The sequence below is a fragment of the Prosopis cineraria genome, unplaced genomic scaffold (genome assembly GCF_029017545.1).
Source record: "Prosopis cineraria cultivar Desert tree isolate PC_DT_omini unplaced genomic scaffold, ASM2901754v1 PC1, whole genome shotgun sequence".
Lineage (NCBI taxonomy): Eukaryota > Viridiplantae > Streptophyta > Magnoliopsida > Fabales > Fabaceae > Prosopis > Prosopis cineraria.
In genome coordinates, this window is record NW_026555332.1 from 7,258,484 (window position 1) to 7,402,662 (window position 144,179).

At 29.8% G+C, this 144,179-nt stretch overlaps 11 protein-coding genes across 17 annotated transcripts in view; 6 read left to right on the forward strand and 5 right to left on the reverse strand.

Annotated features, from left to right (window-relative positions):
* The first annotated feature begins 3,055 nt into the window (after positions 1-3,055).
* Positions 3,056-21,845, forward strand: LOC129308735 (uncharacterized). Of its 3 annotated transcripts, none has more exons than XM_054950071.1 (19): positions 3,056-3,236; positions 3,411-3,546; positions 4,760-4,981; positions 6,039-6,134; positions 7,156-7,208; positions 7,531-7,627; positions 8,981-9,054; positions 10,864-10,966; positions 11,404-11,514; positions 14,664-14,740; positions 15,374-15,440; positions 17,028-17,093; positions 17,913-18,020; positions 18,147-18,277; positions 18,413-18,479; positions 18,594-18,661; positions 18,822-18,918; positions 20,431-20,501; positions 21,145-21,845. In XM_054950071.1, exons 2-19 carry the CDS (start codon positions 3,445-3,447, stop codon positions 21,518-21,520), a joined length of 1,986 nt encoding a protein of 661 aa, XP_054806046.1. In that variant the 5' UTR covers positions 3,056-3,236; positions 3,411-3,444; the 3' UTR covers positions 21,521-21,845. The 3 variants fall into 3 exon arrangements, with proteins under 3 accessions (XP_054806046.1, XP_054806054.1, XP_054806062.1); XM_054950079.1 differs by having other exon boundaries at positions 3,057-3,236; positions 18,825-18,918; XM_054950087.1 differs by lacking the exon at positions 3,056-3,236 and adding an exon at positions 4,007-4,031 and having other exon boundaries at positions 3,408-3,546.
* Positions 21,846-27,668: 5,823 nt separating this feature from the next.
* On the forward strand, positions 27,669-28,937 carry LOC129303291 (probable membrane-associated kinase regulator 4). The gene has a single exon (XM_054942511.1). It carries the CDS (start codon positions 27,718-27,720, stop codon positions 28,834-28,836), a length of 1,119 nt encoding a protein of 372 aa, XP_054798486.1. The 5' UTR covers positions 27,669-27,717; the 3' UTR covers positions 28,837-28,937.
* Positions 28,938-33,839: 4,902 nt separating this feature from the next.
* LOC129305633 (uncharacterized) lies at positions 33,840-41,525 on the forward strand. The gene is made up of 5 exons (XM_054945617.1): positions 33,840-33,990; positions 34,710-34,868; positions 36,348-36,399; positions 38,215-38,281; positions 41,164-41,525. The coding sequence occupies exons 2-5, from the start codon at positions 34,713-34,715 to the stop codon at positions 41,252-41,254; spliced, it is 366 nt and encodes a 121-aa protein (XP_054801592.1). The 5' UTR covers positions 33,840-33,990; positions 34,710-34,712; the 3' UTR covers positions 41,255-41,525.
* Positions 41,526-61,452: 19,927 nt separating this feature from the next.
* LOC129306520 (basic leucine zipper 43-like) lies at positions 61,453-62,286 on the forward strand. Its single transcript, XM_054947161.1, has one exon. It carries the CDS (start codon positions 61,556-61,558, stop codon positions 62,033-62,035), a length of 480 nt encoding a protein of 159 aa, XP_054803136.1. The 5' UTR covers positions 61,453-61,555; the 3' UTR covers positions 62,036-62,286.
* Positions 62,287-65,495: 3,209 nt separating this feature from the next.
* LOC129306506 (mediator of RNA polymerase II transcription subunit 31-like) lies at positions 65,496-70,253 on the forward strand. 2 transcript variants are annotated; one of them, XM_054947142.1, is made up of 6 exons: positions 65,496-65,602; positions 65,719-65,779; positions 66,034-66,131; positions 69,148-69,244; positions 69,398-69,476; positions 69,765-70,253. In XM_054947142.1, the coding sequence occupies exons 2-6, from the start codon at positions 65,730-65,732 to the stop codon at positions 70,059-70,061; spliced, it is 621 nt and encodes a 206-aa protein (XP_054803117.1). In that variant the 5' UTR covers positions 65,496-65,602; positions 65,719-65,729; the 3' UTR covers positions 70,062-70,253. The 2 variants fall into 2 exon arrangements, with proteins under 2 accessions (XP_054803117.1, XP_054803125.1); XM_054947150.1 differs by having other exon boundaries at positions 65,522-65,608.
* A 2,632-nt stretch (positions 70,254-72,885) lies between these two features.
* On the forward strand, positions 72,886-75,736 carry LOC129308289 (6-phosphogluconate dehydrogenase, decarboxylating 2-like). The gene is made up of 2 exons (XM_054949363.1): positions 72,886-73,095; positions 74,098-75,736. The coding sequence occupies exon 2, from the start codon at positions 74,112-74,114 to the stop codon at positions 75,576-75,578; it is 1,467 nt and encodes a 488-aa protein (XP_054805338.1). The 5' UTR covers positions 72,886-73,095; positions 74,098-74,111; the 3' UTR covers positions 75,579-75,736.
* A 1,796-nt stretch (positions 75,737-77,532) lies between these two features.
* Positions 77,533-78,106, reverse strand: LOC129308774 (protein SOB FIVE-LIKE 3-like). The gene is made up of 2 exons (XM_054950166.1): positions 77,767-78,106; positions 77,533-77,585 (listed from the first exon to the last, which is right to left on the reverse strand). Exons 1-2 carry the CDS (start codon positions 78,104-78,106, stop codon positions 77,533-77,535), a joined length of 393 nt encoding a protein of 130 aa, XP_054806141.1.
* Positions 78,107-88,641: 10,535 nt separating this feature from the next.
* Positions 88,642-89,034, reverse strand: LOC129308844 (protein GLUTAMINE DUMPER 6-like). Its single transcript, XM_054950251.1, has one exon. It carries the CDS (start codon positions 89,032-89,034, stop codon positions 88,642-88,644), a length of 393 nt encoding a protein of 130 aa, XP_054806226.1.
* Positions 89,035-109,274: 20,240 nt separating this feature from the next.
* LOC129301631 (protein GLUTAMINE DUMPER 6-like) lies at positions 109,275-109,956 on the reverse strand. Its single transcript, XM_054940198.1, has one exon. The coding sequence runs from the start codon at positions 109,857-109,859 to the stop codon at positions 109,491-109,493; it is 369 nt and encodes a 122-aa protein (XP_054796173.1). The 5' UTR covers positions 109,860-109,956; the 3' UTR covers positions 109,275-109,490.
* Positions 109,957-126,186: 16,230 nt separating this feature from the next.
* LOC129308490 (protein NSP-INTERACTING KINASE 1-like) lies at positions 126,187-130,695 on the reverse strand. Of its 3 annotated transcripts, XM_054949735.1 has the most exons (12): positions 130,542-130,695; positions 130,261-130,435; positions 130,047-130,179; positions 129,821-129,892; positions 129,591-129,734; positions 129,409-129,480; positions 129,258-129,317; positions 129,050-129,147; positions 128,601-128,750; positions 128,148-128,489; positions 127,493-127,872; positions 126,187-126,797 (listed from the first exon to the last, which is right to left on the reverse strand). In XM_054949735.1, exons 2-12 carry the CDS (start codon positions 130,364-130,366, stop codon positions 126,462-126,464), a joined length of 1,893 nt encoding a protein of 630 aa, XP_054805710.1. In that variant the 5' UTR covers positions 130,367-130,435; positions 130,542-130,695; the 3' UTR covers positions 126,187-126,461. The 3 variants fall into 3 exon arrangements, with proteins under 3 accessions (XP_054805710.1, XP_054805624.1, XP_054805795.1); XM_054949649.1 differs by lacking the exon at positions 130,542-130,695 and having other exon boundaries at positions 130,261-130,534; XM_054949820.1 differs by lacking the exons at positions 126,187-126,797; positions 130,542-130,695 and having other exon boundaries at positions 127,487-127,872; positions 130,261-130,534.
* Positions 130,696-142,634: 11,939 nt separating this feature from the next.
* The window catches only part of LOC129306534 (pentatricopeptide repeat-containing protein At3g02490, mitochondrial-like), a 2,298-nt gene continuing 753 nt past the window's right edge, over positions 142,635-144,179 (reverse strand). For both annotated transcript variants that reach the window (XM_054947187.1, XM_054947197.1), the window contains one exon: positions 142,635-144,179. This exon is cut by the window's right edge. In XM_054947187.1, the coding sequence (XP_054803162.1) occupies positions 142,854-144,179 (1,326 nt within the window). In that variant the 3' untranslated portion in view covers positions 142,635-142,853.

A 144,179-nucleotide genomic window follows, 5' to 3' on the forward strand; every position in this document is an offset into this window, starting at 1 on the left:
ATATTTTTTTATACTCAACTGATGTATAGGACTAAAAAAATTTTTAAAAAGTAATTAGGTCTTAAAATATAAAAATCCATATTAAAATATATTTTAAATATTATTTTAAAATTTTTTATTAATTAAAAATAATGAAAATATGAAAATATAAATTTTTTAAATTTTTTAAAAAAATATCTATAGTAATACACTCACATATATGGTATTTTAATATAAAATTATATAAAAATTAAAGAATTATTTAATATTTATTATATTTTATATATTTTTTTAAAAATATTATTTTTTTTTGGGTACTCGGGTTAAGCAAGTACCCAATCGGGCTTGGTTAGAATTTATTTTGGGCCTATTTGGGTAGCCTGACCATTAAAAAAATTATTTCTCTCGACTCAACCCTAAATATTTTAGGTGGGTTCAAATTGGCTCGTCAAGCTTAACTTAAATTACTAGTTTAATTCACGTGCTTCTTGTTGACTGTTATTTGCTTAGGTGTTGGTTAGGTTTTTTAAAATTTAAGGGAGAAATAACCCAAAAATCAAGTTTAGGATACCATATATCTACAAGCAAATATTTTAAGCAATCAAAGTTCAGAGGCAACAACGATCTTTACTCTACTTAAAAGAATATTGTCATATGATGTAGTTGGAAGTTCAGCACTTTAACTGCTAGCAATGTTTTACATTTATTACCCAAAAAAAAACTGCAAGAGCTTCTTTCAATCCCTTGTGAAAAAAAGTGTGATTCATAAAGCAAACATTAACATATACCATGTACTTATCATGGAACTCCATGAATTTTCTGATAATTATAATTGTTCTTGAACACCAAAGCATTATTTTCTTGGCAAGGAAGTTACATTCTTTTAATCAAGAGTCTTGAGTTCGAATTTTAAAAATGCAACTATATTAAATACTTGATGGAAGAGCTTGCCACCACAAAGGATCATTCAAGTTAAGTCAGGCAAACCTAGGATATTAGGTGCAATATGTCACAAAAAAAAAAAACCCCACTACCCCTTCATGTATAATTATGTATGTGTTATTGTATTTGAGTGTGGGGGTGGGTGACCTTCCCACCATTTCTTTTTTTTTTAGAAAAAAAAACATACTCTTCCCTCCCATCACTTACATACATAATTATACTTTCTCATTTATACAGTACTCTTTATATTTAAAAATATAAAATATATTTTAAAAAATTAGACATTTAAAAATATAAAGTATTTTTAATTTTACAATGTGTAATTAATGATTTCTTTAAAAAATATTTTTAATAAATTGACCACTCAACTTTTCACCTTTAAGTAAGAAACTTAAGGGCAAACATGGAAAGATGATATTAATTTAAGGACAATTAACTAACTTATTAGGGAGTATAATTCAGTTAAAACTAATTTATGTTTTTAAATGGAAGGAGTATTATTAGTAGAAAAGTGAAATTTAATATTTCTGTCATGTATATTAGCTTTCTTATTAGATTGATTATTGATTCTTTATATACTCCTCTGTTTAAAAATATAAGGTATTTTTTGAGAAGTTAGATGTTAAAAAATGTAAGGCATTTTTAATCTTTTGAGATGTTACCTTTTTTTCAAAAATATTCCGATTGATAATGACTTTATTTTATTATAGAGTGTTTAATAGAAGTAAATATAAAAATATAAGGTTAGTTTAAAAGTAAGTAATTACTTTATTGATGGATGAGATTTGGTTAAAAATGCTTTATATTATGAACGGAGGGGGTATTAGTTTTATAATATTGTAAGAGTATTTTAATAAAATTTTTATTCCTAAATTAAAAAATTTTAAAAAATAAATTGCGAACACATATAATAACCTCCATTTAAATTTGGCCCCGATAAATTGCGAACACATGAACTTACTCCTTTTCTTAACTCATCTTAGTATTTATGGATGAAGGCTTTCACACTCTCAAATAATGTGAGATCTCTTTTAGTACACCCAAAACTACAGCAACTAATGTACAATATAATACTCTTATAATTCATATTGTAAACATGACAACTTAAATTATAAAAAAAACTTTTTGAAAAAACATATCCTGTTCATCTCATGGGGAATAAATCTAGTTAACTTTCAATCATATGCAATTAACTTTTGATCTTTTAATTTTTGACAAACCTCCTAAACTTCTATAATGTTTAAGTAGAAAGCCTCTATTAAGTCATAATCATTTTCACTGTTTTATTAGTAGGACATGATACTTAATTGATCATAACCCTCTAATTTTAATGTCATCCATGGATAAAATTTCCTTTATTCCCCTATTATAAGGCATATTTTGAAAAAAAAAACTTTTGTCCTTAATGTAAATCACTTAATGCAATATTAATTATGTTTTTTCAATATTATGTCTATTTTAATTTATTAATTATGAGAAAAATGTAATGCAAATTTTGAAAAATTTTCATTTAAATAGAGGCAAAATTAAAAATTTATTTTATTTTTAGATAAAGTTAATAATTTAATTACCTATCATTGGTTTCAATAAAATAGTTAGAGATATTTTATAATATGGATCAAAGGGAATATGCAATAACCTAAATTTAAAGACTTTCAAATAATTTAGCCTAACAATCAACGAGCACTTAATTAATCGGTAAAGGAGGTTATGCCAATTTAATGAAATGTGTTGTGGCAGAGCTTCCAACCCACATTTAGTTGGACCTTTGGCTTGGGGCGCTAGATGATTATTTTAAGAAAATTAATTTAGCCTAACCATTTTTTTCTTAATAGCTCAAAAACCGTTTTTTTTTTGGGGGCCCGACAATAGTTCAAAATCAGATTCTGTTGGTAAAAAGTTCAAAATCAGTTGACATCGCTGAAAATGAATGATTCTTTAAAAAAAAAAAAATTCATGAGTTTATGGGTATGTTTGAGAAAAAAGGTTCGGCCCATGATTAACACTATGCATAAATATTATAATAATAGAAACTCAGATATTTAATTAGGATTAATTAAATTAAATTTTCTCACGAGAATTTGAATTGTCAATTTTTCTTAGCCTGCAATCTACTTGTACGTTTGGAACCAAGTAAACCGGATTGCTGGGGTCAACGTGGCCTTCCCAAGCATTGCTTCGTGCAGCTGCAAGTCTGCAACAGAACATGTTTGCTTAGTTTTGCTCGCAAGCCGAATCTTTTGTTGATTTCTGACTATCTGATCCCCTCAATCACTTCGTCAATATGTTGTGATTCTATTCTCAACAGTCAACAGGTGAACAAGCTACCCATTTCCTAATTAATTTTCTTTTCCTCTCTTATTGTTCTTAATCCAACTCTCCAAACCCCATAATTTTCTTTCTCCACCATCGCTTCTTCTTCTTCTTCTTCTTCTTTTGTTTTTTGTTTTTTGTTTTTTTGCTTCCATTCCCTTTTCTTGGGTTCGCAGTTTTGTTAACTATTATCAGAAGACTTGGCAACAAATGTCGTCCTGGCTGAGATCTGTAGTGAGTTATGCTGACTCCGTCGTTCAACACGCCGGCCAAGCTGTTGCCGAGGGCGCCAAAATCCTGGAAGATAGCATTGTAATGTCCTATATTTTATCTCTGTGGTCTTTTCTATTATTTTCATTAATTCTTAGAATTTTTACAATAAACTCAGTAAATTATAATCCCCATTTTAGTTTTACTTTCTAGAATTAGCAAATGTGAAGTTATTCATAAGTACAACGACTTCGTTGTTGTGTTAGTTATTTGGTGATTTTGGGAAGCCAAATTGACGAAGGTGTTAGTTTTGACTTTTGAGGACTAGCTCACGCATGAGAGTAAAGTTTAGTAATTTATTGGTCTCAAATTAGGCATTTTTCTTTGTTTGATTTTCAATTAGAAATGCGTTTTGTTGCCCGCATTTTGGGTAGTATTGGCTTATTGGGTACCCTTATTAATTCTTAAAATGTTAAATGATTAATCGGGTTGTTTTTAACGGTTCGTTTTCCTCTTCATTTGGTTGATTGACTGGTTACTCACTGTGCAACTTCAAGCTCAGAACATAAAAGAAGGATAATTTGCAGGTTTGCCAACTAGCCATTTAAACGTTTGTTGAGATGTTTACAAGTTTGGCAGCTTGCTTTGCAAAGGAAATTTTGACTGTGCAAGTGACCGTTATCTGGCTAGTTTGTTCAGGAACATCCTATTTTTCTTAACTCACCAGCGCAGAGGGGATAGTCTTTGCTAATTTCCAGTTCTCCCAAAAGAACCCACTTTCTAATTTGCTCTTATTGTGATATTAATTTTAAAATTCAGGAAAAGAATGAAATATAGTGTGAAGAAGGATGTTTGTGCGCTGTGAACTCTCACACACATTGTGGTAGAGCCACTTTCCTTTTTTTATTTATAATAATATGTAGCCGTGCATTAACTTTAAGATAACAGCAGACTCTAGGACACCAGATAATGATAAGCTCCTAATCCTTCAGAGAATAATAAATCCCTAATCCTTTTAAAAGTTCGACTTGGATAGGTTGCTCAACATTTGTTTTCTAACCTCTGTTATGGTTTCCCAGCATTTATGTCTGTCATAATTTTATAAGGAGTTTAGAAGTTATTTGGATTGCATATTAAATACTTAAATTGTCTGAAGATTCCATAAAACTTGGATTATCTATTTGTAAACTTTTAATTGTAGTGCTGTGTCCACAACGGTAGTTAATGTTTTTTTGACATCAAGATGATTTGAGCATGAGGATCATATTAGATGCTTTGGTTTTATTTCATCTCTATATCTTCTGTTTACATGCAGGCTGGTCAAAATTTTAAAAGTGTCAAGAAGACAGTTGAGAGATTGGAAGAAGCTGCTATTTACTATCAGGGCCCTGAAAGAGTACAGTTGCTAAGAAGATGGTTAGCTTTGCTTAAAGAGATTGAGGAAATGTCTATGACTTTGGCTGAAGATAAAGAGAAGACCCTTGAGCGGCACTTTGCAGTTGACAAAGCCAAGGAGAATTTGAGGAAACCATCTATGGTAAATAAATTTTTATGTTCAAGGCAGATTTAGTTTAATCTGATTGAATTTTGATTATTGCACTCTCCCCAGTTTGCCTGAGTTTTGGAATATTAATGATCAGGTAGTGTCTGAAAGCACAGTATGCTAAAGTGTTTAATTTGGGACATGAAATCTAGCCTAGAAGTCTTTTTATGTGACTGTTTATTTCCCCTAAATCCTGATACTGCTGTTCGTCACGGAAAAGCTTCATGTGTTTGTGTTACACTGTAATGGAATTCATTGGCTGTTTGCTTCTTTCTTTTCCATTCAATAGGAATAGGTTTTATCTTTTCTTCAGTATCATGGGGGAGTGGCTTTATTCTTTTGCTATGAATTACATGAATCTTGGCTTCTTTCATTTTTCACCCACACATGGACTGATTTAATTTTAGATAGAATTAATCCATGATCTTATGAAGGCTGTTGGATGTAGCACTTGCACCCTGGAAGAAACTTCTGTGTTAAAATATTAATGTAACTGATGACTAGCTGAGCACGTGAAATTCAGATATGTGAATCATTGATGTGGGACCAGAGAGAAAAGGGCCAGAGAGAATGGAAAGAGGAGAAAAAGAGACAAAATATGAATAAGACAACTGGTAGTCTTACTTAATGTGGAAAATAGTCTGTCAAGTCTAAAGCAAAGGCCTTTAAACAGATCTCGACAAATGATTGCTTGAGAAAAAAAATCAGCAGATAAAATGAGGTAACTTCATAGCTCAGGACATAGTAAAAGTCTAGAACTATGTTGCTAAGACTCGGCTGGAAGGAGTTTTCCCTATGTTCAACATACACTCCTTTTTGAAGGTACTGCAGGGCGAATAAAACTCAACTAAATGGTACTTTTCTTGGTTGTATCAGAGTTTCAATTGAATACTCTCTTCTATGTCATTAAATTAGAAAATACTTTTGGCTCTCATGTTGGTGAAGGATCAATGTGGATAATGATTTCTTGTAATTTATATGGATGGTTTTTATTATTTATTTATTTTTTGTATAAGCTTTTTGTAATTGTTCAAGTGATGCTATTGATCAGGTTTTGTATTATGATGCTGATGTTGGAGGTGAACCATTAAATTTCCGAGATATTTTTGTTCAAAGTCAGGCTTTGGAGGGTGTTACATTATCAATGGTATGCATATTTACGTGACTGTCAGCTGCATGTGTAAAATTGTGCTGACATGTAAAGTTATGTAAAATTGTTGATTATCACAGTATATGTTCTTATGTCCCTGAAAAAGGGGAGACTACACATTTTGGTACTTTCCTGATCATTGAAGTTTCTCTCTCCCATATATATTAAATTAGTAAAGTGCTGCTATCCAGCTTCTTTTGTAGGATCTGTTCATGGACATGGTTTCATGCACTTACTCATTAATGTTAGGGCCATTGCACCTACCTAATGATCTGAGCTTCTTTATCCTACTGAAATGACCCACTGTTAGGAAGGTTAATCTGGAGGCCAGACACTGACTTGCATATAGCAACTTAGAAATCACTCTCTCTCTCTCTCTCTCAATAAAAAGAAATAACTTCTTCAAATTTTTCTTATCCTCAAGAAGTAAAATATTGTATCATCCATGAGTTGCAAGAGAGAAACCTGGAAGCCTTCTGCCCAAGCAAGAAACCTCATGCAGTCCCTCTTTTCCCCTAGGAAATATGCAAAACAAAACCCAACAACAAGGTCGAACATGAACAGAGAACAAGCTAGAAAGTGGTCCAGCTTTCTGGTACTCTTCAAATTAGTCATCTTGTTTTTTTGTCTGCTAAAAGCCAGTCAATGTAAAATTGTTCTGTACTTCTGTTAATTAAGAAAGTTTGAATGAACTTGAAATTGAGGTGTTGATTTTTATACATTGTAAATTCAATGGATCGATTTAATCTTATTGAAATAAACTTAATATATCAAAGTCGGAATCCACAATGGTTTTTTGTAATCACTTTAGTACTATATGAGAGTTTATTGATTTCTTATACATATTGCAGCGATGAACAATTTGATTGAGTTGAATATATCATATTCTTACAGTCTTACTCCAGATTCATCAATATGGTGTCATAAAATTGGAAGAAGGATGTATTCCTGTGCAAGTCATTTTGTAATTGCTGATTATGGAGGTTAACTGCAGGGTTAACTCTTTTCTATGCCTCAGATTCTTAAAGTTCCTAATGAGGAAGAGGTTTCTGTTCTCCTAGAGATCTTTAGGTGAGTTTCATAGCTTTTCCATTTCTCTTGAATGTCTAGTAATCTGAGGCTTATCACATGTTCTGATAAAATATTCGGCTTATCTTATTCCCTTTTTCTCATAGTTTATTCTTTTATTAAAAAAAGGTGTACTAGCTCCTTGATCTTGAAACCTTGGGGCATGTTTGTGTTACAATATCAATTTTTATTTTTGAACACAATTTTTTTGATCAGCTAGTTTCATCTTCATCTTTGTTGAAATCTATATGTTTTGTGAGGAAGCATGCTATATAATCCCAGTTGCTAATATTCGTTATTGAATATTCAATACAATTATCTGTAGGCTTTGTCTTGCTGGGGGAAAAGATGCTCATAATGCCATAGTTAGAAGCATTCAAAATCTAGCAACAACATTTTCAAACTATCAAGATGAAGTATTGGTAAGGATGAATGACTCTATTCATATGTTGACATAAGGACAGCGTAAAGGTTCCCATGGTTTATTTTGAATCGGTGGGATCTTTGGAGGTAGTTTGCATTCAAATTTAGAATTTCAACTATGCAAAAATTCTTTAAGTTCTGGACTGGCATTTTCCTTACTAGGTTTTGAGTTTTGATTTTAGAAAGATATTAAATATGTAACTTTGTATACTCAAACTTTCCACCACAAGGACTACTAAAAAAAAAAAAAATTTTATGCTCTTGCTTCTCAAATAATTTGAAAAAATATGGAGTTCCAAGATATATTTTTATTGCAGCATTGGAACATTATTGAATGATAGTCTTAATTGATAAGAGGAAAATTAAATGGGTTTAATGATGGAGTTGGCCTCCCGAGCATGAAATTAGGGTTAATTTGTGAAATTTCTCTTGTATATTTTGTCCATTGTTATGGTTTTTAATGGATGGTAATTATCCTGAAGGGGGGAATGTTTATGAAAATATATGACAAAAGAGGGGAATGGCCAAAATGGATAAAGATAGTGATGAGCTGGAGGTAGGGGCGGAAGAGAGAATATATCCCCTAGTAACTAACTTGTCTCATAGTGTGTTTGGGGTCAGGGTTCAATGTCGTAGAGAAAGAAGTGATCATTTGTTCTGGTGGAGAGTTTCTAGTCTTTTGTATACTAGAAGAATTCGTTTTCTTGCTTGTTTATTTGCATTTTCTTCTATTTACTCTGAGCATTGAAATCTGCTACTATCTCATGTCATTTCCCTCTGTGGAGTAAATATATTTTAGGTCTGTCTGATAAATAATAATGAGTTTTCTTTGTTTCTTTTATCGGTTCCACCCATTTTCCTATCATATATATATATATATATATTTTTTTTTTTTCCCCCTTTTGGTAGTGGCACTTACAGGTATGTTTGGATGAGGGATTGGGGTAGGGGAGGTTTCATTAAAACCCCTTCCCTTGTTTGGGAGTTATTTGTGAGGGCAGGAAGATAATGAAGTATTTTCAGCTAACCTTTTCAATTCCTCCACAGTCCTCCCTACTCTATGTTTTTAAGCTACCCCAATTTGGGGATTTTAGACAAGCAAGTGTTTCAACTAGGGGAAAGGAAATTATTATCTAAACAGCACCTTCCTTTCCATTTTCTTAGAGTTACTTCCCCTCCTGTCTCCTTAAAATTCCCTTACACACGTTACTACTTATATAACATTAGAAAGAACTTTATCCATGTTGACCAGTCAGAAGGTTTTAATTATGTTCTGCTTCTGTAGTTGTAATGTATTTTACCGATTAAAAGCTATTGGGTTTGTTACCATGGAAAATGTACTTCTACTACAGATGAAGCGGGAGGAATTGCTTCAGTTTGCACAAGGTGCCATTACTGGGTTGAAAATCAATGCTGATATTGCAAGGTCAGTATGAATCGATTAGTTTTGTTGTTACTTTCTTTATACCTTTTCTTTGGTAAATGCACATTTTATGTTTGATCTGAGACTTAAATTGCAGAGTTTATTTATTGTGGTTGATGTAGTCTGAAAATAGGTTTACCTAATCTTAATAGGCTTTTAGCCTTTTCTTACATTAATTAGTAGAGTTTTCTATAGCTAAACAAATATAAGGTTCCTCTAGGAAATGTCAGGAGACTTGAAAGACATGTAGCTCTGAATTTATTTGGATGGAACGCAGTGATCCCCTCCATTCCTTGATGCTCCACTGCCAACACCTTTTGTGTTATCTTTGATTATATGTAAAATATGCTTAAGCTGGTGCGATAATTTTATTAACCGAAATTCAAAAAAGTTAAAATAAATGTTATAAGTGTCTTGGAAATAATTTTTTTCCCTTTGATCCCTAATTCCTTGTTATAAATGACAATTGAAGACCAAACATCATGGACTTGATGATTTTAGGGAGAATGACAGTCGAAGACCCTCTAAGGAAATTAATACAAAATAAAGACCTCTGCGTTGTAAATCCTGATGTTTCAGTTGTAAAAGGACCTTGATATTTTTCAAGGGTTCTTATTTGTCATTCTCCCATGACTTTATTCCTTTTCCATTTTTAACATTCCAAGAAATCACAGAGGATTCTAGTCTCTTGAGCTTGATATGCGCTAATGAGTTTGTCAATCTGCTCTTTTGTTTTTTTCTCCCAACTTAGAAATAGCTACCTTCTAACGACAACTTAATATGTGTGAGGCCAGGATTGTGTCTGGAGAGACTGGTAGATTAAACTTTCATATTGCCTTTAATGCTAGTATATTTTTACAGTTTGTATAAGAAAGAATCAATCGTATCGATGATTAAGATTTGGAAATCCCTAGAACTATTTCTAAAACCGAAAGAAAATTGGTGTGAAAGATAAAAGGGTATGATCAAGAAAGGAACAATAGAGTATTAAGAAAGTTAGGAACAAATTTAGACATTTAAATGAACTTAATGGAGAATAGGAAGATAATATTTGGCTAAATGAAAACTAACCCTAGGCATAGGAAATTCTAGATAATTGGAATCTTTGGAAATATTTTCTGTTTTATTTATTTTCTTATTTTTGTTTTATTTTCTTGTTTTGGGCTCCCTATAAATAGCCCCCCTCACTAGTTGCATGTCAATTTTTTGAACCATTTGAACGATATTTCTAGTTTATTCCCTCTTGCTTTCCTCCTTCCTATTTTCCTCCCAATATCTCCCTCTTTCCCTTTCCTCCTCCACTTTTTGTAACCTGGTTCTACATCAGAATATGATGTGTATATCCCAGTTGCACTGTAAATATGTTGAAGCATCTTAAATGAATACTATCTACTTGCTCTCAACTCATGCCTGAGTGCTTGGGTATATAAACCAACATGGGTTTAATGCGCATGTCAGATATCTTTGTTATTGATGATGACATATGAATTATGATGGGAATGTAGTTGGACTGATAGTTTAAGACAGTGAGAAATCAATATTTTAGAAGGCTGAGGGTTGTCATATCACTTGTCAAGAATTTGAGCCTGTAACTTAGATGGATCTAAAATTTGGGGCTTACTTATTCTGTAGTGGGTTGTGGTTGATTTGGGAGGAAAACGTGGCTTATGAAAATCAAGATAAGGACTTGAAAATTCAGATGGAGACTTATCAATTATTCATATCATTAGAAGGAAATATACAGTAACATTAAATCTAAATTTTGAGAGAAGTATTGTTGAAGTCCAATCTTGTTTTATTTCATGACTACAGAATAGATGCTGAATCCTCTAAACTTAGGAGAAAGCTTATCCAGATGGAAACTTCACAGCTACCTTCAAATGAAGGGCACAAGGCAGCTGAAGAAACGATAAAGGTGTGTGCTCTGATGGCTGGTGACGGTGGTGGAGGTTTTTTTAATAAATAAGGGGCACTTTGGTAATTGACTAATAAAACTTAATTACAATTCAATCGCTTGGGTCCTTTCATGCAATTATGTCTTTTTGGGGGGTCCTTGAATGATATTCTCCCTTTATTCTTACCACATGATAGCATAAAACTTTTGATCCTTGACTACCTTTTTGCTTGATATGTATCTCTTATAATGTAAAGTATAAACCATCATGAACGCATAAAGATCTATCACGAACTATATATGGAACTTTGTGGGAGAGTTTTGAAAAGAAACAGGCACATACAAGATCAGCCTGACGCAAAAATAACGGTTCTCACGGGACTGGTGCACTTTCTTTTGTACCATATATCATATACTATGTTCTCAAATTTATCAATAACCATGGGACCATTTTGTAGGCATCAAAAGTTGCCCTTTCTCAGATTCGAATTTGTTCCAGACTTGAAGAACTATTGCAGAAGAAAAAAGTATTTCACGTTGGAGAATCTCCAGAGATTTATTCCCAAAAGGTGTAATTCTTTCTTTCAAAAGGATTGGAACAATGAAATTATGGGTTGTTTGTTATATTGCCTTTTTGAAAAAGCTAAGAAAAATATGAAGGAATAAAAGTAGTGAGAAAGTAAAGAGAAAATTAATGCATGGTTTTGCAGACTTTTAATATTATGCAGCCTACTTTAAAATAAGATGTAATTTTACTATTTTTTATTTGTTTTAACTTGTGATTATGCTGCATTAAACGAGATGAAAATTAATTCCTACCTTCTTATTTCCTCTCTCTCTCCCCCTCTTTCGCGCATCATATTCATTTCTTTTTAATTGTATTCCCAACATAGCTTCATTTGTTATGATTCTGGCCTAGCCTTGTAATCATGGCCTAATGTTGGTACCTTGCTTGTCTTTGATACAACTTCCTTAGTTTTATTGTTTAATTTTCAGTTCAGTTTTTTTCCATCAAGATTTATTTTCTGAGGGTAGGTCTTCTTACCACGGGTACGAGAGAGCTGACTTGTACGAGGCTGTATATATGTGTACTTTTGAATGGCTCTCTTATTTTTTATTCTTCTAGAATATAATTTTTTAGATGTTTGAATGTCCTATGTCATGATATGGACTGATCTTTTTTGTTGTGACCGGCAGATGAAAATGGAATGCTTTTTTGCGATAATGAAATGACAATAATTATTTTGGTTTTATGTGACAAGATGTAGGCTGATTTTGTATTAGAAGCTGTAGATTTAAGTGGAAATATGCCTTAATAGTTAAAAATCAACTACTGGCACAAACTATATGTTATTCTGTTGCTGCTTATGTCATGTCCAACTTTTTGCATGCTAATTAATGGGGGAAATTTTAGGAATAAAGAGTTTAATAAAGATATTAGTCAAAGATGGAAGAATATGAGAAATGATGATTAGAAGATTGGAATTAATCATTGGACAAAGATATTCATAAGAAATTGAATAATAAATAAATATTTTTGGGGCATAAAGAAAATGTAATATTTCCAAATGATCGTAAAATAATAATGGGGAATCAAAATAGATTCAAGAAAAGAAGAAAATTGGAATATGAAGGAAAGAAATATTTGGAAGAATTATGTTAATATTAATGATTAGAAAATATCCAAAAGAATTAATCATAAAACTTGCAATGTTAGGGACTTTTGGAAACATAATCATTTTCTTCCTGTTTCAAAAAAACACAAATAAACAAGCCCAATTTTGAGCCCAAAGATGAAAGGCTTTTTCTTTTCAGCAGAATGGATAAGATTGAATTGTTTGGGCTTACATTTTTGGTTAGTTGATTATTGGGCATTGGTGTGGATTAGGTTTTAGAATTAATGGAACACAAATGAAGATTTATTAATCAACATCCACTACATTTTCCTTATTCATTTCCGCAGTGACAGTGAGAGTGGAGAGAGAAGGCTTTGTTCCAGCTATGGTGGTGGAGAGTGTTTAGAGAGAGAGAAACCTAGCCAAATACCCTCCATTCTACCTTAAAACTCGCATGCAAATACATAATTTTGGTCTATTCAACCTAAGCTTCCATTTGATCTTAGCAGTTTCTCAAGATTCTAAGTTTAGAGGAAGAACTTAGAGAGAGAAAGCTTAAGAATTCAAAGTTTTGGGATGCTTGGAGTGAGGTAAGTATACATTATTAATTTTGGATGGATTATTGAGTTCTAGAAGATGAAATGTGGAATTGGAAGCACTGTCTAGATTTTTCAAAGTTTACGAGTGGGTATTATTGAGGTAGAAATAATTATTACAGGGTGCCAAGTTGTTACCCTCCCAAGATATAAAGAAGAAAACAAAATACCCACCCATAAACTTCGAAAAATCTGGACAGTGCTTTCAGTGCCATATTTCATCTTCTAGAACTCAATAATCCATCCAAAATTTATACATTTATACTTATCTCACCCCAAGCATCCGAAAGCTTTGAGTTCTTAGGCTTTCTCTCTCTAAGTTCTTTCTCTAAATTTGGAATTTTGAGAAATTGCTAAGATCAAATAGAAGCTTAGGTTGACTAGACCAAGATTATGTATTTGCATGTGAGTTTTAAGGTGGATTGGAGGGTATTTGGCTGGGTTTTTCTTTTTCTGTCTCTAAACTCTCTCCACTGCCATAGCTGGAACAAAACTCTCTCCAATGATTAATTCCAATCTTCGAATAATCATTTCTCATATTCTTCCATCTTTGACTAATATATTTATTTAACTCTTTATTCCTAAAATTCCCCATTAATTAGTATGTAAAAAGCTGGACATGACAGCTTAGATGGTAAAAACATTGGCATTCTATATATTGCTATGGAAATATTATGCTTGCTGTGGCTGGCTGGATATTAGGTTGGATATTAATTTGTTATTATAAAGTTTCAAGTTGATATATCTTTGAGGTTTATATATTTACAAATTTTTAGGTTTATATTTTTATGGAATGAATCATTTGCTATAATTGATTTGGATATTATTTCCTGATTAGGCTTCTTTAAGTTCTAAATTTCAAAATAAGTTAGGGAAAATGATAAAATGAAATTTAATACATGTGCAATGAAGTTTTTTTTTTTTTTTTTTAACAAGGGAAAACGTGTTCATACTATTGGATATTTGAGCATATTTGAACAATGGCATAACATGTTCAATTCAATCTAGCCCAAATCTTCAAGAAAAATGGTTTGATTCAAGTATGGTAGCCCAGACTCACCCAGAAGGTCAATCGTGGCTCAGTCGAGTCCTGGTTAAGTTTGGGTGAGATTGGGCTCTAGGCTAAATAACTGAAGCCCAGTCTTCATGGGATGGAGCATTGGGTTGACCATCAACCTAGTCCTGCCCAGTCTTTGTGCACCTCTATTTACAAGATTATATAAAAGAATTATTGAAGACAGAAAGATTAGCAATCATGTTATATGCATTTGAGAGCCATTATACTTCAGATATGAATGATTGCTTCCATGAGCTTTGTGACGTTGAAAATTTGGCACCATTTATTATCTGGACTCGATTCCAATTGTCACTGGTTAGAGTAGAATTAGCAGAACCTGAATTCTTTTTATTCTGAACAGATTCTATTGTTGAAGAATTAATTAGTGAACATGGTTTAATTTTTTTTTTAAATTCTATTTATACCCATACTGTCATTTTTACGAATAGGTTGACAAGTTGAAGGTGCTGTTGGAATCTCTAGCCATATCTACTGCAAAAGCTGAAAAGCGTATTTCAGATAACAGGTAGAAAATCAAATTATGAAATTCTATTTTAAGTGCTCTATTTCATGTTATTTATCTGTTCTCCGTGAAATCATGTTTATGCTTAAGGTGGAAACTGTATTTTGTTGTGAGTGAGAGAGAGAGAGAGAGAGAGAGAGAGAGAGAAACTGTATTTCGTGAAAGCATCTCATTTTGCTTTAAAATTTTGTTAAATGTCTTTTCAGTTCTTGATGAGAAACTCAATTTTTTTTTTTCCAGTTCTTGATGAGTAACAATTTTATTCTAAGCTTGAACTGGATGAGAGAAGTTTAATACTTTCATGCAGGAGAAGTTTAATAAGAAACTGTATTTCGTGAAAGCATCTCATTTTGCTTTAAAATTCAGGTTAAATGTCTTTCAGTTCTTGATGAGAAACTCATTTTTTTTTCCCCAGTTCTTGATGAGCAACACAATTTTATTCTAAGCTTGAACTGAATAAGAGAAGTTTAATACTTTCGTGCAAGCATCCTATGGTTACTCTGAGTGCTTTGCATTTTATCTGTTGAAGACTGCACGAGATAAATATCAATTAAGCATTTAGTTTCTCATTGGTTCTTAATTTCCTTCAGATATGTCTGGTTCTTACTAATTTCTTGGCCGTTTATAATTTGATAGACTACAAAAAGAGGAGGCATTAAAAGTTCGTGAGTCCAAAGCCATCGAAGCTAATGGAAAAGAAAAGGTGAAGTACTATTATCATTTCCAGGCACATGTTTGCAAAAAGTGCTTGGGTATCTATGGAACCTGGTGTTGTGTATGGCAATCTTGAAATGCAGCATAAATTATATATAAAATAAAAAATAACCAGTAAAATAGCAAGTAAGTACATGAAAATATTTTTTTTATTGATAGAAAAATAATGAATGAAAAAAACTTAATGCCATAGCTTATGAGAAAATCCAACCCAAATTTAAATGTTATGAGCATAAATTACAATATAATTGCTCCTTTTTTTATTTTTTTTTCAGACATCAATTTTTTTTTCTCCGTTAAGTATTTGATGATGTAATAAATGAAACAGCTAAATAAAAAATTATGTATAGCAGCCAATGGGAGTTGGGTCTAATGGAAGAGACTAGTTCCTCACAATATGGTGGATAGATTCAAAACCCCTTTGGGAGAGGTTCCCACTTCCAGTGCCCGGCTGTACCTCGAATAAGTTTGCCTTCAATAGGAGATCATTTGTGTGCAAATAAAAAAGAATATGTATAGCAAAAAACAGAAGAAATGTGTGAGGAAAAGTAGATAAATGGCCAAGAAATAATTAAAAATAGAAACGAAAGAAATGAAAAAAAAAAATAGAAGGAAGGAAAGAAACTAGAAAAAGTGAAATGAAAAATAGAAATAATTTAGAGCAGGAAAATGAGAGAACAAATAAAGCAAGATATGAGAAGAAACGGAGCAGAAAAAAGAAGACAAACGAAAAAGCAAAGTCAAAACAGAGAGAGGGAGAAACGTAACAGAAAAAGAGAGGAGAGAGAAATAGAGTCAGAAAGAGGGAGCAACGGAAAACCTGATGAAAGTAGGAAGACTGCAAACTTGGTCCTTCCCTTCAAACTTGATTCATTTATTAAGATCCCAATTTTTTTTGTTGGGAGATGGACAAGTTATATTTGTGGTAGAAAGGGTCCTTTAGTGTAAGCATGCAATGTTTACTTGGTGTTTCATTTGTCGTACTGTGATGGGACCTCTCAACCTACTATTACTACCAAAACATATATAAAGAGAAGGGAGTAACAGGGCAAAAAGGGGAATTGTCGTGCCTAAGGTTTTGAGCCAAAGAATATAGAATGTGCAAGGGCAAAAGGGAGATTTCAGGATGTTGAAGTGACTGTGGTAGTTGAGATGATGCTGTGAAACAGCATTTGAAGGAAGGGAAAGAGGGAAGAAAAGGGATGAGGGATTTTCTGGAAAGACACCTGGGAGAGCTAGCCTCTTGAAAGCTATAATTGTCTCGTGCATCCTGTTCTTGTTTCTGCTTATGTGTGTCCATTTTGGATGTTGTTATTTTTTTTGTGCATGTATAACCATGGTGCTGCTCGTATGTGCAAGTGTTCTGTTGCTACTTTCTTGTGTCTTATGAAGTGTCTATGTTCATATACTCCATATCAGAAGTATTCTGAGTTCCCTGTGTTGCCTCTAGTAGAATAGGGTCTGAATTTGCAGTATCACTATTTGTCTGAAGCTGTAATTCCATTTTAAACTTTAATAACAGTGTTATTATGTACTGCCTGTATTGTTCAGTGTATTTTACTCTAATTTGTTTCAGGAAATAGCTGCTGAGATCTTAGAGCTCCAACGGAGAAAAGATGATCTTGAAGCTGAATTGAAAAAGGTATCAGTCATGTTTCTGTGCTTTTTAGTTTCTTTTTTCTTTTTTCTTTTTCTAGTTTAGTTTTTTCCCCCTTTTTTTTGGGGGGGGGGGTGGGGCACATTGCGGACCACATCTTCAGACTGATGCAATTGCGGAACCCACCAAAAAAGGTTGAGTCTCCATCATTGAAGATCTTGGCTTAAGTTTTGTATTATAGACAGAGATATAAGCATGACATGTATCATTCTTATAATATTGATTGCTAACCTTATCTGCGTCTTCTTTGCTATAATCATTTATCTGTTTATAACAATGGTGCTTCCCTGATGAGGACCTTGCTTATAAATATTGGAACTTTACTAATGAAAGATTTTCACGTTATTGGCGCACACATACGTTTTCTGATCATGACATTTTAGAGGAAGCGTTGAAATTTTCAGTTGAGCTCTTTGGCTTCACTTCTCACCTAATAGTTTATATTTTTGCATTTCAATGGATTATGCTCATTTACTCCTAGTAACTTAGATTCAAAACTGTTTGCTTTCACGGCTGACTTCAACCATAACATGGGCATATGAGAAGCATGGGCTGAAGTTTGCGTTGGGGGATTATTCTCTTATCTTTATCACTTAAATTCATGTGATCTTCGTCTTCTCTAAAGGATTGTTTATTTGTTGACTTCTCATTTGTATGGGCCTTGTATGACGTTTCTTCTAGCAACCTAAAATGATGTTTCTTATTTGAGAAAACCTTTCATGGCCTATGTTTAAACTTGTTAGGATTTAATACTGTTTTATAGTTTTTTCTAAATTAAATAGTTGAAGTATGGCCTTTGCGTAGGTTAATACTTCTTTGGCTGCTGCTCAAGCGCGATTATTGGATGCAAGAGAGGAGAAGGACCAATTTGAAGAAGCAAACAGTCAAATAATTGAACATTTGAAAACAAAGGCATAAATCTTTTCTTTGTCTATATGTGGTTGGATACTATGTGTAATCATGCTCAGTTTTGTCTTAATGCAGTGTTTCTCTCACCATCAAGATGTTGGAAATGTTGATTCTAACTTTTATTGACAGGAAGATGAACTTTCAAAATCAATTACCTCATGTAAGTTAGAAGCAAATGTTCTGAAAATCTGGATTAGATTTCTTGAAGATAGTTGGGATTTCCAGCGATCAAATGCAGAAATTAATGAGAAGCAGGTCAAGTAAGTATTTAGACTTAATGCACCTGAGAATGACATGATATCTTTCAACAGAAACTTAAAAGCATAATAAGTCTGCCTTTTTTTGATTCCGATTATTGACAAAGTGATACTTCCTCTAATTCTTAATATTTAAAGTGGTGAACTGGAGAGGCACAGGGACTATTTCGTAAACTTGGCCATTCAACTTCTTACTGCTTACAAGGTATTGATTTTCTTTTACTCAATCAAAGGCAGAAAAAGGATGTAATATGCCAATTATTTTTACCCTTCTCAGTCTCTCACTCTTTTGTAATTGACTCTTCTCTGTCATGCACAGAAAGAATTGGAGCCTTGGGTCACCCGTATTGGGACTTTTGTGGAGAACCTGAAAAATTTAAGTCACGGGTAAGGTCCTTTTTGTCTTGAATCTACTGTATGCTTGCGCATGCCATATTTTGGCTAATCTTTCTGAATTATCTTTTTGAAGTACTTTGAAACTTGAATAAATTTGTTCGTGTCTTTGTGTATATTTATCCGTTTCTTAAATTTCTTTCACCTGAGGAAGCAGGTCAGAGATGCCATCCCATGCAGTTAATGAGGATTCTAATCTATTAAGTCCAAGGAAAAGTCTTGAGCAGGAATATTTGGCTTATGAAACTAAGGTACGTATGTTACCAATGTGGTATTTTTGTTGAGGAGAGATTCAGACCTCTTGAAAGAAAGCCAGAGGGCGTGCTTCTTTTCTACCCGTCTTGTTTTTTCTTCTACCTCTGATCATCAGAGCTTGTAAATTCCTCTTGCTATCTCTGTTGAAGGGAACCACATCCCTGTAAATGCATAAGTAATATAAGGTTTACTTGAGGTTCTATCAATTTGGTATCAAAGCTTGACAGACTTCCACAGAAAGGTATACCTGCTGAGGGTTTAACTTGGTGGCTAGAATGAGAATTATAAAGTGGAGTGTAATCAGGGATATTGACTCTCTAGGAGTAGTGCTATGCTGAATTCCTCCATTTTGTAGCTATAATGTCTTGTGGCACTTAAGGGGCACATGATTCTGCCCTTAATATATGGTTTTAAGGGTGGATTTCCATATAACCTATGTTTAAACTCTGCCTATATTTCATAACTGGTTCTAAACGTCGGCAAAGGAGGAGAGTTGTTTTAGGTACTTGACAGCCATCATGAAACCCCTTCAAATCCCTTAAAAGCTGGACAACCTAATTTCCCAAATACTTGTGGAGCTTATTTGTAAGATGTGTGATTACTAGATATGTAGAGTTAAGATTTGTGTTTGATATAGTGTAATGCTATTTCTGAATTTTCTAGATATTGCACCCAAAAGTTTTATAATTAATTTCCTAAATATTTAGGAAATCATGTTGCCCAACAATAATACCACCTAAAAGTAATTGGCTTATTCATCCATGGCCTTCCTTATCAGTTGTCACAAGTTGGAATTAATATGAGGGATTGGATAGTTGTTGTTAGCTAGTAATTGATGCTTGGTTGTTAAGAAATAAGTTGTGCGAAGGTCAAGTCTGTCATTGAAACTGACTTTCTCTTATTCAAGGCTGGTATAAGTAGTTCAGATGAAAAGTTATGGGCTGTTGATGAATCTTAATGAATTTCTTTTCAATTCCCTTCTGCCAATAGTCTTTGTACTATCAGTTCTCTACTATATATAAAAAAAGTGTACGTTTGTTCTGTTTTTCCTCAATGATGTTTTTTCTCCATCAATTCTTTGCAGCTGACTGCACCCTATGTTCCTCAAACATCGCTCATAGAGTTAGGCATAAAAGTTTTGGAAACCACAATCATTAGTCCTTATAGTTTAATTGGGTTTTGCTTTTAGTCCTTATAGTTTTTTTCACAATATTTTAATCCCTATAGTTGCAGCAAAATTAGTGATATTTGTTACTCAAGTCCCTATAGTTTTAGTGTTTTTAGTCTCATGAGGACTGAAAATACTAGGGGAAAAAAAAAACTACAGGAATAAAAAGTAAAATCCGATAAAACTATAGAGACCACCCAAATTTTTTTTGCGAGTTCATTCTTGTCTATTTGAAATGGCCTCCTATCTGATCAATGTATAAGTTCGATTATCTATGAAGGGAAAGAAATAGCCCATTTATATACCTATATTTAATGAGGGTTTTCTCTCTTGCTTTCAGATTATAACCACCTTCAGTGTAGTGGATAGCATGAAACGGTATTTTGATGCTCAGCAGGGAAAAAGTTCCAGGTTTTGTATTGCATTTGCCAACTTTTTGAATGAGTTTTTGAGTTCAAAATAAGACTGATGATGAGTTTTTATTTGGTTGCTAAACTACATAATTTGATTATAATTTAAAAGTTTATAACTGGTTTCACTCAATTTTCAATTTGGTTTCTGTAAGTTTTTACAAAGCTTTAGTCCCAATTTACAAGTTTATAAATTCGTTTCACTCAAATTTCAATTTGGTTTCTGTAAGTTTATAATTGGGACTATAGCTTGGTAAACATATTTGGAATTTTAATTAAGTTAAGTTGATAAAGTTTAATCAATGGGCTGTTAAATTATTATGAAGTGGCCAAGGATGTGCCATCGCAGCATCTTTCAATATGTATCAACCATGCCAACTCTCTCGTACTGGGCTATATGTGAAATACTTAACTGGATTTCACTTCATCTTTTATTTTTATCATTTTCGTTGGCATTAACCTTGCACGTTTGGAATGTCTAAGATAGACACGTTCAATTAAATTAACAGAATCTGATAACTCGCTTAAAACTGTGAGCATCCAATTAAAAACTTTAAAGCTTTGACGACCAAATTGAAAATTGGGTGCAACTCTTGAGATGAACAACATAATTTATCAATTGAATTTTTTGCTCTGTTATACAGGAATGATGAAGAACATGTTAGAGAGCTTTTTGATGCTATCAAAAAGTTAAGGTCACAATTTGATTCTATTGAGAGGCCCTATTTAGAAATCGAGAGCCTAGGTGGCAAGGCCGAAATGTCGCCTCAAAGGAAACAGCAGGACAGGACATTAGCTACAGCTCAAGTTACTGAGCTTCCAAACACACAGAAAGATGAAGAGCCAAAATCAACTGCAGCCAAGGATGATCAGGATCAGAACCATGAAGCTGAATTGACAAAGCTGGAATCTGAGTCTGGAAAGCTTGATCAAGATTTCTCAACAGAGGAAATTGGTGGGTGGGATTTTGATGAGCTTGAAAAAGAATTGGAGCATGCTAATTCAGCTTCCAGAAGTTAGGTCTATGATCTATCTATTCCAAATTCATGCTTGCTGCGGATTCATGAAGCACTGGTGCTTCAAGATCAGAGTTATAGTATGTCTGTCTGATACATGACTTCAACTTTTATAATTGTGTTTTAACATTACATGTTTTGTGGTTTCACCATCTTGGTACTGTGTCATGTTCTGTATATCCTTAGTTGCTAATTTAGTAATGTAACGAGGTCATGGATGATACAAGATGAAAATGTAAAGCTGTAGCTAAACCATCAATGGAGCTGCTGGATCAAATTGTTACGGCATTTGTAAATAGTGTAAGTAGGATACTCACAAAATAGTCACATCTTATGCCTCTTCGCTCCTCTATTTACGCCTGAAGCTGAATGTTTAGATAACTATACAGGGCCCTAAAATTTGATCCTCATAAAATAGTTCGTTCAAACTATATTTTTTTTATGTATTTTTTAATTTCATATAGTGTGTATATTCCATTTTCATCTTAAAAAAAAAATTAAACATTTCCCTTTGATATAGAGGACTGATTATTCTAGTTTTATAGAAGGAGAATCATATCTAAGAATCTAATAAAAAACTTATTTGTAAATAATGATCAATATAAAATAAATTATTATTAAAATAAAAATATAAACTTGTTTTTACTTAAACGTGACTTGTTACTAGTTTTTATTTGCAAATAAGTTAGGTCATTGGATGTGATTTTTTTTTTATAATATAGGATGATAAAACAAATTAATCATCATCATCATCCATACTTCAAATAATGTAGGAAAAATATATCTAGTTGCATAAACCAGCAAACCCAAATATTTGACTAAAAGAGGGAAAATGACACTTTGGAAACCTAATAGGGAAATTAATTACATTTAAATACGTTGACTTAAAAAAAACTGAATTCCAATTAGAAATAACAAAATTTTAGTTGGAAATCACAATAGTGACCCTAGTGTCATTTTCCCTAAAAATGGATGCATTAAAGTTTTAAACCCTATATTTTTTTTAGAGTACAAGGTTGCGGTAAACTTGTGCAAAAAATTGAAATCAAATAATGTCGAAAGCCATAAGACTCATACAATCACTAGATAGACTGTCAAATACACAAATATCAAAAGTATCGATAAAAGCCTTATAGGTCATGAGGTCATGCATTTGTTGACTTCTCTATAGACGTGATCAAAGGTTATCTTCCAATTACACATGATTAGATTTTTGATGTTACTAATAATGGTAAAGAGAGGATGATTATTAGGAGAACTCTAGCTAATGAGAGATAAGGCATTTATTGAATTAGAGTAGATGTTAACTTTAAGAATCTTAACATTCCAACAAAGGTTGAGACCTTCCAAAATTTTCATTAATTTTGTAGCAGTGCTAGGTTGATAGTTGAGATTTTTAGAAAAGCTTTTGATGCAATTGCCCATATCATCCCTAATAAGATCATCACAAGCTACAATTTCATTAAGGTTGACAAAGCCATCAACATCTAGTTTAAGTCTCATATTTGGTTCAACCAAAAGGAAGAGAGGGAGAAGGAAAGGATTTTTCATTTTAGTGATTGTTTTGTTTGGGGAACGTTGTAAAGAGAGTTCAATTTGACCCCATAAATGATATCATTCGTGAATCAGTTATGATGATGATGATTCTGATGAACTGAGTTTCTATTTATGATAATTAAAATTTATATTTTAGACTATGAACCCAAAGCCTTCCACTCGTCTATTCTGCAGCAATCATTCCCAAACTTTATCATGTTACCTACTATACAAACATACATTATGATACACGCAAACATACACTCTCATTTTAAATTTAGACGTAATATATTTTTTAGTTTCTAAACTTTCTCTTAATTATTAATTTAATTCTTGAACTTTAACGTAACTAAGTTTTTGTAGTTTACAAAGTTAAGGAATTATAAAAAAATTGGGATTAAGTTTTACCGCACAAGTAAAAAAAAAAAAAACTATAGCTATGGATTATTTTAAGTCAAGAAAATATAGAAATTAAATTGTTCCGAGTCAAAATTTAAAAAATTAAATTAATAATTGAGAATAAGTTCAAAAACCAAAAGTTATATTTTTTTCTTTTTGAATTAATCATCGTCAAATTCATTTGGGATAGTTTGAGTCAAAACTTGTCAAGTCAACGATGATACTTTTTATTTTCTATGAAATTGAATTGAACCTTTTTTGGGACCAATATGTTAAATAAATGGATTATTAATTAATAGAAAGAACAAAACAGAAAATGTGGGGTCTTTAAATCATGTCAATAGCCATATATATTAAGAAAGTTTACACACACACACACACACAAAAACACACTTAGCTTACTCAAAAGATTAGGAATTGTGTGTGTTCTTTGAAGAGCATTATGATTATGCAGGGCCTGAAATGCCTCAAGTAGAAGACACAAAGATGGAATATGCCTTAACCATTATAATATACATAATTTGGAGCCATAGGCATTAAGCAAAATCTCCTTTATAAGTGGTATTTTATTTATATATATTTGGATGCCTTATCTTTTATAAATGAAAGAATAATTTATCCTAAAATAAAGGCAAGCGTGCGTGTCATAAGTTATTAAGTTAAGCTTGGCTATTCGAAATTCGAATGGAGCTTTTTGAAGAAAAAGAGGAAATTAAATAATGTCTCTTATAAGTTTGACATCGACATTTTAATTTATATTTAAAATTAAAAAATTAATTGCAACTTTCAAAGGTAATTTGCACACAGTCCAACACCAATAATATACCATACTTAATTAACCTAATAATCATTACTTGATGTAAACCAACTCTCAGGTAACACGGAACACTGTCCTAAGACACCACGAAATCAACTTTTAACTTGTATGTCTGCTTTTAACACATCCATGATACCTAACTTCTCCCAAAAGGAAATAAAAATCTCGAATGAAACAAAGCTTATAATCAACTGAGGAGGGGGAGGGGAAGAATATAGAGTTATATATTCCTCTGATCCTATTTATAAGTCACTTTCAACATATTTTATTAATTTTAAGAAAAATTTTAAAATTTATTAACTTTGTCTTGAGTTTTTAACTTTATCCTTATTAAATATACACACTTCAATAATATATTTTCCTTTTTCAATATTCAATGAAGGGTAAAAAAGAGAATTTATGATGAAAATTTAATGATGTGGCTTATAAATAGAACTAATTTTTTTTTTCTCACTTTGTCCTATAAATAGGACAAGAGAGAGTATATATATATATATATATGTATGTATGTATGTATGTATGTATGTATGTATGTCCTGCCAATTTGTGTTTGGGAGAATCGCATTTAAAGATTACTCAAGCAAATTATTTGCAAGCAAGGATCAATATAGAATGAATCATTTTGTTAAAATGAGAATGTGTACTTGTTTTTTTTTTTTTTTTAAGAATAGAACTTGTTGTTAGTCTTTATTTGCAATTGATTTGCTTGAGTGGTCCTTAAATGTTATTCTCCTATTCTTTTTTTTTTTGTTAAAATGATAATTTGACCATTAAACTATAAGCCTAGAAGCATTTGGGGTTCTAATTTTTTAGGTACATTTTCACTCTTAAAACATTTAAAGTTATGGCAATTTCTTCCTTGCAAATGATCGACATAAATGATGAAAGATAATTTGTTGTGAATTGATTTTGCCAAACATTTAGTTTATCCCCATACTATTAAAGTAACAAATGTTTTCTCAATTTTAATGCCAAGGGGAGATTGTCATAACTTTAAATGTTTAAGAGTGAAAATGCTCTGAAAACAAGTTTAGGATTGCAGACATTCTTAAACTTATAGTTTAAAAGTCAAATTATCATTTAACTCATTTTTTGATTACATGTTACATCATAAGATTTCAACTATTTACTATTAAAGTATTGAAAATCAAACCAGATATTGAATTGAATAATATAATGATTCAATGGTTAGCAATCTAATTGTAATTAGAAAAGTCATTATTAAAACAATATAATTTAATTAAAAGATATAAAAATATTCATATATACATGTTTCAATAAAATAATGCATCAATAGTCAAGTAAATAGAATATTCATCCTTAAATCATACAAAGTCTTAATGTCTAATACAATATCAGTTTAAACAATTACTTCAATTTTTACTGAGTTTGCTTAGAATATCCATATTTAATGACTAAAGTAACTTATATCTGCATTCTATATCTTACGACAAATTCATCAGACACTTAATGCAGATTCTCAGCACAAACTAAAACAAAATGTTAACTCAAGAGCAATCTCTCAATTATTGTTGTTGCCCTTTTATGTCATTTTACCATTTTTTTAAATAGCCCAAATGACATTGTTTGGGTGTTTAGGAGGAAAAAAAACATAAGCTTCAGCATGTTAGACATGTTGTACAGAATCAAAATTGAGTTGATGACCAGATTAATTCAATTCACTCAAATCTTAGTTCAAACAAAGTTCTAGACTGGTTAAGGGACTAACTCGCCAGTCCAATCAGCTATATATTTTCATTAATCAAGTTTTCAATACAATACTGCCCCACATGCTTCTAAACCACTGGCTAGCCCCAAATGAATTATCTTTACCATTTTCTTCATTGCTTTCCTCAATTGACCATGTATTAATAGTGAAAGATCCAAGTTATTATAATTCATAGATATACAATCACAATTAACAATAAACTAGTATATGGAACACACACACAGACACACACACACACGCACACACACACACACACACAGACTTTTTACACACCAGTTAAATTAAATTGACATTTTATATCAGTTCCAGAACTGGTATAAAAACAAGCAAATTAATTAGTCGCATGACTCATTAATGGCTGCCTTGTTAGGCTTTTATCTTACATATATATAGATTTAAAATAATTATATACATATATAGGACAACTTTAGATTGAAAAGAAAAGTGTAAGTGGGTGAAAATGAAAAAGAAAGAATATATGCAAAGGTAAAAAGGTGTAGGTTAAAGAGAAGGACAAGAAATTAACAAAGTCTCTCGAGCATTGCATGCATAATTCCGGCGTCTCCCACCATTGCTTGTCGGGTCGTCATAACTCAATCTTTGTTCTTTGTTTCCCATTATTCATTTCTTAAATCAAACACACCAAAACAACGTTAGATATCAACTCCATGTTTTCATCCCTTTTACTCAAATTAAAAGCCTCATCAAACTCAACCAGCCAGGAATGAGGAATCCAGTACAAAAGTTTCACACAATGTAAAGCATCAAATAATAACGTTTGAATTCTCTCTCTCTCTCTCACTCTCTCTCTCTCTCTCTCTCTCTCACACACATCTAATTAATTAACTGTTATTTCTTCATCACACAAATAACTTAATATGGTGCATTATTCAACTTTTGCTTAAAGTGCATGCTTTTGCTTTATGAATAACTGATAATCACTTAGAAAGTGCCATTGGTTTGCGGCGTCCAAATAATTGCTACAGTAGTACATCATCTATGGTTATCATCTGTGTGAAAAATAATAAGAACAAAGCAGGGAAAAATTCATGCTTATAAGATATTGTAAATTATGAGGTGCTGAGCGAGCTGTATGACTTAGTGACTTTGAAAAATGAAAAACATATAAGATTTTGCTGTATTGTTAGCCATCTGCTGATCTGCACGCACGCACATATCAAACTGAACCATCATGTTCTAATTTTTCTAAGTTCTAGTTCACATTAAGTTGATCGAAGATTATCACCGTGTGTTTATTTGCCTTTCTAGTTAGTGCGTTCTGATATTGAACTTTAGATGATTGACAATTATATATAATGCTCCATCTCTGACCACTGATTGAATTATATATATATATATATATATATGTTCGCATGTATGTATATATTAGAATTCAGAAATACTTGAGGTGTAGCTGCCACAAAGCACTGACAATAAAAAAATATAGCAACACGTACGACAATAATGAACGAAGGCACAAAATTTAGTTGGGCGGGTCCCCCTTGCCCCCAACACATGACAGACAAAAAGGAACTAGTTTAGAAAAACAACATTAATAATAGTAATTCCAGGTTACAACTTTTTCATTTGTCACTACCTTTAAATTTCCTCTTTTTTCCATGATAAAAGCTCACCTAGCTAGCTCCTCTCTCTCTATCACATTCCCTTAAACCCTAGCAGTTGCTTTTGGTGTACTGTCACAGTTTAGTTTTCTGGTGTTATGGCTGCAAAAATTCTGGTTGCTGGTGAAGATTTCATTGACATTGAAGTTAGTTCATATCCGAACGCTTTCTTCTGTCACTCACAAACCAGCAGAGAGTTTGAGTTTCAGATGTCTTCTTCCATTAATAATGTTGAAGACAACAGATCATTATCAGAAGCCATAACTTCTCCTGCTGATGAGCTTTTTTACAAAGGCAAGCTTCTTCCTCTTCATCTACCTCCCAGATTACAGATGGTTCAGAAGCTTCTTCAAAACTGTCCTCTTCCTGATCATTTTGATCATCATCACAAAAACCCGACCTTTGAGTTTGATCATAATGAAGATGATGATGATCATCAGCTCTTCAGCACTCCTTTAGCCAGCACCACTAAACCCTCACCAACCACAACCACATACAACACGCCATTTGAGTCTTGTCAAGTCAGCAGAGAACTAAACCCAGAAGAATACATCTTCGAGTTTGATGATGATGATCATCACCATGAAAAGAAGAAGATCATCAACAACAATAACAAGAAGTCATGGACCAAGAAGTTCATGAACAAGTCTTCAAATTTAGGGTCCACAATAAAGGCTTCGAGGGCTTACCTTAGATCTCTCTTTGGGAAATCTGGAGGCTGTTCTTGTGAACCCTGTTATGCAGTTTCAACCAAAGTTGCAGATGAAAGCTCAGCTTCAAAGGGATTGACCAAGAACACCATAAAATCAGTGAAGAGAGTCCCATTTGGACAGATTTATCAGAAAACAAATAACAAAGGAAAGAGAACGAGTAGTACTACTGAGGATGGAACTGGAAGTAATAATAATCGACACAGGAGATCATTCTCAGTTGGGTTGAAGTTGATTCAATCTGGAAACAAGTCTTCCTCTTCTCCATCGTTTTTAGTTCCGAGCAAATCAAATGGTGGAATAGTTCATCATCATCAAAACCTGATGAAGAGGTGCTGTAGTACGAATTCTGAGAGAGAGAATTCGATTCAAGGAGCTATTGCTCACTGTAAGAAGTCTCATCAGAGTAGTACTGTGACTGTGAGTGATAATATTATTAATGGAGGAACAACAGGTTTATGCTTGTTTTCTTCTTCTTCTTCTTCAATCTCTGTCTGCGATGATTAACAAAGACGTGTTGAGATTTGTAGGGGCTGATCATCATCTCAAACTTTTTGATTTGGTTCCTTGTAATTCCTCTAGCTTAATTTAAGAATGTTCAGTTTGGTCTCTTTCTAATCAAAATTTTATTCTCACTGACCCTACATGTGGCGTTTTGATATCTCAAATATAAATATATAAACGAACGTGTGGTTTGGGGGGGGGGGGGGTGGGGGAAGGAGTGGGGGGAGAGAGAGCGAGAGTCTTAGAGTATGAGTCTGCCTTTGAGTCTACGTGAATGTAGAAATATTTTTGAGAAACTACTTTCAATTTCAATTGAGTATGACAATGTTTGAACCTGGTCTAGTCAAATAACTAGATTAAAAAAAGAAGATTAAAAAAAGAAGAGGTTGATAGATGTAAAATGGTTTGTTTTTATTTTTTATTTTGCCAAAAAAAAATAGCCCATTTTATTAATCACAGAAAATAATACACACACCAATAGCTGAAGCTAAAAAACAAACCAAAAAACCTACATACAACCAACCATACAAAACTCACCAAAAAAAGAAAAAACGAAACAAAAACAATTATCCAATTCTAGCTCTATTTCAGTCATCACAAGAATAATCAAATGCAAAAATTCTAGCAATCCTTAAATCAACAATCAAAAGATTAAATAAAAAAGATGTAGCTTCTGAAAGCCATCCGACAGAACACATTCTCTTAGAACCCATCACTGCCAACAAGTTAGTGGTTTCATTGCCTTGGTGAGCCACCAATTAAAAAAAAAAATAAACATCCTTGCATAAATCTCGAGCAACTTGAATATCCTGCAACAAATTAATACAATGCCATTTATAATCACTTGAAATCTTATCCATAAGAATTTGAAAAACCACTTCACAATTTGTCTCTATGACAACTTCTTTATCAGCAAAGAATTAGCAATTTTTAATCCTTCTAAACCTGCTAAACATTCTATCATAAAAGGTGAAGAAGCAATCAAAATCTTCCTATAACCACTTAAGAAATCATCACAAGAATTTCTACAAACCAAACCAACACCAACTCTTTTATCAAAGTCAACATAAGACCCATCAACATTAATTTTGATTTCATTCTAAGCAGGAAATCTCCAAGTTGGAATTCTAGGTAACAAATTCTGATTACAAGATAGTCCAACAAGATTCAAAAATTTCTTCACACTTCCATACTCAACTACAATCCTTCTAGCATTCACAATAACCTTCATAGCATCCATTTTATCACCCTTAAACACCTAGCTACACCTACTCTTCCATTTCTCCTAATAAATAGTAGCTATTAATGCCTTACTTGAAGAATCAATCTACTGATGATCATCACATAGCATATCCACAAACCACTTAACAACATTTGAGCTATCAAAATTTGGCATAAAAAATCTCAAACTACACCCAAACTAGCAAGCTCTAACCTAAGGGCAAGTAAACAAAAGATGTTCAATTAATTCAATATTGTCAAAACAGATAGGGCAAAAGTAGAATTAGAACACTTCCTTTTAGTCAAAGCTTCCTTTGTAGCTAATGCTCCATTAAGAACCCTCCAAATAAAATGTTTAATTTTATGAGGAACCTCTAGTTTCCAAACACCATTCCAGAGACACCTAGAAGGAAGACAAGAACAATTCTTCTATTGTTTTACCCAAACCAAATCAGTATTTTTAGCCACAAAATAGCTAAATTTAACAGAATACAAACCATCCTTGCAAGGGACCCAAATCAACTTATACCTCCCCACCGCAATAGGTAATTTGATTTTCAGAATCTCTTCTTTTTCCTTTATAGAAATCAAATCACAAATAGAATTTAAATTCCAACAGCCATTAACAATTAGAGAAGAGACTTGAACCTTTTTCATCTCCTCACAAACACCTTCACCCTTCAAACACATACTTTTCAATCCCGAAATCCAAGCGTCTTGTCAAATACACACTGAATCCCCATCCTGAATTTTTCAATTATATTTTTCAGCAAATAACACCCTTCAAGAATACTACTCCACCCACAAGAAGGTCTTCTCCCCTTCTTAGCTTCAAACAAATTACAATTTGAAAAATAAAGACCTTTTAAAATTGGCACCAAAAATCATTAAAATTTTGAATCATCCTCCAAGCAGTCTTGGCAAGAAGTGCCTTATTAACAGCAAGAAAATTCCTAAAACCCAAACCTCCATCACCCTTAACAGTTGTCATTAAACTCCATTTTCTCCATTGAATCTTCCCACCACCATCATCCCCATGACCCCACCAAAAATCTGATATTAAACTATCCAACTCTTTACAAGTTTTAACTAGAAAGGCAAAACAATTCATTGGATAAATAGGGACAACATTTGCCACAGCCTTAATCAACACTTCTCTATCAGAAAAAGTTAAAAGTTTTTGCTTCCATCCTTATATTTTCAGACCCACCTTATTTCTAACAAAAGCTAGAGAAGAAGGTTTAGATCTACCCTAAATAATAGGAAGACCTAAATATTGACCTGGCTAATCAACATTAGAAATTTGCTTATCCTTAGAAATTAGTTATTTGTTACAAAAGTTGTTTAGTTAGTTTGGGGATATGAAGCAAATGACATTTAATAGTGATAGGCTAATTAGTTACTCAACTCATAAAAAAAAAAGAATGATAGTTAGGTTTGAGAAGACTGAATTAATTAATAATAGTTAGGTCATAATAAATTTTGTTTTAAAAATAAGTAGTTGAAATATTGATTCACACAATTGCAAATTTAGAAAATTCAAATGTAGATAAGGTATTTAAATTTTAAATGTAACACTCAAAATGTAACTGAGATTCTTTAAAAAAATTTGTTGGAAACCAAATTGCCATTAATTTAATCTTTAGGACCTATCTGTCTTTCTAAAAAATATATGGAAGATTCATTTAACAAAACACCCACTTTTTCATCCATTATTTTTCAAATTAACTCTTTTTTGTTATGAAATTAATCTAACAACATAAAATTCACAAAAAGAAACAAACGGAAATATAATAACTCATCCGGAGAGAATGGAATTATATCTTGTGGCAGTGTTTCCACGTCTCTAACATCCAATTACTCATGTAATTAATTATTATGTAAACTTTATTTTAGCTGAAAGAAAAAGAATCAACGATAATTAAAGGTCACATAATTAAATCTTTAAATGATAAAGATAATTTAATTATAATTATCTTAAATATAAGAATTAAACAAAAAATTAAGAAAAATCAAAGTATTAATCCTCTTTTCATGTTATATGTATATATCCTTTTAGCGGCAGAAATTTTGGCAAAAGGGATATGTTCCAATTGATGATCAAGTAATATACACATCGGCGAAATTATTATACCATTAAACTTTATAGTTTATTAAATTTGTAATTTATTAATCATGATACTCTAACTTCATTGGATGGTTGAAGGTTTTCCAAATAAATATTACAAGAGATTATCAGTTCAAAAGAGAAGAAATAGAGAGAGAGAGAGAGAGCCTCCTTTAATTTCTTTCAACAATATCCTTCCACCCAACTAACCCAAATCAAAATTAAAAGCATATATTCAACTATTATAATTTATAAATATAAATTTATGATTGAACTATTAATACACACACCCCATTTATTAAAATGATAGATATAGAACCCATTTTAAACAATTATATATAGCAACAAGAAACAAATTAAAGATTATCATCATGTCAGAGGCATAATGATTTGAAGTCGGTTAATTACCTGTAAAGGTTGAGAATCAAATTAGCCATTCATTGAATGAGCCCTCACTTATTAAATATATTTTTAAAGGCAAAATAATACAGATCTTGGAAGATAATTATACACAAATAAAGACACGCATATATAACCAATGTGTTAGGTCTCTGCTAATCATCAAAGATATTGAAAGTAACAGTAATCATTATGATCATGAAAGCCCACATGTCTGCCTCTTAAGACAAAATAAAATTATCTAGACAAAGATATTTCCTTTGATAATATCATAATAAATGTTGTGTATATTGTGGGAACACAAACAGCTTTTCAGGTGGCTCTATTATTATTAATAATAAAATATTTATTGAATCTTTCAGTCCATTGTCATCTTGACTACATGCCAAGACTCACTCTTTTCAAATTGGTTCATGTGGTTTGATTCATATGGGACCTTAACCAGATTAATTAACCAGCTTATTCTCATGTTAAAAATTAGATAGTTAAAATTATATACTTAATAATATACTACTTCTTTTCAATCAAATTAGAAGAAGTGGATTTTAAATTTAAAAAAGTTAATTTAAAATACTAATAACAATAGTTGGTTAAAGAATAAATTAAGAATAAAAATATGCATTTTTTATCAGTCACAAATGAGTGTTTTTTTTTGGAAGATCGCCTAAATATATAAATTTGTAATTGCATAATTTTTTCCTTTAAGATTATGGTTTTAATTTTCTTTATACATTTCACATAATTTTAACAAAACTCAACATATATATATATGGGCCATTTGTTTAACTTATAAAGATAAAAGAAGTTAGTTAATTCGTTAACTTAAGATAAACTTGAAAATTGTTGAGTTCATAATTGTTGCATCAAATTTTAAAAATAAAACATGAATCCAAAACCACAAATTAAGTTATTAACCTCCTTGTTGGTAAGGATGTATCCTTACTCATAAATACAACTGCAAGTTTTTCCCTCTCCCAAAAGTTTGTGTTTTTGCGTTTGGGCGACAGCTCTATTAGTGGGTTTAATTAATTTAGACCCATTCAAAGCTGTTGAGAGAAATTTTTCGGCCCATTGGCGCGCATTCGTGATGTTTTTTCTTTTTTAAGTTCCACTGGAGTGTCATGGAAACACTAAATTGGGCTTCGTGGGCTCAACAATGGGCCGAAACGTATATCTATCCATATCCTGACCAAAAATTCAATATCAATGTCAATATATGTCTTGGAACGACGCAGTTTCCTCACTATTCACTCACATGGACATCTTTGTCCTTGAACTTCCATATAATATCGAAATTACCTAAATGACCGTGTCGACCAGATCTAACACAAGTCATCAACGCATCACTCACAAAACTCGCAACGCAATTCTGGTTTTGAGGGTTTTGCCGGAGATTACCAACTCAATACCTGTTGCCTCTGATTTCTGAGGTAAGCTTGTTCCTTGTTTTCAATTCCTCGTGCTCTGTTTGTTTCCTGAGACAACGATGGAGAAAAGACACTCCTGTATTGCAGTCTTAAATTCTAAGATACTTCTTTTTTTAACCGACCGGTAATTATTGTTCATTTGAGTTAAACTTATTCGATTTATCATCAAATTAGGATTCCGGTTGATCAAATGTGCCGCATTTCAGTTGTTTGTAAAGTTACCAGTGAAATGCGGCATATTTTCTTTCCCTATGCCAGATCAAATGGTTTTGATCAGTCTCTTCCTGACGATGTGGAGTCTAGAGTCTAATCATAGAGTAATTGAATTTATTTTGCGTTGTTTGAATGTGCTGAGGTTATTGCATCCAGAAATGGTTGTCATGTTACCTTGATGTAATTTTAGCCTTAAACAAGTTTTAAATCTTAATTAGGAAGTTCCTTTTTATCAATCTGACTCAGAGTTACTGCGTTTTTCTCATTTTAACGCCGAAAATTTTATGGATTTAGGCACCTGTGTTCCCCGCCCCCCTTCGTCTACTAACTCCAATACAGTTCACCTAAAATTTTAATTTTATGTTAATTTCTCTAAAATTATGGATATTTCATGTTTTTTTATTCCACTATATTAGTGTTTAAAAGTATCTTGTGCTGTATCTCACAATTATTGTATTGTTATTGTTGAAAATTCACTATCATCCTTTTGTCTGTTTGCCTCTGTTAAGTCCATGGCAGGGCCAGGGAGTTCGATGCTGTATTCCTTTCTTCTATTCACTGTCATTCTCTCACTTCAAGAAGTGTATCGGGGGAAATTAGCATCAACAGAATTATTTACCATAGTTGGAGGGTTCATTAGCTCTCTCCTGTTTCTTGTGCTCCTAACTGTGAGTTCTAAAATTACCTTGACTTTTTTCCTTAGCACATGTTTTGCCCTCTGGTTCTTCTTGTGCTATGTTGATAATATTACTTATTTGATGGAAAATTAATGAAACTGGAAAATAATAACGGAAAGGGGAACAAAAAGAAATTATCTCATTAGAGCTAGCTCTCTGGCCCTAGCAGTTAAAGGGTATGACTTAAAGACCATTAGTTGGGACCCTTGAGGAAGCAAGAAAACTATTCTTGTTTCAAAGAAGTTGACAAGTTAGAAACTGTTTCTGAAGATTCTAGCTTGTGGTCCATTTGTTAAAGGAGAACATTAGAATTTGTAGCCATTGGTAACAACCAGTGAATCTTCTTTTGGATAGGATGGTTTCCTCGCTTCTTTTTACATTTTTGCTCATGGTTTTTCAAGAGATTTCTTGATTCAAAGTGCACTGGGATTGGATGGCTCCTCTGAGCCATTTCCCCCCTCTAATGTGTCTTTTTCCTTGTTTCTTTTACTTTGGTATCAAGTGGATACCTGATCCTTCATTCCTGTATTCTTCTGCAGTGTTAAATAAATTCTTCTGCAAAAATGGTTCTAAAATTTTGCACAAACCAATTGCATCACACTCTAGCCGGGGCGGTGCCATTCCATAGCACATTGACCTTCCCTCTTTTTAATATCCATGCTCTTGAAACCATGGGGCAAGGCAAAATTGCTCTAGAATATAATAGAGTATGTGGGTCATTTCTGTTCAACAATGCAGCTTATTCCTCAGCTTCCAAGCAACTTCACAGTGCAGGAAAATATGACTACTATATGATGATAACTTTTGGTTCCAAACACTTCTTAACTGAGGGTCTGAAACTTATTAGTTTTAGAACGGAAAAGGTTATTCATGCTTCCATAAGAGAAAGTGGGAAATATTACCACTTATTTCTTTTCAATTACAACTCTTTTTGAATGAGTGTCTTTAAATTGCATTTATGTTGTCTGTATTTCTTGCAAGGTTATTCTTTGGAAGTCAAAGTGACAGAATAATTTGCATATTATCTTCACCATAGATTCCTGCTATAAATAGTGTTTACCTATCTGCCAAACATTTTTAAAGGATTTAGAAAGAAGTCTGAAGTCCTTTGTCATCAATCATATATAAAATACAAAATCTATAATAGGTCAGACTATTCATAAGTCATAAACAGTGTGGCTCACTCTAGATTTGTGTAATGCATGAGGAAACATGTCTACATACTGCATATTTTGCATCTCTAGGATTAAGTATCCACGAGTCACTTTCTTTTTTTGGGGCGGGGGGTATTATTCTGTTTTCCAGGTGGACTCTAGTAACCCATCACCTATGTCCGACAATAAATATTAATAATTAGTTCCATCCATTTGAGCTGTTTTAGGAATTTTATATTGATGTTCTGGTACATACATTTGTTTTCCTGAGAAACTATGGTAGAACCTTATTTTCTTGACTTTTCTGTACCTGCAGTTCCTTGGAAATTTTCAGGAAACAATCGGTGCTAGAACTGGGTGGGGTGCCGGTGAGTGCATGCTTATTGTGAATGTTGATACCTAGCTTTAACTTCATAATTCTTGTCATTACTCATTAGATGTCGATGTTGAATATGAATGAGTGATTATCAATAAAATCTGTTCACACTGTGTATGTTAAAATGAAAATTTTATAGATTCAATTTAATGGCCTTATTTATCTGTGTCAGATATACCATAAAACTTGTAGGTTTGCATATATTAATATTTCTAAAAGACTATTGCATTCAATGGACCATCTTTCATGTTTCTAAATGGATTTGTTTTCCCATACTCAACTGCTGTCGTACGCTCCCCTGTAGCTGGAACCCAAGTTTATTCATGTGAGCCGTGAGGAATGGCCTTATGGCATGGTGTATTTCCTTTAACTTTATTATCTGTTTATCAGATATGAAAAGTTATTGAGGGCATGTTGAGTGTTTCTATATCCTTGTGTTGATTTTGGAAGGTGCATCAAGCTGAATTTTAAATTTATTTCTAATAGAAGAGAGTGAGTACAAACAAAAACCAAAGTTCATCAAACTGTAATTCCATATCCTAAAATGTCTGCATTCGTCACTCTGGAGTCTAGACATATTGAAGATACAGATGGAATGGAATTTGGAATAATATTAGAAAAGTACTTCCAATGCCAGAAAAATTAATTTTATACACAACTTGTCCAGTGTTTCAGTTTTTCTGCAGAGAACAAACGAAGTAAGAGGATAAACAGAAGTTCATCTAAGTGTAATCCTTCATTGCCAAATTTCTTCTTTCCATTCTCTGTAGTCCAGTCTTATCAAAGATCCAGTTCAAACGAGATCTGAAATAACATTGAAGACTAAAATATGTCAAAGGACGTAATATCAAAGAGCAATCCAATATTATAAAACTGCTGCTTTATCTATTTCTAGGCTTCTCAAACATTTAGAGGGAAAAGATGCTAAATCAACATGAATACTATAAGGTAGTGTTTGGATTGATGGATTTGGATTTGGATTCTTGCATTTCAAATCTCATGTTTAAAATCCATTTATTTAAAATTCTTTGTTTGGGTAATTTACCAAAATTTCAAATGAAGAAGAGAGATGAGTTGAGATTCAAAACAAAAATGAAAAATTAGGAATGGCAAGTTTATATCTGTTTTTTAATCGACAAGAGATGAGAAAAAATATGAATCATAGAGGTATCAATAGTGAAAATGTGAAGAGAACGCAATATTAAAAGTGATTAGAATTTCAAATGGCTAGGTGTAAATGATATTTGAAATGACAAATGAATTATAATGAATAATTGTTTTGGATTTAAATCAAATCTAAATTCATAAATTTTTATGTATCCAAATGAAGTATTTGGTCCAAATCCAAATCCCCATTAATCCAAACACACCATAATATCAATTTTCATGGGACCTGTATATTTGTTCTATACAAAATAAATAGATGACAAGGTTAGTTCACTGAATATTTTTTTTCATAGAGGCTAAAAAGAATGATAATTTTCCAATTAATTTTGTTCATATTTTTATTAACTTGCTACACAGACACACGCAAGTCTTTAATTTTTTTTTTTTCTCTTTGTATGTTGTTTATTTCCATAGCCTCTCGTTGTCCACATCACCTTCAGCAATAATGATCCATTGACATGAAACAAAGAACTTTATTATTTAGGTCCTAGTATGTAGACTTGTAAAATTTGAAGATGGGTCATTTAATTTTATGGCTGTTTTTCTAGTGCTGTTGGGTAATGATTCATGGAGGCCTTGGCTTGTAGCACCTATATTTTGTTTACAACAAACTAAAGCAAGACCATGTATTCTTGTGCAGTCATAATAGCAGAAGTAGTGGCTCTAATTGCTGCAAGCACTGTCCACCGAGTTTGTATTACAACATGGTATGTTTATATTCTTTTAACAAATCACAGATAGGAATTCATTTTGACAAAAAATTTTTTAAAAAATGATATGATATACTCCCTCTAAACCACAATATAAGATATCTTTTAAAAGCCTTGCCTGGTTCAAAATATAGAGTATTGGATAACTTTTATAATTGTTTTTTCAACTATATCTCTACTTCATTTATTACTCTTTTTGGAAAAATAATGCATTGGAATTTTAATTATCATGATCAAGGCACTTACATAGGGTATTTAATGAGGGTATAATTTGAAAGGTGCAAATTTGTTTAAAAAAATTAAGGTCTCAACTAACATTCTTTGAAAATTGTGAATTAGTTACCAATGCCCTGTATTTGATCTGGAGGGAGTAGGAGGGAGAGTAAAGGATGTTGTAGAGTTCTGTGAGCAACCCTCCTCTCTCTTCCATTCCAAAAATCCCCAACCCAGCGCAGGGTAAACAAATATAAAGAACTGTTCCTACATAATGCTTACTGTTGTGAGAATTATTAACTGCATAAAACAGAAAAGTTCCTCAGATTAATCAAATTTGAATAGATCGGCTATATATCTGACATCTTAGAGGTAGTTTCTGGGACTTGATTACCCTCTTAAATTTGTTTATCATAGGCCATGACATTCTTCAACCCTCAAATATAGAGGAAGAAATAAAAAGAATTGTAGAGTCTGTTCTATACACTGTCATTTCCTTTGCACCTTCATCAAATAAACTTGATAAGTTGTCGTTAACGGAGCTTGTTCCCTGTTTGCCAGAATCTTCATTTTAAGCATTAATCTATACATTATCAATTTTTTTCCCCATATTCTAACTAATTTGTCATACAAATTCCACTTGCATGTATAATTATGAATGGCACAACAAACCAATATTATGAGTTGCTATCTAAAAAGTTTATACGGATGAATCATTTTTTTAAATAGAGAATAGGGTTTTGAAGATTCTAACGTACCTCTCAATTTTCATTCTTAAAGAACACCCAAGTTGTTTATTTTGGTCTCTATATTCTTAGGCATAACACCTTTCAACCTTATAAAGGGAAAGAAAACCTCCAATATGTGGAAAGCCAGAATTGACGAGATAGAACAAACCTATATCAAGAGACTATATGTAAACTTTGAATATTGTTTATTTTATTAACTCAGAACACTGTTATCATGTTAATATTTGTCTCTAAATGGCTAAGGAAAATATATAATTGTATCAGCGAATATGTTAAAAAAAATTGTATTATGTGTACTTCCTTCCCACTTTGAATTTGTGCAAGTATAAATGTCATATTGTAAACACAAGCACACTTAACATTCTATGTGGTGGTTGTTTTTCTACCTTGATTCAAATTTATTTCTCCATAGGAACTCATGCATGCATATATGTACACTATCAATTGTACCCAAACAATTCTATAACAAAATTTAGTCTCAAATAAATGAAATTAAAACTAGATCAAAAAGTGTATAAAACATGAACAAAAATATCAAATAATTGATTTACATACTTTGTTCTATCTCATCGATTCTTGCTAACTATCCATGGGTTTCTCTCCCCTTGCAAAGGTGAAAGAGATCATGTACAATAATATATAGACCAAGGTAGATAACCTAGGAGTCTTGAAGAGATATTTAACGGCACTCTTGTTTAAAAATGACGATTAAGCACTGTGTTGGAATCCTGAAAAACGAATTTCTTATTTTTAAGTTCAGTCTCCATTGAAACCTTCTATGTAGCAATTCCTTGTGACAACATGTGCTATTCATAATCATATAAGCAAGTGGACTTTGTATGATGAATTCTTTGGGATGCGGGAAGAAATAGATCTTGTAGAAATTGATGCCATGAATGAATGTCCTATCACTAAGGGAGCAAGCTCTAATAATGACTACTTATTGGGCCTAGTGGAAATGGTAGTGCATGGAGACCGTATTGAAAGTTTGATGTGGATACTACGTAACAACTAGTTTAACTAATTTGACATGTTATGGTAGTAGACCTTAATTTATTAATTAAGTTATAATTATACTCTTTTTAGTGTGTTTATTTTCAAACAAGCCATTGCAAGAACCTTGTAATATGATTGCTTTTGGTCTTATGTATAATATTTCAAAAAATTATATCTAAGTTCTTCCTTTTGATTCAATAAATTCACTAAAAAGAAAGAAATTAAAATACAATCAAATGATTTTTTTCCTTCAAATTTTACCAAGTAGTTTTTTATTTTTTTGGTTTTCTTATCTTTAAAGCTATTTCCAAATTAATATCACCAAACATATTTTTTAAATTTTGTTTTAGCAAATAGTTTTGGAAAATTGTTTTACAAAATAGTTTTTAGAAAACAAGAGCACAATCATATAAGCTCGTGGATTGTTAACCCTTGACTGTATCCCTTGTAGATTTACTGTGCAGAAGAAAGCAGTGTGTTTACTGGTTCATGATTGTTATTGGTAACATGAATGGAAGCTTCCTGAAACTAAACTTTCATATATTTTTGCAAATAGTGTGTTATTGGGATAATTTAACGATCGTATATTAAAAGGAAAAGAAGCTTTGTGGAGAACAAGAATCGATAACATCAGTAGAAGTAGTGTAACTTCTTAAGATGAATTCATGTTAGAATAGTTTGTTCATCTTTACCCTGATATAGTTTAGGACCTTGTGCATGCACATTTTGTATGTTATGTATATGAAGATGTATGAATTTAACAAAACAATTTTCGTTTACTTAAAGTAAACCAAAGCAAGATGAGAGCCAATTGCGAATCTCCTGTTATCTAGAAACGAAAAAGATGTTCTTATTGCTACAAATATTGTATGGCAAACCTTGTGTTGATTACTTTTTAACTTTCTGTAACTATAAATGCAGTTTCCTGTTCTCAGTTGTTTTGCTGTACGAGGTTAACAAGATCTCGGGGGTAGCTCTCTCGAAAAGCGAATCAAAAGTGAGAAAACACTGAGACGGCAGAATCTTACCCATGATCTGGGTTATGGAGATTTAATCATGATTTTGACTGAGCATTCTTAAATTGTAAACTTGTTGCAGCATGCGTCTCTCAAAATCACTGCACTATAGTTTGTAGTTTTCTGCAGAGCTTATGATTTGGCATAACGAAAGAGTGGTAATTTTTGTTCTAGATTTGATTACCAGGAGGAATACAGCTAAATCTATTACTATGGATTTGATAGATGGTGAGCCAACAATATAATGAGTTATCAAGTTCAAATGTTTTTAGCAAGTGGTCAATTCAGTTATTAGTGCACCCCAAATTTCGTATTTGAGGATCGAGGTCTCAACCATAAGTAATGAGGAACCCTAGTTTTACTCTAGATTGTTGTATAGCGGGTTTCCTAGTTTTTTTTTATAAAATTTTTAATAACCCAAAACAAGTTGTTTTATATTTGTCTTTTGATTGGTTTTTCTTGATGTTATCTACATTTGGTGATTTTTTTTTTTATACAATCAAATTAGGCACGCACAGCACATAAACATGTTAATGCGGGGTTTTCACTCAATCACTTTCAAGTGAGGAAGGTAGTGGTGTTAATGGAAATTTTACCATTGACATATTTGAAGATTTATTAGTGGCTTGGGTTAATCAACGGGGCTCATACTAACTTGGTTGAACAATTAATTTGACATACTTGATTATTTTGGTGATTTGTAATAGATAATAAATACGAAAAATGATAATAAAGTTTCTTTAAATTACATAAAGGACAAATTAGGTTTTTAAAATATCATAATATTAATAAAGTTTTTAAGAATTTATTTGTTAATAATTTTTTTATGAAAAAATTATCTTACCTTTATTGATTAATTGTGATTTTTTATTTAATTTTTATATTTTTTTAAATAAAAGTTGTGAATGAAATTTGTTATTTTAAAAATTTATTTTTTAATAATTTTTACTTGATAAATTGTGATTTTTTATTTAATATTTACGATTTATAGAACAAAAATTTTTATTCATTAAACAAAATTGTGATTGAGATTTATTTTTTAATAATAAAAATTATACTTAATAAATTATAATTTTTTATACAACTTTTGTGATTTATAGAATAAAAGTTATAATTGAATCTTGTTATTTTAAGTAAGAGCAAAATAGTTTTTTTTTCTAAAAGTTATTAACAAAGAGGTCCCCTAAGGGCTTCATTAATATTATGACATTTAGAGAAATTAAATTATCATTTATATAATTTAAAAAAATTTTATTTTCATTTTTTCATAAAGTATTTTAAGCTGGGCATGTATGAGATTGTGTTAATTTGGCTTATACAAAACTAATGAATAAATGTTATGACATATTTGGTTATGTATTATGACATATGGCAAAATATTTTTTTTTCCACATGTATTATTTTAAAAATATCATTTTAATTGAGACTAGTTTGACCATAGTTAAGTACATCAGTGTTCCAACCGTTTTAATGCTTAACATTGCTTGTGAATGTCAAATGAAATTTGAGATTTTTTTTTTTTAAAAAAAAAGGTATTTGAATTTTGGATCTTTACTCAATTCAAAGGAAAAATAATATTGAATCTTCGTCCACAATTTTCATAACCTAACTTGGTTTCCGTGGCTATAATTTGAGATATTGCTCAAAATTAAATGACTGCAGACACTATTTTGTGTTATAACGATTACATAAGAAGATTGCCTCAATCAAATGAGGTACGATCGTCTTTATCCTTATGGATAGCTCCTTTATTCATAAACATCTACTATGTTACAGAATTACAACTTGCTCACATAGAATTTTTATGATGCACGCAAAAAAAAAAAAAAACAAAAAGAAAAGAAAAATAATGGTTTTCATCTTAGCTACTCTCTCCGGACAATATTATAAAATACTTTTTAAAAAGTATCATGTTTAAAAATATAAAGTACTTTAAATTTTTTAAAATGTAATTAATATCGCTTTACTAAAAATGCTCTTAATTAGGAGTGTAATTAAAAAGTTTTTAAATTGAGATAACCTATTAAATAAAAGTAAATACGAAAATAATATATAATTTTAAATGTTATTACCTAACTTATTAAAAGTGCAAATTAATCAAAAATACTTTATAATACTTAATGGAAGAAGTAGTATACGTAAACTTTTTATAGTGGTTTCTCATTTTCAATCATATCATAGTATTTAAATCTCATTATGATTTAGGCATTTGTCATCTTAAACAACTTTACTTGGTCGGATTAATCAATTAACAAAGATGTATGATTTGTGTACTCATGTATGCTATTCAGCTCAGCTTGAGGACTTGACCAGTGAGGAGAGATTGGGTTTGGAGAGTCAAATAAATTTGAGAAAGAAAAAGTTATCACTTTTTTTAGACTAAAGCATTGCCTTTCTTTCACAAGAAAGGAAAAATTGACCATACCTTTTGTTGGCACGAATTCAATCAACATTCCCAATGACATTAGAGAACATGAATTTTTATTGCTTTTGCAAAAATATATTCATGACACATAATGCAGCTGTCGAATGATGCTTCTGTGAAGAGAAAAGGTGAGCTCTATAATTCTAGTTCTATTTTATTGTTTTTTTTTTTTTGTAATACAATTATTGGTCCATGTATTTTTAATGTGTTTTGGTATTAATCCTGATACTTTATGCATAAATCCAAATCCTTTAAGGTTCGTCAATAATGCAATTTTAGTCTTTTTGTCACTAATGGGGTTAAATTTGTTAATATATATATATATATATATATATATATATACTCTGTTAATTCTATTATTGAGTTGATATAAATTGGACAATGTATGAGCAAAATGACCATTAACTTTTTTGTTTGTTTGCCCTAACTATCATGTCTCTTTTTTTTTATAAAGCTTCACCCATCGATTGAAGAATTATGATTTAATGTTTTACTCTTTTTTTTTTTGTGCATTCTACTCATTGTATATATAACATATCATAATTTTAACAAGTTAACATATAAAAAGTATCAAAGTTCATATACATGTTAACTACCATTAAATTCTTATGATCATATTTAAAAATATAAAGATCAACATTGTAGATAAATAAAATTTAAGGGACTTGAAATAATAAAAAAATAATATAAGAACTAATGTCAAAAGTATAAGATCAAAAGTTATAATTTTTTTTTTTTAAATGCATGATTGATAGTAAAGGATTTAATGTATACCTTTCTCAGCCTTTTGGCTAAGATTAAGAAAAGGATAATTTGAAATTTCAGGAAAAGAATGAATTTGAACGAGTGGGGAGAGAGGAGTCAAGTTTATTAGAAAAGATATGTTGATTTTTTTGACCAAAAAGAAAAGAGAGATAGTGATTAGATGGTCAAATTTATCATCTTCTTGAATCATTGGAGCAAGCAAAGAAAATTGATAGGAAAAAAGGGAGAAATTCAGGATTCCTGCAATATATAAAAAACAAACAAGATAAAGAGGATCAGAGACGTAAAGATGATTCGTTCACTTCCTAAAGCACCAAATTCTTAAGCTTACGTTGTGAGCTCAGCAAAATAATAAGCTCCGTCAATGTCATTTCCATCAATTATTGATCTTTAAACATAAATAGTTTCCATTTCTATTGATTAATTGTCACTTACCAGTCTTAAATTTTGTCAAGACTAAATAATTGTTGGTAGTAGTGGACAAGTGTAGTATGAGTCATGTCTAAGGACACTATTTTTTAAAGCTATTTTATTACTCCGAGTTGATCATGAGACAGCTTTTTAAAATTAAACAAACTTATCCTACAAAATGAACAAGGACATAGAATAATGTAAACCAGCAGAATATATTCAAGCAACACAACAACACATAAGAAGGGTAAAGAAGGTACTCGAAAACTTAAGAATCAGGCACTGAATACACTGTACATCCTGGAATTCACAGAGACGGTCCCCAAATGAACATTGGGTGGCCATTACTCTGATTAAATCACCGATTTTAGAAAATCAAACCAGATAAAGCCACATTAATCTAGTTTAATTAGTCATTTTTTGAACGTTGAGGCAATTACAAAATTAACTAGTGTTTAAGGCTGTGAAACTAACTGCCTAAATGCTAATTGAAAATCCCCTCATTTCTGTAACTCCATGGATTTAAATTTTAAACATAGTAAAAATAGGGATTTTTCAAAAAGCACATTTATACAAAATTAATGTAATAATTTTGCAAAAAGTGCCTACTGCCACTTTAACTCACATGCATGGTAGCCAAATTTGTTGTTTTCAATTGTGATTATCTTATGTTGGTTTGTTACGTTGTTGCATATGCGAGCCCACATCTCCTCTAATCCTATTTACTAACCTATTTTAACTCTTTAATGTATATACCTTTGAAGCTCTCTTTGAGTAAGTAATGTGAGACTTTTCTTTTTGATACACCCACACAAAACTTCAATGCACAGCAATAATTTCTATTAATTGGTGTAACATGCAATATAATAGCACAACAAAAGTTGGACCAATTAGTAAAGATGCAACCTACATTCTATGAGGAATGATCTATTTAGTGGAGTGAAGAAACTTATTTATTGTGTTTGCATGCATTAAAGCTTCCATTTATTCTATTTGGATGGAAAGGACTGCTTGTGTATATTTTTGAGAGGATGAGAGATAAAACTAAAAACTTTAAATTAATGATAATTAAGTTCTTGATACAATTTCCTAGAAAACCATGAGTTGTTGTGAATATTAATTTAAATAAGTGTAAATTCAAAAGTTTCAATTATAGTTAACATATTTAAGTTTCAAATGTAATTACCAAATTATATACTATTTAAATTGATGTTTGCAACTCACTTTTTCTAAAAAAAATTGTCAAGAACCTAAATATCATTAATTTAATATTTTGAGATCTAATTATCATTCTTCCTATATTTTTAAAAGTGTTAAAGAAGGATTATTTTGCTTCATTTGCTAAGACTCAGCAAATTCTTAAAATCAGATTGCAATCATGTTGTTTGCCACATAGGATAAGACCCAGTGAAGACCAATTTATAAAGTCCTTGATTATTTTGACTTGGATGTTGTTAGGTTGGTCTTGTTGTCTTGTTAGGTATTTGTAGTGCTAGTCTTGAAGAGGATTGGTTTGGTCTCTTTTGAATGCCTTGATTATCTACAAGTGTTCTCTTCTTGTAAATGTCTTTATTCACATATGGCCATGTATAGGAGATGTCCAATGTTGTATATATGGTTTTGTTAGGTTGATCATATGTTTTTACAATTATTTTAAAAAAACTTTAATTTTATAAAAACGTGAGTTTGAACCATCTATTCAATATTAAAATTTTGTTGATCGATAATACATAAGTATTTTTATAAGTGATTTTTTGAATCTTAAAATTTGTCATAGTCCATCCTAGTTAGTCTTGGAGCCACCAACTCACCCAATTTTTTAAAAACAAAACAAAAACAATTAACATGTAATAAATTTTTAAGTTTAATACTCCATTTACTTGAATAATTAATTACTTTTTTCATGGTCAAGTAAAAATGTTTTTATTTATTTTAATTAAATTGTATTACTTTGCATATGACCAAGCTGACCCTAAGTTAACTGTAGTTGAATTACTACCCTTGAATTGCCACATTGATTGATTTAATGATCGGTTTAGTTTTTAATATTTTGGCTATCACTTTAGTGAATTTTGAAATCCAACTCACTTAAACTTTTTCTTAGAAGATCAAAAAAAAAAAGCTAACATGTAATTCAGTAATAAGTTTAATATTTGTTTGTATACCTTCCTTTTTCTTATGCAAATGTCTTTAATATGCAATTCAATTAGATACCATGATGATTAAAGTATCAATTGGGAAGACAAAATTGCAATGTCCTCATTTTGGTTTTGCAACTCGTTTTATTGATTTTAACAAGGAATACAAATTTTAATGATTAAGTTTGAAAAGTGATATGTCATTATTTGAATATTTTCAAAAATATGCAACTGATTCTCATATTTGCAATTTTATTTTGTTAAATTTGCAATTTATTTTTTAATTTTAAAATTAAGAACATATTACATTATATAAAAATATCACTTAAGGACCTAATGAACTACTTTACATTTTAAAATTTATTAGGACTTTACTTCAATAAAATCCTATTAAGACTTAAAAGTGTCATTTCCCTCACCATCATCACTATGTTGTATAATATGCATGCATAGTAACCAGCTTTAATGCTATGTGCTTTCTATTTTATGAATAATATAACCAAGTTGTGGCTCATGAAATCCCTTGTAAAATACACAATAACATCAGCAGCAACAGCAACAATAACAACAATAGGAGGAGGATGTAAAATATTCACAAGAGAGTAGAAAGGAGAAGAAAAAGGTACAAAATTGTCATTTTCATTAATACTCCCTTTGGTCCTATTTATAGAGCATAAAAAAATTGATTCTATTTATAAATTATGTCATTAAATTTTTATCATGAATTTTTTCTTTTACCATCCATTGAATATTGAAAAGAGAAAATATATTATTAAAGTATATATATTTAATAGAAGCAAAGTTAAAAACTTGTTAAATTTTAAGATAGAGTTAATGAATTTTAAAGTTTTTCTTGATACTAGTAAAACATATTAAAAATAACTTATAAATAAGATCAGAGGAGTAACCATACTAATTCCCTATAAAAGGAGGAAAAACCTAATTTATTGTATGTGACCCTTTGGTTCAATATTTGGCCAACTATCCAATGGGCATCTTATGTAATATACACAAAGGCATGTTCAACTATTTTCATTGAAACTAAGAAAGGATAATCAATTCATTGAATATGTCTTAAAAAAAAAATTCCAACTTCAATCCATGAAAAATAGGAACAGAAAAAATGATACACAATATACAACGAGCCATAAAATTAAATTTAGAACAAAGATAAATTTAAAAATTATATTGAGGATCAAATAATTTTTTTAAAAAGTGCCTTACAATAGAGATCGGACCAGTGTATACACTCACTTTGATGTCTTTTTATAAGATACTTCTAGCATTATCAATTTATCATGCTGGAACTAATAAGAAGCTTAAAACTTTTTAACCTTATATGCAAATTAAATGAGTTTCTAAATTTACACTCGTTTAACATAGACTGTAAATTTTAAAAAAATGAACTAACATTAAATAACAGAAATATGAGAAAAATATAATAAATATTCTAGATAAGTTGGCCAAAAAAAATATATCACGTAATATCTTATAAAAAGGATTAAAAAATTTCACTCCATAAGCTCTATACACAGGATAGGAGGAATATCTATGTATGTATGTATGATGTATTTATTTATTTCATTTAAACCCTTTGTTTGTCATTTAAATAAAATATATTAGTAGTAAATTAAATTAACCGAGCTCTTTTGCGTCACCATAAGTCATTACCAACAAGAACTACTTTCTAATAAAGACGAGTGACTGAAAAAAGCTTTTCTTTATGAAAAAAAAAACATATTTAAATAAGAACCTTAAAAGTATTGGTTTTATAATTGAAATTTTGAAATTTACAATTCAAACTCCAATATTTACAACTTAAAAGTCCCTATTTCATTTTGAGAGAATAACATTAATGTTCCAAAACAATAAATTTATGATAATGAGGTCCCAATAATATTTTAAAAAATTTAATTATAAATATTGATTCAGATAATCATCAATCTAAGAGTTTTAAATGAAGATAATACATTTAAATTTTGAATATAATTATTAGCTTATAGTTATGATTTCTATTTATAATTGTTTTAATCAATTTATTTTTAAAAAAATTTTGTCAAGGATTTAACTTTAATAAATTCTAAGTTCTAGGATTTTTTGCCATCTTCCTTTTATTTAAATGTTCTTTCAATGTCCTCAGCTGTCATTATCGCTTTCTTTTGCTCTCCTTTCTGAGACTAATCCCATAGTTTATTCATTATTTTTAATCACTATTTAGATATGTCTCATATACGAATTATGTTATTTTTTAAAATCAGAATGCACCCCTCTTCCCAAAATAAATACAAATACATAATCAGTCAAACTTTCTTAGATTAAGTATTGAGATAACAACTCCCTCCATATTTTTTTTTAAATACAATTATCTATTATTCATAAGTCAAGCCACGTATAAAGATGAGAAATCAAACGGGCTTGCTTTTATGAGCTCGGTCCTCAAAGGTTCATGCTTTAAAGCCCATTTTTTAAATTTTTGACCTAATTCTATAGCCTAACTTTTATTTAAATAACTTAGGGTCAAGCTTATGAGCCTATTTTCAAAAAAATTAAAAAAATAATATTATAATTTAAAAATAATATTTTAAATTTTAACATGAAACAAATAAAGGTTTCACATCAAACAAAAATTTTAAATTTTAAATTTAATATGAAGATTAAAATCTTCATCAATTTCAATCTAAATCTTCCTCATCATTATCTAAAAATAAAATATTAGATTCCTCATATGTAAGTTCACCTTTTGAAGATGGAGATGGAGATTTAATGTCAAATTATCTCTACAACTTCTTTTTTGTCACTTACAATAAATATTAACTAAATTGTGTCATTGTCATATATATATATATAAGAAGATAAAATATAAAAATTATCATAAAATGACACAAAACCATTTAACTATTGGTACAAATTAATGCTTGTACATTATCTGGAAGGATGCGAAAATGATACTTTGTTAGAACACAATAGCCTATGCTAAAAGCTGATTCACTAACTATTGTAATGATTGAAATACTTAAAATATTGTATGTCATACTTAAAAGATAGGAAAATCATTGTTAATTAATCTTCTATCAATGCACCACATCTAATTCTAATTTTGAAAACTAATGACCATCAAGGAAAGTTTCTTTCAAATAATAATCTAATTTAAATTTTCTAATGGAAGAAACATTCATACTTTTGAAATTGAGAAAATCCTACATTTAAAAAAATCCCTAATCAAATCATATTCCATATAATGAATTTTTAGTTTTTTTATAAAAAAAATTAATAGGGCTTGGAAGGCTATTTGAACTCAAGCCCTTTTTTCAAGGCTTATCAAGGCTCGACTCTGAAGCTTTGTTACCCTAAAAATTACCCATTTTTCAAGCCTCAACTCTTATTTAAATAAGGTTTTTAGGCTTAGCCGTCCAGGCCTAACTTTTATTCCTGACTTTAGCTAAATAAAACTATATTAAAATTAATACAGCTTCTTACCAATTGAATTATGTACTCGTTGGTACAACTCCCTCCATATTATATATAAGTCATTTTTAAAAACAAAATTGATGATCTTTTTTAAAATTCACTCTATATAAAAAATTGATTATTAATTACTTTCTTTTAATTTTATCTACTTGCCATTTTCTATGAGTAAAGTAAAGAGAAAGTGATTTTAAAAATAATACATTTATTGAGGATAAAATGAGAAATTTTTATTGAATAAAAAAGTGGAAATTTTTTATCGTTTTAAAACAAAATCAATAATTTAACTATATCTTTTTTATTCTGATGAAATAAATAAATGTGACTTATACATATAATCAGAAAAAATATATTTTTCTCGTGCTTAGAATGGATAATGTTGCCTTTCCTTTTGAAAATGAACGCCATTAAATCCAACATATATGTCTTTTTTATTTTTTTTCCTGTTTTTTGGTCTGGCCTCGCCTGGCCACTAAATATTTCTTTAATTTCCACAACTTTATGTTTTTTTAAAAGGGGCAAGTGGGAACTTAAAAAAAACATTATTACTTTAATCATTCTTCATTTGAAAATGATAACAAAGGTGAGGTGACGGCAAAAATCGTCGTCTTTCAATTTTTTATTAATTATTATCAGCTACCCTCTTACCCTCTCACCTCATTGTCATATTTTGGGGCAAATTGTTGTTTGGGGGGGGGGTCACAAGGCTCTTAAATTAGATCTTAAATTGAAATTATTACAATCATTTTATGAAATACATAACTTATAAAAGTGCCAAAATATTTGAGAATAATTATCACACATTTCGTAAAATTTTATTGTTATTTGCATATTGTAGGGTGTTTTCTGTCAATTTTCCCCATATACAAAGTTTATATGTCATTTGATTATAGTGACAATGTCCCGGGGAAGAAATCTAAGCATTCTTAGGGTTTCACTTAACTATTATTCACCTAAATGGAGAAAATATTGAAGGTAAAAATTAATTATGCTTTAATTTCCACTTAGATCCAAATGCTCACTTATATAAAGTAATCAAGCCAATAAAATCAACGATGGTTGATGAGATGAAAATAACTTTATTATACCTACAAGTAAGATTAAAAGTTTAAATCTTGTGAAGAAAGAAAATCATGTAAGAAGAATTATTGATAATTAAGTTTGATAATGTTTTCACTAGGGTTAATAATTTAAGTCAAGCCAACCAACTCAAAAAAAATTAAGGTTGGGCTTAATTATATGGCATTTTTAAAAAAATAAGATACTTTAAGCCCGATCCAAATAAGCTCAGCCTGAATAAGCTCCAACCACTAAAATTACCGGCTCTATATGTATGTAAAGTTGATAATGCAAGACAAGCCTAGCGGGTTAGCTCAAACCCGTCCAAAAAAAAAAATTAGAGTTAGGCTTAACTATATGAATTTTTTTTAAAAGAATAAGATACTTTAAATTTTATCTAAATAAATCCAACCGAAGTAAGCTTGACCTACTCGAATTACCAGCTTTAGCTCTAGCTAGTTTTAGATATTAAATAATTATGTTAAGAAAAGTAAAATATGTGTGTGATGAATGTATGTATCCAAATTGATTTGCTAATTAATTGCAATAAGTTTAAACTCCTTTAGATTATTATAAACTTGTTAGAAATTAAAGTGATTTAAGTAAGAGAACACTCAACTACTCTGTGATGGCGTATGTAGGATAATGCAATTAAAAGTGGCATACATGTGTATAATTAGTAATTCAGGTGGGATGGGCTTATTTGGGTCACGCTTATTCAAATTATACTTAAAATATCCTATCTTTTTAAAAAATTCATACAGCCAAGCCCGACCTTATATACATATAGAGCCAAAATTTTTAATTGTCAGGTTTATTCGACTCGAACTGGGCTATCAGGCTTAGCCAAAATTATCAACTCTATATACATATGGAGCCAGAAATTTCAATAGTTGGGTTTATTCAAGTTGGGCTCAATTTAAGCAGAACTTATTCGAATTAGGCTTAAAGCATTTTACTCTTTTAAAAAAACTCATATAATTAAGCTTGATCCTAACTTTTTTTAGGCTGGCCCGTCGGCCTTGATTTGAATTATCGGCTGCACGTGCACTATCACAAAAACACGTAACATGTAATTAAATTAAACAAATAACTACATAATTATAATAATTAATATGTTTAAATTGAGACCTACTCTTGTTAAAATGGACAATGCTCGAATGTTCAGATTTATCTATATATTATCAGGTATCAGATATATGCTACAGAAATATGGGAGTTTTGCTTTCTGAGGTTTTGCTTCTTAATTTTTTTTAAATAAAGAGTAGTACTCATTCTATTCTAATTTATAAAATATTTTTTACAAAATTAAACATATCAATTAAATTTGTTAAATACGATTTAAAAATATTAATTTCTTATAACCTTCTAAAAATATACTTCATTAATAAGAGATCGATGGAATGAAATTTATTTAAGTAGTGAAATAATTAGAAGTAATATTAAAATAATTATAATTGCTTAATTTTTCTTTTTAAAAAATATTTTATATTTGAAGCATCAAATCATTTTCAAAAATATTTTATAAAATGAGATGGAGAGAAGCAGTATTATGAGTTGTGTGCGAATGTAAGAGTGCATTATATTATATATGAATACTATATTATATTCGATTTGATGATGACGAGTTTACTTTTTTTGTTTTGGCCCCAAAAGAAATTTGAAGAGCATAGTCTTTGTTTGCTTTTTTTTAGTGTCACCCTAATTCACTTTTAGAAGTGAATAGCGAAGTCTTTGTTTGCTTCTTTCCTTTGTTATCCACTAATTTTATTTTATGTATTTTGCCAAATTCATTGTTATCCACTTAATTATTGTGATTTGTGAGCGGCCCATAACTACCAACAAGCTATAAGTACGTCATTAACTCTAATTATTTTACTTGTCATTCCCATTCAACATTATGTGTCACCCAAATATCCAAATCCAGCTTTTTTTTTTCTTAACACTTCTTTGAAAAAAATCACACTCAAAATCTATATTTTTAGCATACTAAATTTCATCAAAATTGAGTTTTCTGTTTTTTTCCCCATTTTTTTTCTGATTTGATTTTACCTTAATTCAAGTTCCAATGAATATTAAGCACTGATATACTACTCCTCTGATTCTATTTATAAGTCATTTTTAATATGTTTCACCAGTATTCAGGAAAATTTTAAAACTCATTAACCCTATCTTAAAATTTAATAAATTCTTAACTTTATCCTTATTAAATATACATACTTCAATAACATATTTTCTCTCTTGAATATTCGATGAAGAGTAAAAGAAAAAATTTATGATAAAAATTTAATGACATAACTTATAAATAGGATTAAAAAAAAATCATTCTCTCTCTACCCCATAAATAGGACTAGAGAGCTCGTCAAAGATTAAGGTGAAAATGCAATTAATACACAGCTAAACTCATTAAACTTTTTATAAATCTGATTAAATACACTTAACAACCTTATTTTTTAAAAAATAAAAATATAAACTTTCAAAAATATCATTCATTTAATAACATTAAATCTATGCTTAATTAGTATTATATAGCGAGAGAACAAAGTAATATTAAAATAAACCTATTTAATAAAACTTTAATCTTCTCAAAATGTCTTACTCCTCTAGTTCTGTTTATAAGTTTCTTCCAACATATTTCATCAGTACCAAGAAAAACCTTAAAACTCATTAATTCTGTCTTAAAATTTAATAAGTTCTCAATTTTACCCCTATTAAATATACATACTTCAATAACATATTTTCTCTCTTTAATATTTATGAAGGGTAAGGTAAAATAGAAAATAGATGATGAAAATTTAATGACGTAACTTATAAATAGAACTAAAAATTTTTCTCTCTCTCTTTGCCCTATAAATAAGACCAAAGGGAGTATATTTTAGAATGATAAATTTCTTTTAAAAGTGTCTTATAATTTAAAATAAAAAGAGTAATAAAGTAACATAATTTGACAACGTATATATGTGTTTGTTTAATTGGCAACAATGCAAGTTATACCCTGCAAATACATGGATTCTAATCAGGACTGTGTAAAGAAGTTTTGGAGCTTAAAGTAAAATTACTAGTGAGGCTTAGTGTATATAATTTCCTCTTTTAAAAATATCTATCCTTGCATCATTTTTCAATTTTTTGAACTTTAGAATCATATTAAAATTTTGTATTTTCTTCGTTTTAAATTATAAAATACTTTTGAGAGAATTTTACTATCCCAAAATATAAGACACTTTAAAAAAATAAAATTTTATTAAATAAATTTATTTTAATATTATTCTTTCTCCTACTATTTAATACTAACTAAGTATAAATTTAAGATTATTAAATTAAGAATAATTTTAAAATTTAATATTTTTTTAAAAAAATAAGATTACTAAGTATATTTTTTTAATTAAGTTTATTAATATATAAAATTTTATTTAAAAATATTTTATAATTTAAGATGGATGGAGTAATTAAATAATTATGATAAAAGGTCAAATTGATTTGATTGAGAGTGATAGAGAGAGAGAGAAGTATTGCTGCTGCAAAGTGTTGGATGCCGGAGGAAATAAACGGTCCCCCCCATCCCCACTCCCATATTTGATTTATTTTCCAAAATCCGTATCTCATTAATTAAACCAACTAATAGTGGCTAAACACCATACTTGATTCATATACATATTTTTATTACATTTAATGCAATTAGAACTAAACCACTTACATTTCATTTCACCAATTGTACTCCTCCTCCTTATCTCACTATTTTAGGTAAATAATTAATTATTATTTTTTGGCTAAACAAGTGCTAAGTTTTTCAATTCAATTTTCATTATAGGTCAAAGTTAACCACAACTTCACGTTCCTAAAAAATAATATTCTCTTCATTTTTATTTACAGGAGAAAAAAAATATCACAGTTTAAAAAAATTGATTAGCTATATTAATTGTATCTGAAAATAATAAAATTAAACTACAATACCCTTTATTAATTGTATTAATTAAGTCTTCATTAATTATTTCTCATGAACGATAAATGATAAAATTATGAGGGGTAATTTAAAAAGTTTACAATAAATACTTATAAAAAAATATGATTTTACTTATATAAAAAAATAAATTAAAAGTAACAGTTTCTCCTGTAAATAAAATGGAGAGAGTAGTTAACATCATTGCACTTGTAAAAAAAATGACTTTCCAATATTGCCCTTCATTAAAATTAATGATTACAATAAAACGTGTTTAGGAATTACATTTTGATGCAATAGGGGCAATATTGAGAAAAAATTAACTATTATTTTTTTGTCCTATATTTAGAACTAAATAGGATTTCAAAACTTTCTCATATGATTAGGATAGGAGTGGGAGGGAGTAGGTGTTAGAATAATAATTAAGATATAGTATCACTTTTTTGAACAAATGAATTATATTCTTTTAAATAATTACTATAATCTAAATATCTAAAATAATAAAACGTTTCACTGTAATTCATATGGATCTAGATACTTCACAATCATTAAATTGAATATATATGTATATATATATATATATAAATAGAAAAGAAATTTTCAAATCTTGTCACATTTTTTAATTTGGAACTCTTTTTATACAAAAGTATGACTACATGATAGACTATTGCATTATTGGCCATCCATCACTAGGAGACTACTTTATTCTAAAACTTTTTATCATTTATCTATAAATAAAATAAATAAATAAAACCTTAATTAGCTTATAAAAATCAAGCTTAGATGAAGGATTAATACACAAGGGAGGATTTACCCCCATCTAAATCAATCTCTCTCTCGTACACACCTTTATATTTTCAATCCCATAGATCAACGAAGAAATAAAATTTTTGAATCCTCTCTAATGATAAAAGTTTTTCAAGATTAAAAAAAAAATTGTTGGGTTCAATGAGTCATACCATTACCAATTTTAATTAAATAATTTTTTTCTTTTTTTTTGGCCTTTGGAATAAAACAAAGTCAAAATTTGTGTAATGATGCCAGTATTGACCAACTTATCCCACTTAAGTAGACAATATCAAACTGGATGTGCAAGGAATAAACATTTTTCAAACCAGATTTTTTTTTTCAATTCCTTTTTCCCCCAAAAAAGTTATATGAATCTTGTCACTATTACTAATTACCATATAATCAAAGTGAATGTCAACTACTAGATATCTAGTTCAACTGCCACAAGAATTGTATTGTCTAAATCAGAGATGTGAAATTCAAGTTTTGAAAATACAACAATGTTGATAATAGGCAGATTCAAAATACCGAATATTACAAAACAAAAAAAAAAGTGAAAGTGAACCTCACAGTTTAAAAACAACTAATAAATGTATTCATTAATTATCCACCAACAATATCTTTGATCTTCACATTGATAATGAATTTCAAATTGGACAACCCACGTCTTAAAGGCGTAAATTATATTGTTATCCCTTTGATAAATGATAAGCCTTCATTAACTTGTTTTTAGTTCCTTTTTTTTTGGTAGAATTGTTTGTAATTCTTATAATAAATCCATTTCTTCATTTAGTGGAATATTGTGTAATGCAAAAGTGCTATTTTTTTGCTCATATATATTTTTCCACCGTTTATCAATGTTCATGACCTTTTCTCCACTTACTTATTTGAGTGGTTAAAAACTAATCTCAGCCACTCTCTCTCTCTCCTTTTTTTTTTGGTTTTCATTTCATGACCATATTGATATTTATTTTAAGAACCTCAATTAATTTATCTACCATTGAATCTAATTCGATATACATATTATTCATATCAAATGTGATGGTGTGAAAATCTCCAACGAAAACTGATTTTCTTTTTCTTTTTTTTTTTGCCGCCAAAATGTTAAGTTAAAATTACTGGCCTCTACTTTGTGGAGGGATGAATTTGCAAATCTAATTGAGAAAATCACTCTCAAGACTCACATAACCAATTTTAATACAGAAAAATTCTATAAAATTATAAAACCACTTTGAAATCCCATATTTTTTTATTCAAGTTGTCAATTGCTTGCTGTTAGATAATTGTTTTTTTTTTAAATTAGAAATGGGGCAAAGTCCAAACTCTTATTTATCTGAAAAGTAAACCAAGATTATTGTGATGCTTGTTATCTCAATACAACCACTCAATGTAACTAATAATAAATCATTGTTAGATAATTGTTAATTATTGCAGCTTAATTGTCAATTGAACAGCTCTATTAATAACTCTCTAGTGTCGATTAACAACTTCAATAAATAATATGAGATTTTATGTAATTTTATGGTTTTACTCGACTTTTCTTTATTTAAATTCCTAGCTAGGAGCTGAGAGTGATTTTTATTCCAATATAATTCCCCTCTATATATCACTAATATATCATGAACGTCTTTGAACAATGAGTTTTATCATAAAATTATTACAAGAACCACATTAAATTAAAGTTTATTATGATCCTTCTCCTATTAAGAGGATGAGAAGACCCAACTAAGATCTATTACTACAAATGCGAATCTGGCCTACGCTTCAAGCATCGTCTTGTAAAAACTTTCTCCAGTTATATGATGGATAATTCAAATCATACACACTCATATATATTAAAATAGAAAATGAAGTCAAAAAGTCAGCACATTTATTTTCTTCTCAATAAGTGTGACCAATCATAACTTGCCACCTTCTATGCATGAGAGAAAGGATCTGCCCATTCAAGTGAGTAATTACATTACTAATTTTTAATTAACACATTATAACACATTATGATTGACTAGTTAAATTACTTAATTAACGAATCAAAATCTTTTACTGTACAGTGTGCTGAGAAATGCAACACAGAATCACATACCTTTGTCATTGATTTATTTTTCTTCAATATCATTTTTTTGTTTTAATTAAAATAAAAAAATATCCTTTGAAAAGAACTAAAGAAATCAGGTGAAAAAAAAACCGGTCTTACAAAAGTGAAACTAGACAAATGAAAATACAACATTCTATTTTATTGTCTATTAATTAAGTGTAAATATCTTTTTTACTTCTTCTGAGGTAAAAAAAACAAAATAACGCTATATTATAAAATACATATCAATAGCTCATCAGATCTGTGATGTGGAAAAACACATTAGATGATCTGATCCCTGATTAACCAAAATACTGGAAGAAAACAAGTGGTTGGGTGTGTATTATAAAATGCATATAATATTATATATATATATATATATATATTATAAAATAAGAAATGGATGTGCCAATAGAAGTGGGTAATGAGTCATCAAGTTTAACCTTTCTTTCTTCTTCACTGTCATAAAAATTTAGGAATGAGATTCCTTTCTGTTTCTTATGTCAAAATAAGTGAATAACATAAATAAACAGAATCCACTATAGATCCTTAATTAATAATATATATATTCAATTTTTTATATAGTTATTTAATTGAGTCAGATTTAAATATTATTGCATCCAATTAGAGGCAACTCTCTCAAAAATATTTTTTACATTCACATGAATTTGAAATTAAAATCTCATGCTTTAGAAACTTTTTTTTTTTTGGGTTTATTTGTGCTGCTTCCAATTGTGTGAGTGTGTGATGTCTTCCTCTTATAAATTATTATGTGTCTTACTGATGTCAGCATATTTTGCCCCCACAATGATATGATTATCCACAAACCCTAATAGTTAATATTTAGTTACTTTCCCCCTCCTTGGCACGACATTTGTTCAGTATTTTAAAACCCAAACCAGACATCAAATCAGAAAGGGTAACGGATCACGGTTTTTATGGTCTAACTAATTAGACCGGCAGTCGGACTGATAACATAAAAATTAAATAAAAAATAATATTTATATGCACAACTATATAAATAAAATATTAATTTGTCAATTGTACTTGGGATCTCGACTCCAAAACCTAGATGCTTGGACCGTTGGAGCTAAAGGTAGAGGCATATCAGTACAAGCTTGTGATCTTGAAGGAAAATGTTGGAGCTAGAGGCACACCATCATATCATAACTCACAAGCTTCCGGTCTCAATGCCAAAAGTTGGATCTCTAGAGCTGGAGGCAGAGGTTAGAGAAGAAGCTAGAGATTGAGCTTGGGCTATGAAGGAGAGATTAGAGATTAGAGAAGAGAAGAAAAGAGAGAATTAGTGATTAGAGAAGTGAAATTGCGAATCTAAACAACTCAGTCTAAATTTCTTTTTTTAAAAAAATTTTTGACTTTGAACTGGGTTGACTCAGCTCCAGTTTTCGGGCCAAAACCGGTTCTCTCAAAACTGGCCAGTTCAATTTGGGTCAACCCGAGTCAAATGCCAGATTGGTTCAATTAGTTGAACCAAACTATTTTATTTAGTGGGTGGCAGTCGTCCGGTCCAGCCCGGTTCAGTTTCAACAACATTGCATTTGTCCCACATTTGTTATTTTCTTAATATAAATATATACACGCTTTTTGTTACTATTTTGTATGCATTTGATAATATACCTTCTATGTTTCTACAATTCTATTATTCTATATTCAATAACAATAAGAATATATAACAAGTCTCATTTTGCTAAATAATATATATAATTATATGAATTGTAGGACCTCATTGTGTTTTATTAATATCTAATTATTCATAAAAAAATCTCATTTATATTAAGTTTAGGTATTAATTTAAATTAAAGTTAAAAATTAATATAACAATATAAGATTATATTCACCAATCATCAATAATTTCTTACCTAAGACTGTGTACAAGACTTATGGTCCATTTGGTTCAGTGGATGAGGGAGGAACTTTAGGGTCATTTCGAGAAAGGAGAAGAAAGGGATTTTCATGACACAAACAGCTTTTTTGATTCATAAAGAAAAGGAAAGGAAAGGAAAATAATTTTACATGAACAGCCACCTTCTTATCGTGTTTAAATTGTCTTTTTCTTCCTTTATATGACTGTTTAATAAAATATAAATGCAATTTTTTAATATACAAAATTATAATTATAATTATATATCAACAGCTAATAAATATATGTAACACAATACTATGGTATGTTTGCATTTCAATTGGGTATAAATGAGTAGGAAAAAAACTGATTATTAATTATGATTGATTTTGAATATAATTGATTATGTTATGTGATATATAATCTATTTATAAAATTAATTAATAAGGTTAATTTTAATCAAAATTAAAAAGTAAAATTGAAATCAAGGTAAAACTATGGTTTTGTAAAAATATATTAAAACACCCATGTTATATGTTAAAATTAATTATAAATCTAAAACTATGTTTTTAAAAAAATATGCAAACATCAATTATACTTGTTAAAATTGATCATAAATCCAAAATCATAATTTTTTAAAAAATATTCAAACACCCCATACATGTCAAAATCAATTATGAACCTAAAACCATGTTATCTCATAAATTACTATTACATACTTTTCAATTATATTTTTCTAAAAAAATCTATCCAAAAATCATATAAATTATTTTACAAATCATATTTTTGGGTTTATAATTAATTTTGATATATGTATATATATAGGTATTTGGATATTTAAAAAAATATGGTTTTATGTATATATATAATGAGTGTTTAAATATTTTTTAAAAATAATTTTAAATTTATAATTGAATTTAACATGTAATAAAAATATTTGAATATATTTTTATAAAATCATAATTTTAATATCCAAAATTGATTATAGACGCCATCCAAACAAACATTATGTATACAATAATTATAGTTAAATTAATAAAAAAATAAAAGTCTACAGTAAAGTCCACTTTTTACAACATGATGTGGTTGGTTGCTCCAATTTCTTGCAACCAATTCGGCCTCATCTCACCTAGGTTGATTAAATGAACAGAGCCCAGAAAAATGTGGTGGCCAGAAATTTGAATATGCTTTTAAGTGGGATCAATTTTAATTTTTGCATTAATATAATTCCCCCTTTGATTCCCTCCTATATAATATTGCCACCACCGTTCCCTCCTTCACAAATTAAACCCAAACACACGCACACACTCTCTCTCTCTCTCTCTCTCTATGATCATCACTTCAATCTTCTTCTTCCTCTTTCTCTTCAACCAGCCATGAATTTTCTCGTCGATTCCGACTCGCCAAACACCACTTTAATGGAATTTCACCTCCAAACACTAATCTGCAACAACGGTCTTCAACTCCATCACCAAAATTCCCAGATCAACCCTTTTCCTCTTCCTCAACTTCAGGACGTGGCGTCTCAGTCGACTTCCGACGAAGCGGAGGATCAGATTCAGGGGAAGAGCACGGCGGCAGTGGCGGCGAACGAGAGGAGACACAGGAGGATGATATCGAACAGAGAGTCGGCGCGTAGGTCACGCGCCAGGAAGCAGAAGCAGCTAGACGAGCTCTGGTCACAGGTTGTTTGGCTGCGGAGCGAGAATCGCCAACTCCTGGATAAGCTTAACCTTGTCTCGGATAGCCATGACCGAGCCCTTCAAGAGAATGTTCGTCTCAAACAGGAAGCTTCTGAGCTGCGTCAGATGCTCTGTGACATGCAGTTACAATCCCCTGCTTCTCAACTTCCTTGACTGATCAATATTGATTCTGAGTTGCAATAAGGAATTAAATATAATCCATCTTCTAAGTTATTGCTCTTTGAATCCCAATTTCTCTTTGACATTTTTTTTTTTAATCTCATCACTCCAATACATGAGAATATTAGTGCCATCTGTCTAAACTAATCTGGATTTCACTGTGTAAGACTGCTATTATTGATGATGGCCTTGCAAAATTCAAACCCAATCCATCAGTTGAATAAACTACTTTGACTCTCTAGCAAGTTGAATATTATTCATATTTAAATTTATTAATTATAAGAAGAAAATATAAAATTAAAATTTTTTATTTAAATAAAAATAAAATTATAAATTTATTCTATTTTTAGATAAATTTAATAACTTAAACATATTTTTTTTTTAATTTTAGTGAAATTATTAGAGGTAATAAGAGTACGTGCGGAGATTTTTTTTTTTTTGTTGATAAAATAGAGGTGATATTTTAATTAACCAAAGTTTGCATTACATGGTCCTTTTTTTTTTTTTTTTGGTTCACTCTCACTATCTAGATATTTTGTCATTTGAGTTGATTTTGGATATGCTTACGTCTATACACTCCAGCGATAATTGAAATTTGACATGATTGTCCCCGGACAACTTATACCACGGTAGGCCATTGCATTTACAACTTACCCTTATACTAAAAAAAAAAAAAATCTTTATTTTTTTCTTTTGGGAAAGGTGCCTTAAACAACTGAGCATGTCTCAAATAAAATTATTTTTAATAAAATGATACTCATAAATGATAAAAAATTATTTTATTTATCTATGAAATGTGACTAATATCTTTTTATAAGTAAATTCTGTTATATGATCATGTAGAAAGTGAACATTCTATCTGTTGTGATTATAACATATCTAGAAAAATGTACATTCTATATCCTCTATTTTCACAATTAAGCTACAACATCTGTATATAATCCATTTTAATTTTTTTATAAAAATATCAAATATATTAACATCATAAAAAGAACAAGAAATTCATGATGTAAAAGATTATTATTATTATTATTATTATTATTATTAATTGGCCAAAAAAATATTTTTATTATTATAATAGTGTGAGGCACAAATTTATTACTAAAACTCTGTGTTCAGATCAATCTATTATTGAATTTCTTTTGAAACTAAATTAAAAGGAGTATTTTCAAAGACATTTTTTTTATATATATTTATACATATGAACTTGAATTCAAGTCATCATGTTTAAGCATAATCTAACCCTTTATGTTAATACTAACACATGCTTATATTTTGTCCCAAGTGTTGATATAACATTTGGATTTATATTCGATGCCGGGAGGAGATGGTGCATTACAAGCGTGGAGCAATTTCATTTGTTTGGTTATTTCCAAATATCGGTATTGAATAATTTTTTTTTTGAAAAATCAAAAGGTTTAAAGACACAATAATAGTATATTGAAAATGATGTAAAACTCAAAATAATTGGTATACATCAAATAAAATTATTAATATGTTATAAGTAGTGCAGCTTACTTTAAAGGGGAAATATTCAAGAATTAATAGATTCTAAAATTTCATTACAATTTCTTAATTTTTGATTGATATTAATTTTTTACATGAAATAACTGAATTGCTCATAAATTATAAAAAAAAAAAAAACCATCCCACTGTTGTCAACATTGGCCACCGGACGTTAGAGACATTGCTACTGGCAACGTTGGCCAACGACACTTTATGTTTTTAATTGGCAAAGGTTTGTGGGAGGTTTATTGGCAAAGGTTTGTGGGAGGTTTGATCTCATAATTTCTTAGCTACTTAAAAAACTTAATAGCCACCAATATGTAGTAACTAAGTTTTTAAATCATTTTCATATTATAATGTAACATTGTATAGTTAATTTTAAAATGGCACATGTTATTTTATTAATGTTATTTATTAATTTAATATGGTCAATTACAAATCAAGAGTTTTAAAATTTCATGCATTTTATTTGTTAAAATCTAAATATATTGTTATTAATTACGACATTATTGTTATCAAAACATAAATATATACTTATTGATGAATGACTAATATTTATATAATAAAGCCCATCTTATGAGTTTTTTTTATCAAAACCTAAATGAATTGTTGTTAATTTTAAACAAATTGTTGTTAAAATATGAATAGATATTTGTTGATAAAAGACTAATGCTTTTATAATTAAACATATCTTATCCATTTTTTTAACTTGTTAAAGCCTAAATGAATTATTATTAATTTTAAATAAATTTTTATTAAAACTTGAATAGATACTTAAACACAAAAAAGCGATGACAATGATTCCAAATTTGAGGCTTTTTATAATTCCCTATCAGTCAAACAAAATAGTTGACATTTATCATTCTTGATCTTCCATACCCATTTAAAATAATTTAAACTTTTATTATTTTTCATTGCAAGTTTTGAAAAATTTGGGTCCAATGCAAGGTTCATCTTTTCTCGCCAACACTTAGTTACCATTAATATATATTTAAATTTTAATAATAATTCATTTAAAATTAATAATAATATACTCGAGCTTTAACAAGTTATAAAATGGATAGAATAAGCTTAATTGTACAATTGTTAATTTTTTATCAACAAGTATCAATTAGAGCTTAATAATAATTGCTTGAAATTAATAACAATTCATTCAATTTTTAACAAAAAAGCTGAAAAGATGAGTTTAATTATATAAGTATTAGTCATTCATTAATAAATATTCATTCGCATTTTGACAACAATCATTTTATGATTAACAACAATATATTCAAACTTTAATAAGTAAAATGCATAAAGTTTTAAAGTTTTTGATTTATAATTGACCATATCAAATTAACAAATAATATTAGTAAAATAACATGTGCGATTTTAAAGTTAACATTACACTATTATATTATAACATGAAAGTGATTTACAAACTTAATTATTACATTTTTTTGCTATATATTATTAAATGGACTTATAGACTACCAAACTTTTTAGATAGTCAAGAGATTATAGGATCAAATCTCTTAACTACTTTTGCCAATTAAAAAATAATAAGCATCACCAGTGCTAGAATTTTAGTGACTAGTTGTTGGTGACCTCATTAGCAGTAAAGTCTCTAGTGGTGATCTGGTGGTTAGTGATAATAAGAGTAACTTTTTTTGTTATTTTATATTTTAGGGATAATTTAAAAACTTCATATAAAAATTAATATATGTCAAAGATCAAAGGATTGTCGTAAAATTTTAAAACTATTAATCATTAATTGATATAAATTTGCTACCATGTCGGTTGATATTTTTTCTATTTAACTCCTATGAAACACGCTGGACAATATTTGTGCGGAGCGAAATTCAGGGGATGAGATTGAACAAACAAGTAAACTGTGAAGTCCAAACATTAATTTTCATAATTATAAATATATGAACGGTGCCGTTTAAGCTGTAAATTCATTTAAGAATTTACGAATTGACCTGTTTTCTGGACTCCCCACTTCCCGGCGTCAAGCTCTTCGTAGTTCACAGTTCCCTGATTCTCTAATCTCGACAGCGGCTGCCACGTTAAAAGGTTTATCTTTGCCCCTCTCTCAATCTCAATCGCAGTTCATTGTCCTTTATGCAATTTTCGAAGACCGTTATGCAATTTTTGTTTTTCTCTTCATTTTTTTCCGTTCGTTTCTGTAGTTGGGGGATCCATGGCTTCTAAAATGGAAACCGAGAATTCTACCGATGCTTCTCCGTCCTCGTAGGCACAAGTTCCCTTATTTCTACTTCTTTTGGCATTTATTTTATATAATTGTCATTGTAATTTTAGTCTTCTCCTTCCTGTGTGTTGCCCCATTTTCTCCATTAGGAAAATTATGGTATACTAATGGATAATCGAGGCTGTTTTGGTTCAAAAAATGAAAAAAAGGATAGATGTTATATATAATATTTACAAATTTGGGTTCAGTGGATTGGTTGTACTCAAATGACTAATGGTTAATGCATTCCCTTTAGGCCAAAGAATATATACAAAGATCCAGATGACGGCCGGCAGCGATTTTTACTTGAGTTGGAATTTGTTCAATGCCTGGCTAATCCCACCTACATTCACTGTATGTTCTTTTTTTTTTTTTTAAACCTTTTTTTTAATTTTTTATACTTTGCTTTAAATACTTTGGGAATTTAGGCTTCACTTAGCTAGCCGCATCTACAGCATCATTTATATTAAAAATAAGGGTTTTTATTCCTTTTAAAATAGGAAAAAGGTGTGGAAGGAAATTCTCAGTAGTTGATGTATGCCCTTTCATGTATATGTTTTTGTGTTATGATGAAAATATTATACTGAAAACACACTGATATTACTAATGACAATCAAAGTTGAAGCTTGCGTTCACATCATAAAGCTAAGCCACATTACACAGAAATAAGAGAAACAGAATAATCACAGGGGAAAGAGAGAAATTATTCAGAGAGAGACCACAATGCGGCCCTCCTGGCGCTTTTTCATTGCTATCTATCCTCACTTCTTCCTTAACCCACTTCACATCCCCTAAGCCCATTCAAACAAGCAGCTGGCCCCTTTCTCAAGGTCCAAATCCTTATTAATGCTAAGCCCATTCATTACATTACTCCCCCCATGGACATTGACCTTGTCCTCAAGCCATTGATCCAATGAGACATCCATGTTTTAAATGTAGATTTAGTGCAGGCACCTATCATTGTAAGTTGATCGTCAGTTTGGAAGGAACAACTTCTACATAATATGGGATATGATAAATAAACTGTGTTAAGTCAAAGGACACTTTAATCAGCAAGGCTGGTCATGTGAAAATTTAGGCAAAGCTTCACCCCAATGGTTAACCATTACTGCAATATATTTTGTGAAGTTCAGTTGTACCATGAACTAGTTATACATGTAAGCCAAGTCCCAAAATGCTACATCTTCATTTCATTGTGATATTGACATAACCCATAGGAAATATAGAGATACTCCATTGACTCTTTTGAAAAGTCTGGTACTTGTCCCCATAAAGCTTGACTACTTCGACATTTGCAAGAATCTAGCGGTGGAAAATGAGGGGGGGACCATGTATCCAACGCTGTACCCTCTCATCAAATTCTGCAAAATGCTTCACAATGTTGGGGATTAGAAAACACTATATCTGCCTTTAAAAATGTCCTGGTAAAATAGAGTTACAAAGGGTTGTAATCCTTAGAGCCTTCTTCTAAATATATGTAAGAGAATCCCTTAAGTATATATTTGAATAGTTTTACCAATTCAACACCTGGAACACAAGAAAAGAGAACTGGAGGATGAATAAACAAGCCTTTGATATCTGTGATATAGTTGTGCTAGAGATGATAAAAATTCCGTTATGGAAGACAGCTTTTTGCCCCGTATGTTCTGCTTCAAGAAAAATGGTTTTGTGTCTTTGTTTAGCAGCTGCAGCTAATGAAGTAGGACAATAAGTTCTAAGATTTCCTCCTCAAAAGCATAAATAAATTGGTCTGTGATGCTTGATACATACAAACTGAAATCTGTGTTGATATATTTACGATTATGAGGAATGGTATTAGTTATCACAATCAAAGGATGACTATCATTTATTGTAAAGAGTAAAAATTAGTGCATGATAAAGCACCATGATCCTTTGACCTTCAACAAAATCCAAAGAGAACGAACAACCAAGGACAATAAATTGAGCCGTGAAAGGATGTGTCAAGTATCAAGTAGAAATTAAGCTTTGCTCTTACAAACAATGAAGTCTTGGACCTTGGTCATGTGTTGCACTGCCACTGTGCAATTCATATAGGCACTGCAATTTTTGACAACCCATCACAAATAACAATTTGGCACTTCAAGAGAGCAATTGAAGCAATGCATTACACTAATTCACTATGAGGAAATAGCAGAATAATCACAGGGAAGAGAGAAATTTTTGAGAAAGAGAGAGAATGAAAATCCCTCACGCTGCTCCTTGCCCTTTTTCATCACTATTTAACCTCACTCCTTCCTTAACCCATTCCACTTCTCCTAACCTAATCAAACAAGCAGCTGGCCCAATAGTCACTTTCTCATGGTCCAAATCCACATTAATGCTAAGTCCATTTCATTGCTTTTTGTAAACTGCTTAACCGCATTAATACATGCTTTACAATTGAAGAGGTATGAATTTTCCGACTTCTCCTTGTCTCCATGGTTTTCATTAGTCCATGCATTTTTACAGCACAAAAACTGGGGGAAATGAGAGTTTCCAGTATCAAAGAAAATTTTACTGGTATTAGAGAGTTGATGTTCATTCAAAGACTTCAGAAAAGTTCGAACAACCAATGTATAATAAAATGTACCTTCTACTGAAGTGTTCCTGCCTTCTGAATGTTCTGGCACATGCACTTCTTTTAAAGGACTATATGAATTATTTGTTAACTGTTTTAGTGATGCTTCAACTTGTTTACGTTTAATCCTGCCTTCTAGTGGCCTTTGGATTGTTAAGTTCTATTTCACTTGGTTTTCTCATTTTTCTTATTATATGATGTAAGAATTATTGTCCCTTCTCCCCACCCTACTCCTGATTTGCCCTAGAAGTAAAGGAATAAAGACATGATTTCATATAAACATTAATTGACTTCCTTAGATAATGGAAAGATGATTAAGATTCAAAGAGTTGCGTACTTTTTAAAGTTTATTTTACCTAAAATTTCGTTGTTTGTTTTACAAACTTGGCTCCTTTTTTGTAACTTATTTTCTTTCATTATATATACAGTTAACAGTTTATACAGTAAAAAAGAATAGATTAATGGATAGGATAAAACATGTGAAATACCATGGATTTAATACATGATCATTTCTACATATCTGATTGAGATTACTGTAGCAATATGTTATTGTGACTCCAGAAAAGATCCATTAAAGGTGAGAGTGGATGAAGGAGGATTTGGTTGGAAAATGAAATTGAGACTGATGTCATGTTTTCAGTTTTCACATGGTTTGTACTAAAGAGGTGTAAATTGTAAAATAAGTTGATCATGACTTTATGTGCCTTTAGATTCAGAAACTAATCGTTTTGATAGGCTTGGGAATTTCCCCTTCTCAGCGTTTTATCTGATTCTTGATCCATCATTTCACAGATTTGGCTCAGAATCGATATTTTGAAGATGAAGCATTCATTGGATACTTGAAGTACCTTCAATATTGGCAACGACCTGAATACATCAAGTTTATTATGTAAGCATTATTATGAACTTGTCCCACTGAAACACATAGATATACAAGGCCCTTCAACCAGGGGATTTCCCAACCTTGAGTTACGTTGATCCTTAGTTCAATCTGGAAATGATTGTTTTGTTAATCCACTGACTCATTTTTTCTGAATGTTAGGTATCCTCACTGCCTTTTCTTTCTTGAACTTCTTCAGAATGCAAATTTTCGAAATGCAATGGCACATCCTGGTAATAAGGTAAATACTGTATCTTCAACTGGTAACAAATCCTGTCTTTTCTCCTCTCAAAGATGCATGTGGGATTGATTCTCTTGGGCTGTTGGGTCATGATCTTGGAGATTTTCACCTTTTTGTTCTTGTCTAGTAACATAGTATAAAGGTGAAAGGTTATATTTTGGACCTACTTTATCTTACTTATCTCAATTCACAATCAGATGATCAGTATGGTTTATGAATTACGAAAACCTTGAAGTCATTATCACTGTAGAATTAGAGACTTAACATATGTCGCCATTGGACTTTCAGGAACTTGCACATAGACAACAATTCTACTTCTGGAAGAACTATAGGAACAATCGATTAAAACACATTTTACCCAGGTCACTTCCTGAATCTAGCACCACGCCTGCACCTCCTGCGGCTGCCTCGACTCTGTCTCAGCTGCCGGTGCCTGCTCTGCCAGCAGTACCGGCTGCAAATGCTCCAGTGACGATATCATCTGCTCAGGCTCTTTCTCCAATGCCATATGGTATGCCGCCTGGATCTTCCCTTGCAAAAAATGATATGAGGAACCCTGCACTTGATAGGAGGAAGAGAAAGTAAAATATTTATTTCATTCATGAAATTATTCTCTTCTTTGAAAGGAACTCAATACCCTTTTAATGTTTCTCAGATTTGTGATAGAACAGTTGTTCTTTAACTTGTGTGCCCGCCGGATATTAGAGGATCTGACATGTAAATAGATTAAAAAAAAAAAAGGTTTCAAAATCATAAAAAGTAACTTTTAAACTTCAATTCTTCATGTTTTGGAATCATAGTTTCTATTTTTTGATTTTTTATGTCATCTACCAACTTGTCAACCCTTTTATGCATTTACTGAGAAAAGTATTCATATGTTGGGGTTTACGATGGTAATGACGTCATAATAATAGTTTAATATTTTATCTTTTTGAGCCTTGACAATTGCGAATGATGAGGAAACACAACATAGGATCCTGGGGAAGATGCATTTAGTTTAGCATTTTAACAGATCGGATCAAGAAGACTGCTGGATGAGCCAGACTTGAAAAATTGTCTTTATAATAATTGTAAGTACTGCTTCAGAAAACTAGTCTGACCTTACGTTGAACATAAAAATATTTGAAGTCTTTACTTGAAAAATAAACAATAAAAAAGCACTGGGGTCCCTGACGAGTTGTTTTTATCTTGGGCAAAACCTTTTGATTATGACTTTTGACTATATGATGCTTACGTTCGGGTCAGCTGAGGAACTTGAAATAAACATAAAGTGAATTAAAAATACCTTGAACAGTTTACCAAAAAAAAAAAGGAAAAAAAAAAACCTTGAACTGAAATAAAAAATCCTTCATGCCCCATAATATAAGGAAAATGGAGAGATGGTTACCAAAAATTGGAAGCATATTATGTAACCGACGAAGTTTAAATTATTTCTGAACAGATCTACTGAGCGAGTTCTTGTTTCCCACCTAGAAGAGACGTGAATTGTGGGATATAATCAGAAGGTTCTAGTTCTACACAGCTTTGTTAGTTTGATGAACTTCATTAGAAAGTTATGAAACAAAACAAGAGAAGCCCTTACAAAATGATGATAATTATACTAGTAGGATATTTTGAAAGGGTTATTGCATATAATTGCTTGTTAGGAATGGATTGTCCCAGAACACGGAAGAACATATTATCTTCATAATTTAACAAAATCTCAAGATTCAAATTTTTTCTATTTTATTATATATTAGTTATTAAATTTAACTTTAATTAAGAGAAAATATCAATAAAGACTCATTGACTAAACTTATTTTGAATCAAAGCTCCTAAATTTTTGAAATATCACTATAGTTCAGATGTCCTAATTTGATATTAAATTTATGATAAAAATGATAAAATTACCCCTCATTTATATTAGCATTAGAACTATCCTATTTCACTTATTCATTGCTTTACTTTACATGTTCATTTATTTACGAAATATTATTTATTGCCCTACTTGTTCATTTATCTAAAATGAAATCAAGTGAAAGTAAGACAATAAACAAGAGAAGTAGAACAATAACAACAATGTATAAGTAAATGAACAATATATAATATGAGAATTAACAAATTATTTTAAGATGATTTAAATATTTAAAATGAAATCAAATGAAATAGGGCAATGAATAATATTTTGTTAGTAAATAAACAAGTAAAGTAGGATAGTTTTGATATTAATTTAAATAATAGCAAATTTTGTCATTTCTCTCATAAATTTAATATTCTCTCTATCCCAAATTATAAGATACTTTTGGGAGAAATTTTTTATCTCAAAATATAATATACTTTAAGATGATTAAAATTTTATTAAATAGGCTTATTTTAATATTACATTTTCTCTTTCTCTATTAATACTAATTAAGTGTATATTTAATGTTATTAAATGAAGAATATTTTTAAAATTTTATATTTTTGTTTTAAAAAAATAAGATTGTTAAGTGTATTTAATAAGGTTTATTAGTATGTAAAATTTTATTTAAAAATATTTTATAATTTAAAATAAAGAGAATATTAGATCAAAACATCTGGATTGCCGTGATATTTTAAAACTTTAAGAGCATTGCTTAAAAAAAAGTTTAATCAATGAGTCTTTATTAATATTTTCCCTTTATTTAATGTGATACTTCGAATTCACCCCACTTAAATGACGTCACTATCTTCCAATGTTACGTATGAGTAAACAATGTCAGGGTTGAAGCATGTATACCATACTATACCTGCAAACCAGACCACTAATTGGCTAAAAGCTGAATAAATTTAAATTTAAATTATAGCTGAGAATAATTTATGGTTGTCAAGGGGAACAAAAAAATTTGAAGGACGAGAATAAAACCCAAGAACACAGAATTAATGACAGTTGGTATAATTATTTAAAAAAAAATAGGGGCTAATTTTTATTTAGGGTGATTTCGTAATTAACGGACAATGTGGCGTCTTCAGGAAAACGGACAAACGCATGCCCGATTGTGATTGGGTTCGGACTTGAGCTTAACCGCTTTGAATCCAGATAGTCCACATTAAATGTTTTTATTTTTACTCTTATTTTATATTTTTAAAATAAAAGATTATAAAATTATTTATTAAATGTGACCGTCCAAATTTAATATTAAATTTTTTTTATAATTTTAATATTAATTTGCATTATTTATAAATAATAAATTTATAAAAATTATAACAATCACTATATTGAATTTGGACGGCCTGAATTGGTATTTTATAATTTTTTTTATAAATATAAAAAAATATTTTAAATCTTAACTGTCCAGCCCTGCCACAGTGGAGATTCCATCTGCAGAGGCAATCCAATTCCCTCTTAGTGGAAAATCAACGGTTTTGATTCATTCAACGATCTCCACCAGCTCCTTTCAAATTTCCACCAACCCGGCTACCCTGTTGGGTGTACAATGTTGACATGAAAAATTGATTTCCTGTCCAAAAAAGTTGGTTGGTCCATGGTGATGCACACCGTCAGCTTGCAAGGTTGCATTATATAACCATTATATCCTCTGTTCTCTGTGATACCCAGATCTGAAGTTTTCGTAATTCCCTATTTTCAATCTGAAGCTGGACGAAAAGAATCGAAATTCAGGTTTGTATATTCTGCAGCTTTATTTTTGTCTTTGCTTTGAGCGCAGCGGGCATATACCATTTTTCTTACTTTGCTTGCTCTGAAATGGCAAATCTCCCGATCTTGCCCTTGATTTTATTGCATCTGATTTTGTTTCTGGAAACTAGTTTCTTATTTGATGAATTTGGTGGCAAATATAATGCTCTGTTGTCTTCATGGTTGGGATGTGTTTGCTTGACCATTGTCTTGGTGATACTGTTATGCATGATTCAGACACACTTCCACTTATAATGATTTCCTGTGTCTTTTCTGTGTGATTGAGATTTTGGCATTTTACAAAATCTGGCTGTTGTCTGTTTCTGCCGAAAAGAAGCCACTAATTTACTAGCTATTCATTAACTGTATTTGGAGCACTTGCTATCACCCTGAGGAACTTTAAATATTTATTCAGTGTGTGTTTGTATTTTGTGGGCTTTGAAGTTATAATCCTTGGTTGGCTGTGGAAAGTTAAAAAGTATAACCAAAAATTTTTAATATTCTGGTTGGTACTAATCTTTATCGTTGGTGAATTAATGAATAGGAGCTCATCTTTTGCTTATTGGTACAACCTTAATTAAATTTAGCAGTGATTGAGAGAAAGGCATTCTGCTATTTGAATGTTGTGTTCTTAATGCCTCTTGGGAATCTCATACCTTGTGGATGTTTTCTGAGAGAGAATTAAAGGACGCACACCACTCTCTTACAATTGATTTTTTTGGGGGTGAATTTTAACAATTGGATTTTAGTGACATAATATTTGTTCTTGAGATATGTCAGTTTAGTTTTTAGAAGTAGTTGTCATGTTGGGTAGATGGCTTCATTAATTCCAATAAAAAATAGTGACTTCAATAATTATCTACATTTGTCATAGCCCAGAGGAGTTATTTTTCTTCAGATAATTCAGAAAAGTTTTCACTATAATTTTCTCTGTAAATTTATACTTTTTATGCTTTGTTCTCATGTCCATTAGCAAAAATTTGACAGGAAGGAAATCAATTATGGCTCAACCCACAAATCTCACAAGGATTGGCCTTGCTGGACTGGCTGTAATGGGCCAAAATCTTGCCCTCAATATTGCTGAGAAAGGATTCCCCATTTCTGTGTATAACCGAAGCACATCCAAGGTTGATGAGACTGTTGAACGGGCAAAACAGGAAGGAGAACTTCCTCTTTATGGTTTTCATGACCCTGAATCTTTTGTCCTTTCCATTCAAAAACCTAGGGTCATAATAATTCTTGTGAAGGCTGGAGCACCTGTTGACCAGACTATTAGGACCCTATCTGCATTCATGGAGAAAGGTGATTGCATCATTGATGGTGGTAATGAGTGGTATGAGAATACTGAGAGGCGTGAGAAAGAAATGGCTGGATTGGGTCTTCTCTATCTTGGGATGGGAGTTTCTGGTGGGGAGGAGGGTGCTCGAAATGGTCCCTCATTGATGCCTGGTGGTTCATTTGAGGCTTACAAATACATAGAAGATATTCTTCTCAAGGTGGCAGCTCAAGTCCCTGAAAGTGGTCCCTGTGTGACATATGTTGGTGAGGGTGGATCTGGTAACTTCGTGAAGATGGTTCATAATGGAATCGAATATGGTGACATGCAGCTGATTGCAGAGGCTTATGACGTACTGAAGACTGTTGGAAAGTTGTCAAACGATGAACTACAAAGCGTCTTCTCAGAGTGGAACAAGGGAGAACTTCTAAGTTTCCTGATTGAAATCACCGCAGATATATTTGGAATTAAGGATGATAAAGGAGATGGCTATCTGGTTGACAAGGTTTTGGACAAAACAGGCATGAAGGGTACTGGTAAATGGACTGTACAGCAAGCTGCTGAATTATCAGTTGCTGCTCCTACTATTGAATCTTCTTTAGATGCCAGGTTCCTTAGTGGGTTAAAGGAGGAAAGAGTTGAAGCTGCAAAGGTCTTCAAATCAGGTGGCTTTGGTGATATCTTGACTGATCAGCCTGTGGACAAGCAGAAGTTGATTGATGATGTTAGGCAAGCTCTTTATGCTGCCAAAATCTGCAGTTATGCACAGGGAATGAATCTGATTCGTGCAAAGAGTATTGAAAAGGGGTGGGATTTGAAGTTGGGAGAATTGGCTAGGATTTGGAAGGGGGGTTGCATCATAAGAGCAATTTTCTTGGACAGAATCAAGAAAGCTTATGACAGAAATCCAAGTCTTGCAAACCTTTTAGTGGATCCTGAGTTCGCAAAAGAGATGATCGATCGGCAATCTGCTTGGAGAAGAGTTGTTTGCCTTGCCATCAACTCTGGCATTAGCACCCCGGGTATGTCTGCTAGTCTTGCTTATTTTGATTCATACCGAAGGGAAAGATTGCCAGCTAACTTAGTACAAGCTCAACGAGACTACTTTGGCGCTCATACATATGAAAGGATCGATGTGGAGGGGTCTTTCCACACTGAGTGGTTCAAGCTTGCCAAACATTCAAGGACCTAAGTTTACCCACATTTATGTACACAGTCAAACTCCGAATAAATGTAACATTTTCTACTCAAAATATATTTTGAGTGGAGCTTACATAACTGCAATGTGGTGAAATTTTGTTTCATTATATCCATCTAAATTACTCGGTTTTGTAGTTCCATTTCGTTTAATGATATCTCTGCTCTGCTGATCCCGCTGAATGTTTTTGCTCCGATCAATAATCCCTGTTCATGTTGCCTTTCTTCGTTTAAGAACATGAAGTCTCAGGAGATGGATCTTCAATTATGTTTAATGCTTTGTCCTTTTCTATTTTTCTCTTCTGTGGACTGTAGGCTTCAGGCTGATGCGTTGTCTCTTCAAAATTTGCAGTGTCAATACTGCTTTGGTTTGCATTTTACTATAAGAACTTTGAGAAAATACTAGAATGAATGAATAATTATGTGTCATGAGCAATAGCACAAAAAGCCAAGGCCGTTGATACGAATTACCCAGAAAACTGTGTAGTTTACCAGGTGCTTTTAACTTAGCATTGTGACAGTACTAATGTAGTTTATTACGAAGTACAAACACTTCAACAAATTAGTTGTTGTTTTATTCCAACATTCACGGAACACATGTGCGACACTTAAAATTACTCAAAAAAAAAACTTAATTTATTTATTATATTGTGATCTTGTCTGTACCCATGTTCAAGCCTCTCATGCCAGCAATCAGACCTCTGGTTATTTAATAAAACCTGGGAAATGTGACACATGCTAATTCATGAACGCAGAAAAAGCATTTTACGTTTTATCTATGGATAGTAATTACAGCATAACAATGAACTTAGGACAAACATGACAACCTATGTGACCTTCTGTTATAATCTGAAGTATCATGTCCTCTTTGAAGAATTGGTGCTTCATGTGCCAAGGTGTCTTTCTTTCTTATTATAATATTATATTCTTATGATTCCTATCAAGCCATGTATGCTTTCATGTATTTTGAGTTTATCATGCCGCCTGAAGCTACCAAATGCCTTGCTGTTTCATTTTGTATCCCTTGTTTGGAAAGTTAGCTCGGAAAGAGGGAAGGAAAAAGAAAAAAGAAAAGTAAAAAAGGGAACTTTTTTGGGTGGTTCTAGTTGTCATTTGTGTGACTATATGAGACGTTGCTCTCTTTCCAGCGCGACACACACCAAATGGGTTGCTTCATACCGGATTGCGCAGCAGCAAAAACACATGTCCATGAATCATCATTGTTTGGAAGTTTTGGGATATAAAAATCACTTTTCTGTGTTTTGTGCAATTATCTTCAAATATCTTTTGTCACATTCCTCTCTATACCTACCTTCTTTTTCCTTCCTTTTCTTCTCTGGCTACCAGCTCAATCCATACCAAAAGCCACAATCATTCAGTGAAGCTTGTGTCCGTCACACATTTTAGTAGGTGATATATATAGCAGCAAATATACTTCTGCATTTAAAGTTTATTCTTTAGTTACATGCCCTCCTCAGATCCTCCATTTTTACCCAATTTTGCTGAGTTCTTACCACGTGACCTTGTTTTCCTTATTGTTTCCCTTTAATCTGTGTTATTGATAACTGAAGTTTGTCAATGACGTCACATTAACTTTTTGTTTTGGAGTAAAATTTTATTAGTACTGAAATGTTTGATTGTTTTAATTTTGTTTCTTTTCCATAAATAATAAAATGATGCCCTGACATGAAATCCTTCAAAATTCAGGGATTTTGATGTTGAAGGAAACAATCCAAGCTTCGGAATTATCTTTGAGCAAGTCAATTGTTAACTAAAACGGGGTTTATTATTATTATTATTATTGTCTTATTAATATAAAAAAGAAAAAGAAAATCTAAAAAGATTAAAAATTGAGGGCGATGAAGCCATCTTCTCCGGAATGACTCCCATTTCCAGAACTCAAGACTTTACAGTGTTTCACTTGCATCTTTGTTCATATTCTTCCATTACTAAAGAATAATCACACCTGAAACTAAAACTCCAGAGACATGAATATCCATTCCTGAAGCAAAAGAAAAAATGTTTAAAAATGTTTCTACTCCAAAGTGAACTAAAACCCTGAGAAGAAGAAGATGATGATGATGCATGCTACAAAACTGGCAGCATCATACAGAGAGAAGGATTTTATGCATCTACAAGGTTTAAATTTAAACCACTATTTGTGATTCTGCATTATTATTTACTGCTACTGTCAAGCAGTTTCTTGTCCTGTTTGTTTGCAATCTTCCTGGATGATGATGAACACTTGCCAACAACTCCATGATCTTTCTTATCTTTCTTATTAGATGCTGATGATGCAGCAGCACAGCCATTGTTATGATGATGATGGGTTGGACCTGATGAAGCATCTGAGGCCATGGAATCATCACTGTCATCTTCATCTCTCTTCTTCAGTCTTCTTCTATCACCATCGAAGAAGCCATCTCCTTCTTCCTCAATGTTGCTGCAATCATCTTCTTCCATTGGAGAAGCAATGTACGTAGTCCATCCTGATTCACTGCTGCTACATCCTTCTGCAGCCATGCTTTGTCTTGAAGACTCATTTTTGAAGCTGCGTCGCAATGGAAACATATATAGGGCAAGAAAGAGGGAAAGAAAGAAAGAATGTTAGGGGAGAGGGGGGGGGGGGAGAGAGAGGGATGAATGAGATGACTCTGTACAGTGTTGGTGAAACCTAAAGGCCTAACATGTTTGCCCTTTTTCTTTTTCCATTAAATTCATAGAACAACCAAGAAGTTTCTACTCTAAATTACAACAACAAAAACAAGTCTTGTTCACAGTGGGGTCAACTATATAAATTATGTGGGTCAACTATATAATTATATAATATTATGGTGCTTATCAACAATCTTCTTAAGTATTTTCTTTAGTGTTATTTTACTTCTTTTTTAGGATCAAAATTATTTTACTTTTTTCATTGATATTTTTTATAACTTTTTTTGTCCATATTCAAATTATCTCAATCATTTTTTTAACTATCTTTTTCCCGATTACAATATTAAAAACTCAGATTAATGAACACATTATTCATAAATCAGGTTTGCAGATTTAACTTAAAGCCATCTGTAAAATGAAAGAAAAGAATAAATTTTGATGAGGAAGGTCGTTGTCACATGAAATGGAAATCTGACTTTTAGTGCAGAATACAGATTTGATGTCCAATGGCACAACTGGAAAGAACGTAGAAGCCATGCCTTGGAGAGTATGGATCATGGAAAGCAGTGCCTTGAAAAAAAAAAAAAAAAACTTTTCTTGGGGTCAAAAAGCGAATTTCCATTTTTCACTTTAATTAAGATTCAGAGGCACCTTTGTATCATACCATAAATATACTTTTTGACTTTGTCTCTGCACAACACAGTAAGTACTATGCAACACACCAGTCTGTTCCTCCCACTGCATAATAATATTGCAGACACAAACTTACTGTGATGCTTATGAAATTCTAGAAGAAGAAGAAAAGAAGATTTTGAGTCACGTTGATATGAAATTTTCTTCCACCTTTAGGGCAAAAGAATTTTTTTTTTTAAATCCAGCTGTATGGTATTTAGTATTATTGAGTGGTGTGTGTTTTCTTTTCTTTTCTTTTCTTTTTTTGAAGAAACCAATGTAAAATGTTCTTTTTCGTCATGTAAAATTATTTTGGGACCATTTTGCTCTATTCTCTTCTCTCTCTCTCTCTCTCTCTCCCCTTTTTTTGTTTGATGTTTGCTTCCAATTTAAATAATTTTTATTTTCTGAGTATTATTCTTATGCATGGTAAGCTAATTTTTTCCAGCATTTTAGTGTGTGGTGTGAGCGCGCGAGAGATTCAATTTATTTTTCTTCAATTGTCAAGCATTCTTTCCAAAATTCTATTATATCAAAACAAATTAGATTTTCAATTTTTGTACTAAAAAAGAGTCAATTATTTTCCCCTTTCCAATTTAAATTTTAGCATGTTATGCAGTAGTAGGTTCTTCCCATTCCTTTTGTATTTTTCTAAGTACTATTCATAAGTCGGATATCTAAAAATGCAAGTGAATGAATATTTGAATTATAAGCACTAAGAATATGTCTTGTTAAGAAGGAAATAAAGTAAGAGATGATTGATTAGATATAAAATTTACAATGAGATGCATTTATTTATAGCCAAATGTGCAAAATTATGATTAATTATTTAAATATTATATGATACTCAAATCCTATATAATTTGATTTAATAGATTATGTTCCATTTTAGTTTATCCTTTTTTTTTTTACCCTATTTAAGGTTGTGCATGTGAGTTCAAAATTATAAAATGAAATATAATAGTACATTTTTTTTTGTTTGTATGAATAAAACATACTCCAATGTTGTTTGATAGTTTTATGGTGGACAAAAGTGACACCACTTGAACAATATTTGAGATTTATTATAAAATGGATGAAAGCAAATGAAGTGGATTATATTTTTTTTTTTTCAATGTTATCCTTATGAGGTAGTTTATTCTTGTTATTATTTTATAGGTTTTTATGGTATTTTTTTTACAAACAGTTTTTATGGTATTTTAGATTTATGTAAGATATGAGATATATTTGTGTATTTTTGTTTATCTTTCTTTTTTATAGCTGTTTATCTTTCTCAACGTAAATCTCTATACAAAGTATTAGGGTACGTTTGATTTTTGTTTTTAAAATATGTTTTCTAGTTTGAAATAAAGAAACAAATTTGGATAAGTGTTTTAAATGTTTTCATGGCTGTATCATCTTTTTATTCTTAAAAAACAAAAATGAAAACGCTTTAAAACTGTTTTTTAATTTTCAAAGCACATTATATTTGATTGTTATAAATTGCATTTAGCTATGCTTAATCACTATCACAGGCCATTATTATTAATCATTGACATCCACTACTACCAGTCATTTTTTAACCCTAAAATCGTTTTAAATTAGCATAATCAAATATATTTTTATTTTATTTTATTTTTGAAAAATAAAATTTAAAAATTAGTTCACAATATAATTTTTAAAAATAATTGAACAAACGCAAACAAATCTTTAGATTTTTTTTTTGTTTATATGTATTGTCATTGCCATCTTGGAAACTTTTGTGGGTTCTCATGTAATTAGGTATACCAGTTAGGAAGCAACCTAACCCAATTAGTTCACCTAAATAATAAATTATAAACTAATTACAACTTTGACTAGCTTTTTTTCTTCAAAAAAACAATTCTAACGTTTTTTTATTTGTCAATTTGCAATTCAATTATCCAATCTCCATCAAAAAGTTAAATCAAGGAAGACATGTGCAGCTTGAAAAAAATAGGTTGGCATTGTGATATTTTAAAAAATTAAATATGTAATTAAAATTAAAGACACCGTAAAATTGTTAACATTATTTTTGTATTACGTGTATTTTTAAAATTTTAGCATGACAAAAAAAGTAGCTATACAAGATATAGGGTTGAAACTGAAAAATAAATAAATGAATAAATAAGATAATTTTGAAATGGCATGATGATTAACATGGATAAGACTCTCCAATATTATATTTAAGTTTATTTTAATGATATATTATTTATGGTCCATGTGTTTCAATAGAGGGAAGGTGAATGGATTTAAACATCCCTTATTTGGCTTGGAGGTGGATGGAATGGAAGAATAAGATGATTAATTTTCTGTATCAGAAAATGTCTTTTATTTGTTTGGAAGAGAAGAAAAGTGAGAAAAAAATTAGAGGGACAAATTATGAGAAAAAATGTCAAATATGGTAAATATTTTTTTTACTATTTTTGACAATTTCCCTCTTAATTTCCTTTCCTCCCTAATTTTCTTCCCACCAAAATCAAGGGTTAAAGTATCTACACGCAGAGTAAAAAATGTGATTAATACATAAGAATATTTGTTACATCGGTAAATTTACACATAAAACGTAACAAATGCTGAATTGAAATTGGAGTAAATAAGAGTATAATAGGAAAAATCTTAATAAATGTTATTCTAAATTTCTAAAATGATATATATAAAATAAAATGAAACAATGTTTTTCTAAAAAACTTATTCAGATTGTTTAATATTGTAAGACATTTTTTAAAATATTATATTATTAAAAATGTAAGATATTTTAGATTGTTCAATATGCAATTAATAAGATTTTTCAAAATTAGTGTAATTAAGAAGGTTTTTTTAATTAAAATACTTTATTAAATAAGAATAAATAAAAAATTATAGTTTTAAAGATAATTAACTAATTCATTAAAAATATAATTTAATTAAATGTATCTAATAAAAATAAATGAAGGGAGTATATTTTAAAGTGGAGGAAGTAATAATTTTTTTATTTGGTTTAAAAGTAGGTTGAGGGCCTGAGAAGGAGAGATTTGGGTTTTACTATAATTAAAATGCAATCTACCTTTTATGTTGTGCTTGCTGATGAGAAAAAAATAGAGAGGAAATAAAACAAAATTAAAGAAAATGGAAAGAGAAAGAGGGAGGATGTGCTTTTCTGTCCATATGCTTGGCTGACTAAGAAAAATACAGAGAAGTAACAATTTCATATAAATAATAATAACTTTATTATTTGTAAAAAAAACATTTATATATATAATAAAATATAATATTTTAATATATTATTTATATAATTTATATGTTACTAACTGGATAAAAATATAATTTTAAATTATTTTATCTAATACTCGCAAAAATTATTTTATTCAATTTTAAATTATATTTCTTAAATTATTAAATAAATAATGATTTAAAAATTTAAACAACAACCAAATATAAGTCATTTAAGCAAAAATTAATCTAAAAATTTAGAATTAACATTTGTTTAATTATGTTAAAATTAGAATTTACAATTAGCAAAAGGTGGGAAGCAAAAATATTGTTGGATAAATTTAGAAATTGAGTTTTTTTTTCCTTTAAAATCTTCCCAATTTTTGAGAGAAAAAATGAAGGGAAAAACATGTGATCCTCTCTTGTCTGTTCCATTTTTTTTTTACTTAATCAAACTGGAGAAAATATTGTTCTCTCTTACTTTTCTCTTTCCCTATTTTTCTCTCTACCAAGTATGGTGTTAGAAATTTCTCTATTTGGAGTGAAAGGAAAGAGCTTTTTAAGATTCAATTATCTAAATATTGAGATGAAAGAGAACTCTCTTTCCCTCTAAAACCATAACCAAATACGTCAATGTTAAAAAAGGGATAACACTAGATTGATTATTTTTTTTAAAATTATGTATTACTCTCTTCATTTTAAATTATAAGACACTTTTAAGAAAAATTCTGTATTTCAAACTATAAAACATTTTGATAAAAATAAAATTTTATTAATGATATTTTTTTAATATTATCCTTTTCATATATTATCTTTCTTTAATATTCTTTTATCAATAGAATATTAAATGAAGTGTATTTTTAAAATTTTATTTTTTTATCTTAAAAAAATAAAATTATAAAATATATTTAATAAATTTTATTAATATGTAATATTTTATTTAAAAATATATTATAATTTAGGATAGAGTACAATATTTCACAAGGTACCCATAATCGGAGAAAAAATATTTTAGTCATTTTAGAGATCGATTCATCTTCCGCATGCATCCTCCAAAATAATCCTTTAGTGAGGCTTTCGATATTCTTCCTTAATCTTTTGTTTGGTTGTAAATAAAAATAGGAAGTTAAAAAATTAAAAGGAAAATCTCTTAAAAATATTCTTTTTTTTCCTTGAAAAATTGTCCTCATAACTTTCTCTCCTCCCTATTTTTTTCTCACTTTTTCCTCTATCAAAACCAAGTCCAAATAATTAGTCTGCTGGCATTTGTAATTTCTGAGATGCATTAATTTATTATTATTATTATTATTTTAAATGCAGACAAATATAAACATTAGGCTCTTTTCCGTTGTTGATGACAAACCTTGAGCATTGCCCAATTTGTATTGGGCTTTTAGTTTAAGCCCAGTTATAATTTGAAGAGCTTGAAAAGAGCTTCTCCTTAAAGTAAACAAAAGACACATTGGTTCTTTTTTTTATTTTTATTTTTTTTTGCCCCAGGCTGGGTTTTCAGTTTTGGCAGAATAAACCTAAGTATGTCCGAAAGCTCAACCCTGGATAAGGTTATTTTTAAGGAGAATGATAAACAAGGACTTTATAAAAATATTAATATTAAATTAAAAACTTTGGTATTAAAACATGATAGAAGAAGTATTAAAATTTGAGAACATCGATGTTGAAAAGTTCTAATTTGACATTAATGCTCTTACAATGTCTTTATTTATCATTTTCCCTCATTTTTTTATAGCACGCCACATAATTATAATTTTTTTTGGGAAAATCATAAATAAAGACCTTTGGAAATTATTAATAACTATTGAGGACCATAAAAATTTCAGATTCAACCTAAGTGCCAGGTCCTTTTCTACATTTTAAAAAATTATTGTTATGACTAAAATACTCTTAAAAAAAAAGTAAGTAAATGTACATTTTGAACAAGGTTGTTTTTTGTCCAAATATTATTTTTTGAAATTATAAAAATAAATCATGATCCTAAAATTTAATTTCAATGTTTTGTGATCCTGAATAGTTATTACTGATTTTCACAAGTTATTGGTTGCAGTTTCCCCACTTTTTTCTCTGCCATGCACAGGTCATAAATAGTTGTCTTAAAATGGAAGAATATTCGCAGCATATTGTATCTCTCATTTAAATTCAACAACTTCATAAAATGGATTTTATATATATATATATATATATATGCCAATTAAAGAATAATCCTTTTTCACTTTTCTTTACACTTTATGCACATAGTACGTGAGAAAAGTCATTCATATAGACCCTACAATATGAAATTTCTCTATTATTCTAATGTGGAAATTAAAGGTCAATATAACATCATAATTTATTTTTGTGTATAGTGGAACCCATTATAATATGGCTCGTGAATAATAATATAATATGCTTAAACATTCTTAACTCTATGCATAGCATGACAAATGGTGCTAGTTATGATGATGATGATAATAAATTTTCAATATTGATTTGAAAACAAGAAAAACTAGGATTAATTTGTTAAGTTATAATCATAAAAATTTGAAAATTAAATAGCTAACCTCTTGATTTTTGTCTCTATAAATTCCAATAAAAATAATTTCTCAAAATAAATAAAAAGAATATTGAAACATTTTATTCTCCTTAAGTTTATTTTAATTATCAATTTGGCCTTTTAAATTTATCTCAATAAATCAATTTGCTCCCTTAAATTTTATCCTTGCCAATCTAATCCTTTATATTTTCTTGATTACATTGTCACGCCATTCTTTTAAGTTTTGAAATATAAATTGACTTTTAAATTATTCTTTTGTATAATGTTAATGACTTGATAAGTATGTAGTTAAATGAGAATAAATTAACTCTCAAATCAGTTTAATTTTTATCAATATAATCTTCAACACTATGTCTTGTTTTGTCTTTTAAACTTTCTAAGCATGTTTTCATTTTTTTTCTACTTAAATAATTATATTTTTTTATTAATATATGGTGGCTAACTCAATATTCCATATTTCCGTTATCCATATCAATCAATTTTAATGGTGTTACTTTCTTTTTAAATAATAAGGATCAAATTGATATTTGAATTAACTTTAAAGGATTATATCAATAAAGATTAAATTTAAGAGACAAAATCAATAATTGACACAAACTTAAAATATTAAAATTTTTATTATCCTTAAATATATATATATATATATATATAAAGTTACCTTACAATATTTTTGGTGGAAAAAGGGAAGCTGGGGTGTGGATACCAGAAAATATCAAGGTTCAAGCTCATCTTCACAGAAAGTAAAAATAAACTTTGATATTGTAAATTTTTTCATAATTTTAAAAATCAAATCTTCATTTTGAAGAAATGGGGGAAAAAGAAGAAGCATATAAGAAAAGGCATGAATGAGTAGTCTACGGTAGATCGTAGAGACATTTTACAAAAAGAATTGGCGAATGCGATCGAGCCGCCGCGTTTCGCAGAAGCAAACAAAATCATCATCTCACCACTTTTGATTTTGAAAAAGAACGTCGAAGTCGGCACTGCGTTTCGTCGCTGCCTCTGCCTTTTGCTTTAAATCACTTAAAATCTTTTTGGATATATATACACATCGTATCGTGCATCGTATCGTGTATATTAATCCCTCGATCACAAAAAATATTTTAAAAAATTTACTGTTTATCAAACTGTAATGTTATTTATGTCATGAGACCCACAATTGCTTTTTTTTTTTTTAATTCAGCTGTTTCTTTATCACTTTTTTATAATATTTTTTCATTCAATCCCGTACAGGCCATTTTCTAGTTTATAGTAAGTTAAATTATATATATCATGAAAGTTTAATTCATTTCTCACTCTCTATATGTTAAATTTTAATATATAATAAAATTGTTACCATTCAAAAGTTAGTTCTTAATTTCTCATGCTTTTTGCAACCCATGAAAAAATTATGTTTAAAGCTAAATAATGATATAATGTGGAAAAAATGATCTTCTGTAAATATCTAATCATATAATAATATAATAACAAATTGTATTTGTATTTTTTTCATTATAAATCTCATAAGGTTTCAATTCCACTTTGGCATATCAAACACTAAGGGCCCGTTTGTTTTTAGTTTTTTTAAAAAAATTATTTTTGAAAATAAAAAATTTAAAAACTTACTTGGATAAGTTCTTTTGATGTATTTTTTTAAAATTGTTTTTTTATTTTTTAAATAAAAAATAGAAACAACTTTGAGTTATTTTCATTTTATTTCTCTTGTTTTTAAAATATATTACATTTGATTATTAAAAATTATAATTATTTTAATTAATTTTTATCATAAATTAAGAATATTAATTGTCTATAATTATTACTATGAGTCTATTTTTTAATTTTAAAACCATTTTTAAATCAATATAACTAAACAAATTTTCAACTAATAATAAGAATAATATTGTACTATTTTCAATTATTGAGGAAAAAATTGCAAACAAGATTTAAAGGGAAAATATAATTATTATTCTTATAGTTTCATCATATTTTGTTTTTAATATTTATAATTTTTTCACAATGTTTTTAGTCCTTATGAGTATTAAAAATACTGAAAAACTGAAACTATAATGATTTGAAAAACAAACATCACCTAAATTTTCTAAAATTATAAGGATTAAAAAATTAAAAAAACTACAAAAATTAAAAGTAAAATTCAATTAAATTATAGAAAATGATGATTGAGTGTTTTTTAAATTTAAAATGCCAAACACTCTTGAGTAAAAAATTAAAAGACAAAAATTCCCTTTAATATTTAATTTCATCTTTTATTGTGCTTTTGTGGTTTGTTTAGGCAAAACCAAGCATTTGTTTTTCTCTGTGACTGTAATTGATGGCTTCGGGACTTCAATGCTCGCACGTAATTACTTATTTGATCATCAACCCACCACATATTGCTCTCTCTCTCTCTCTCTCTCTCTCTCTCTCTCGAGCTTTCTTCCTTCTTCTTTCTCTCTCTAGATATTATTATTATATTGAGAACGAGTGGACCAAGAGCACTAGAAATTGTTTGTGAACCCCACAATTGATTGTTCGGCGTTTTGCGTCCAGGTACATCATGTGGTTTAATTAACCCGATTTTCGATCGGAGCCATCGTTAATATTAATTAGCGGTTGCAACCAAAAACACGTGCCATTCTAAACTTTATTACCTTGTACATTAATCTCTCAATATTGCCCTTCCTTAGTGGCACCAGCACCGGCCTGTACTTTCAAAACAAATTTTATTGTATTATTTTCATTGGAATTAAAAAAAGACAATAAATTAATTAATTCTGCCTTAAAATAAATTAAATTACAACTTTACCCTTACTAATGAATATGGATTTTTATAAACAGAACTACCCTGACAATAATTTTTTTCAATACATTATATTCTCTCTCATGGAAACAAAATTTAGGAGAAAAAAATGGAGAAGTACAACATTATATTCAAGGAATCATGTAAAAATACTGAATTATAATTAAATTCTTCATTTAGTAATTTGCAACCGGGATAGAATTAAAAAACATTAATTAATAACTTTTATTGTGACTTATATTAAGAATGACAGAATTTTTCCAAAAAAATGTTCTATAATAATATCAGAAAAGTTATTAGGATTAGAGGGAGTGTACTATTATTATTTAAAAAAAAATAAAAGTTGTACGCACTTAAAAAGTTGACAACATGAAATGCGACAAAATATTTTTAACCGATAACTCAAAAAGAAAAGTTGACAAGACTAGCAGCATAATATGCCATTTAGAATGATGTTGAAGTGCCATAAATGTTAATATTAATGTTCAGTGGAATCATTCTAAGGACATTGCACTTATTCTGTGTGTTTAGGTAACATGTATGTGTGTGAATAACATATGTTTTTATACTCTTTTATATTTTTATATTAGAATCATAAAATAACATTTAATTCATTAAATATGTCTTAAAATGACAAAAAATTTTAACTTTATCCTTGTTAAAGTAGAAATTAAAGAGAGAGATACATAGAAGAATTAAATATATAATGATCCATAGAATATAATTAAACATACAATAGAGATGAAATTAAAAAAATAGTAATAAATAACCTTTTATATGTCTTATGTTAATAACCAAAACACCCTTCTAAAATGTGTAATATCTGGAGTGAGTATATAAGAGAAATATGAAAATTAGAACTGGTGGAGAAGGAAGTAGATAATATCAGCAACTTTTTTTTTTTTATTTAAAATATCCTCGCAGTCAATAGTCGTAAAATTAATCCTCCTAAAAATTAAGAGTCATTTAAAAGTTGTCATATCCCAAGTAATATCGGCAACTTTTAACCACTCAAAACATTCAGTGCCATGTACATCAAAATTAAACCGTAAAAAAAAAAAAAAAGTCTCTTGTTTATTATATCAGTGAGAATATGTGAGGTGGTGCAATTAAGTTGAACAGGCAAAATCTCATTACGTTTCTCTCTCTTAAAAATTAAACCGAACCAAGAAATTAATCTGCACCTCAATCTCTAGCGAGCTCTCTCTATATACATAACTAGTGATTGATCTTTTGGTCAGTACTGTTGCTGCTGCAGATCATTGAGGTTGAAGACGAAGATGCTTCTGGTTCAGGTTCACAGGTACAGTACGATAATGGCACAATCGGCTGAGCCAGATACGTAGGCTTGTCGTCCCCAGCCATTATGACAAGAATCTTCGGCTCAGAGTCAGCCATGGCCATTACTTGCAATGATCTGAAGCTGTCTTCTTCTGGAGACGACGACGACGAAGACAACGGAGAAGAAGAAGAAGGTCTCTTTCTGTGTGAGCAGAAGAGGATGATCAATGCGAGAGACATGAGAGCAAGAACAAGACCTAAGCCTCCAAAGAGGTAAGGAACTGGAGACCTCCAAACACTAATATTGTTATTATTCATCACAGGCCTCATCTTTGTGATTGTTTTTGTTGTGTCTTGAAATGTTGAAGAGAGATCTGAAATTTATAGAGCAGTGGATAATGGGGAGAGGTTTAATTTGGAATTTACGAAAGAGGGCCTTGTGAGGAAGATTCGTTTTTGGTGCTTGGTTTGATGCCATGCCAGCATGCCTAGCCATTGCTCTATGTCAAAAAGTGATATTTAGTGGCTTGGGAGATGAAAAGTGTGTGATATATGTATATATATGAGATAAGCACTGAGGAATTTATTAAGTGGCTAGTGTTGTTACTTTACTGTTTCTCTTATAGCTTTCCAAGTTATCAATACTTTCACACACACACACATTCATGCCATTATGTCGTCATACAAATTCACTCTTTGCTAATGAAAAGTAGTTCCCTCCAATTGGCAACGGTGTAACTCGTAACTTTTAAAATCAAGCAACTAAAAATTATACCTAGTATTAAACGAGTTAAAGGATTAGTTCAAGAGTACATAGTCAAATCGTAGGTAGAATAATTTTAAATAAATCATTTTGTTGAACCAATTAAGATATTAATTCAACAATTTATTCATTCAATCAGTGCTAGGTTGGCATGGTTTTAATTAAATAAGAAAAAATGATAAATAATTTCCTTTGAAATAAGCAAATGACAAAATATTTTTTTGTGAAATTATGGTTTTGACTCTCTACAAAATAATATTAGGTAGTATAGATGCTAAAAACCTAAATTAAAATTATTAATAATAAAAGTAAGACTAAAATATACATTTAGTCCTTTAACTTTACATAACATTGTATTTTAATCACTTAACTTTATAAAATATCTTTTTAGTCTTTTAATCCTAAAATTGTTGGTTTTATCCCAATAAATTTTTATATTAAACTTTTAAATATTGATAAAATATTTTCAAATGTTAACATATTAAGTTTAATTTTTTTAAAAATAACAACAAATGACACAAAAAAATTATTTAAAATTAACGATATTAGGGTTAAAGGATTAAAAGAATATTTTACAAAATTAAATAATTAAATTAAAACTTGTAAAAAAGTTAGAGGATTAAAAGTATAATTTAGCCTAAAAGTAAAATTGTTAATATAAGATATATAGTTGTTATTAAATGACTAAATTAAAACTATAACTAATGGTGTTGTTAATATTTAAATACAAGTTGTTAATCATTAAGCTGAAGTTGCTAATTAATATAGAAAACATACTTGTTATTACATCACTAGACTAACAACTAAGCTTCCTATATTAATAACTTTACATTTGATATTAACAATTTTAGTTTAGATTTTAACAACTATGTTTTTTTTTTATTATTTTGCTTAGGGTCAAAAACAAGATTTCGCAAAAAATATTTGTATCAGATAAGTTCTAGAGACTTTAAAATAATTACTGGATTTTATGGTACTTATTCATCATTTATCTATTTCGATGTGATTTATTTATTAGTAATCTCTATTGCTTTTTGAATTATGAGATCGTTCTCCTTTTGTTGAGTGTCGACGATTCAACTCACCAAAATCTTTTATTAGTAATTTAAAATAATATTCAGTTTTTGCAACCTCTTCATTGTAAACACAATTCTTTAGCCATGATGTTGTCATCACAAAATCCGCCAATTAATTAATTTTATATTGATAACAAGAGATTGCTCACAACTTTACACTAAGGTTGTTTTAGTGTGATTCCTTCCATAGTTAATTATAATCAATTAATAATTTGAAATAATGTTAATTAAAAAAGTGCTCTCAAAATTAAATAATTGTTTTAAGAATAAAAAAATAAATTGGCCCTTGAACTATAAATACAAGAGCATTTGGGACCCTAAACTTATTTTTAGTACAATATTTCCTTCAACTTTTAAAAATAATACAATCTGACTTTGACCGTTAACAAAAGTTAACTTTGTTCATTAATAGATCAAAAAAGATAAAAAATTTCTCAAAAATTACAGAAAAGAAGCACTAATATTTTATTTGTCATTATCTGTAATTTTTGAGTCTTTTAACTATAATTTTTTTTGTCATTTATACAATTTTTGAAGTTCTTTTTTATCATATTTTGGTCAACTATTGGTCAAAATTAACTTTTGTTAATAATAGGAGCTAGATTATATTATTTTTAAAAATTAAAAGGAAATATTGTACAAAAAATAAAGTTAAGGTCTTAGATACTCTTGAATATATAGTTTAGAGGTCAATTTACCATTTAACTCTTATTTTAATTATTCACAGAATTTAGATCAGGTTTCTTATATATATTTCGACTGGGAAAAAGGAGAAGAAGAAGGCTGCATGTGGGGTTCAACTCACCTCATGGCTATCTCTCCGTCTCTACTGCTTACACAAGCTATTTATGTCTAATATATAAAAGGAGTTGTGATTTGGTATTAATTTTAATCAATGAAAATGATTTACAAATCCTTGCACTTGACTAATTAAAAAAAGTTACAAAAAATTAATTGTCATTTGCTACACATTCTTGCACTTGACTGATAAAAAAGTTTGCAAAAAATTATTTATCATTTGCTACGTCAGTTTAGCATATATCTTAACTGATTAGATTTCCCTATTTGAAGAGTAGTCACATACCTATAGACACTTGCAAAGTGATAGAAATGTAATTTTGCAAATTAAAAATTATATCAAATAAGTTTTTGGGGACTTTAGAATGATTATCCAATTTCACGGTATTTTTTTTTTAATCATTTGTCTACATAAGTGGGATTTATTTGTCTTTCTCGTCAAATAGTTCTAGAATTCATAGAGTATATTGATATATTGATATTGATTCGATATAACTTTGAACCACTTTGAAAAGATAGGAAGATAAGGATGACTTTTGCACTTGTAATCAACTTAGGATATTAATTTTTAGATATTATTATGAATAAATTACTTCTGATCTTAAACATAGGATTTTAGCTGGTGGTACTCTCTTATATTGACTTTTGATATATTAGATGGTGGTAGGGAATGGTGATTGAATTAAAGACAAATATAATTATTCTAATGAAAGAAATTCAATAGTGGTATCAATTACAGTTAGAAATAATAATAGTTAATTAGATGCAAAAAAATTTAATAGTGACATTGCAGATAAAATGTTAAAAAATAAATTAAAAATATTGATTCACATAATTACAAATTTAGAATTTTATATTGAATATATGATATTTAAATTTTAAATGTAATTCTTATATTATATTTGGAATTCTTGTTTTATAATTATTGAATGATATTTGCAATTCATTTTTAAATTTTTTTTAACAAGAACCTAATTGCCATTCTCCCTTACATTTAATTTATAATATTCCTAGTGAAAGAAATTATATTCCTGTAGAGTATAAACTCTTATAAGAAAAACATAATTTTGAGTTTTTTACTTTACTTGCGTTTCGCTATTGATCCCTATACCTTTTTTTATGTCTTTGATCTCTACACTTTTATTTTGTATTATTTTAGGTCTTTCATAAATAAAGTGTAGAGACCTTGGAGGGACCTAAAAGGATGAAAAATAAAAGTATAAGGCTAAAAAATACTAAAAAAAATATAAGGACTAATAACAAAATGTGAGCAAAATGTAAGGACCTAATGTTATGTTTTTCTACTCTTATATTATAATGACTAAATCAAAGTTTTTTAAAAATGATATATTTATTTATTGTATAAATTTATATAATTGAGGTGCTAGTTTTCAATTAAGTCAAAATACATAAATTTTTTATAAATTATGTATTGTATAATAAACTCTTGTTAGTAATATTATTAATATAATAAGATTCATTTATTTTGATTTAATTAGATAAAAATATATTAAATATATAAAGCTAAGTACTTGAGTGAAGTTTGAGAGGTACTGCTCCACTTTTAAATATAAGAAAATTTTAACAAATTCATATAATTAAAGAAAATTAATTAATCTTGATAGTTATGCTTGAAATTGAAATGTTTAAACTAAAATTTACTTATAATTAATCCTTTATTTTATTTCAAATTTAATGATCCTACCATTTAAGGAAGAGCAATTAAAAAAATATCATAAATGCTTTTTTTTAAATTATTTTTTTTTGTAAAATCCCGTTTTAAGTTTCGTACACAAAATAAATAATTGAAACCTAAAAACTTGAATGTTAATTTACATAATCTCTAAATTTTATTATACTTCCCTCCATCTCAAATTGTAAGATATTAATTAGAAAAATTTGACGTCCCAAAATATAAGATAGTTTGAAAAGATTAATGTGTCATTAAACATGCTTATTTCAATATTACCTTTTTCTCTCTTTATAATTAATTTTTATTTTTTTTAATATATTAAATAATGAATATTTTTGAAAGTTTATATTTTTATCTTGAAAAGATAATGTTGGTAAATGTATTTAATAAAATTTATTGATATATAAAATTTTATTTAAAAGTATTTTATAATTTAAAAAATAGTAAATAATTTATAAAGTACTTCTTCTTTTTGGATAAAAATAAGGTACTTCTAATTACTTCAACAGAATCAAGGAAATATGATTAAATTATTATAACTTTGTTTAAAAATAAAATAATTTTTGTTTTTATTTTTATTTAAATTTTGAATAATTTCTTCTAAAAGGTACTTTGAGATAAGAAACTGAGAAAGTGTAATGTACAAATTTAAGATAAAGAATTATTAAAACATAATTAATTAATTAATTAATAAGAAGTTCTAGAGGCTTGGAGATGAGATGCGCACGTGTTCCAAACGTACATGTCTGAAATAATTTGAAAGCAAATGTGTTCCAGCGGCTCCCAGTAGGTAAGCCACGTATCGGACAACTCAAATAACTCACATTTAAATTTTTCTAAAGGCCAAATAATTAAGTTTGTTTATTTTGCATTCAATTACTTGCCTCCCTAAATTCTGCCTCAAAAAAAAAAAAAACGAAGAAATAAAAGAAAGCAACTGCTTTCTTCATCCCTGTTTATTTATTTTGGTAGGAAAAAGCATATATAGATTATAGACTAAGAAAAAACAAGGGAGAATGGCACTAAGGACCCATATTAAAGGAAATTAGCACATAATAAGATTCAATACATTCTGAATTTATTCTACAAGCTCAAAAGTCTTACATGTAAATATATTTTCTTGTAAAAATACTCATATGCCTCTCATTTGAAAAATAATTAACATGTTACGTAGGACATTGTGTTTCTATTATATATATGTGTGTGGTCATGTTATATATAGATATTTTGTTGTATACACACAAGACAAAATTGTACATTATTATTTAACTAAACTACACAAATTATATATAATGAATAATGGTTATGTTGTTGATGTATGGATCTTATCATATTATATATAGATATTCTATTATTCATATATCTAAACTTGTACACTATTAACCACACAAATTATGTATCATAAATGAACATTGTGTTATTAATGCATGGACCTTGTCATACTATACATGGACATTTTGTTATACATATATATGAAAAACTTGTACATTTTAAAAGGGGCAGATGAGTTTTTTCACTAGAAATATATTTGTATATAAGGCCTTTAGGTACTTAGGCCTATGGAAACAATTCAAAACATATTGAACCTTAGCTGTAAATTTCTTTGATTTGGAAGCCTTGGGTGTCATTCTCTGCAAAAAAAAAAAAGTAGAATTTAATTACTCTCTTCAATTTTGTATGTGAATCAATTTTAACTGCATCATCAAAATCAATTAAAAGTAGTTAAATTATTAATATTGTCTTAAAAATAAAAAAATTAATTTATCATATTAAATTATCTTTAAAATTATTTTCTCTCTTATATGTGTAATATTTTGAGTAATTAAAGATCATCAATTTCTGTGTCTTATATATATATATAGGACTAGAGGGAATAATGTAAGAACTATTTTTTTTTATAGTTTTACATTTCATTTAATGCTACACTTTTAAATCTTAATAATCTCCTTTTAACAGATATTATTGGCAATAAGTAACAAACATTATATATTGAAATCTCAAAACAAGATATATACTTAGGAGCAAATGAAAATGCAAATTAGGACAACTAAATAGGAACGGAGGAAATAATAATTAATAATGATTGGCATTAAGGGTAAATTTGGAAGCAAAATAGGATGTTAAAACTAACAAACTAACTTTTTTTACATTAAATTGTACTTTTGATCTTCTAATTTTACACAAGTTTTCAATTTGGTTTCTTAATTTTATAAAATGTCTTTATAGTCATTTAACACTAATACTTTTAGTTTTAAATGATTATTTTGTATGTGAATCATTGTTATTTAAAAATAATTAAACTTAATATGTTAACATTTAAAATTTTTTATTCAATATTTAAAAGTTACATGTAGGAATTTTTTGTGAATGAAATTAATAATGTTAGGGCTAAAGAATTAAAAAGATACTTTATAAAATTAAAAAATTAAACTAAAATATTATATAAAATTAAAGAATTAAATGTGTACTTTAACTTTATTTTTATGATTGTGTGTTAGATAAAAATATCTTAATGTTGTGTTCGAATTAATAAAAATTTAGACCAAATCTCTCATTTGGATACGTAAGAATTTATGATTTTCATTCAAATCCAAATTCATTTCTTATTATAATTTTAAATTTTCTCTCTACCTTAATCATTTGAAATTTCGGCTAGTCACTTTAAACTTCTATTCTCTTCGTGCTTTTACTATTGATACTTTTATGATTATTGTATCTTTTCTCATATCTTATCCTCATCTCTTATTGATTGAAAAATAGAAGTATAAACTCGTTACATCCAATTTTTCATTTTTTTTTGTTTTGAATTTTAACTTATCTCTCTTCTTCATTTAAAATTTTTTAATAACTACTTAAATAAAGAATTTTAAATATATGAATTTTAAATGTGAAATTTAAAATACAAGATTTTAAATTTGTAATTGAAATCCAAATCTACCAATTTAAATCCTAACCAAAGTAAAAAAGTTTTACATGTGCTCCATATCTCTGCAATTATTAGCAAAGATGATGGACCACTAGCCGTTCTAAGTGGGCAGGCTTTTATTAAAGAGCTTTTAATTATTATAAAAATATGCCTAAGCCACATTTTTTTCACAAGGCAAAAAAATTAGTGTGGCTGTTAATTTATAATTTAGTAGGGAATCACAGTGTTAAACGTGTATGTGGCTGATACATGATGAGGAAGTCAAGCGTATGGTCATCATTTATGAACCGAATTAGATGCCCATTACTCTCTCCTCTCTCCATTTTTAAATATAAGAGAAAATAATTAATTTATACAATTTAAAAAAATTAATTAAATGTAATAATTATGAGGAGTGATTTAAAAATTTTGTGATATTATTGAAATATGTAATTTGTTTGGGTCAAAGATTCAAATTTGTAATTTTATTTATAAAAAAATAAAGGAAAAACGTAAGTTTGGATCACTGCATTTTGTTCGAGTTTCACCATAAATCCTTACATTTTTTATATTCTAACTTTCTACGCTTTTGTTTTTCTGTGTACTAAGTCCCTCCATGAGCTGCATTATATAGAGATTTGAAATACCAAAAAAAAAATTTAGAGATCTAGAGTATAAAAAAAGTGTAAGAATTTTTAATAAAACTCGAATAAAATGCAGGATTCAAAGTTTTACCTTGTGATAAATAAAATACCATGTGACATAGGAACCAGTAGTATCTCCTAATTTAGATGATGCTATATATATATATATATATAGTTCATAATGAATTTGAGATGGCTACTGTCCTCTCTGTTAATCTTATAATACTCAAAAGATTAGCTGATGATTTTCATTTCAGCTAATAAGAGTAATTTTATCTATTTTCCTTGTATGAAAGATTGAGATTTCGAGTATATATATATATATATACATACACACACATCATGTGACATAGGAATCGAGTAGTATCTCCAAATGTTTGAAATCTCAATCTTTCATACAAAATAGATAAAATTACTCTTATTAGCTGAAATGAAAATCATCAGCTAATATTTTGAGTATTATAAGATTAACAGAGAGGACAGTAGCCATCTCAAATTCATTATGAATATGAACCTATATATATATATATATATATATAGCATCATCTAAAAGGAAGGACCAATCAAATTTGTACAGAAAAAATAGCAGTGTTGAAACTTTAAATTGTGAACAAGGTCATATGAACAAAAAGGTAAGATCAATTTTAGCATTGGATAAGGATTATCTTGTCATTTTCCGCTTCCTTACATCATATGTAATTCTGTCCGCTCATCAATCTGATTGAAATGACTCCGATCAACCGTCTTTCTTCGGTGTTATTTGCCCACTTTTATATGAAATCACCAACATCGCGTATGTGTTATAAATTCACCTACATAGGGACAAATTTACGTGGATTTCAATTTCAATGCCATATTTTATATAGGACTTGTGAGAAGAATAATTATCTTTTTTGCACATGTAATTAGAATCAGGATACACTTTAAAAAGAACTTAATATTACCTGAACCATTTAAAATGTGCAAATTAAGCAGGCACACCCACCCATACATTCTAGCTAGTAATTGTTGTTATAGTATATATATTTTACATTAATAAACGATTAAGTGATTAATGATTAGTGTTAAAATAGAATGCATTTGAAAAATAAATTAATCTACAGTGGTACATTTTATACTCCTTCTGTTCAAAATATATAATGCTTTTTACTATTTTATAAGAATTAAGAAAAAAAGTTAAAACTTAAAAGTGCGTTGTATAATTAAAATAGCACAAAAGTATCACTTATTTTCAATATTACCTTCCAATTAAAATCATTTTATGTTAAATATCTTTACTTTTTTATTGCACAGTCTATCTACAATAAAATTGATAAGAGTATTTATAAATGAAATAAAAATTTAATGCTATTTGTAATGTCTCCCTCACATTAATAAGACACAACCACCCAAACATTTTATCATGATAATTTGGAGCTAACTAACATTGGTTAGAGTTTACTACAATAGAAAAAGATAAAACATATATTAAGCAATAAAACATTGAAAAGTTAGAATCCTAAATTTACATAATGTTTTTAAAGATGTTTGAACTCAAATATAGGTTAAATTAGAGTATAACAACCTTTGGAAGCATGGAAAACTAGCAAAGAAAGATAGCACATCAAATCGAGAGTAAAAGAGTCCTTTTCCCTTGTCTACCACATCTATTGTGATGTGACACACATCGCCATGGCTGATAGCATAGAAGGTGTTCGCCGTAGTGAAGCAAGCCATGTGCCATGGCCAACCACTTCTATGACATGCATCGATGTGGCGTGCACAACATTTGTCATAGCTCACAACGCAAAATCATATCTCAATTTGTTGCCATGATAGTATCAGGAATCACATTATATCTCAATTTGACATTCGATCAGAGTGATTTAAGCACTCACACATAACTTATTCAACTATCTAACTAATGGCACAAGTTTACATCAAAATAATCTCTCATTTAAAAGTTGAATACTTGGATACAAAACAATTACTTTCGTATAAAAATTAATATTACAAGGTGTTCCAATACCAACCCAAATGCCATTAGTTTCAACCAAGGCTTAAACCACACTAAAGGATCAACTTATACCTAATTAAATAATCACATACAATAAAAAACATCCGTAACGCAATTTGATTACTCAAAACCCATTAACTCATCAAAAAGGGTCATCAATCATCATCTTTACAACCCCGTGTGAGTCTGTTGATGTATGAGACTTAAGACTCGTTTAGCTCAATGCCACTGCACACCTGCATTTTTTATGAATACGAGTGAGTACTATTTAATTTATTTTGGGAAGAGATTTCAAAATTGAGATTTAGAAAATTATATGTATTGGTTAATTTTTTTTATAAACTTTAAACTGAAAATTATTTTAGATGATGAAGAAGATTCAGTATTGATATGCCAAGGTACATTCTTAAAATTTGATTTTTTTTTTTTAAAATTTACTTAAACTATAGACTTCATTTATGAGCCAGCCATTTTGTGGCTAAGGTGGTCCGTGGCTGCAGAATATAACAAGAAACTACACTTCGTTCCTTTGAGATCTCTTTCCATCTTGGTCAAAAAAAAAAAAAAAAAAAGAAAGAAAGAAAAGGAAAGAAAGACAGATCTCTTCCCACCGCCACATAAATTTTGCTACTTTTTTTGGGTAAAAATTATAAGATATTTTTAAACTAATTTTTTTTTATGAAGACAGATAAATTAATTAAAAATTACCTACTTTTTTTCATATCAAAGTAATTTAATTACAAATAAATATGAAAATATCATTAATAATTTCAAATATTGCAATTACGTTCCCATCCAAAGTAAAAAAGAACAAAGTAAAACATTTTTTTTTCTTTTGCTTTCATTCTAGTATCTTAGAATTTTGACACAAATTAATTCGATTGACAGCTTATAGGCACTTCTTTGATGGGCATATCTTATACTCAAGATTTAATCATCACTGCATACCTAGGGTTTAAACTCAAGACTTGATCTAGTTAAGTTGAATCAATTCCTAGTTAGTTAATTCAAGCGCATAATAGCAAAGAAATTGTATTTAAGAAAGAAAAATAAAATGCAAGATACAGGAATGGAAGAAGAAAAATTGTATTTAAAAAGAAGAAAATTGACAGAGCACAAAGTAAAAGAGACAAGAAAGAAATGTTGTTTTCGTAGCCCACCGAAGGAAGGTGGTGGGACAAACATGGCTTAAATAATACAGCCACCGGTCATATATGTTTGACATGTTTTGGAAGGCAATTAAATCATGGCCCTTAATATAAGTTAAATATTTTTCTTAATCATTTTGTATATCACTTAATTTATTCCAGAAATGTCCTCTGGACCACATTCCAATATAATATGAAAGTATTTAACGATAGAATTTATGGAGGCAAAAATGGAAAGTGATTCAATTTTAAGACAACTTAAAGTATGTGTGTTTAATATATAGGAGCTAGACTGAAAATTTATTGAATTTTGAAATTATGAAATTTTAATCTTTCAATTTTATCTCAATTATTGATTTGCCTCTTAAAGTTTTATTTTTATTAATTAAATCTTTAGAGTTTCAAAACCATACATAATCAATCCTTATGGTTTTTCTCCTTCAAACCAAAGGACTAATTGTATATGATTTTGAAATTTTAGATACTTAATTGATAAAAATTAAACTTCAAGGATCAAATTAATAATTGAAGCAAACTTAAAGAGCCAAAAGTTTCATTATTCATTAAATTTTTAGACAGGATTAATAAATTTTAAATTTTTTTTTTTTGGTTCCTATCAAACAAAGCAAAAGTTAGTTATAATTAAAAGATGAAAGAGCAAAGGAGAAGTGCATAAAAAGGGGTTTCTATTATATAGAGAATTTCTAGAATAATTCTTTAGTTATTAATATAAGGTATTTAATAAGGTATTAATCATATTTTTTTTCAATAACCCCTCTGTTTAAAATTATTAACTATGAGAAAGAATGTATTACAAATTTGATATTTTTTATTTAAAAAGGAATAAAACTAAAAACTTATTCTATTTTTCTAAAAAATTAGTTAATTAACAATCTCTTCTTAATTCTGATAAGATAATTAAATTAAAATGTTAATAAAGCCCAAAAGAATAATTGGTGTTGTAGTTGTGCCTCCATATACATAAATAATTGACCAACATGTTGTAGTGGCACAATATTTTGTTGTTGTTCCACAGATATATAAACAAAAAAAAAAAGAAAAAAAAAGATGTGGTCATTACAAGTGTCCAATCACGCCCCAGAGTTCCACGTCATAGTCATTTCAACATCTTTGACATAATTACGTTCTCTCGTTGTCGCGTCCACCAACCCACCTTCTCCCACTTCCACTAATTTCCAGTTTGAATTCCTATCTTCACATATTTTTTTATTATTCAGACTAACATGAATTTCAAAATTGAAAACATGTTGTTCTCACATGTTAATTTGTTAGGGTGCATTTGGAATAACAGAGTTTTGATAAAGTTGATTTACAAGCATAACTTTTAGCAAATTAAATTGATTTTAATCGAAACCACGTTGGGTAAATTTGATTTATAAGCAAGACTATCTGGGTGGTCTAAAAAAATAATTACGAAAGCTCAAATTGTGATTTTTCTTAAAAAATTATTCAAACATTCATATTTGATTAAATCAATTATGAGACCCGACCATATTATCTAACAAGTAGAGCTATTAATTAAAACTAGTTTGATCTTAAAGAACCAGCAATTGAAGAGTCAAAGTCTAAATAACTTGATCATATTAAGCTCAATTATATTTTAAAATTTTATTTTGGTTAGCCTGACCCTGGCTCTCAGGGTTGAAGGGTTGGCCTTTAAAACCTTAGCCCTATATTTTTTTCTATTTTTAATTTAAAAATTTTGAAAAAATATATTTAAAATCTCAAAAAATGTATTGCATATAATATTAAGTCTACAAAAACAAATTTAAGTCTAATAAAAAGAAACAACATAAAATTAACACTAATAACAATTAGACTTTACTAACATCATTAGTTAAATCTTAATAATTTTTTATTGTCATCAATATCAATACGATATCATCCTTCTTTTTGTAAAGCCTCATCTATGAAAAAAATGTTAAATTTTTTATATATTCTTTCTTTATCCTCATGAAAATGAGGCTATGGTTTTAAAATTAATGTAATATTTAATTTTTTTAATATTAAAATTTTAAAAAATTATAAGGGTCAGGCTTTTTATTTTATTGCTTAAAAGAATTAGCTCTTTTAAGCCCAATTTATTATTTTAACTTTAAATCATTGACCCGACCTTGAATTTTTTTTAACTTAAAAGAGCTTAGCCTTAATTGACTGCTCTACTAAAAAGAAGTTCCCACATGCTTTGTGCATGTTTAGAATTCTTTATAATTAATTTTAGAAGCCAAAATCATGTTTTTTGAAAAAAAAATTTATATATTCAAACATCCTTATTACATGCCAACATTAATTATAAATATAAAATTATAATTTTTTAAAAATATTCGAATGCCCTTATTACATATCAAAGTTAATAATGAATCCAAAATGATAATTTTTTAAAAAATATCGTGCATATTTGGATACTTCCTATAATCAGTTTAGAAGCCAAAATCATGATTGTTTGAAAAACAAATCCAAATATACCTATTTTATGTTAAAATTAATTATGAACTAAAAAATAATAATTTTTTTTAAGAACATACAAACACTTCTGTTGTATTTTGATTGAATCAATTAAGCCCCAAAACATGCTCTATTTTAATCCTAACTTTATTCCACCCAATGCTAATCCAAATGCACCTGGAGCATGTGGGGGTGCTTAAATGAGAAAATCACATTTTGAGGTTTCGTAATTAATTTCGTTAAAGCAGTATTAATTATAAATCCTTATTGCTTAACCTAATTTCTGTTCTTTTTCGCTTTTGTTTTGTTGTTTTGGAGCATAATCTGCCACTTATGAAAGACCATATGTATTCAGAATTCAGTCTTCAACTTTCTTCGAATTAAGCCGTCAGAAGGTCAATAATTATCCTTGAAGCCACATTCTTATGACTTTCTTTTCCCTTAGTTAAAAAAGAATTTTTTTAAAATTTATTTTAATTTAAATGCATTTTAGTTTGCTCATTTAATTTTATTTGTGTTGAGAGTTGATTTAAACCTAGCTAATACTCCCTTGGTCAAAAAAATATAAATTGAGGTTCATTTTTATCTCTATTTTTTTATTTCAAAGAGTGTTAAGTATTTTGTACCAATAAGTTGATCAATTTTTTTCTTGAATAATTTTTTTTGAGGAACAAAAATTTTTTATGTTAGTCATCCGTTAGCTTTGTCATTTTCTGCAGAAGTGGTATATAATTGGGGCCCACATGTAGTAAATAATAAGATTTTGACAATGTTCTTTAATATTAATTTCTCCCTTGATGCTTTTTATTAGGAGTGTCAGGCACCTTAAAATTTTTTTAAGAGTATTGAGAATCTTGAAATCTTATTAAAATAAATAAATATTACTAAAATATTAAATATTTTAATATTTACTAATTTAAATATTATTATTTATAATTATTTATCCAAAATTTGTAAATTATTTTTAAAACTCAAACTACTTTTTAAAAAATTTATAATGAAAAGCTAGTTTGAGCTGTTAATATTTAAAACATAATTTATAATTTTTGTAATATTGATAAATAATGATATTTAAATTATTAAATATTAAAATGTTTAATATTTTAATAATATTTATTAGATTTTATATTAACTAGATTTTAAGGTGCACAATGCTCCTTAAAAAACAATCATGATCAAACTCTCATCTATCACTACGTGTAGGTCACACACACATGATATGCTAACAAAAAATAGTGAAGTTAATGGATAACTAACGGAAGAGAAGAGATTTGTTGCTTCTCAAAATAATGATTCAGTAGGAGAATTGCCATACTTATCAATATAAAGTGCCAAGCGCTACTTGAAAAAAGTTCAGAAATAAAAATGAACATTAACCCAAAAATATAAAGTATTTTTAACTTAATTTTATTTCTAATAAATTAGTTAATTACTTTTAAACTAATATCATATTTTATATTAATCCTTATTTAATAGAGTTCTTACTTAAATATAAATATAAAATAATTTATTTTATAGAGTATTTTTAAATGAAGCACATTAATTATTTCTTCAAAAAATAAAAATATTTTATATTTTTTAATATTTAATTCCTTAAAAAAAGTGAGTATGACTTTTTGAAGTTCCCAACTGCACACAGTATAAAAGTTTTAGATAAGTTCGATCAAGAAAATTTGGACAAGTCACATATGTTGCAAGAAATTTTAAAAATAAGCTGTACTATTTATTATTTGAAAAAAATTATATCTAGATCCCATGGTATAGATTTATTCACAAATAAATCTCACAAAATTCATAAACTATAGTTAGATCCCTTGAAACTTGAGTATAATTTAAAATTAAGCTATAAAAACAATAATTTTCTATTAAACATGCACTACGTCAATCAAATAATTAATTTATAATTACTTCATCAGTAACTTATAATCATAACTTTAACTTTTTATAACTATAACTTCATATATTTAATAATTAATTTAATTATTAGATATATAAAATTATAATTGTAAAAAGTTAAGTTATAGTTGTAAATTACCGATGAATTAGTTATAAATAATTAATATTAAACTTTGTTAGTAATGCATAATTATTTAACTATTGAATATGTGAAGTTACAGTTATAAAAATTATAATTATAATTATAAATTGCTGATAAATAATTATAAATTATTTAAATGATATAATGTATATGCATTTAGTAGGGGCATTATTATCTTTGTATCTCAATTTAAATTACATTCAAGTCTCAAAGAATTTGATTGTGGTTTTTGAATTTTGTAAAACTTATTTGTAAATAAATTTATTTCACAGGACCTATTTATAAATTTTTTCTTATTATTTATTATTTATGAATTTTTTAAAAATTATATTTTTTGGCAAACTTTTAAAAATTTTCTCACATTCAAAAAATTTGAAAAATTATATATATATAAGTATAGAAATTTTATAATTTTATAACATTCACAATTCCACACCCTGAGACGTCCGTACTTGTCCTGAAACGTAAGTGATAATGCACGAACAATAATAAAGACATTTTAAAAAGACAAATTGCATGTCAATTCGTAGTAAACCGTAATGCAATATTGAATATATTTTTAAATTTCTGTGACGGAGAAATTTCTCAACTGTCTTTTTTTTTTCTTTTTGATTGGGATAACAAAGCAAATTTCTCAGCACTCATTGATATATTTAGGTGATCAATAACTGGTAATGTCAATGATATGACAGGTAATGTAGTTTCAACCATAGAGGTGATTGTTATGATCAAAATTTTGTGATCCTAAAGAAATTTTAAATTAATTAAATCTTCTCTATATTTCAATATAAAATCGTAGTTTGATATGTCAATTTATCAGTATATTTTCCTCATATTATTGATGATGTCTCAATCAAAACAATTTTTTTTTTCTAAAAAGAAATCAGAACAATTTAAATGAAATTTTCTGTTGACACGCACCCTAATTTAACTAATGTGAGAGCATCTTCCAGTTACAATTGAATATCAAATTATTTCCAATTAGTATTGCTGATAATGCTTGTGTTCAATGATGTTTTGCAAAGCTTCGATAAACCAACCCTAAGAGGGATATATAGATGTCAAATTAAAAGGAACGAGTGACTCAGCAATTACTTTGTCTAAAAAATAAATTTTTTATTTTATCTATATTCAAATGAAAATTTTTAAATTTGCGTTATATTTTTTTCATATTTAATATGTTTAAATAGGGACAATATTAAAAAAAATATAACTAATATTTTATCAATTATTTTATATTAAGAACCATCAATTTTTTAAAAATTTCTTTATAATAACGATCAAGGGGATTACTCTGTCACACCAATATTTAATGAATGGTTAAAAGAGTAGCTTGTGATAAAAAATTAATGATATATCTTAAAACTTAATTAAGAAGATAAACTTAGGTTGTTGAAAATTTCTGATAGCACGTACGCTTAGGCTCTAAATAACTATGGAGTGATTGGAGTCGACAGCATAATTAAAAATTGATCATGATTAAGATATCAAACATTAAGATCAACACTAAGCAATGAAAGCCTAATAATATAATGTTGAATGTGGACAATGTTACTGTTACAGCCCACCAACACGTATTATTGTGTTCCACGTTCATCACCACAATCTTCTTTCACACATCGTATTTTGAGAGAGAGAGAGAGAGAGAGAGAGAGAGAGACCATGGATGGATCATGAAGAAACTCAGTCTCAGGTTGTCGCGTCCCACTCACGATCCTTTTTTAAAAGTCAAATTTTAGTGGCTCTTCTCTTCATTCAGCTTGCAACTCTAGCCAATGAGTTAGTCCCTCTATTTCTATTAGACGAAAGAAAGAGAAGATTTTTTTTTTTTATATAAGTTATATTATTAAATTTATATTATAAATTTTATTTTTTATCTTCAATTAAATGTTAAAAAAAATATATTGTTAAAGTATATATATTTAATAGAAACAAAGTTAAGAATTTATCAAATTTAACGTTTATTAAAAAATTAGTTATATCCTTAAAATCATAAAAAAATATGTAACTTTTTAATTGTATAATTACTTATAATTAATAACCATAATAAATTATGGTCTAGAAATTTAAACCATAATGAATAAACAAATTTAATTAAAAAATAAAATTAATTACTCTAACTTGTCTTAGAATAAAAAAAATTTTCCAAAATTTTCTTTATATTAAGAATAAGAGGAAGTAGTTCATACCAGGATCTTAAACCATCAAAATAAATTGTAGCTGGATTGTTTATGATATGTGAAAAATATTATTAATATTTACTCAAAAAAGAGATGGCAACAAGTATGAATTAATTGGCGTTGTGGGATTTAATTAATTGAAATGGCGGCTAACTGGATTTGATAGTGCCCAAGGTTTAGTAGGATTTTGAAAATGCAAATAAATAAAAAAAGAAAGTGAGAGAGGAAAACAAAAATGAAACGTGAAAGAAAAAGAAATTTAGTGGAAGGTAGGGACTGTCTTCCACTAGCGAAGTAAAAGCGAAGCCATGGATGAGAACATAGACGCGGGGATTTGTGCTTTTGTTTGTGACGGGTCGGGCCCACCCATATATATATATATATATATAAACTCTCACGACCCGCCCCGTCTTTTCTTTCTTGGGTTCGTCTACCTTGAGGTGCTCATCACTCAGAAAATATCTGAACCTTTCAAATTTTTTATCTAAACAGTCCAGATTTTTTAAATTTTAATTTTGATTTTATGTTTTATAAAAAGTTAATTTATAAATTTTTTTGATAAATATATTCATCATCAATTTGAACAGTATTGATTCAATTTGAAATTCTAAATGATTTAATTTAATATTATAATTTTCATAAACTAACTATCTAAATGTACTCTAGTCAAGATAGATTTAATATTAAATTTTTAATAATTTTTTATTTTAAAAATGTAAAATTAAAATAAAAATAAAAATTTAAATCTAGAATTTGTAGATAAAAATTTCATATTGAATGTAGATTGTTTAGCGTATACCTAAATAGTTAGTTTATAAAAATTATAATATTAAATTGAATCATTTAAATTAAATTAGTACTATCTAGATTGATGATAAATATATTTTTTTTATAAATATAAAATTACAATTGAAAAATTTATGGCCCAAATTTTTTTTAGGTGATGAGCACGTCGCTTGCTGAGCACCGAAAATGAATCCGACTTTCTTCCTCCTCTTTTAGTCTTTTACTTGTTTTTTCCTGCAAACAAGTTCTCTAATCCCATTCATTGATTTCACCCATCTTGAGAGAAAAGTAAAATTTTTGGTTTTTTTTGGGTTTTTTATTAATTATTGATTTAATCCTTAAACTTTTCCTTGCAATAATTCATTTCTTAGAATTTCTTAACTCAAAACCCTTCAATTTTTATAGTTTTTTTTTAACTCATTACAGCTTAAATTTTAATAATTTCTTAATTCAATGAATTACAAGGACTCAATTGTATTAAGTTAAAATTTAGAGATTAAATTTATAAGTGAAAGAAAAGTTAAGGACTAAAAAGTTGTATTATCTCTAAATTTATAATAACACATGCTCTTCAAATATCATTTAAAAGTGAATTATTTTGCAATTTTTTTGAAATAAAATCGAGCAGGCAAATACATATATAACAAAACAGAAGCAAAGAAAAAAAAAATTAAGTCATAGATCAAAATGCTCGACAAATTAAAACCCTCATCACCACTTAGTTTAAATCTAGACTAGAGAAGATGAATGTGTCCAAGACTAGACAAATTCCAATTTCTTCCCGTCAAGAACAGTTGAATCTATATTATTTTGTAATTTTGAATGTATGGAAGCTTGTTTTTTTTATAAATAATATATTAAATTTTTTAAAATGAAAAATTGAAACCATTTCCGACAGTACCAAATACCAATTATGGGAGTGGTTCCATTTTAGAATTATTGATTGAAACTACTGTTTTAAGAAAATCAAGCGAACCAAATTATGTCGTACAATCAGACATTTGACAGATTGAAAATTGGAATGACATCAGATTTGATTGTTGTCTGAGGGAATAGTATAACCCACGTCGTGGATAGTGGTGGGGAAAACTATTCAGATTATAAATTGCCGCCCATGAAGCACTACATCTATCATCAATCAAAAATACTGAGTAATAAAAAATAAAATCTTATGGCTACACTAGTTAATAAAAAAAATACTAATATATAATTAAAAAGGGAAAATTTCATTGAAATCTTATGTTGGGACTTAATTTTAAAAAAGGACTAAGGAAATATAAAATTACTCAACAAGATCAAGGGACTGAAATGAAGACAATTTTATGTATGAAATGATAAAAATACCATTTGCTTATTTTTTTTAAAAAAAGGCCACCTTTACAGCGGCAAATTATAATTTGGATTTTTACAAATTTATAGCTTGAAATTTGAATTTTACTTGCGAAAATTTAAATTATAACTTGTAAAAAAATTGAAATAAAACCTTTAAATGTTTTAAAAAAATAACATGTTAAAACTCAAATTATAATTTATGTATTGTAGAAACTTTGATAGCTTTTAGGGATGACAACTTGTCAAAATTCAAACTACAACCTATTATTAGAGTGGTGTGTCTTTTTAAAAAAAAAAAATCAGCAATCTTCTAAACTAGAATGACTTGTTAAAATCCCAACCATAACTTATCAAAATTTAAACTACAGTTAATTTGTTACTGAAAAGATGATCTTTTCTTGCAAAATAAGCAAGGGCTATTTTCGTCATTTCATGTGTAATATTATTTTCATTTTAGCCCTCTAATCTTCCATTATAATTTCATATTCTTTATCCTTGTTTGCAATTAAGTCCCCGTGCGGGACTTGAGTGAAACTTTCCCATTAATAAAACTGAAACCTAATGGTTTCTACTAGATCTCTTTTTGTTCAACAAACAAATTCAATCACCAGAAACACAAGTGGCTAGCCGGCGGTGAGCGTGAAATAAAACTCACACCTCACTTATATTGCTCACAAAAATGATAATAAAAATTAAATAACAAAGAAGATGAAGAAGTTGAAAAAGAATAAACAACAATCAAGAATGACATAGAAACTCTGATGGGTATATTGAGTTCTCCAGATTAGATAAAAGATCTCGCAAAACGTTATCAAGTTTCAAAACAAAAAAAAAAACCATACCCAAACACAAAACGGGTACACTTATATGCCTCTATATAACAACGTTTATGAATAACAAAACCAGAATGACAAAATTTAAACGAAGAAGAAGAAGAATGAAATTATTTCTTTCTTCACCTTCATAGGGATTGTTCAGTGGTGGAAGAAGAGAGAGGCTTTGCCAAGTAAGTGGCGTTACTCTGTCCAGCCATGATCACCAGAATTCTGGGCTCTGGATCCGACGTCGTTTTCGCTGCTTCGTCTGATTTGCTTTCTTCATCCTCACAACCAGGAGAATTCGACGACGACGAGGGTCGTTTCCGATGAGAACAGGCCAGCACCAGCAATGCTACTGCGATGAGGGTTAGCATCAGACCGAGCCCTCCGAACAGGTACGGAATCGGAGACTTCAAGCTTCGGAAACAGCCGCTTGAGTAGGCAGATGAAGACGACGGGGACGGCGTCGGCGAAGAGTTGAAGATGGTCGGAGGTGATGGAGAAGGCCTCATTTTGTGAAGTATTTGTTAATCTCTGTTCTGTGGGAATTTGGTGGGGTTTCTGCGAAGATTGGGAGAAAATCAATGAGTTTATTTATAGGGCAGAAACCGCGAAAGTTTGATGCCCACCACCTATATATATATATATATATATATCAAAATAAGTATTTTGTATTCCATAAAAAAAGAAAAACGTATTGTATTTGTATGTGTATACGAAATTAATAAAAGAGGGAATGGCGGGCAAGGACATCATAAAAAGATTAATGTCAAATCAATTTTTTTAAATATTTTAGTATTAAAAACATACGAAAATGAGTTATTAATTTAGCAACGTTATTTGTAAAGAGATTTTAATTTAACATTAATGTTTTTATAAAATTTTTATTTATTAATTTTCTTTTAATAAAATGCCCACATTGTTTCTTTTATTAAACAATAATAGTAGTAGTTATTATTTTTTGCCAGATTAAAAATTATTATTATAAGTTACTCCTTCTTAATTTTTAAAAAAGGTTAAAATATGCTTGAAATAATATTAATTATTTAAGTATTTTAGGTAATAGAAAATCACTATTTTATTTTGATGAAATAAATATATAAATATTTAATACTTGTTGTATTACAAAAGAGGAAAGATTTAGATATTTTGTTTTATATATTAAATATATTTTTGTTATAAAAATTAAAATAAGTGAATTTTGAAGTGTTAATAATAAACAATTTTTTAGAATATATAATTTATAAAAAATTATATATCTCGATTTAATTGAAAAAATATTTTAAATATATGGCATAAATTAAAGGCTACTTGATGTGTGTCTCAAAATTTACGTTGAAGATTTAAATATAAGAAGAAAAAAACCCACACAATCGAATGTAACAAATTGAATATTCTTCTGATGTCAATGCATAACAACTGATTTCTTATAAATTTATATGACATGTACAGATGAACATAATTTATTTAAATAAAAACGATTATGCTTTATATATTATTATAGTAGGCGTCGTGATTAATTCTATCTTACATTCTCTTCCACAAAAGCAAAAGGAATAATAAATTGGTGATTAAAAAAAGGGATTAATGGGAGAGATTGAAAGAAATAGTTGACTAATTGGTGATATATATATATATATATATATATATCTTTTCTGTAATAGAGAATAAAAAACAGCTATATATGTGTAAGTGAGGTGTGATAATTATTCTGATGGAAGTTTCCTGATGATGGATCGATCTTCAAGGCTTATCTCTTATGTATATAAAAATAAATCCAATTCCTTTCTTTTCAAAAGCAACACATAATAGTATAGAATATCTAGCAAAGTCGTCTAATCTTGTCACCATTCATATATTTAGCCACAAATGAATAAAAATAAAAATAATAATAAAGTTACATTAATTAATGCAATTAAGCTTAAGCACACCATACATATAAAAATTATGAGTGAAGATATATATATATATATATATATATGAAAATGGGGATAGATTTGTGAACAATATATTAATTACATGAGGAAATTATATTATAGGTAGGAATGGCTTGAGTTGTGTGTTTTGATGTGTAAAGTGGAACGCAAAGGGAATTTAGGGATCAATTTGGTTGCTTTGAAGGTGAAACAATTCATGTTTCCCCCGTGAAGCAACCAAGAAAGGAAGTCTAAACGTGTTCTCTTTTATCTACGAATCTATGCCCTCTCATGTCCTCTTCTCTCTCTTTTCCTATGCCACTATGTGATGTGTCTCTACCATGTTTTTTTGAGAGTGATTTGATGTTTCATAATATTTATCCGGTCTTTATTATAGGAAATATTTTAAAAGAATTTTCTAACATATAATAATATATTAATTATATTTTTTTTAATATTATCTCTATTTAAACTCATTAATTATGAGAAAGAATATAATATAATTTTTTTAAAAAAATTCTTTGAATAGAGATAAAATTTAAAGTTTATTATATTTCATATTAATTATACTTAACCACATTTAGATAAAGTCATACGTGCCTTGTAATAGGGATTGGATAGAGCATACAAGATGTTTATATTTCAAAAAAAATAATAATTTAATTAATGAATCTTATGTTATTCTAAAATTATTCCTAACTACTATATTTCACTAGTCAAATATGTTCTTTCTTTCTCTCACTTATTAAGTGAATGATATTTTTGGAAGTTTCTAGAGATATTAAGGTTACAAACTACTTTCAAATTTTTGGCATGATAAAAATTGTTTGATTAAAATCAAATAATAGTAAGAGATTTTATCATATGATACTCAAAAGTATTAAATCTCAAATTTTTAAATGGGACAACATATGTAAGAAGTGCTTTGATTGTGACAATTATTTTGAATTTTTTTTAAAAAATATCTTAATAATTTTTAAATATTGATAAAATTTAATAGTTGCAATTGAATACTTAATAAGTGAGTGTAGGTCATTTGCTAATCCAAATCCTCTACTCCCATTGCCTCATTTTATAAAACATTATTGGATCGATGGTGATTTTATGTCCCAAAAACTAAGTTTTGAAAAAAAAAAGTTTTGTTAATGATGATTATTTTAATATTACTCCTTATTAAATAAGTTTCCTTCACTCATCCTCAAATTTATAAAAGTTTAAGATTGTAAAATATATTTAATAAACTCCATTGATATATATAATTTTTTCAAAAACTATCTTATAAAATTGAGAAGGAGGGACCAAGGGAGCATATTTAATTAACTTCATATGTATTCATAATTTTATCAAAAATGTCTTATAAAATGAGATAATGGGATTAATAGCTGTTGATCCTAGTGAGAAGGGATGTGGCATCTTAAGCATGGATTATTAATGACAATTAGGGACCCTATAAGAAATCTGCTAACTATATTCAATTTTTCACTGTTAATATACAGATAAATCACTTAAAAAATTAAGTAAATATACTTGAAATTATTTATAATGTTAGTTGAGAATCTATGAGAGTCAGTCATGAATCGCAAATCAATTACTTATGATTTTTTGCTTTTAATATATAGATATATTACATGAAAAATCTATTAAATACATTTAAAATTATTTATAACATTAGTTAAGAATTTGCAAAATTCAATTGTGAATTACAAGCCAATTACTTTTAATTTTTTGCTATCATGCTTGGAAAATTAACAAAAGATAGTTAAAAATTTTATAGTGTTAGTTAAAAATTTATTAAAGTCTGTTGTGAATTTCAAGTCAATCAATAAAAGAATTTATTGAAAATTAAGATCACAGTCCGTTATGGAAATTTCAATAATTTAAAATATTTAATTATCATTAATATTCTTATAGGGTCTCTAATTATCATTTTTCTAAAATTACCACATTCTCTTGCACCGTTGATTATTTTATTAGAGTTTTATATTATATTACATTATTATACATGCATCTATTGATTGTATAATATTATATTAAACAATAAATTTAGGGAAAATTACATCCAAACCCCTTCTAAGAGAATTAATTACAGATAAAAACCAACAACAAGTCTTATTCAAAAAAAAAGTTATATTCCTATTTTAACAATAACCTGTTCTACATTGATTCTTATTCATGATTAATTTTTTTAGGAGGGAGTTGGATGTAATGTTTTCATAAATTTATATATAGATTAATGTAAGGTTAAGCACTATATTGTCGGAGAAACTGGAATTTTTAAACATTAGAAGAGGAAACTATAGAAAAAATAAAATAGTTAATGTTTTAATTTGTTATCTAAAAGTTGATTACAAATGGAATTTGGGATCAATTTGCTTTGCTTGAGGTGAACTATATTCATGATACTCTCATCCATGAAGCAACCAACAACGAATAAATGTTTTATTATATAAAATAAAAATATAATCTTGAAAATAGGGAAGAATTCTATGTAACATAACTTCATAAGTTTTGATTTCAAAAATAGTATATATATACATATATATATGTAGGTTGCTAAAATAAATAGAAAAGATTGTCTTAAGTCCAACCCAAAAAAAAAGATGTAAAAAAAAAAAAAGATGTCTCCATAATAAGAATAACATAAAGAGAATAATATTACTGTATCTTATACCAAAATATAAGTTGTCTGAGTTAAATATCAACGATCAGTATATTGAATTTAAATAACCTAAATCTACTTTGAAGATACAAAGCACCTATTTGCAACTTTTTCTGTGTCATTAAAAAATTGTAGTCCATGCTTACAAATCAAGCATTTTCGGATTTGTTACTTAATTTTCACTTTTCTTTTGGTATATTCATTTCCTTCATCCCCAAGAAAAAGAACAGATTAATGAAAGATAGACGACTAGATGGCTTCATGCATTTTAATAAATTGGTCTCACTTTTAGTTTTTGGTTATTCATTATTAATTAAATATATTTAGAGATAATGTTTTTAGTCTGCGACTTTTTTCTTGAAAATCTTTAATATTGTGTGAGTGTGACAGCGAGATGAATTATTCTACTACGTCTCATTCTCTGGGAAGCACATATTTTTTTGTCCCCAAAACAAAGAAAATATTGGATATTATTTTCATGAGTTTTTTAGCCACTCTTTTGTTAGGAGGGAGAAGATATTTTAATAAATTTGATTTTGAAAAAAAATGAACAAGTAATATTATAAATTTTTGATAGAAAAATGTATAAGAGAAAATAGTAAGAAAATATTAATTTAAAATGTATGTATTATTTCAATTTTCATAAAACGTTAATTTAAAATTTTCAAATCCACTTATCCAATTTTTTTAAATTAAAAAATCAAACTCATTAAAGCTTTCGATCTCAACCCCACACCTCTATTCGGACCATTTCCATGAAGCCCCCCCAAAAAAAAAAGGAGGCCTATACGAATCATATTTTTTTTTTTTAAGCCACAAAGTTTTAAGGCAAGAAACTTTTTCACTAACTCAAAAAAAAAAATTCTCAGTCTCATTTACAATCCAAACTTCAATATTTACAATTGACTGAGATCAATAGGTAATTGATTTTTTATGAGACTTAATTTGTGTTTTCACAAAATTCAAGGAAGCTGGGAATTGCAACGGAGGCCTTGGACTCACGAGTGTGGAGAAGAGAGAGGCGAGAATGGAAGTGAGAATTAGGGCAAAGTGAGGAAGGGTGGGATTGTCCAAAAAATCATAACTAAGGACAATTTGGTCACTCAAAAAATAATTCCCATCGGTGGATTTCCATTCCGGATGTCTACTGATAGAATGAAGATTGTTTGATTTATTTCAAATAACATAATGAGCTATTCCATTGAAATGGATCCAGAATATCTAAAATGGTCATTTCGTCTCCCATTTCCATTCCGTTCCCACACGTTTCCATGAAGCAAACAAGGCCTAAAGAGCTAGTATTTTTTTTTTTTCTGTGTAAAAAGAGGAAAATATATAAATAAATTAAACAATAATGTGTTCGGTTGTAAAGGAATTGAGTAGAGTAAAAAATAAGAATTGGACCTAAATAATCAAGCTTAAAGATTTTGTTTAAATAAAGGTTCGGGTTTTAAAAATTAAATTTTTTTTTAAAGTAACTAGGCTTGAGAACTTAACCTTAATAAATCCTTTAAAAAAAAAAGATCGGCTCGGGTGGCCCTTCAAACTTTGATAAACTTGATTATCCTACACATACACATATTTAATTAATAATGACACAATTTAATTAATATTTATTGTAAGTGATGAAGAATAAGTTGCATAGATAATTGACATTAAATCTCCACTTCATTTTCAACAAGTAAATTTACATATAAGGAATCTAATATTTTATTTTTCAATGATAATGAGAGAGATTTAGATTTACAATGTCAATGATGAAGATTTTAATCTTCATCTTAAATTTAAAATTTAAAATTTTTATAAAATTTTATGTAAGATTTTCATTTGTTTCATGTTGAATTTTATAATATTATATTTAAATTAAAAGATTGGATTTTTTTTGAGAAAAAAAGCTTAAGGGCCCAATCTTAAGTCCTTTAAATAAGAGTTAAGTCTTAGAATTATGTTAAATTTTAGGTAATCAAACTTTAGGGCCTAAATTCTTAAAGGTCGGGCTAGTCTTGAATCCTACCTTTAGAGTTGAGGCCAAAAACCAATACAAAATTAACTAATGGGGCAGAAATTTGCATTTTTCTCATTTATATTTCAAAAATATTTAAAAATTCTTCGTGGAAACTGACCGAAACAAGCTAGAAACCCTAGAAATTCTTTTCACACATGTAACCAAAAGACATTGACACTATGAAAAGTAAAAGTCGCATGACTACAGACTTGTAGAAACCAGAAAGTGGAGAAACTTAATAGTGCAAAATCTGCATGTTTTTTCCAAGGTAAAAATCATTAATAAACAATTATTAAGGAAATTTTTTTAAAAATAAAATGCCCCCTCCGTCCCTATATACATGATGTTGTCTAGAAACTTATTTTATTTTTAAATATAAAAGATGTCATAATATTTTTTAGTACCTAGGCAATTTTGCCCTTGTCTTTTAATTGGGTGCTTTATCCGCCACCATCATGATATTAATTGACATTATTAGGGACATAATTGAAAAATTATTGTGATTTCAACTGAATAACAAAATTTTATTAGTATGCAAAATTTGATTAAAAACTCCTTATATATAGTAGAGCTGTCAATTAAGGTCGAACTCGTCAAGCTAGCTCTTTTAACCTTAAAAATAATTAGGACTGAGCCTCTACTTTGAAAAGAAAAATGATAATTTGGGCTTAAAAGGGCCATCCTTTTTAAGCCCTTTTATTTTTTTAAAAAATTATAATATAAAAAATAAAAGATTAAATATATAACTAAAAAAAATGAACATATTAGACTCATTCATCCATCCTTCATTCATTCATTCATTAAGATTTAGCTAATAATTTAGCAAAATTTAATTTTTATTGGTATTAATTTTGATATTATTATTTGATATTAGACCTAAATGTTTAAGTTTTTTCATTTATTATGGTGTAAATTAATTTAAATTTATTTTCTTAAATTTAATTTTATGTATAATAATTTTTTTAGAATTATAAATATATTTTTTAGAATTTTAAATTAAAAAAAGTAAAAAAAAGGGCTGAGGCCTTGAGGGCTGACTCTTCAACCCTGAGGGCTAGGGCTGGACCTTTAAAAGAAAACTCTAAAGCATGATCAGGCTTATTAGAGCCAACCTATTTAGGCTCTGGCCTTTTAAGGGTTGACCTTAATTAACAGCTCTAATATATAGGGATGGAGAGAGTATAATCATAATCCAATAATGGTCAATTTTTTTCCGCATAAACTTCATTCTATTGGAGGTTCGAGGTATGACTTGACATTGAATGTAAGTACCTCTTTTTAATGAAAATTTGAATATTAATTTGTCATACTATGAGATATTAAGGACTTATTTGTTTTAGCTTATTGTGTGAAAAAATCACTTATTATTTGAAAAAAATTTTATTTTGTCAGTTTTTATAATATTTTTTAAATTTTTAAAAATAATCAGAATTAAAAAAAACAAATATCTGATTATTTTAACAAGCTACTTTAGGTAACTTCTGAAAATAATTTAATGCAGTAAATGAGAGAAAGTGTTTTAAAGAGGCAGAATACATGAAGATATTATAAAATTTTAAAATAATATAATAATAAATTAATTTTATAAAACAAAAATATAGGAAGATAACATAGAAAATAACTAACTAATAATCATTTTTTGATTATTAAAACCAAACATAAAATATTATCTTCTTTCTATAAAATCTTTAAAAAATAAATTTCTTTTCATAAAATCTCTAAATTACTTATTTTTTAATCTTAAACAAACCGGTTTAAATTTTTTTTGTTAGACTTAATATCTGTTGGTAGTTGGTAGTCCAAGAATAGTCATTATTAAATTAATAATTAACAAAACCCATGCTTTAACAAATAGTAACTTTTACATAATTTAGTGTGAATTTTATTTGTCCAATATTGTAGTGTGAATTCAAAGATAGTGTTTTTGTTGTAATTAAAAAACAAAAGATATTGCTTATGCGGTACATATCAGCAAATAATTCAACCCAATTATGTGGTCTACTTCGTGGCGACTATAGAAACTTCTTTGGTGGCACGCACAGTAAAATTGTAGACTAAGTAAAATGAATTTATTTGTTTTTTCTATTTTATTACGTAAGTTATAAATCATTTAATATAAAAACACTCTGGTGACTGATAAAAATAAAAAATAAATAACATTAAAAAATACTATCAACTTACCGTTATTATAATAACTCGATAATTATAAATTTCTCTGTCTTAAAACCATAAAAAAAAGAGAAAAAGAAAAATGTAACTTTTAGTTCGTGAACTTTTCTTCATTTATTGATTTAGTTCCTGAATATTTATTTTTATTCGAAACAACTAAGTTTTTATAGTTTTTTGATTCAATAAAATTATGTTTTTATAATTTCTTTGCTCAATAAGCTATAAAAATTAAATTATATTGAGTCAAAGTTTAGGAATAAATTTGATGATTAAGATAACATTTAGGGACTAAAAATTATATTATCACAAACAAAAAAATAATTGTACTATTTTATTTGATTTATTTTCTTTGTATGGCATATATTAAGTTAAACGTGGCCTAAAAGTCATTGAGTAGGTTGAGATGAAAAGAGAAAAGAACTAAAACTATCAGCGTGGCGCAGAGTTTGCATGAAAGAGAGATCATTTGGAAAAATAATACTCATAATTTGCTTATGGTCACTAAGAACTTACTTTAATTAATTATTTAATTGATTGATTGATGTTCATTTTGATCCATTAGCCTCACACAGGTCTCTAGAATGAGAAATTTTGTACACATTCAGTTTATTATTGTTTAATTTAATTTCCATTTTGATAAGGAGTTCAACTATATACTAAGTTATTAGTTCTAACATCATCAAGTGATTGATCTAATGATTTTGATTATAATAAAATTATAAGTATATTTATTTAGGGATAATGAAACTTTTAGTCTTGTCTCTATTATTAATTTAGTTTTTGATCTAAACTTTTATAAATTAAGTGCCTAAATTCATAACCATACATAATTAGTTGTTATGGTTTGAAGTAAAATCCTAAACAAGCACACTGTCACGGGCTGAGAGTCTGGCGCAGCACACGGCGCCCGTGCGGCGTCCTGGAGGACCCCATAATCCTCAGGACAAGCCTTACCACGTACGGATCACACTGGTTTCGCCTTGCCATGGGCTCATCAGGGAGGCGGCACTAGCCCCCGACCAGTTGTGCACACACTCCGAAGACTGAGGCAGAACACCCCCAATGCTAATGTCGCCCCCTTTACCCATATTGTGCGAGGCTAACCAGCGGACCGTTCATTATCTTGGTCTTTACACGGTCACGGAAATATCATCCGTGACATTCTCCCACACCCAATCTAGCACGCCCTCGTGCTAGGGGAGAATGACTCCGCCCAAGGATCGTACGTACAGTACTGCCACAAACACACCAGCTTACTTGCTGAGTGGCCACCCGAGTCCTGCACTCTTCGGACCCACTCGCACCCGCGAGCCAACAGGAGTGGAGTCGACAACGGCCAACCTTCCCGCCCGAGTCCTCACTTTTGGACCCACCTGCTCGGAGGCCTTTCTGGAGCGGTGCCGAGGCCGACCAGTCCCAACGTGGGACCCCACGCGCACACGACAGTAAAGTACGTCCTGCTCTGATACCACTCTGTCACGGGCTGAGAGTCTGGCGCAGCACACGGCGCCCGTGCGGCGTCCTGGAGGACCCCATAATCCTCAGGACAAGCCTTACCACGTACGGATCACACTGGTTTCGCCTTGCCATGGGCTCATCAGGGAGGCGGCACTAGCCCCCGACCAGTTGTGCACACAGTCCGAAGACTGAGGCAGAACACCCCCAATGCTAATGTCGCCCCCTTTACCCATATTGTGCGAGGCTAACCAGCGGACCGTTCATTATCTTGGTCTTTACACGGTCACGGAAATATCATCCGTTACATTCTCCCACACCCAATCTAGCACGCCCTCGTGCTAGGGGAGAATGACTCCGCCCAAGGATCGTACGTACAGTACTGCCACAAACACACCAGCTTACTTGCTGAGTGGCCACCCGAGTCCTGCACTCTTCGGACCCACTCGCACCCGCGAGCCAACAGGAGTGGAGTCGACAACGGCCAACCTTCCCGCCCGAGTCCTCACTTTTGGACCCACCTGCTCGGAGGCCTTTCTGGAGCGGTGCCGAGGCCGACCAGTCCCAACGTGGGACCCCACGCGCACACGACAGTAAAGTACGTCCTGCTCTGATACCACTCTGTCACGGGCTGAGAGTCTGGCGCAGCACACGGCGCCCGTGCGGCGTCCTGGAGGACCCCATAATCCTCAGGACAAGCCTTACCACGTACGGATCACACTGGTTTCGCCCTGCCATGGGCTCATCAGGGAGGCGGCACTAGCCCCCGACCAGTTGTGCACACACTCCGAAGACTGAGGCAGAACACCCCCAATGCTAATGTCGCCCCCTTTACCCATATTGTGCGAGGCTAACCAGCGGACCGTTCATTATCTTGGTCTTTACACGGTCACGGAAATATCATCCGTGACATTCTCCCACACCCAATCTAGCACGCCCTCGTGCTAGGGGAGAATGACTCCGCCCAAGGATCGTACGTACAGTACTGCCACAAACACACCAGCTTACTTGCTGAGTGGCCACCCGAGTCCTGCACTCTTCGGACCCACTCGCACCCGCGAGCCAACAGGAGTGGAGTCGACAACGGCCAACCTTCCCGCCCGAGTCCTCACTTTTGGACCCACCTGCTCGGAGGCCTTTCTGGAGCGGTGCCGAGGCCGACCAGTCCCAACGTGGGACCCCACGCGCACACGACAGTAAAGTACGTCCTGCTCTGATACCACTCTGTCACGGGCTGAGAGTCTGGCGCAGCACACGGCGCCCGTGCGGCGTCCTGGAGGACCCCATAATCCTCAGGACAAGCCTTACCACGTACGGATCACACTGGTTTCGCCCTGCCATGGGCTCATCAGGGAGGCGGCACTAGCCCCCGACCAGTTGTGCACACAGTCCGAAGACTGAGGCAGAACACCCCCAATGCTAATGTCGCCCCCTTTACCCATATTGTGCGAGGCTAACCAGCGGACCGTTCATTATCTTGGTCTTTACACGGTCACGGAAATATCATCCGTGACAACACGCTCTAGTGCTGGCACGACTTGGAACAAAATATGGAGATGCTAAAATCAAAGTATATCTCTAGCCGACTGCTAAAAACAAGTCGCACATAGCAGAACTTCGCATGGCACGAGGAATTCAACATGAGGCCCAATGCCCCGTAGGATGCTCATCGCAGAAGGAGACCATTATGCATGTGCTCAGAGATTGCCTGGTTGCAGAGGAAAAGTGGAACGATCTCATCAAACCCAAACTCTGGAGCACTTCCAAAAGCCTGGAGGGTGAGGACCGGATACTATAGAACCTGACAAAGAAAGCTGGATATTTGATGTACTATATGTAAATCTAAATTCTTTGATGATGATGCTGAGAGAACATGTTTGAAGGAGGCAATTTTACACAAAACCAAGACTGATTAGGATGTGCTCTTGAATGCTTTGGATACTTTATATAGATCCTCTCAATGTTCATAATGTAAGTGGTATAGATCTATTAGGAATGATCTACACCTAAACATTGATGGTTCTTATGATGAGGATGACGTTTCCAAGTGTGGAGGCATGATCTGAAATAACAATGCAGAATGGATTGCCGATTTTAACTCTCATGTTGGTCAATTTCTCCCTGCAATTATTGAGGTTATTAGTATAATTCAAGGCCTTAAATTGTGCTAGCATTTAAATTTGCAAAAAATCCAAGTGTTCAGTAATTGTGCTGAGACGATTAATCTGCTTACCAGGAATGATGTGAGACAACACCCTTTCAGAGACGTCATTGAGTATGCTAGGGAATATGTTTCATTTTAGATTGGTTTCTTTGAACTTTATGCATAGAGAGGCTAATTATTGTGTGCCCATTTACTTGTTCTGATCAATTGCTACCTTTTTGGTAAGAGGTGGTGGATGATAAAAGGAATATGACTCAACTTGTGAATTGATTTACTTGTATCCTTGTTTGGATTAATCATACCTCTTCATATTAAAAAAAAAAGTACAATCATAAATACATGTCATGAAACCTTTGATTCAAGGATGACAATCTTTTCATGGATTGCAGAAAAAAATTGTCGGTCCAGTGAGATCAAATAAGAAAATAAAACTTTAGAGATTTCATTGATAAAACTTAAATTTTCAAAACCTAATTGATGATAGAAACAAACTTGAAGGTTTAAAAGCTTCATTATCGAAATCTATTTCCTAATATATTTTGTCTAACTTTAAATGCATTGGATTTAATATGATATCATTAATATATATTTGTCGAGAAAATTACATAACTCACTTGTTTTTGTCTTTTCTCTTTTTGATACAATTACCCATTATTTATGGGGCCGAGTCAGGTAAAATCACATTGACAGCAAAGCTTTCTTAATAAATATTTAACACAGCTACATACTTATAACTTGATCATCCCACGTTTTTCTTTTGTCTTAATTTTCTCTCATTTCTATTTTTCCACGTCAACCAAACACTATGTAGGTCAAGTGTTGTACATTTGAGTTTCTATTGAAGCGCCACGTATGGTTAGCAAGAACTGTGTTTGATCGTTGAAAATATTTTTATATCTTAGTTTTGGGTTAGCTTAAGGTTTTTTCTTTTTTTTTTAGGTCAAAGAGTTAGCTTAAGTTAAAGCTCTAGGAAGTTGTAAAAATATAAGGGGAATGACATTTGTAGACCAAGAAGATAGAACTAATTCCATATAAGGATAAAAACTTTTGTAAATTTCGAGTAAAGACCAGAATTTTTTTTTTACCGCTGTAAAACCGTATGAAAAATAGCTAAATCATGTCACATAAGAAATCATAAGATTTTTTAGCCTAAAGGAGGGTCATTGTAAATATAATATTAAAGTTGTCTTCAGAAACCTAGTGAACAAAAAAATCAGCTCATTTATTTGTTTATCTAAAAGTTTGATAAAAATTGATTGTCTAATTTCTTACACCAAAATCCTTAATTTTCCTTAGTAGTTTTAGAAAGGGGATGACTCTAACAGAAATTTTGCTGAATGAGCAGCACAACTTTTTAAGAAATTTGAGTAAATGTTGATTTTGGTTAGCTTTTCGTTTCAAAAAAATTTAATTCCTTTCAAGATACCGAATGAATTTGACAGGCAAGGACCAGGTTTCTTTAAAATGGATTTACTAAAATACCCTTGTTATAAAAATAGGAGCATGAGTTGTAAATTAAATTACTATCAAATCACTAAAAGTAACAAAATTGCTGTGTTAAATTTATATTAATAATATATTCCTATGTGAATAACAAAAATTTTAGCCGTAATCCACTCGGGTAATTCATAACTGGTAACATTTATCGTTACTACTATAAATGTTAGTAATATATCTGAAATGTTTATGTTTGTTAAAAAAGCATACGAATGTCCGTTGGCAAAAAAAAAAAAAAAAGCATAAGAATGAGTGTGCAAAAATATATATTATACTATGATATCGACTATAAAAAAATTAAAAAAAGAATATTCTAATAAACTGCTTATGCTAAGTACAACGAATTAATCGGAAAGAACAAGAATAAATTTAGATAGTGCAAACGCGTAACCCAAAAAAAAAAAACAATTTATATGTTTTGATTAAAATTTATTCCTTTTATTTTTCAATCTTAAATTATATCTTTAAAATTAGTAATTAGAAGTTTGTCGCAATTTAGTATTTATTTTTTTAAAAAAATGAATTTTAATTTAAGAAAGCAGGATTTAAACTACTTATAAAGCCGATCTCATGAAAAATCAAAATTTTAAATAAGTATCCTTCTCAAAAAGTTAAAAGAAAAACGTGTTATGTGTGCATATTTGGATTAAAATTTGCAACAATGAGGTTTCCATAAACTAAAGGGTGTAAACTAAAGTTCATTAAGGTAAATGTCATTTAAAGTAACTTAATTTATGTTTGAAAACTTTTTCCTTAAAAAAATCAGTTTAATAAATCGTAACATGCTTTAATGATATAATTCAAAAACAAGTTTACATAAATTTTATAATATACATGTAAATTTGATCTTTTTAAATAAAAAATTTAATAGATAAAACATAATTTTAAATCTCTACACTTTATTCACATTTTGCTATTGATTCCTATATTTTTTTTAAATATTTTAGGTCTTTACACTTTTTTTTATATTTTAAGTCCCTCTAAGATCTTTACACTTTTTTAACATTTTTTTAATATTTAGACTTCTGTATTTTTATTTTTCAGTATTTTAAATCCCTACATGAATAAAGTGTAAGGACCTAAAGTTATGTTTTTGTAATTAAAAATTAAAAAAGTGCCCATATATAATTAAGAAGTATTATTTGTAAATTCTAAAAAGTTGAAATAAATGGATAAATGAGCACAAAAAGTGAAAAGCAAAAAAAAAAAAAAACAAAGAAAAGAAAATCAACTCCTACCCTAACCTTAATTTTGAGACAAAAGTCATTCCTACAATTTTTATCCAAACAAGATTGTTTGGATCCGACTTAACTTTTGAGATCCAAACTTCAGTTTGAGTTTAAACCAAACTTCACTTTAAGAATGTGGGTTTGGGAGGTCGAAAAAAACAAATCACACTTTTAGAAAGATGATGCCAAAAGAATTTGAGAGATTAGATTAGGGTCTAGAGGGTAACTAGGTGGCTCATTCCTGACCTTAACATATAGTTGAAAATTGAGATGCAAATTAATTAGAACCTAAAAAAGTTATGATCCTTAAAGTCACATGTATACCGTTAAACCATTATAACACCAGAATCTGATTTTTAAATTATAATCTCAAATCATAGATCTGATTTTTGGTGTTGCTCCTTCCACTGCCCCTGGAAATTTGGAAATTCTTATCAACTTGATGCGGAACATAATGTTTTTTTATTAAAAAAAAAGTGTTGAAATTAAGTTCTGGAATCCACATATGGGAGTTCTACAAATTGTTGGATATATTTTTGTTTTGTTAAACACCAGAATTTAACTTTTTTTTTTTTGCATGATGCAGATTATAGAATTTCTTCTTTTCTTCTTAGAAATTCTCTAGATGTCCATTTAGTTAACAACAAATAATTGTTGAATATATACCCTCTCAATATATACTTCCTCCTTTCAGTATTATAAGATAACTTTTTTTTTTGGAAGTATCATGGTAAAAAATATAAAGCATTTTAGGTTTTTTTAAAGTGTAATTAATAACATTTTCTAATTGAAACATCCTAGAATATGTAATTTTAAATGTCATTGACTAATTTATTAAGAGTATAAATTAATTAAACTGTCATGTAATTCTTAATGGAAGGTTTAATAAAAATTTCTTAAGCGAAATTCATCTTCAATGTAGGTTTAATTTTTTTAGAAGCTTTTACAAATATAGCACATGTTATAGGATATAAGATTTTTTTCCGAACTAATTTATCTTCTTTTTATATGATGATGCAAGCAAGCTTTTCTTCATCTGTGGATGACAGGTTCTTTACATACATACATATAAATTAATGGGAAAACCCAATGCATGAAACTCACGATACAAACGGCTCTGAATAGGGTGGGATCTAGTGATCTACTTTGGTTCTATAGTAAGTAAGATTATGAAAATGATTGGAGTTTCCTAAATATTGAATGAATGACAGTTAGACTTTCAGTAATTTTTTTCTTTTGAAAAAAAAGAGTTTATATTATTGATTAAATAATTATAAATTTATAAATTTCAATTGTAGATAAAATATTGAAAACATCCCGCATCAATAGATAGAAGTCTCTCCAAAAGAGAAAAAAGAAAAAAAAGAAAAGGAAAAATGACATTTAAAAACCCTCTAAGAATATTAATTACAATTAAGGATCATGAAATTTTAAAATTTCAAAAAAGAACCCTAATCCTTGATTGAAATTTAATTTTTTATTTTTTTAATAGTCACTTTTGATGTTCTCAATACTCATCTTTAATGGTTTTAGCACTAAAAATAATTAAGAGAAGACAAACATAAACAGCTACTGGTCTTAGGGGAACGAAATGTAGCTCCTTAAACATGTGGTCTTAGGTTTGAGTTTGTATGAATGTAAAAAAAAAAAAAAAAATTGGAAGAGCTACTCTCCTTTTGGCCCAGCAATGGTTAAATCTGATCCAGTTTAATTTCCATTAAATAAAAAACAAAAAAGAGAAAACATACAATGCAAGTCAAAACAACTGTATATATAAGCGCAAGAAGTTGTGCTGAAAAGACCAATTCCTCTGACTTTTTACACCACAAAAATTTCTGTACATTTAAAAAAACAAAAATCAACGTGGGTTTGCACATAGATTCAAGCATCATTATAGGCTCTTCAAAATCATACACTTCAATTTCTTAACTTAGAAAAACATATATATATATATATATATATGTATGTATATATATAAAGAGAGAAATCTAAGCTGTATACAACAGAGGTTCACAATGAATCACCTTGGACCTGAAAGCTCCATGTCTTGGACTAACAAAGAAGAGTCATCAGTGAGATCAGAATAGCGATCTGATGAAGAGAATTCATGGGGTTGTTTGGATTTGCTTGTGTTTGAGTCATGATGAGCTCTCTGAGAAGCTTCCCATCTCTCTGCAAGTCCATCTCCTTCAAGCATTCTCACTACTTCTGACATCTTAGGTCTCTGTCCTGGAAGGTATTGAGTACACAGAAGCGCCACTTTCACCATTTCTTCTAGCTCTATTGTGTCATAGTTGCTCTTCAAATCCTTGTCCACAAGCAGTTCAAGTTTCTTCTCTTGATGAATTTTCTTCACCTGAGCCACACCACATCAAGATTATTGTGTATTGTGATATAATCATTCACTGCAAAAGAACTATCACTTCTTTTAATTGTCAAAGGAATTGGACTACATGATACTCATTTTAAATCTTGGACCACTGTCCTTCTTGATTAAATTTGGATAGTCTAGATCTTAGACATAATGAAACTTTTAGTCATTTAAGTTTAGTTTGTTTTATTTATTTAGTTGGTCCTTTATATATATATATATTTAAAATTATCATGTTAATCCTTTAAGTTTTAAAATACAATTTGACTCTTAAATTATCCAATGTGTAAAGTATATTGATAACTTAGCATGTATATGTAGCTAAATGAGAACAAATAAGCCTTTAAATCAATTTAATTTTTTATCAATCTAATATCTTATGCTGTGTTTTGTTCTTTTGTTTTTAAAAATTTCTGAGTTTATTTTCTTTCCTACCTAAATAATTACATATATTTTTATTAAAATCTACATGATTGTTATCAATATTTCTTTATCCATGTCAATAGATTTTAACAGTGTTACTTTCTCTTTAAACAATAAGTACCAAATTAATAACTGAAGCAAATTTAAGAGACAAAATCAATAAAAATTAAACTTGAGGGACTAAATTAATAACTAAGACAAACTTATGGGATTTAAAGTTTCATTACAATCCCAAGTTTAGAGTGAAGCAATCATACCCAGTCAAGCATGGCCCCTTTCTGATTGGCAGCTTTTCCAAAGTCAAGAGCCCTAAGTCCAGTGATCAACTCAAGAAGAAGAATACCAAATCCAAAGACATCAGTCTTCTCAGAGGACTGCCCTGTGGAGAGGTACTCAGGGGCAATGTGCCCCACAGTACCCCTCACAGCAGTAGTAACATGAGAGTCTTGATGATCCAAAAGTTTTGCCAATCCAAAATCTCCAACCACTGCCTCATAGTACTCATCAAGCAGTATGTTTGCAGCTTTCACATCCCTGTGAATTATCTTTGGATCACACTGTTCATGAAGGTATAGCAATCCCCTTGCTGCTCCTAAAGCTATCTGCTTCCTTGTACCCCAATCCAACACCGGTTTTCCTGTCATCAATGAATGAATTCACCATTTTCATATCTCACATAGGTTATCAGAAATGGAGTTAAATAAACACCAGGAGTATCTTCCGCCAACAGATGAAACTAATCTCTTTCAGGGTACCGAGGGCAAAGAATTGGTCTATCCCAATTAAGTTTGTTTTATAAAGTTGAGAAACGAACCTCCAGCTACTTGTTTAAGGGATTAGAGTCTTTACTACTCGCAATATCCTAAACCGGTTAAATTTGTTGCCCGAAACAAGTTTGATGATTGAGCTTACCCTTGAGACGAGAAGCAACACTGCCATTAGGCATGAAAGGGTAAACCAGAAGCCTTTCAGAGGGAGTCATGCAGAAGCCATAGAGTCTGAGAAGGTTTCTGTGTACTGCCAAGCTGATCATTTCAACTTCTGTCTGAAACTGTATTTCTCCACCAATGGCATTCCCATCTCTAAGCCTCTTCACTGCAACCACTGTTCCATCTTGAAGCACTCCCTTGTACACGTGTCCAAACCCGCCTTTTCCTAGTATGTTCTTGTTGCTGAAGTTGTTTGTAGCAATCTGAAGTTCTCTGAAATGGAACCTCTTCAAGTTTCCTAGATACACTTCCTCATGATGACGATCTGAAACATCTCAAGATCAGATATGTTGTGTTAGCTTGTGTGGGACAATCTTGTACTGTGATCATATCATTGTAAGCTTCATTTGAAGGCTGTATTGTATTGTATTTGTACCTTTGACATCAAAGAATGCTTGCTGGTTATGCTTATGCCTCCACAAGAGAAATAGTCCAAGACAAACAACTATGAGACAGAGACATCCTAGGCTCAAACCGAAGGCAATCGCCACTTTGTGTGGTTTTTGTCTTTCAGAAGGTTGAGCATCTGGGGAAGGAAACAGATTAATATTAGCACCGAATGTCACAAATCAAATAATATGGTCAAGAGCAAGCTAACCTCAAGTTCCCTCAAGTTTTACCCAAATCAAATGGATAAAACTAATGGGTGGTTTGTGCAATTTATTCTTTGTTTAAGTTTGTGAAGGTTTTGAAAATAAAAAGAAAATATACGCAATTTTAAAATTCAGAGACATTTGTATCAATTCTAAGGATAAAAGAAAAATCTATATGTTTTCAATAAAACTTTAGAAGGGTTATATGTATAGCATACTTAAAATATGTTACCTTTTGTATTGGTCAAGTTCATGGACATAGGCATCAGTGTCATCCCATGGCAGGTTTCTTCTTTCCCAACACCACAGATGAGGGGATTCCCAACAACGCTGACATCAGAAATATAAATCAGTACTTACAACTCAATTTTTCATTTACAAGACTCACTTAAACCGGAAAGGCTATGGGAAACATAATCTAAAAATAAAGAGACATGTACCTGAATGATTTGGCTAGAATTCTGGGCACAGGATCACTCAAATTGTTGTAGGACAAATCACTGAAATGTTTGTCATGAAACAGGAAACCATCATTAGGGGAAAAAAAGTAGCAGAATTGTACTTATTTCCAAAGAAGCCATGAAACATTACAGAAAAGCAAGCTGTGTCATGTTGGCCAGTGACTCTGGGCATTGTCCAGAAAGACTATTATTATTGAGCCTCCTGAAAAGAAAACAAGCATTTCAATGGTAAAAAGCTTCACACAACACCAGGAAAAAAGTGTTGCTGATAATATGCAGTGTCTTAAAATCAGATCACAAATGCTCACTTACAAGTATTGCAGCTTGCTCATGTGGCCTAAAGAGGAAGGAATTTCGCCATTGAACAGGTTATTTGATAGATCTAAAGTCTGCAACTTTGAAAGCTTCCCTAGTTCTGAAGGAATTGTACCTGTTATGTTATTATTCTGTAACAACCTGAAAAAACACAAACACCTAGTAAAATCATTGAGCTTACAGCGAGAAACATGTGTGGGTGGATATATTGTATCAGTGTCACTCACAGAATCTGAAGGTTTGTGAGGTTTCCTATGGTGGGAGACAAAGTACCAGATAAGCTTTGACTTGGAGTGCCCCTGCAGGATTCAACACCGTGTTAATGCTTAACTGTTAAAATCATTCTTCAGTGTTCATTTCATCTTCATTGACACTGAAAACTCATTGTGGACTGAATGGTTCAAGTTCAAATCTGAGTCTAATGAAAGAAGAAGAAGAAAACAAAAGACTCACAGGCCAACGACAAGGTTGTCAGGAGAACAGGTGACCATGGTCCAGCTACAAGGATCAACAGAATCTCCATCCCAAGTATCTAAAACTCCATGAGGATCCACAAGAGAAGCTTTTATACCCATCAAAGCTTGAACTACATAAATTTCAGAGACACCCATTTCAGGATTCAATTTCTTGAACTGACTGACACAGAGTTAATAGAAATTGAAGTTACCTTCAAAGTTCACTCCTTTAGGAGAGAGCACAGCATTTGCAGAAGAACAAGAAAGCCAGGCAAGTGCCATGAAACAGAGAAGACATTGTGTTATTGGTGTCCCCATTCAGTCCAGTTACAAACTGATAACGTTACAGTGATTTTTCAAGGAAGTAGAAAGACACCCATTTGCTTTCTGCAACAACATTCACCAAAAATCTCCCTCAGACCCACAAAAAGGAGAAAAAAAAGAAGAAACAAGGCACAGATTTTGAAAGCATAAAGAGAACTAGCATGCTTGCCTGTTATCACTAAGTCAGGAAGCAGGACAAAGAACACTATAATAATATACTACAACCTAATAATCTTATCTCACAACAACCCAAAGCACTAATTAGCTTTGCCTCACTGAAAGTTTACCGAGAGAGAATTTTTAAATGAACAGAGTTTAAAGTATATGTTCAAATTAAAGAAAGAAAGAAAGAAATAAAAATGCTTGCTTTGTGGGCCAATAATAGGTGAAAATCCAAAGGCAGGGATAGAATGGGAAATTGAGTTTGCGTATAAATCATGCACATGTGCAGAAAGTAGAAAGAGAATTTAAAATTAATATGAGGCTGCCCTTCCCTAGTACAGTGGATAAAGCAAAAACTGAGAAAAGCAACAAAGCATGGTGGGTGTGTGTGTGTGTGAGAGAGAGAGAGAGAGAGAGAGAGAGATTAAATTTATTAAGGACAAAGTTATAGTGTTAATTTGTATTATATTGCGTTGAAGAGGCACAACGTAAAGTCGTGACTCATAAGGTGATCAGATTTGTCCGAGCATGAGAGGGATTATGCTTGTGCTTTGCTTGGGGCTTGGGAAAATCCAATAAGATTCTGTGAGATTGAGGGCATTTTGGTCAAATCACAAAGTTTTCGTGTTTATTTAAATTGTGAGCTATTGTATTGAGAGAATGTGAGAATCTCGAGAAGAATGTGATGAGGCTGTTTGTGGGACCCAGATTGATGATAAATTTGGCTACCATGACCTTAGCTGTGACCCTGGTCCCTGGAAGATCCCTCTTGGATTTTCACTTTCATATGCATTGCTTCTTAAATGAAGAAATGTACTTTCAAACTTGTTGGGAAAAAAATATTCACTCAACATTATTTCTTAATTCACATTCATATTTTTACTTGAATCTAAAACTTATAAAAATGTTTGGAGATTAAATTTCTTTACTGCTTTTATTTAATTTATTAATAAATAAACATAACATGTGATGGATTTTTACAAGTTTTATCACAAAGCAACTACTACCTGATATTCATGACTAAATCACAAATTTAAGCTAAGGTTTTAATGACTTTTTTCCCTCGTCTGCAATTCTGCATATAGCTGAGTCAGACTTTAATTTTCCTATGTGATTTTTTTATTCATAATAATTAAATGTAAGATCACGCTTAAAGGGCCTTAATTATTAAAGCTCCTCATTACAGCCCCAAAAAAAAAATTACTGAGTCTCTTTTTTGCGGTGAAAAATCAATATTTTTGTGGGGTTGTGGTGCTTTATAGATTCCAAAAACCAAAATTTGGAAAGACCATAAAACATGGGTCCTCCTTGGTGGATTCCATTGTGCAAAAAAGTTCTTACTGCCCAAAAATGGTTAAAAAAAAAAAGAGGAAAGGAAAAGGGTAAAAAAACAAAAAACAAAAGCTTTGAAAAGCAAAAGTTGTCATTGATATTTTTCTCTTTGTAAGACCCACACAAACACAAACACATGATTTCCTTTAGCAAATGTCATGCTTGGTTGCTTTTTATGTGTTTGGCTAAAACTCATGATAGTGTGTTGTGTGTGTGTGTTCATTTATTAAACTTACATATGTTTTGTGTCTGCCCCAACCCAATGGCGCATGCTCAGACAATACTTCAATTATGACTTACACTACCACAATGCTTTCTTCTACTTTTGGCTTTGATTATTTTTTAAACAGTTTGACCTTCAATTCTTATATAGTCTCTCAATAAAGTTTTCTATCAATCATTTTGTCTCAATTATATGTATTCTTCAAGTATTTATTGAATTACGTTCAAGCGGTTTAAACAATAAAGAAACCACCCAATGTTTGGTTCAACTGTCAAGAATTTGTACCAGTTTAATCAGAGAATTTAAATTCAAACCCTAAGAATGCAACCACATTAAATACTTAATCGGAGAGCTTGTCATCTAAAAGGATCCCACAGGTGTTTGACCCAAATTAGTTTAGGTTTTGTTAAGTTCTTTCAACTTGAGTTAGGTTAATTTAGGACACTAGGTACAATATATGAAAAAGAAAAGGCCGTCATTTTACTATGCTAAAATGTCAATAAGCTTTATGATAATTAATTATATTGTATTGTGAGGGATTTATATGTAATTCTCTATTTAAACAAGGGAAATCAAACGTTCCATATTTGTGAGATGAAAGCATAGAATGATTAGAACTTGTTATTCTTAATGAAATTGAGCCTAATATTGGTGAGGTTAATTATATCTTTAAACCAATAATTAATATCAAATATAAAAATTATAGCAAACTATATATAGTTTACTTTAGATTTCATGCAATATGCATACAAATTAAACGTGCCTAGTTAACTGGGAGAGTTACAATATGTAGAAGGAAGAGGTATCATATACATTAAATATGAAGACATTATACCAAAAAGAAAACAACACAAATGCAACAAATTAAAATTTTAATATTTATGGAATTAATACACTTGCCCATTATATGTTCACTTTTTTTCCTATATCTCTTTAAAAATATACTATCTGCAATCACTTTTACTCAAAAAAAAAAATGCAGACTATGAAATTCAAACTCATATATCATGCACTAAATCATTAGAGCCTTTTTATTTTTTTTGTAACAAACATTAAAACCTATATCAACTACCTATTTAATTTCGTGATCCACTTTATAACTTTCCTGTTATATTATTTCAAGGTCACTGAAAGCAAATATAACCTTTTAATCTAACTTTTTTTGAAGGTACAAATTACACCTCATTTCTTTAAGAATGACCATGCAATAATATTTGGATCTCTTAGAAGAGAGTTATATACATTTTAGTCCTTTAAGGTAATGGTTTTTTTCATATTGACACATCAAAATGTTTATAATTGCCTTACTAGGGACCCAAATATCGTTCTCATTTATTTTTTAGAGGAAATATAAACCATTCAAACTCGATGTAGATAACTATGATTTTGAACTTTTATTTTTTAGTTAAAACACCACTTTTTTTCCAATAACACATAGAATAAAAATAATATTTTTAAAATGAAAGAAAAATTAAATATTTTAATCTAATCCAAGTGATCCAAATTAAAAATACATCCTCTTCTCAGTTTTAAGAAAAATAGAGAATCTGAATTTGAATTTCGCTACACGTAAAAAGATCTTATACCAAGAATAATTAGGATTATTATTATTTGTGAAAATGAAGAAGCACTACCATCTCTTATATTAGTTAGCATTAACTAAACAAAATTCTTCGATTTTTTTATTATTACTATTATTATCTCTTTGGACTGAATTTATTATCTCTTTGGACTGAATTTATATATGATAATTAGTTTTCAAAAACAGATCGAAAAGAAAACAAAATAAAGCGAATTAATTATTTGGGATAAGGGGGCGGCAAAATGTGACAAAAGATGATGAAGTTGGACAAACAAAGTTAAAGTGATTCATTTGTGTCCAATGGATCAAAGACATTAAAGCACCAAACTTTGTTCAATAAAGTTTATTTGATTGAGAGAGAAAACAACATCTTCTCTTGTCCCAATTTTTCCTGCTTTTTCTTTTTCCCACTAATCTCCTTTTGCTTTTTTTAAGATTGATATGTTTTTAACTTCTGTCTTCATAAGATTCCAAATACTCAATAATTATGTATCATACACTCACTTTATGTGTGTAGGGGGGGGATTACCATGCATAATAGAGAGGCAATTAAACTAGTTGAAAATAATAAATATCATATAATTGTATAAAAATATTTTTATTTTTAAAGTCAAAACATCATTTTACTTAAATTAATCTAGAAAATTATTGTCAATTTACATTATATTCCTATTAAAATAAAAAAAATGTCAACAATGATTGAACCAAGTGAAAACAGCTCCTTAAGCAGGGTTAAGCGAACAATGTGGATGAAAAAAATTGTAATTGGAGAACTATGTCTAATTAAATTTGACAATACTCAAATATAATACCAATGATACAAGATTACAAGATATTTTTATAAAAAATAATTTCAAGAATAAAATTTGCATCTCATGCCCTTTTTTGTGTGAAGTATTTGGTATTTCGAGCCCTGATCACATTTTAAGCCCCATAATAAGTTGGTAAAACTTAATGGAAATTTGGATTAATTTTGATTAAGTCGGGACAAGACCCTTCACCAAGCATTGAGTGGAAGCTAGTGGTCATTTTTTAAAAAGATGAATAAGGGATCCAATCATGTGTGTGTATTTTTGCACGCCCTACACAATAATTCAATCTTTGGTCCCTTGGATATCATTCCCTCTTTAACATGCTGCTGCTATGAAACCATCATCATCTATCTCTGCCTTGCCCTTATCTAAATTCATCTTCATCTTTTTCTTTTTCTTTTAAATATTTTTATTTCTTTTTTTAATTGCTCTATTTGAAATAATTCAGCTGAGTAGCTACTGCCTACTGCTACTGGTTTTGAGGTTTAGATATTTGAACATAAAGTTTTCAGTTAATACGTTGTCATGTGATCCACAAATAATAATAATGATACATGAATACACCTATGATGTTGGAATATAATTTTTTTTCTTTGCTTAAAAGTGTATATTTGAGAACTCAACGAGTAAATAAACATAATATATGCGCAATTCAAGATTTCATATGAAGAACCTAGCATACTATTGAGCCAAGATTAAGCACAATTATAAGTTTTGTTTTCATATCCATTATTTTTTATGAGATCAAATTCATCAAGTTCTATTAAACATAAATGAAGATAACTTTCATAACAATGTGATTTTTTTATAATTCATAAAATTCAAACTCAATATCTTATTTAATTACATGCATACATCAGTGTGACGTAATTCTTTTTATTTAATTCCACTAGCTTAAGCGATATGTGCTTTCATTTGACTTTAATATCTTGTCAAACCTTACAAGATAAGATACTAATTTCTTTTTTGGGAGTGAAACAATACAAGATACTGATTAATTAATCGTGCTAACATTTTCTTTTCTATTCATTCCACGTTAATTATTTTTAGATGGATTTCATTCATAAATATGTTTCACTTTAGATTGGAATTAAAAGTTCAATATATTGAAATTGTGAGAACACTCTTTTAATAATTTGCAGCATGCATAAATTTGAAGCTGATTTTAGCTATGATTCAATTAGTATCAATTTTAATTAAATGATTACTAATTATTTTTTCCCAACAAACAAAAGAAAACAACAACAGCAGCAACAACAAAAAGCATAAGAAAATTATTATTATTATTACTATTTTGGAGCGAGGCTTGCCTGTATCACAAAGACCAAGCCAATGATACTTTTATAACAATGTCAAAGGATACACATTGATTGGGTATTCTATCAAGTTCCGCAATAATACGTTTTATATATATATATATATATATATATTTTCGTCGTTGAAAACTTTAATTTGAAACTTTGATTTCAAGCAAAGGCTTTTAAAATTGTCACATGATTAAACCCATCACTAAATTTTGTCAATGGCTTGTTGGTTTAGTGACACTATGATGATATGAAGTATTACATATGTACTCGGTTTTCTGTAAAAACATATTCTCGATCCATTTGGAGGAATGAAATTATATTAAAGAATAAAAAGAATGAATTAAAATTAAATAAAAATTAATAAAAGACATTATCACTTCTATAATTTGTAACCATCAAAACAAAAATTCGCAAGTAAGATTTACCAATTTATAAAAGAAAAAAAATTGTCAGACATATTACCACTTCGAACGTTTTTCTACCCTCATATCCTGAATGAACTTCATTGAAATTAGAAATTTCAACACAGAGCAAGCCATTGCGAGAACCTATAATGATCTGAACACTCAATATATCGTTGATCGAAGGAGCCTTGAATAGTCCTAACCCATGAATGGACTACACTAAAAAAGTAGAGCAGCAAATCACTTAAAGTGATATATTTGACGGGATTTTCCTTTATAAATTAGTAAATCTTGCATCGCTTGAAGTGATAGATTTTCCTTTATAAATTAGTAAATCTTGCATCACTTGAAGTGATATATTTGACGAGATTTTCCTTTATAAATTAGTAAATCTTGCTTGCAATTTTTTTTTTTGGTTCTTATGGTTGTATTTTGTGTAATGAGGACGGAAAACTTTTAAATTATAATTCACTAAAGTAGAGTTTATATTGGTAGATTTATATTTTAGATTTAAAATTCATATATTTAAAATCTTTTCTTTAATTAGTATAAAAAATTTCACATTCAATGACAATGAAAACAGGGAGATAGCATAAATGAAGATGAGAAGAGAACAAGAGGGTTTGAGTGCCTGATATATATATATATATATCCAAAAATTATTTCTATGTTACTGTTGATTATATCTCCAAAAATTATATTGGATTTCTATTAATGAAGTCAGAAGATAAATTTTTCTAATTTAAGATATTTGAACTTGATGTTTTTATTTAAAAACCCTATATCATTCAAATCAATACTTACTAGTTAGAGTAGTTCTCACGCGCACTCACACACACACAACTTAGAATGAGTTGTATTAGGCTTATTTGAGGCATATTGATTGACACATATCATATAGAGTTCCAGCCATGAATGCATAACATAAACGAAGTGACATGAGAGCTGAGAGTAGATAAGTCCTGCCTCGAATAAAATTTGAATAACAAAGAGTAGGCATATAAGTATTCGTTCAAAAAAAAAAAAGAATAGGCATATAAGTAAAGGACTCAAGCTCACTGTTTAATTTAAGATTTTAAGTTAATATCACTACTAAAAAAAGCCTACGAGAATGCTTTTATTAGAACGCTTATGTGAGAATGCCTAGATGCATAGCGTTTTTGAAGCATTCTTGTATGTAAAAAGAAGCGCTCGCATAAGCTTTTTTTCATAGTAGTGTATATAGCACACCTCAATTATTGTTGCTACTTTGGGCCATCTGGATTCTCCATCCTTTCAATGACAGTCTTTGGCCTCAGTTCAATCTCAGTGTGAGTGAGTGAGTGAGAGGGGGGTGGGGGAGAGCTACAGGAGTTTATGCATATATATATATGTGTGTGGTTGAGTAATATATATTTACTGTGATTGTGTTGTTATGCGTTTGAATATTAAGCCAGAAAGAGACATGGGAATCAAATATGGGACTATATGCAGCCAGCCACTTAATCATCACGAGATGATTGCTTATACAACATTTGTCTCATTATGTGTAAGAACTCAGCTTGTTGTCTTGTGTGTGTGTGTGTGTGTTTCTCTCACTACCACTTAGTTTCTCTCTGCATGAAAATAGCTAAGCTGCAATTAAATAAACCAATTAAGCAGAGGTCCCTACTTCTGCAGAAACCTCCAACACAAGCACTCTTCCACCACTTGTGATGCTCACGACAACACATATTGCTTTGATGTAACATCATATAATGTTCTTCAACGAATATTGCCAAGAACTTCCACACATACAATTCAACTATATTCATATCTCTTTACTTTTTGTTCATTGACAAGTCTCCTTCCACCCACTCCGCCACAACAATGAGTTTCAAAATAGTCTAGCTAGCATTCTATATATGTATATATATAGCATTGTTATTCATTATTATGTCACAAAAGGAACAATATTTAGCAACGAAAGAACAAGTTGGGTTCTTGATACATCATTTTCTCTGTATCCACTTACCACTACGTCCAAACCAAAAAGGACCAGATAATTATTCCATGCTATTATTGTTCAGTGGTGAAACCAACCAAGCATGCAATATATATACATAGATACATGTAATTATTATTTAAGATATTTTTGGTCTTTCTTTGAATTAATAATAGAATTTGGGTTGCTTCATGCGCGCATATATATGCTCATTTGCATCTTTATGCCTTCAGCCATTTTTATCTTGCTTTTCTTTATTTTATTTTTTTTTTCAATTGCCAAAAGTCATTGGCATTGAACTCTGATTTTGACAACAACAAAGTAAAGAAGATTTTATTTAAAAGATATCTATTTTTTTAAAGAAAATGAATTTGAGATAAAAACATGTTTCTAAGATTTAGGGACTGTTTGAAACTGTTTTTATTTTATTGTTTTGAGAATTGGTGTTTTATAGAACATGTTTTGAGAACAAAAAATAAAAAATAAAAATAAGTTTTTTTCATTTTTTTTTATTTTTAGAATAATAATCACAGAACATCTAAAAGTTTTTTTCATTTTTGTATTCTCCAGAATAATATTTTATTTTTTATTCTCCAAAATACTTTTTAAAAATATGTTACCAAACAAATTTTTTTATTATTTTGTTTTGAAGAATAGAAACTATTCTCAAAATAAGTTTTTAAATAGGTTCTTGATCTCTAATTTTTAGTTTTTTAAGTATCACTGTTGGTACTGTGTTAATACTATCAATATTGATATGAATCCCTTATATTCTAAGCCTTTGATTTACTCTTATTTCTATGGGTAGTGTTCTTGACAATACCGATACTCTTTTCAAGGCTTAAATATTTTTGCATCCTATTACTTTGGGTAGTAAGGCCTTGACCGATATTAAGCTTTCTTATGATAAAAAATCACTTAGGGTATTAGACTCATTTTACTAGTATTCAACTTAGAGGGACTTGTTCTTCATTTGCTTGACACTACTGATATTAAATCACTACCCATATTAAATAAACACTTCCCCTATTGTTTCTTGTTCAAATCTTTTAGGACTCTACCTATTGTATTTCATCACAACTGGTATTATGCTTTCTACCTATATTGAAGTTTACATTACTCGTATTTTTGTCTTCAATGTGTTTTACATTGTCACTTCTAGTACTATTCCTTCACTATCGGTACTATGGTTGAGTTACAAGGCTCTGTTTCACGTTCCACATTAAGCTTCGCTTCTTTGATTTAATCCTTTAAATTCACTTTTAAGAGTTGTGCAAGTCTTCTTATTGATCTTACATGCATTTAGTTGTTTTTAACCTTTATTGCCGTAAGCAAGAAACTCCACTCTAAAGTATTGTGCAACACCTTCATTTCTAAAAAAACACACAAGAAAGAAGCTCAACACTCCAACAACTAGTTTAATAAGTCTAACAAATCTTTCAACCTCTTTAAACATAAATACACTCATTGATGAAGATAGATGCAAAAGTGTTAATTGCACGAACTATCTTATTCATTGCTTATCAATTTTTTGTTATTCCATTTATTATATTTGCACTCCATTAATTGTAAATCAACTATTTAAAAGAGTCTTCATCATAGTAGTTCACTTTATAAACTTATTTTGTTTATTTCTATTTTTCATATATGAGAATAGAGGACTTAATTTTGGGGAACTTAACTACTTAAGGAGGGCTAATCATTACTTTTATAAAGAAAAGTAATTTAAACTTATTGTTTGGGATTTTAGTGAGACGACCAAAGGCCTAGATAAATCTTAGTAGACTTAATGAAAAAATATAAAGTGAAGCTTGAGAGCTAGATGTAGGCTTGAATGGTTGGAATTGAACTAATATAAATACTCGTGCACTTCTCTCTTTCCTCTCCCCTCTCTCTCTCTCTCTTTCACTCTCAGTATATTTGATGATATCATTCCTTCTCTTATCTCATTTAATTTAAATGTTATTTGTCAAAATTTTAATTAGTTCAATTCATCTTTCTTTTAGGCATATTTACAATTGGTAACAAAATAAGTCATAATAAAATGGCAAGTTGAAATAAGGGGAACAAAAGCAAATTGCTTCTCAATCTCAAAATAAGATCAAAAAAATTCACACCAATCTTAAATAAGTTATGTTTAGGATATATTTTTACTGGCAATTAATTGAGTAGAAAAGTGTTTCCTAAAAAGAAAATAAGAAAAAGAGATATACCTATATCTCTTATTTTCTTTCTTGGTACATTTCATGTTTTCTTTCCCAAAAATGCTTTTGCAAGTATCAAACATTGGCTAATATATTAGGATCGGGGATTTCTTTATAAGTTTATGTATGTTTTACAAAATGTGAATATCTTCCAAATTTGAACATGTGAATGGAATCTAAAGGCGTCTTTTTTATTTTTTTTTAATATGAACATAACAATTATCTTTCAGTTATAAAATTAATTTCTCACTAGTTTTCCACTCTAACAGTCCGTGATATGGCCTTCAAGTTGATAGGTAAGCCTTGTTGGATGTTTCCTTCTTATTAAGTGTGTGAGAGTTTATAAATAAATAAGCATATAGCTCGGTTGATAGATCATACTCTTAGGTTTGTTTGTTTTCTGTTTTTTAAAACTGTTTTGTTTTTAAAAATAAAAAAATTTAAAAACTTGTTTGGTTAAGTATTTTTATTTTAATTATTTTTGAAACTATTGTCATTTTTTGTTTTTAAAAACAAAAAAAGAAACATTAAAAATTACAATTATTTTGACTAATTTCTATTATAAATCATCACTATTAGCCGCCTATAATTATTACTATCAATTTATTTTTAATTTTAAAACAATTTTTAAATTAACATAACCAAACAAATATTCATTTTATTTTGTTTTTAAAAATTATATTACAGAATAATTTTTAAAAACAAAAAATAAATAGAAACCAAACAAAACCTAAATAACTGCTCAGTTGATAGACATATTAAGAGTAAATGATAGTTTAATTAGTGATCTTTGGTTCAAACTCTTAGTATGCACTCTCTAGTAATGTGAAATTTTGCTTGCCAAAATGTCATCTTTTATAGAGCAAGAAAAACCTTGCCTTCATCACCTAAGGTTAACCCCTAATTTACGAAGAAGACATAAACTTGCAAATTGAGCCAAGCTTTAGCCTTTAAAAAAAAAAATAATAATAGAGAAAGAGATAAAAAAGCGAAACAAAAGCTGACTCATGCTTTATCCTCTTCTTTTTTTTTTATTCATTTGGGCTAATCAAAGCCCATTCACGAAACCCCTTCATGTTGCCTGAGAGAAACTCCCCACACAAGTTTTAACTTTTAAATGATTTTGTAAGGTACTGAAAATGGAATAGACCAATATATTCATCCAAAAATTAATAGTTAAAACTGCGTGAGTAAACCAATCATAAATAAAATATTTCATTAAACTAATTAAGGTAAAATTTAACAATTTATCAATTCAACCGATTAAGTTAACCCAAATTTTAATGCTATATTTATATGGGAGCATTTAATAACAATACTATTCCATATTTGGTAAGAAATTCATGTTTGGCTTGACAAATGAAAAGGCACTCAGAGAAAAAAAAATCAAGCATGTCAAAGTCATAAGCCAAGTCCAATTTTCTTGGTTTTTTTGAAGGAAATTAAAAAAAAATTACCACGAAATCTTAATTGATCCTATAACAAAGTGAATAACGCCATGGCATCCTAGATTTACTTGCACTCTCTAGGTAACGCCATGGCATCCTAGATTTACTTGCACTCTCTAGGTAACGGAGTACTTAAGAAAAGTAAGAAGAATTATATTAAAATCTCATACAAAAAAATTAATTATTACAAGATTCAATAACAAATAAATTAAAAAGATTGATAACTGATTGTGTTGTTAATTTCCTTAATTCAATTGTTAATGAACCTTATAATAATTAATTTTTTTATGTGAAACCTGAATGTAATGCTCCCAAAAAAGTAAGGCATCATAAATATTCTTTATTGTCAAATGGCATATAAGACCAGAACCAATATCAACATGATGACAAACAAAATCTACACCCATATAAACCTTTAACAAGCCTGCGCATGTGAACACTGTTCGTTGAATAATTTGTTTTACGAACACGCTTAATTTCGTATTTCCCACACACCATCTTCAACTTAATTTTGTAAGCTTTAACTTTCCAATATATAATATTAATACTTTTATGCTTAGCAACTCCATCAACTCGCCATGAAATCTAGTAGCAAGTATTCTACAGGGTGGAAAGAAAAGGCCATAGCCTATTTATTCTGCGTAACATGAGCTTACAAGATGATTTAACCCAAAATTCCCAAGTTACACAATAGGTGTGAAAATCTTGTTCGCAAAGGCCAAGAGACATCAGTTTAGATTTTTGAGAACACATTGGAGCACAGGATAATGAAAAGTCAATCGGATAGATGAAAAGCCTAAGATGTATATCTCAATGAGCAGCAAATATCAAAAAACGCCCTTAAGATAATGAAATTATGTGGTAATACAGGTGAGAAATACAAATTGCACAGGGAAGCCTAGTAATGTGACGTATTTTGGTTATTTGTCATATCTAAAATCCCACAAATCAGTGATTTCAGATCAAGCGCTAAAGAATAGATATCCAAAAATTTTTCAACAGCCTTCTTCAAAAGAGTACAATATGAGATACATTCCTACAAGCTTAAGCAGCCAACGTACCAGAAGAATCACCTACTTTAGACCTCATGGAATAAAAGAAATTCAAGACATCAGCATTGTTACGGATGTGACTTGGACATTTGGAAAGGAGGTTGTGAGCTTCTTCATACCTTCCATGCTTGGAAAAGGCATCGAACATACGGAGAAAAACAAATGTAGATGGAAAATACTTTGAAGTCATGCCCCTGAGAAACAGAATAGCATCAGATCCGGTTCCACACTTTGATACATGTTCAATAAATGGATCAATAAAAGGTGGGAACCCATGACTTCGCATTAAACCCAAAATATTTACGGCATCTGTAAATCCTCCCTGAACCAATAGGTTAGTTATCAGAGACTTGTAAGTAGAATGCCGGGGCTCTAACTGTTGTTCCCTCACCAATTGGCAGAGAATCTTGCAAGCATCAATTGCCCTGTTCTTTTGGCAATATGCATTCATTAACATATGGAAACTATAGCCTGCAGAAGTGACACCCTCTTTCTCAACCATCTTTTGAAAAGAATCAAAAGCTTTATCAAGGTTCCCAAAAAGACAGTGCCCCTCAATTAAGGATTCCCATGCCTTGTGATCCAGATTAGATCCAGATGCTTCAATGTTTTTCATAAATTCTGAAGCTTCTTCCTTGTGACCAGAAGCACTAAGACGAAAAGCAATCTTACTCTGTAAATTACCAGTCAACACAACTCCACCCTCTTCCAGTGCTTTCAAAACCTGATTACACTCCCTAGACCTGCCAACAGTGGTCAAAGACTTCAAGATGGAATCAACAATATAACTTGTCAACGCATTCCCACTTCCTGTATAAGCCCTCACAACCCTCGAAAACAAAGGCATATCAAACTGCTTGCCGACCACAATTTTCTTCAACAGAAAGGTACAGCATTCACGTGAAGGTTTGTTTGCCCCAGCCATAGCAAATTCATACAAGTCAACAGCATCCTTAATCATTCTCCGTTTACAAAACCGTCCTAAAACCTTATCATGTGTTTCTGATTCCATTTCATTCCCTTTGTTCCTCATTTCATGAACAAGTTTCCAAAACCTATCAATTGTATCTTCCCTTCCTAATACCCTGGCCATCGCATTATAGGTGCAGCCGTCATGTTTAAACTGCCCACTCTCCTCTACCCACCTGAAAAATATCAGGGCCTTATTTGGATCTGTACCAAGACCATCCAGAATCGATTTAACCATATCACTCGAAAACACAATGTTCAAGTCCAAGATTTTCTTTTCAACGTCATCACTCCACACATCATGCCTCACAATTTTTCCGACCCTTGAGCACATCTTCTCAGGTGAATT

Excerpts from the sequence above, each read along its gene's own strand:
- LOC129308735 (XM_054950071.1), top strand. The coding sequence starts at position 3,445 with ATGTCGTCCTGGCTGAGATCTGTAGTGAGTTATGCTGACTCCGTCGTT. Across the intron at positions 4,982-6,038 it reads ATTTGAGGAAACCATCTATG|GTTTTGTATTATGATGCTGA; the intron begins GTAAATAAATTT and ends GCTATTGATCAG. Across the intron at positions 6,135-7,155 it reads AGGGTGTTACATTATCAATG|ATTCTTAAAGTTCCTAATGA; the intron begins GTATGCATATTT and ends TCTATGCCTCAG.
- LOC129303291 (XM_054942511.1), top strand. The coding sequence starts at position 27,718 with ATGGCTGCAAAAATTCTGGTTGCTGGTGAAGATTTCATTGACATTGAA.
- LOC129305633 (XM_054945617.1), top strand. The coding sequence starts at position 34,713 with ATGGCAGGGCCAGGGAGTTCGATGCTGTATTCCTTTCTTCTATTCACT. Across the intron at positions 34,869-36,347 it reads TGTTTCTTGTGCTCCTAACT|TTCCTTGGAAATTTTCAGGA; the intron begins GTGAGTTCTAAA and ends CTGTACCTGCAG. Across the intron at positions 38,282-41,163 it reads CGAGTTTGTATTACAACATG|TTTCCTGTTCTCAGTTGTTT; the intron begins GTATGTTTATAT and ends CTATAAATGCAG.
- LOC129306520 (XM_054947161.1), top strand. The coding sequence starts at position 61,556 with ATGAATTTTCTCGTCGATTCCGACTCGCCAAACACCACTTTAATGGAA.
- LOC129306506 (XM_054947142.1), top strand. The coding sequence starts at position 65,730 with ATGGCTTCTAAAATGGAAACCGAGAATTCTACCGATGCTTCTCCGTCC. Across the intron at positions 65,780-66,033 it reads ACCGATGCTTCTCCGTCCTC|GCCAAAGAATATATACAAAG; the intron begins GTAGGCACAAGT and ends CATTCCCTTTAG. Across the intron at positions 69,477-69,764 it reads TGGCACATCCTGGTAATAAG|GAACTTGCACATAGACAACA; the intron begins GTAAATACTGTA and ends TTGGACTTTCAG.
- LOC129308289 (XM_054949363.1), top strand. The coding sequence starts at position 74,112 with ATGGCTCAACCCACAAATCTCACAAGGATTGGCCTTGCTGGACTGGCT.
- LOC129308774 (XM_054950166.1), bottom strand. The coding sequence starts at position 78,106 with ATGGCTGCAGAAGGATGTAGCAGCAGTGAATCAGGATGGACTACGTAC. Across the intron at positions 77,586-77,766 it reads GAAACTGCTTGACAGTAGCA|GAATGGATATTCATGTCTCT; the intron begins GTAAATAATAAT and ends CTTTTGCTTCAG.
- LOC129308844 (XM_054950251.1), bottom strand. The coding sequence starts at position 89,034 with ATGAGGCCTGTGATGAATAATAACAATATTAGTGTTTGGAGGTCTCCA.
- LOC129301631 (XM_054940198.1), bottom strand. The coding sequence starts at position 109,859 with ATGAGGCCTTCTCCATCACCTCCGACCATCTTCAACTCTTCGCCGACG.
- LOC129308490 (XM_054949735.1), bottom strand. The coding sequence starts at position 130,366 with ATGGGGACACCAATAACACAATGTCTTCTCTGTTTCATGGCACTTGCC. Across the intron at positions 128,490-128,600 it reads AGCATTCTTTGATGTCAAAG|ATCGTCATCATGAGGAAGTG; the intron begins GTACAAATACAA and ends GAGATGTTTCAG. Across the intron at positions 127,873-128,147 it reads TGTTGCTTCTCGTCTCAAGG|GAAAACCGGTGTTGGATTGG; the intron begins GTAAGCTCAATC and ends CATTGATGACAG.